At 29.0% G+C, this 121,727-nt stretch overlaps 21 protein-coding genes across 28 annotated transcripts in view; 15 read left to right on the top strand and 6 right to left on the bottom strand.

The window, feature by feature from the left end:
* The first annotated feature begins 2,040 nt into the window (after window positions 1-2,040).
* On the top strand, window positions 2,041-15,401 carry LOC145753940 (uncharacterized). 2 transcript variants are annotated; one of them, XM_082570486.1, is made up of 26 exons: window positions 2,041-2,137; window positions 2,305-2,467; window positions 2,651-2,816; window positions 3,153-3,607; window positions 3,779-7,606; window positions 7,752-7,852; window positions 7,963-8,046; window positions 8,196-8,374; window positions 8,486-8,633; window positions 8,774-8,880; window positions 9,073-9,241; window positions 10,311-10,460; window positions 10,847-10,970; window positions 11,093-11,212; window positions 11,319-11,399; window positions 11,515-11,630; window positions 12,110-12,242; window positions 12,321-12,437; window positions 12,604-12,717; window positions 12,928-13,117; window positions 13,506-13,653; window positions 13,756-13,940; window positions 14,029-14,183; window positions 14,258-14,339; window positions 14,412-14,688; window positions 14,756-15,401. In XM_082570486.1, exons 2-26 carry the CDS (start codon window positions 2,339-2,341, stop codon window positions 14,775-14,777), a joined length of 7,380 nt encoding a protein of 2,459 aa, XP_082426612.1. In that variant the 5' UTR covers window positions 2,041-2,137; window positions 2,305-2,338; the 3' UTR covers window positions 14,778-15,401. The 2 variants fall into 2 exon arrangements, with proteins under 2 accessions (XP_082426612.1, XP_082426613.1); XM_082570487.1 differs by lacking the exon at window positions 2,041-2,137 and having other exon boundaries at window positions 2,376-2,514.
* A 443-nt stretch (window positions 15,402-15,844) lies between these two features.
* On the bottom strand, window positions 15,845-16,806 carry LOC145753173 (proteasome activator complex subunit 3-like). Its single transcript, XM_082569574.1, has 2 exons — window positions 16,441-16,806; window positions 15,845-16,144 (listed from the first exon to the last, which is right to left on the bottom strand). The coding sequence occupies exons 1-2, from the start codon at window positions 16,804-16,806 to the stop codon at window positions 15,845-15,847; spliced, it is 666 nt and encodes a 221-aa protein (XP_082425700.1).
* A 1,373-nt stretch (window positions 16,807-18,179) lies between these two features.
* On the top strand, window positions 18,180-23,727 carry LOC145752471 (uncharacterized). Its single transcript, XM_082568766.1, has 9 exons — window positions 18,180-19,297; window positions 19,471-19,617; window positions 20,064-20,190; window positions 20,505-20,659; window positions 20,969-21,146; window positions 21,775-21,922; window positions 22,091-22,158; window positions 22,535-22,668; window positions 22,827-23,727. The coding sequence occupies exons 1-9, from the start codon at window positions 18,254-18,256 to the stop codon at window positions 22,899-22,901; spliced, it is 2,076 nt and encodes a 691-aa protein (XP_082424892.1). The 5' UTR covers window positions 18,180-18,253; the 3' UTR covers window positions 22,902-23,727.
* Window positions 23,728-26,756: 3,029 nt separating this feature from the next.
* LOC145753073 (cation channel sperm-associated protein 1-like) lies at window positions 26,757-30,497 on the top strand. Its single transcript, XM_082569463.1, has 12 exons — window positions 26,757-26,800; window positions 26,926-27,080; window positions 27,158-27,385; window positions 27,471-27,710; window positions 27,794-27,940; window positions 28,166-28,235; window positions 28,390-28,435; window positions 28,541-28,597; window positions 28,755-28,839; window positions 29,094-29,169; window positions 29,772-29,886; window positions 30,468-30,497. Exons 1-12 carry the CDS (start codon window positions 26,757-26,759, stop codon window positions 30,495-30,497), a joined length of 1,293 nt encoding a protein of 430 aa, XP_082425589.1.
* Window positions 30,498-33,881: 3,384 nt separating this feature from the next.
* Window positions 33,882-35,122, top strand: LOC145752157 (coenzyme Q-binding protein COQ10 homolog A, mitochondrial-like). The gene has a single exon (XM_082568379.1). The coding sequence runs from the start codon at window positions 34,077-34,079 to the stop codon at window positions 34,671-34,673; it is 597 nt and encodes a 198-aa protein (XP_082424505.1). The 5' UTR covers window positions 33,882-34,076; the 3' UTR covers window positions 34,674-35,122.
* An 11-nt stretch (window positions 35,123-35,133) lies between these two features.
* Window positions 35,134-39,800, top strand: LOC145752156 (polypeptide N-acetylgalactosaminyltransferase 11-like). The gene is made up of 11 exons (XM_082568377.1): window positions 35,134-35,456; window positions 36,084-36,210; window positions 36,390-36,553; window positions 36,735-36,860; window positions 37,314-37,398; window positions 37,590-37,722; window positions 37,878-38,042; window positions 38,169-38,392; window positions 38,552-38,769; window positions 38,864-38,982; window positions 39,471-39,800. Exons 1-11 carry the CDS (start codon window positions 35,258-35,260, stop codon window positions 39,615-39,617), a joined length of 1,707 nt encoding a protein of 568 aa, XP_082424503.1. The 5' UTR covers window positions 35,134-35,257; the 3' UTR covers window positions 39,618-39,800.
* An 88-nt stretch (window positions 39,801-39,888) lies between these two features.
* Window positions 39,889-40,791, bottom strand: LOC145752717 (centrosomal protein 20-like). The gene has a single exon (XM_082569041.1). The coding sequence runs from the start codon at window positions 40,706-40,708 to the stop codon at window positions 40,268-40,270; it is 441 nt and encodes a 146-aa protein (XP_082425167.1). The 5' UTR covers window positions 40,709-40,791; the 3' UTR covers window positions 39,889-40,267.
* Window positions 40,792-43,582: 2,791 nt separating this feature from the next.
* LOC145753466 (nose resistant to fluoxetine protein 6-like) lies at window positions 43,583-49,068 on the top strand. The gene is made up of 11 exons (XM_082569876.1): window positions 43,583-43,767; window positions 43,920-44,019; window positions 44,259-44,429; window positions 44,765-44,949; window positions 45,124-45,230; window positions 45,437-45,595; window positions 46,028-46,220; window positions 47,160-47,279; window positions 48,012-48,177; window positions 48,572-48,764; window positions 48,905-49,068. Exons 1-11 carry the CDS (start codon window positions 43,583-43,585, stop codon window positions 49,066-49,068), a joined length of 1,743 nt encoding a protein of 580 aa, XP_082426002.1.
* Window positions 49,069-49,696: 628 nt separating this feature from the next.
* LOC145752876 (uncharacterized) lies at window positions 49,697-53,931 on the top strand. Of its 3 annotated transcripts, none has more exons than XM_082569239.1 (6): window positions 49,697-49,898; window positions 50,959-51,087; window positions 51,969-52,118; window positions 52,285-52,338; window positions 52,808-52,891; window positions 53,621-53,754. In XM_082569239.1, exons 1-5 carry the CDS (start codon window positions 49,893-49,895, stop codon window positions 52,883-52,885), a joined length of 417 nt encoding a protein of 138 aa, XP_082425365.1. In that variant the 5' UTR covers window positions 49,697-49,892; the 3' UTR covers window positions 52,886-52,891; window positions 53,621-53,754. The 3 variants fall into 3 exon arrangements, with proteins under 3 accessions (XP_082425365.1, XP_082425367.1, XP_082425364.1); XM_082569241.1 differs by having other exon boundaries at window positions 52,808-52,899; window positions 53,621-53,734; XM_082569238.1 differs by lacking the exon at window positions 52,808-52,891 and having other exon boundaries at window positions 53,621-53,931.
* Window positions 53,932-54,643: 712 nt separating this feature from the next.
* On the bottom strand, window positions 54,644-63,438 carry LOC145751909 (ubiquitin-associated and SH3 domain-containing protein B-like). Its single transcript, XM_082568061.1, has 17 exons — window positions 63,146-63,438; window positions 61,853-61,906; window positions 61,682-61,758; window positions 61,310-61,419; window positions 60,684-60,885; window positions 60,235-60,407; window positions 59,405-59,517; window positions 59,057-59,164; window positions 58,119-58,245; window positions 57,892-57,975; window positions 57,513-57,651; window positions 57,195-57,304; window positions 56,707-56,812; window positions 56,472-56,543; window positions 56,225-56,395; window positions 55,900-56,006; window positions 54,644-55,813 (listed from the first exon to the last, which is right to left on the bottom strand). Exons 1-17 carry the CDS (start codon window positions 63,253-63,255, stop codon window positions 55,682-55,684), a joined length of 1,995 nt encoding a protein of 664 aa, XP_082424187.1. The 5' UTR covers window positions 63,256-63,438; the 3' UTR covers window positions 54,644-55,681.
* Window positions 63,439-65,086: 1,648 nt separating this feature from the next.
* On the top strand, window positions 65,087-69,122 carry LOC145753682 (eukaryotic initiation factor 4A-III). The gene is made up of 10 exons (XM_082570104.1): window positions 65,087-65,272; window positions 66,035-66,107; window positions 66,280-66,409; window positions 66,994-67,126; window positions 67,441-67,574; window positions 67,791-68,018; window positions 68,158-68,273; window positions 68,355-68,471; window positions 68,564-68,682; window positions 68,979-69,122. Exons 1-10 carry the CDS (start codon window positions 65,116-65,118, stop codon window positions 68,999-69,001), a joined length of 1,230 nt encoding a protein of 409 aa, XP_082426230.1. The 5' UTR covers window positions 65,087-65,115; the 3' UTR covers window positions 69,002-69,122.
* A 13-nt stretch (window positions 69,123-69,135) lies between these two features.
* On the bottom strand, window positions 69,136-73,027 carry LOC145753681 (radial spoke head protein 4 homolog A-like). The gene is made up of 9 exons (XM_082570103.1): window positions 72,861-73,027; window positions 71,869-72,085; window positions 71,540-71,702; window positions 71,375-71,463; window positions 71,135-71,297; window positions 70,554-70,729; window positions 70,052-70,261; window positions 69,739-69,959; window positions 69,136-69,453 (listed from the first exon to the last, which is right to left on the bottom strand). Exons 1-9 carry the CDS (start codon window positions 72,974-72,976, stop codon window positions 69,225-69,227), a joined length of 1,584 nt encoding a protein of 527 aa, XP_082426229.1. The 5' UTR covers window positions 72,977-73,027; the 3' UTR covers window positions 69,136-69,224.
* A 1,459-nt stretch (window positions 73,028-74,486) lies between these two features.
* On the bottom strand, window positions 74,487-77,543 carry LOC145753465 (uncharacterized). The gene has a single exon (XM_082569875.1). The coding sequence runs from the start codon at window positions 77,541-77,543 to the stop codon at window positions 74,487-74,489; it is 3,057 nt and encodes a 1,018-aa protein (XP_082426001.1).
* A 236-nt stretch (window positions 77,544-77,779) lies between these two features.
* Window positions 77,780-82,802, bottom strand: LOC145752186 (uncharacterized). 2 transcript variants are annotated; one of them, XM_082568413.1, is made up of 19 exons: window positions 82,515-82,802; window positions 82,117-82,242; window positions 81,827-81,968; window positions 81,677-81,738; window positions 81,565-81,619; window positions 81,259-81,401; window positions 81,098-81,172; window positions 80,902-81,002; window positions 80,763-80,822; window positions 80,495-80,694; window positions 80,248-80,359; window positions 80,094-80,170; window positions 79,996-80,034; window positions 79,862-79,924; window positions 79,476-79,563; window positions 79,245-79,304; window positions 79,086-79,172; window positions 78,871-79,015; window positions 77,780-78,534 (listed from the first exon to the last, which is right to left on the bottom strand). In XM_082568413.1, exons 1-19 carry the CDS (start codon window positions 82,662-82,664, stop codon window positions 78,412-78,414), a joined length of 1,908 nt encoding a protein of 635 aa, XP_082424539.1. In that variant the 5' UTR covers window positions 82,665-82,802; the 3' UTR covers window positions 77,780-78,411. The 2 variants fall into 2 exon arrangements, with proteins under 2 accessions (XP_082424539.1, XP_082424540.1); XM_082568414.1 differs by having other exon boundaries at window positions 79,257-79,304.
* Window positions 82,803-88,308: 5,506 nt separating this feature from the next.
* Window positions 88,309-89,962, top strand: LOC145751876 (uncharacterized). Its single transcript, XM_082568004.1, has one exon. The coding sequence runs from the start codon at window positions 89,180-89,182 to the stop codon at window positions 89,801-89,803; it is 624 nt and encodes a 207-aa protein (XP_082424130.1). The 5' UTR covers window positions 88,309-89,179; the 3' UTR covers window positions 89,804-89,962.
* Window positions 89,855-90,457, top strand: LOC145751877 (putative monothiol glutaredoxin ycf64-like). Its single transcript, XM_082568006.1, has one exon. It carries the CDS (start codon window positions 89,975-89,977, stop codon window positions 90,455-90,457), a length of 483 nt encoding a protein of 160 aa, XP_082424132.1. The 5' UTR covers window positions 89,855-89,974.
* Window positions 90,458-90,703: 246 nt separating this feature from the next.
* On the top strand, window positions 90,704-94,984 carry LOC145751875 (solute carrier family 35 member H1-like). Its single transcript, XM_082568003.1, has 9 exons — window positions 90,704-90,915; window positions 91,116-91,263; window positions 91,642-91,705; window positions 92,011-92,083; window positions 92,312-92,480; window positions 92,974-93,057; window positions 93,315-93,490; window positions 94,161-94,299; window positions 94,403-94,984. Exons 1-9 carry the CDS (start codon window positions 90,748-90,750, stop codon window positions 94,507-94,509), a joined length of 1,128 nt encoding a protein of 375 aa, XP_082424129.1. The 5' UTR covers window positions 90,704-90,747; the 3' UTR covers window positions 94,510-94,984.
* A 221-nt stretch (window positions 94,985-95,205) lies between these two features.
* Window positions 95,206-105,599, top strand: LOC145753170 (dipeptidyl peptidase 9-like). The gene is made up of 20 exons (XM_082569570.1): window positions 95,206-96,797; window positions 97,178-97,339; window positions 97,858-98,035; window positions 98,238-98,348; window positions 98,965-99,072; window positions 99,756-99,817; window positions 100,101-100,201; window positions 100,305-100,503; window positions 101,182-101,344; window positions 101,546-101,622; window positions 101,799-101,869; window positions 102,219-102,300; window positions 102,688-102,799; window positions 103,312-103,457; window positions 103,746-103,892; window positions 104,082-104,184; window positions 104,375-104,424; window positions 104,769-104,911; window positions 105,078-105,189; window positions 105,336-105,599. The coding sequence occupies exons 1-20, from the start codon at window positions 96,450-96,452 to the stop codon at window positions 105,426-105,428; spliced, it is 2,568 nt and encodes an 855-aa protein (XP_082425696.1). The 5' UTR covers window positions 95,206-96,449; the 3' UTR covers window positions 105,429-105,599.
* Window positions 105,600-106,416: 817 nt separating this feature from the next.
* On the top strand, window positions 106,417-110,601 carry LOC145752747 (uncharacterized). 2 transcript variants are annotated; one of them, XM_082569079.1, is made up of 14 exons: window positions 106,417-106,629; window positions 106,698-106,879; window positions 107,123-107,365; window positions 107,426-107,586; window positions 107,649-107,759; window positions 107,822-108,008; window positions 108,199-108,425; window positions 108,481-108,589; window positions 108,655-108,769; window positions 108,830-108,951; window positions 109,018-109,132; window positions 109,203-109,347; window positions 109,445-109,525; window positions 109,596-110,601. In XM_082569079.1, exons 1-14 carry the CDS (start codon window positions 106,545-106,547, stop codon window positions 110,101-110,103), a joined length of 2,391 nt encoding a protein of 796 aa, XP_082425205.1. In that variant the 5' UTR covers window positions 106,417-106,544; the 3' UTR covers window positions 110,104-110,601. The 2 variants fall into 2 exon arrangements, with proteins under 2 accessions (XP_082425205.1, XP_082425206.1); XM_082569080.1 differs by having other exon boundaries at window positions 109,607-109,746.
* A 3,090-nt stretch (window positions 110,602-113,691) lies between these two features.
* On the top strand, window positions 113,692-117,642 carry LOC145752243 (thyroid transcription factor 1-like). The gene is made up of 4 exons (XM_082568490.1): window positions 113,692-114,319; window positions 116,190-116,341; window positions 116,663-116,860; window positions 116,948-117,642. Exons 1-4 carry the CDS (start codon window positions 113,875-113,877, stop codon window positions 117,317-117,319), a joined length of 1,167 nt encoding a protein of 388 aa, XP_082424616.1. The 5' UTR covers window positions 113,692-113,874; the 3' UTR covers window positions 117,320-117,642.
* A 3,539-nt stretch (window positions 117,643-121,181) lies between these two features.
* The window catches only part of LOC145753613 (multiple C2 and transmembrane domain-containing protein 1-like), a 10,277-nt gene continuing 9,731 nt past the window's right edge, over window positions 121,182-121,727 (top strand). For all 3 annotated transcript variants that reach the window (XM_082570018.1, XM_082570017.1, XM_082570015.1), the window contains exon 1: window positions 121,182-121,293. In XM_082570018.1, the coding sequence (XP_082426144.1) occupies window positions 121,221-121,293 (73 nt within the window). In that variant the 5' untranslated portion in view covers window positions 121,182-121,220. The remainder of the gene's footprint in view (window positions 121,294-121,727) is intronic.

Genomic DNA, 121,727 nt, shown 5'->3' with positions numbered 1-121,727 from the left:
AAAAGTGAGCATTTAAATATGCGTTTTCTATTTACCCTTAGGACAGCAATGGTTTCTTGGTGGTTTCTTTAAAATTAGTAAACAAGATATTATTATTGCCACACCATTAATATAGTATATTTATAAAACTGTTTTATTTTTTTTCGTAGTTGTCAAACTGTCGAATCTTGCAACGATTTAAACTTTTTTTAAACTTTTAAACTCGCGTAATTTTGTTTTGTTCGTAAAATAAATAGTGAGACGAAAAACAACATTAATATTTGATGTTAGTCTAGCCGCAAAATTATCCAACTTTTCGCCTTAAACTCTCATAAGATCGTGAATACTTTGTCAAATGCTTAAAAGGTAATTGCAAAAGGTCGAAATGACTTTTGAGGACCGACAACTTCACGTGTCATAAACCTGTCAACGTTGCTTTAAAACCCGATGGCGTTGATTTCGCTGTAGTATATCGTAGTGATAAAATGTACTTGAACTAACGCGCGCAAGCTCATACAAATCGTTCTCTAAGAATCATTGATGCAGAAACAAGATAGCTGATCTGAACACCTTTTTCGCCATTTAACGTATGAACATTTTTAAGAAAAGGGTTAGCAGAATCACTTTAGGTTAATAACACTAAAGGAATACAAATGAAGTGTTAAAAATCTAGTTTAAAGTTATGAACGTAGTTGTTTAGTTTAAATAAAATTGTTTTAAGCTTTAGCTAACAAAGAAGAACAATTAGAATTAAACGGTTCTAATATAAGTTTTAATTAAATTTGTTCGTATAAAAATATACTTCGTTTTTGGCCTAATTCAAGGATATATTCGTCGTTTTGGTTACGTAGTTGTGTTACATTAAACGTCGATTGGGTCGTTTTATTGATGTATTGACTTTTTGGTAAATATTGATTGCGGTGACATATCAAGCGAGTTGTTTATATGACTGTGATCTTAAAACAAAAAATATTGTTTTTTATCGTATAGTCAGTGCCGCATAGCTGAAACGGTTTAGTTAGTGTTTAAGATGAAATAAAAAATGAATTGTAATGTGATGAAGTTTATACTGATGAACCTCTTTTTTGACTTTGTTAAAACTTTAAGATTTTTATTATTAAACTTTGATTGTGGATTCTTTTTAAAAAAATTGTTTCTTCAAATTTTTAAATTATAAAGGTATTTTATGTTGTTTTGCTAATTTTTTAATGGGTGAACGTTTCAAGTTTTGTATTGATGACGTTATGTTTTGTTTCTAGCATAAATTTCATAACGTCAATTTATAAATTTTTATTTGTTGAAAATATTAAATAAAAGCAAATTTATTGAACCATAACCATATTTTAGAAACAAATAAATCATTTTCGTCTGTTTATGTCACACTTGAATGATTTTGCTGTTAGCGGTAACGTAATATCTTGTTTTTAACATTTTTACGCAATTTAAGTTTGTTTTGCAGCTAAATGTTTGTTTTAAAGTTGCTTTTTAAATATAAATTTTATTTTACCACTTTTACACTTTTTTGCGAGATTGCATTTATTTGGTTTTTGAACGCCTTAAATATGGAATTGCGTGAATGTTAGTTTTTAAGTAAATTTTATTATTTTTTTTTAAAACGTCTTTTTTAATAAATTACGTTCTTTTTTATTAAAATTTAAATATTTGCTCTAGTTTTGGCGAATTTAGACGTTATGTATTAACGGTATTTGTAGTGCAGGTTGATTAGGTTTAACGAATATTTTCATTCTAAATTTACTTATTAAGAACATTAACAAAAATATACAATTTAATGCAAATTGACAATAACAGTGAATTTCAACAAGCCAAATAAGCGAAGTGTAATTATGTGCGCGCTACTTATATTGGTTAGAGAGTAACTACGTCAAAAAATGCACTGAAGCAGAACCAGTATAATGTTAGCTCAACGAAAACCATAATGTTGTTGGGATTTCCAAATTTGTGCATTATGGCTGGGAATTTTTTAAGTAATATATTTAAATTCATTATTATTTGATTAATTCAGTAAGTGTGAAAAAATAACAACGATATCTGTTGCTTTACAGTAAGTTAAAAAAATGAATTTTGTTTAAATTTGGTGATTCCTTTCTGTAATGGAATTGGTTTATACTAATCAAAAGTTTTTTTATATTCTGGCAAGGTAAGTTGTAAATTATTTAAATTAATTGTTAAGTCTTAAAAATTTTAAAAACAATTTTTATTAAACGTGGTTTTAAATTATAATTAATACCACAAACCAATGCAACAAACATAATTTTGGTTTAAATTGGTTACCGAAAATCTAAAAAAAAAGCTTATTTATTTTAGGATAGAATGAAAACTTTTTTGCTGTTGTTTTGATATGGAAAACACAGAAAACAATATTTTACAGAGTCACACAAATATTTTTTCACTTTTAAATAACTTTGTGGATCAAGCTGGTGAACTCATTGTTACAGCAAGCATCGACGAAACTAACTCACAACATTCGGTGGGATACTGATATCATATTAAAACTTAATAGCTTTAAAATATAAAGTATGTACAACTACAACAATTGAATAAATAGTGACTATAATATAAATTTTATATATTACAGTATATTTTCTAACGTTGGTATTTTAATTAAAAGTTAAAGTAAAAGTTTGTGTTTTTAACTAAAAGAAATTTTCAGGATATTAACTTGGATTATTTTTCTGATTGTGAGAAAGAACAAAATTTGTTTGAGACCAAAGACAATTTATCAGAAATAGAACAAGTAGAAACTACAGAAAATAAATTAGTTGATCTTGAGGGTTTAGAACATCAGATTTCTGAAAACCCTGTTGAATTTGTTGAAGGTTTTTATTATAAATTTTTATTATTTGCTTTTTTTCATTTGTTTTTTTTTAAATTAAGCTTGGACAAAAAAGAAAAAATTCTATTTGGTAAACACTATGACATTTGGCTAAAATGTCATTATATTTAAGTTGTGTTCTTTTAACAATACTACATTTCTCTTTAATTTCTTTTCGGTTAAATGTTACCTGCAGTGAAAATATCATTTTATTTATATATTATGTTTTTTTTTTGTTGTATTAGTGATCCTTAATTATAAATGTATATTAAAAATTATTTTGTTATTGTAGCTTATGTAGTACTTGCTTTAATGTTAAATTTTCTTTTTATAATTTAAGGTTCCATTTACATTCTACCTGCACTGCAAGAGGAACATATCGATCACAAAAATATTTGTAAAACTATTAGTGAAATTAAACTGAACTCAAACACTATGTCTGACCCTTCTACATCTAATTTTAAACAAACATATCAGCCAAGTATTCAACCGAATATACAGCCTAATACAAAAAGTAATCTACAGGGTGACATGCAAAACTACCAAATTTGGCAAGGCAATCAAAACCAGGAATTTTCTCATCAAAGGCAAAATACTGATGCACAAAATGGATTAAGTTATGGAAACACTTCATTTGAAAATGGATATTTGCAAGGATTGTTGCCTGGTAATGAATATGAAACCTATTCTAGATGTGATCAAATGGGAAACTTTAATCAAGTTTTAAATCGAGATTTTTCTTCGCATATGTTAACCCAACAAGAACTTCCACCTAATTCTTCAGCATGTAACAAGGTTCGTTAAGTTTAATTTTCAAAAATTTATAATTGTTACAAGTTTAGTGTTTAATAGGATCTTGATTACTAATCCTTTTATTTTTACTATAATATAATGTAAACCATGTGAGATAAAGATTTTTTACCTTAAGTCTATAGGTGAGTTTAATATTTTTTAAACTTTTTTTAGCTAAGTTCTTACCACCAAAACACAACGTACAATACTCACAACAATAATATCAACACTGCTTTCTACAACAACATAAGTGAAAAATCTTTAAATAAAAAACATACAAGTGAAAGTGGAAGTGAAGAAATTGAAGATCGAAGCCAAGAAAAGAAATTAACAACAACTCCAATTCCTTCTGATGCTGAGAAGACATCTAGTGGCTCAAGTGTGAGTAGTGGAAGTCATGAAGACTCTCCAAGCCCAAATTCGAATTCCAAACTTTCAGTTGAATCAAGTGTTAGTATTAACAATGTGCAAGAAGTTGAAATATCTGAAAATGTAATTGAAATCAATGAAAACACAGAGTTTACGGCTCCAGTTATTCCTGTTTCACCTTCGAGTCCGATAAATTTTGATCAACCAAATACAAGTAAAGTCAAAACTTGGGTCTCGGACATAGTAAAAGGATCAGATGAACAAACAAAAACTGACAAACATTTATCGTGGTCAGTCTGCAAGGAAGAAAGAAGAAAAAGAAGGCACAAGAAAAAGGTTATACAACAATCTTTAAATAAAAATTTATTTTACAATCATCATGGTAACAAACATCAAAACAGTGAAAAATCGTGCTCTAGCAATATAAATCGAACTCAAATTACAGAAGTAAAACAAAGTTATTCATCCTACAGTGGGTTAATTCCTAAAACAACTGCCGACCCCACTAGTATTAACCCTATTTTACCTCGGCCAATAACTTTAGAAAAACTTAAATCAGGAACAAGTAAATCGAAATCTGAAAAAAAAATTTCTAACAAGGTAAAAAGAAAAACAAAGAATCATAATAATGAGGCATTTCAGCATAGTTCAGACTTTATTGTTCAACACACTAAACCTCTTTCCACAATAGAGAAAGATGGTTCAAGAAGGTGGCAAACTGTTACAGCAATCCAAGGTCCAAAGTTACCACCAATGCTCTCAGAGCGAGATCGGATCCCTAAAAGAGGAAGGCCATCCAAAAAAATGACAGAATTTAATCTTAAATTTAAGCCTGATGAGGTGCCAAAAAAACCTCCAACAAGTTCAAAATCAATGATGGAAGTACCAGGTGCATCAAGGTTGGTTGCAATGTATACAATTAATGATAAAGGGTGCATTGAAGAGTTGGGTAATAAGCCTAAAGAAAATCGAAGGAGTAAGGAAAGAGCAGAAGCTTTTAGAAACATGTTGTCAGAGATTAGCAAAAAAACTTCAATTCAAAAAAAAACTGCAAGTGCAAAAGATGTTGTTGGTGCTTTTAAAGCTGTAGGTGTTCGGACAAGAAAACAAGTTTCATCAACTTCAACTAAAACCTTTGAAAAAAAGAAGAAAAGGAGAAAGAAAGGTATGTGTGGAGATGATACACCTGTGGCCGACTTGTACCCAAAAAGAGAAATGATAAAACCACAAGCATTGGAGGAAGATAGAATCTATACTTTTTCTGAACTTGCAAAACAATATAAGATTTCAAACTCTATACTTTACAGAGCAATGGAACAATCACAGAGAAGCTCTCTTAATAAAACAAGAAATGTAAGGCAAAAAACAAAAGAAGAAAAACCATTAAAATACACTGAGCAGGAAATTCCCCCAAACAAGCAGGATCATAGTTTTTCCTATGCTGGGATTAAAACTCATCAAACCGAGGATAAGGAAAACTATAGTTCTCATGATAATAATCATAATACAAGTGTTGAAGAATTTACACAAGAATCGTTCAAGAGTGAAAAAATAAAAAAGAAAAAAAAGAAAAAGAAACACAAAAAGAAAGAAAAAAACGAAAATGGAAAGAGAAAAAGAAGTAAAGACAAGAAAAAGAGATCTAAAAAGAAAGAAAGACTTTTGACAAAATCAAATGATTTAGGTTCAGCTTTAGGAGACCTTAATAATGATTCTAATATTTTCAAATCACAGAATATTTGTGAATCAAAAAAATCGTCCCCCGAAAATTCAACACTTGCTGGTTCAGTAAGGAATAAAAGTTTGTCCAGTGTCTCGGGATGTGATGAAGCTTATGATGGTGGAGATAGTTCTTCTGATCGTGATTTTGTTGCAACAAAAACTACATCAAAACAAGTCCCAAAAATTGTGTCATCACAGAAGACAATATTTGGTGGAAATGCTGTCTTGCCTTCCTTTCAAGGAATTAAAGAACATGGTGGTTTGATTCAGTTTTCTGAGCATACCAAAAAGTTAACAGAGCTTAATAAACACAAAAAACATAAACATAAAAAGAAAAAGCTTACTAGCAAATTGAAAAGTATTACTGACCCAAAATTTGTAAACGAATTGAATGACTTAATTCGAAAAATGAAGTTGCTAAAAATAACAAACGAAGATTCATTTTTGTCAGGCTCTTTTATTAAGCAGTGTTCAAATGTTTTTGCTCATTCAAAGTCTAGTTTTTTTAGTCCAATTTCATCTGATTGTGTAAATTCCTACAGAGATCCGTTTAAAAATAATTTTAATCGATTTCCAAGTCAACAAAATGCAGCAGTTTCTTCCAAAATTAAAAATATGTCATTTTACTGCAAGTCTCCCTTTTTTGTTAATAATGGTTTCATTAAACCTTATAAGGTTGCAAATACAAGCCTTACCACAAAAATGATTTCATCTTACAAACAACAAACTTCCCAGATTGTAAATAACAAAGAATTATTCACAACTCAATCAAGTTTTTTCAGCAATCAAAATAAACAAAACAATTTATTTTTTACACCTAATCTTATAGCTAAATCAACTAAAGATTCTGAAACAGAAAATCAAAAATCACTAAAAAAGAAGAGGGGATGGCCTTTAGGTAAACTCCGTGGAACACGAACGAAAAAATTCTTATTTGACAGAAATTTTGAAAGTGATTATGAATCAGATATAAGCAACTTAAGTACAGAAACTAAAAAGTCTACAAAAACTAAAAGCAACAAAACTTCTAACAACAGTGGTATGAGCACACCCTCAACAACAGACGACAGCACAGCTAGTTCATTTAATCATGAGCTTGTGGATCACATCAAAGCAGCAATAACAGCTAAACTGGATGCTTCTGTGTCAACAGATGTTGTTACTAAAACAGTTGATGCGGCAGTTGCTAATTACCTACAAAAAGTTACACCTGTCACAGATGATGTCCCAGTAATTGAAAACATAGAAAAAGACTTTGAACCACCTATAAAACGTGCAAGAGGAAGACCTCCTAAAAATATAAAAACAAATTTTGTCAAATTACAAACTGAAAGTAAAGATGAAAAAACAAATGAATCTCATCCTAAAAAAGTCTGGGTATCAAAACACAAAGTAACAGCATCAACTTGTAAGTTAAACAGTTTAAAACAAAGAAAACGAGGTCCTGGAAGGCCAAAAAAACTATCTAACCAAAAAACACCTTTAGCCAACCTAAAATCACAAGTTTTGTGCAAAAAAGCAAGTAAATCTTATGTGCCATCATCATGTTGTTTAAAAAAGCAGTTAACCAAATCAAATCATAGAGAACAAACAAGTTTAATTTCAAGTGCTCGTGTCAAAAAAGCTTTGGAAGCATTAGTGACAACTACAGCATTAGATAAACATATTCAATCAACAAAATGGTTAGCACAAGCTAATAAACCTGAGCCAGGAATGTACCACGGAACAAATGTGGATTTACATATGAATGAAGCTATTGAATCAACAATCAAAACTGCAGCCTTGGGTCAAGATCACAAGAATATGATTTTAAAAAAAAGTTTGGAATTTGTGGTTGCTAAGCTGAAGAGTAAGCAAAACCAGCCAAACAATTTACTGAACATAAATGACAACAATAACAATTCAATTCAGGTAATATAAGTGTAATATTTTAAAGTGATGCTTAGTGATACAATTAAACAAAAACATATTTTATTATATAACAAAACCAGGTTAAAATTTTTTGTCTCCTCAGCTTAAATAAGTTATTTTATTTCATTTTTTTTTAATTTTATAGACAACTGATAAAAAAATAGTTAGTAAAAGTTCAAACCTTCAAATTTTTAATCCTTCTGAAAGAGCAATCACATTTCATCAAAAGGATGGTAATCCACTAAGGTATAAATAAAATCTTTCTGTTGTATTTACAATATGTGGCATGCCCTGTGTTTTTAATTATAAAAAAATTTTTATCCAATTTTATTCTAATAATTTATCATACTTTACAGTGAAATAAACCCTCTATTATATCCCAATAAAAACAAAGTATTTCAAAGTGCCGGATTTTTTTGTGAAGATTACAAAACATCAAAGTAAGTTTTTCACAAGTTTTAAATAAGTAAATTTATGTAGCATGGTTGTAATTTAAATATGTGTGAATATCTGTGTAAAAAATTGTTAAAAAATATTTACACAATTTAAAAAAAATCATTTTGCAAAGGTTTAACAACATTTTTTACAGTGATGCACACGGAAATGATGACGACAAACAACAAATTCTCCCTCTTCCAAATTACCCAATCGATATTTTGTTTAAATCTAAAGATTTTCAGCTTCCTTATGACATCTGGTGGTCATATAAAAACCAATTCATATTTCCCAATCAAAGTTTTTCTACTCAGTTTACAAATATTGATAAAAGTATGGAGTTACTTTTTATAATATTTAAACAACTTTAATTTATTTGAAAAAAATTGGTAATTTTTTTTTACTATTGAAGGCTGATTTTTTAAAACTCTATTGTGTTTTTAGGCGTTTATGTCAACACACAGCCTAATTTTGAGAAGAGTAAAATTAAAATTTGTGAATGTAAAACTTTAGACCAATGTTGCCAAACAAATTGTGTAAATAAGAAGATGTATATTGAATGTTCACCTGAATCTTGCCCTTGTGGACCCACGTAAAAAATTAATTTAAATTAAGACAAACAAGTGTACTTTGCTTTTAAATATTCATTAAATTTTTGCTAAGTTTAAATAAAATATTGTAAGAATAAGTAATACTTTTTTAGATAGTAACAATTTGTTTATGTTTATCTAGATGTAAAAACAGAGTCATTCAAAACAAAAAATCATTTGAAGGAATTGAAATATTTCAAAAGGGAAAAAAAGATTACGGAATTAAAAGCAAAACTTTGATAAAGAAAGGTTATTTAAATGTTACTAGCTTATTTGTAACTGTAATAAAACCTTTTTGGTGTTTTACTTTTTTAATGATTAAAATTTATGCAAAAAAATTAAACTTTTTATAATTATATATATTAAATTGTAAAAATAAATTGAAAAATATGCAACAAGTTTTAAAATATTATCATAAAATGTTAAAAATAATAATTTTAGATGAGTTTATCATTGAATATGTCGGTGAAATTGTAAGCAAACAAGAATTTCTACAAAGATCATGGAAGTGTTACAAATACTATAACAACTCTTATGGTGTAAAACTTGGAGAGATTGGCATTGTTGATGCTCATGTTAAGGGTGGTGAAGCTCGATTTATTCAACACAGGTGCTCTCGTTTTAATAATCAATCCAATTTAATTTTACTGAATGATGCAATTCTGTTAGGCCTATACAGACTTTTTTATAAAACAGTTTACATATTTAAAATGAATGGTTGTTTATTTTGGATTACCTTAAAAATAAATAGGGACTGTTAAAAGAAACTAGTGAGGACTGTAAAAGTACAAGTACAAGAAAGAGTTTGTTAAGACCATTAAGAATCATAGAATTAGAGAGAACTATAACATATGAAAGCAAATTTTTGCAGGAACATAAAAGTTAGTTTTAGATTTTTTCTGTAAAAATCTAGATTTACTTGCTGGCATGACTGTGCATTGTTTTACCTTTTTAATTATGAATTTTATATATACACCCCAATTCTATACCCACCATGGTATCTGCCCAAAGACCAGAGTTTGCAAACAACATTTTATTGAAATTTAGGTCAACATTAAAAAAAAATTTTAAGTACATTTCAGAGGAGGGCTAGAGAAAACTCGGGTTAATAAAATAGGTCACATTGTTAATAAAATAGCAACCTCAAGCATATGGACCTTAAATTTAAAAAAAAAATTTAATTTTCAGTAGTTTGCAAACAACATTTTATTGAAATTTAGGTCAACATTAAAAAAAAAAATTTAAGTACATTTCAGAGGAGGGCTAAAGAAAACTCGGGTTAATAAAATAGGTCACATTGTTAATAAAATAGCAGCCTCAAGCATATGGACCTTAAATTTAAAAAAAAGTTGTTGACGATCGCAAATTCTGAGAGAGAATCAGCAAAGACTGTGAAGTACGAGAGGGATTCAGGGAAAAATGTAAAATTTGAAAGTGAAACATCAAGAACCGTAGAGTATGAGATAGATTTGGCGAGGACCATATGGTACTAGATTTGTTTGAAGACCGCAAAGTAAAAGTGCAATATTATTTTTTGTGTTATTAATTAAAAAGTATTTTTAAATTTATACGGCCATTTTTTATAAACTTTATTGTTTTATTTAGCTAATTCTTTGTTGTTATTAAATATTTTTTAAATATGAAATTTAATTTATAATTTTTATGTTTGTGTTTAAAAGTTGTAACCCAAATTGCGAGATGCAAACTTGGAAAGTTTTGGGAGAAGACAAAGTTTGCTTGTTTGCTAAAAAAGAAATAAAATCTGGAGAGGAGTTAACAGTTGATTACGAAGATTATTTTTGTGTGGTGCAGGAGCAAAAAATTTGCAAGTAAGTTAGTGCTAACTTTTTTTAAAGTGATAGTTACAAATGGAAAAAGTGAAAAAACTGCTTTTTACAAGTTTTATTATGTAGTAACTGTATTTGGTTTTAAATTGTTTTGTGTTCTCAATAATCACATTTTCTTTTTATTAAAGGTGTACAGAAATTTGAGTTGTGATAATTTTTTCTTGTTAAGCACTTATCAAAAATAGATTACCTTACTAAAATAAACTATGGAACAAAATACTGAATCGACTTTTTTATAATTTAAAAACTAAAATGTTAAATTTTATTCCAAGTTTAATATAAAAAATGTTTTATTTCATAATTATTAATAAACTGTCTTTGTATAACATACTTTTTTGGGATGACTTTTAATAACATTACCGTTGTAGATGTGAAAGTCCAAATTGTAGAAAAATTATTAACAGAAAAAATCAAAGTTTTGAACAAGAAAATTTACAACCACCAAAAATTAAGAAAAATTCAATGAATGGAAAAAAATATACAACAATTTGTGTTAGTTTTCGAATTTTAATTCTTAATTTCAATAGTTGTATTTAAGTGAAATAAATTTTATTAATTTTAATAAAGTATTTTTAATTTAGCAAAATTCTTATTAAGTAAAACAATTTTTTTAGGATAATAATGTTCAGTTTGGGATAGAAGAGATTATTGTGAATCACATTCCAACTATTTCTAAACATGACAGAAGTTTAATTAAAACCAAAAGAATATTTCTTCTTCGAAATCTTAATCAGGTGTAGTTTTTTTTTTGACTTTATGTAACTTAACAATTTTTGCATTAATACATTTTCTTGTTAATTACTTGTTTTAATATATTAGTAACATAATTTTTATGTTAAGATAAAATATCAGCAAGACAAACACAATCTTCAAACGGATAATGATCAAAGTTTTGCAAAAGAAGGCTTAACAACTAACAAGGTAGCCTACTTTTTTAAATATACAGCAAAGTTAAAACCAATTAAAAATTTAAGTGAGTTATTTTTATAACAATCCTGTATCAAGTAAAAAAAATCCTAAATAACATTTTTAACAGGCTACAAAAATGGTTGATGAAACAATTAAAGAAGTTTTTACTGCTGTAATGTCTTGTAAGGATGAACTCGGGATATCTTTGGCTATTCCTTTTATTAATTTACCTTCAAAACTACAGTGAGTTAATTTCTATATTAACAATGACTATTAGGTAAAAGTTATTGTAGTCGAGGTAACTTATTACTGCATTAGAGTTAATTTTTTACATGTTCATATTTATAAGGTTGTCAGCTTGAGAAATTGCCTAAAAACTAGTTAATATTTATTTTTTGATAAGCAATACATTACGCCTCCAACTTACATACCATAGATAAAAAAATTATGAATAATTTACATGTTTTATCATCACCATTTAAATTAAAAACAACAATCTAGGAAGGGATAGGCAACTTTTTAGCCTTATTAGGCTTTGGAGCATTCACAACACACACTTACTTATTCAGAAATGTTTTAAAATTAGTGTGATTTTTTTATTTATCAAATTTTTTTGTGTACTTGCTATAGTTAAGATCTGATCCCTTGACTTATTTTCCTACTCTAATACAATAATAAAAAACTGTTTTTTTTTGATAGTTTAAAAAAAATCTATTTTTCAGAAATCCTGAGTTATTTAAAAACAAAGATGAAGCTGTTGATTTAAGTTGTGTAGAATGTAAAATTTTGAACGAAAAATACAGCAATATTGAAGCTTTTTGTTCTGATATGCTAAGTGTTTTTAGGCATGCTGAGGTATTTAAAAAAATATATGTATTTGAATGTTTTGTTAATAAATTAGAAGATAGGCTAAACATTATTAAATTTTACCAGAAATATCATGGACGTAAATCAACACTAGGAAAAGATGTTTCAAGACTAAGAAGAGCTTTCACTAATGCTAAACACTCAATGGTGCATTTGGTTACTGAAGATAACTCTAATCAAAGGGTAGAAACTTTATTGTTTTCTTAAACTATTACTAATATTTTGATGTTAAGGATATTTTTCAAACCTTTAGAATTATTTTGAAACTATAAATCAATATTTAAATATAAGAGTCTGTTTTTTTAGTAAAAGCCGGGATATTTATTGTATAATTATTATGTTGTTGCAGAGCGAAAAAGAAGAGATAATGGAGATTGAAAAAAGAAAAAACGGAGATTATATTCGATGTATTTGTGGAATTTATAAAGATGAAGGAGTTATGATACAGTGCGAAAAGTGTTATGTAAGTTTATATATTAAACCAGTTAAAGCTATTTTTTTATTTTCTTTTTATAATTTTTTTTGATTAAATCATGTAATTCAGATAGTTACAAATGTTATTTTGATGTATATTTAATATTTTTCTTCTGCTGCACCTAAATAATAACTTAAATAAAAAACCTAATGTTTTAACTAAATTTTTTTTTGAATTTCAATTAAATTGATGGTTTAGGTTTGGCAACATTGTGATTGCATGGATGTTGAGGCAAGCAACTACAATGATTTAACTCCATATTTTTGTGAGGAATGTGATGAACGTGAGGTTCCTGTTGAAGTCGAGGTCATTCCACAACCTCCTAGTGCTCCTCCCGGACACACCTACTATTTGACATTAGTCAAAGATGATTTGGTGGTTAAACAAGGTTGAGTAACTTTACAATTTTGGTTTTTACTCAGTATTATAGGCTGGTAATAAATTTAATATAAGTAACGTTTTATCAGTTTAATCTAAATTAAAAATGCTGTTTTTTGGTAATCTGAACCCCTCACACCGCAAACATTTTAGGCTCTTTATTTAAAGGGGTTTAAAAGTAATTAAAGGGGTTTTTAAATGTTAGGGGTTTATATGAAAGGGTTCAAATAAAGAGGTTTAAATTTAAAGGTTTCAGTTGTAAAACATTTAAATAAAGGCGTTTAGTTGTAAGAAGTTTAAGTGCTTATGGTTTAAAGGTTTGGGGTTTTGTTGTAAAGGGTTTAAATGTCATGGTACCGCAGTTGACAAGTCATTAATAATCATATTTTTTTGTTTAGGAGATTGTGTTCGATTAATTCATGATCATAGATTAAGACAACGAAGCTCAGCAAACCCTCCTCTTCGAGCTTCTTATCGCATCCAATCTCACTTGACTCCAGACTCTCATGACTTTTTCAGAATCATTAAACTCTGGACAGATGACAGGTAATAGTTTTTTACAGGATTTAACAATAATTTAATTTATTTTAATATTTTTATCCTTTTTATGATTGACATTTTTTCATTTTTTTACATTATTTAATTTAGTGGGGATAAGTATGCTTATGGTTATCACTTTCTTCGACCTCATGACACAAAACATTCAGACTCGCGCTTATTTTACAACAATGAGCTAGTAGCCACTCCATATAATGAAATTGTACCATTAGAGGCAATAATAAGTCAGATTTGTGTGATGGATTTAGAAACTTACATAAGTGGACGGCCAAAGGGTAAAACTAATATATTATTAAATTATTTTACATTTAAACTGTTTCAAAATTTCTATTTTTTTTAATATTAATAATTGTTTTATTATAGGTGTGAAAGAAAGTGACGTTTACGTATGTGAACACAGGGTCGATCTCTCACTAAGGTTGGTCAACAAACCAATCAAACAAAAATACCCGATCTGCACCAAATCTCATGTTTTTAACCATTTTTCAAATAAACTGGTTTTAACCAGAAATACCGAGGTAAGAGTTAAATCTTAACATTTTAAGCTTCTTTTTAAAGCATTCTTAAATGCTATAAATATATTTTGTTAAAGGTTCCCGAGCAATATAAAAAGAACCAATCAAAACGCACACAGTGGTTACGCTCCATTGATCACGGGGAAAAGTCGGACGACGGTAAAAAAAATCAATTCACCTGAATGATCAAAGAATTTTTTAACTTATACCATAAATCTCATTTTTATGCAGAAAGCGTGATTGGCGGGGATGACTCTTTTATGGACAAAACTAGTAGCCTGACAGCTTCTTATGTCGTCAATCGTAACATTCAATGTAATGCAGATAATAATATTAAATCCACGAAGAGTAATGATGTTAAAGAATCATGTAGTAGTGACGTCGTGAACGAAGAGTTTCCTGTAAATAATGAGATCGATTCTGACGGAGAAGGAAAAAGTCCCAGAAATGAGAAGAAAAGAAGACTAAGCGGAATTTTAAGTAAATTGGTTAAAGATGCAAGCACAAGGTGAATTTTTTTTTAAATGAAATACGTTTTTGTAAATTGTTTATTTCAACGTTATACTGTGCTTCAGGCAAAAACAGGAAGATTCCTAACAATGTTGAACACCATTATTAACTTGAACTTGCCAGCTTCAAACTAAAAGACTTGCCAAGTTAAAAATTTTTTTACTTTAATTTTGTTTGTTGCAATGAAATTTTTCTTCGCTGTTGTATTTGTCGCGCTTTAATTATGTAAATCACTATATCGTCATCACATATCATCTCTCTGTGCTAAAAACATGGGAATCGTTGCATTATGTTTTTGGTGTATTCTATAAGTTATGTTATATGACGCCAATTTTATTGGTGTCTTTTACGCCAATCTTATTGGTGTCATACACTTTATAAGAGTAACGTCTAAAGGTGTGCTTACACAGGTGTATTTTCGCGTTTTATTCATTTGCAAACTTGCGATCGACTATCTTGTCACGGCGCTTATAACAAATTATATTTGAACTTTTTTTATAGTACATAATTTTCTTCATTTTAAAATGTTTCTTTTAGCTTATATCTTGTTTAAACTAGCGTGAATAATCCTACGCGACGTTTTTTGCGCTTTAGTATTTTTGCTTTAAACATATATTAAATATAGTGGATGTGTCATATTGTATTTACCATTCTTATCTGCCAACCAGTTTGAGCTTGATTGGTCCTTGCTTCTTGATGTTCCAATAAAATATATTACATTTTTTATGTTTAGTTTCGAATGTGTTACCTGAAAAGTACTAACTAGATAAGTACAAGGGGCATTTTGTCTGCTTCGGATCAGCAAATTAAGGAGCAAGCAACAAATGGTGTATACCTTAAATTCCCGTTTTATTTTGTTTGTCGTTTATTAAGCTACTTATTAAAAAATTGTCTATTAAAATATAGATGTTATAAAGTATAATAATCATTGGCTTCTGCCAAGTTACCGTATATGTATGTAACCGAAAACCATATAATGAGACATATTTTTTAAACCCTTTACCAAAAAATGTCTTTCGAAAAAGGTAAGTACTAGTAGGATAGTTCAAGTTGGTTGATAGTAAAAGTAATAAAATTTTATTTATTTCTCAAATAAGGTGTAGCTTTCTATAAATACAAAATAACTAGCCTCTATTCTCAACGCGACCAGTGTATTAATAAATATTATTAAAGTTATTTTGATTTCTTGGGGCCCGAATTTTATCAATATTTTTGCTGATAATATCATGAATAGACGAACAGGCATTTCGTAGTTCTGCTACCATTAGCCGCAAGCCAACAAACTGCTTTTCGTCTTCTTCAAAAATATAACGCGAATAATCTTTAATTCCTGGTCTCTTGGATAGCTGAGTAATAATTTTTGCTCGAGATAAAAAATACCCGGCTATTTCCTCCTGGTTACTGACTAGGTCTTGCTCAACCGATTTTAGCTCACTTAAGGTCTCTTCCTGTACCTGTTTTTGTTAATTAATGTTAAATATAAAGTTGTTTATTAAAAACTATGCGTAATAATATAAAAAAAAAACTTTGCGTAATAATATGTTGTCTTACATACACGTGTTTAACATTTTTTATATTTGTTTTACAATTTGTATAGCGTTTACTCAGCTAATATTACTTAGCTGTAACAGTTTGCGTTTATAAGACATTAGATAACAATGTGTTACAATGTATTTAATCAGATTTTTTTCTTTAATTTGTTGATTAAAATTTTTAAAATAAAGATTATAGGACTCTAATATTAATTTACCTCCACTCCAAAATTATTTCCATCTTCGATTTTAGGTATAAGTAGAATAACCCACATTCTTAAGGTATTTACTGCCTCCAAAAGTTTTACTATCTCCGGTTTAATAGTTTCAATTAGGCCAACAATATATTGGTTTGTATTAAATACTAAATTTGTTCGTTGAGTTTCGCCCTGATCGAAATTAGACGGGTTTACATTTTTCAGAGATTCCCGGGTCAACTTTTTAACTTCAGAAATGTTGGTCAAGTTAAAACCTTCTTTTCTTAAAAGATTATCAAATTCAATAATCTTAGAAGGAAAAAAATCTTTAACCAACTGCTCTGCCTCTAAAGATATGCGAGTTTTAAAATCTTCTTGTAAGTCCATTTTGTTTATTTTTAATTATTTTAGTTTTTTTTATTATTTTTGTAAATTTTTAAAAGTAATTTAGTTGGATATGACGTAATAATGACAACCAAAGTACTATATGATTTTTTTGTTTTCATAAATTTTATGTTGAATTTTTTTTTTTGTCCATTTTTTGTGTTTTAATTTAAATATATTTTTTATGGCTCAAAATCTTTGATTTTAAAAGATTTTGTTATCGTCGATTCTTCTTTTTATTTTTTTTATTTTTCGAGCAATTTTTTAAAAGGCAATTGTTCTGTTTTTATAAGTCGTCTAAAAATTGTGTAGGCTTATGTTGTCAATTTTTTTTAGTAGGCTGCTATATTAAATTTAAATGTAGCTAATTAGTGTTTAGAAAATAGCCGGTGAAGAAAAAAAAATGTTTGAAAGTTTTTTTGTTTAACATATAAAAACTTGTTTGGTTTGTTTATTAAAAACTTGAAAAACACCATTTTGTTGTTAAATTTTTTTTAATTTTATCTTGCGTTATCAATCTTTTTTAATTTGTTATGACCAATTTTTTTTGGCTATTATAAAAAAATCCATGTTTGCTTATTAAAACCTAGATCAATCATTATAAAGTTTATTTTTAACTCAGTATTCTATTTAAAATATATTTTAAATATTTATATATTTAAGGTAATATACAAAAACACAATTTTAAATCATACGTTATTTATCATATAAATCTAGTTGAAATATTAAAATTCTATGTTTGTATTATTACGTTCTGGTTGAAAGCACACATGTCTGTTTGTTTAAGATAGCACATGTGTTCAAATGACCTTCGAAAATGGTAAAAAGTAGAGTAAGTCACGTTTCAATAAGAAATTCATATTTGAAAAAAACCTATGATACATAACTAATAATATTTTATTTATTTAACGTTACTACTTAATAAAAAGTATTTTTTTAATATATATACTTTTTAATTAATATAAATAAGCACGGTCGTCAATCTGATGCTGTAATAACTAAAATAACTGAATAACAGAAAAATATTCAAATTATAATACAAAAAAGGTTAATTTTAAAGCAGTAAATCATTTAAATTGTAAAAAAAATATACTTGCTTTAAATTAAAATTTTATTATTATATATTTATTGTAGTTAATCTTTTGTTATGATTTATAGGTAGGTATTTGTCTTTTTTTTATTTAGTTTTTTTCCACATCCGCATTAATAAAAGTAAAACAAATTTAAATATACATAACATAAATGCAAAGAAAAAGTAACAAAATTACTTAATGCACTGGTATTTGTTAGTTGTAACGAAATTAAGCATTGCCATTTAGGCAATTCTTAACCTTTTTAAGTTTTTGATTTTAATTACTTATTCTAAAGTTTTCTATTAGGATTTAATCTTGTATTGGTAAATAAGTAGAGCGTTGTTAATTAAGCAGCTTCTAGTTAACTAGTAGTTAAAATGAAACAATGGTCCCATCAAAACCTTATAATTACTGGAGTTACAATTCCAATTGGTCTTATTATTTGCTGGTGGGTCTTCAAGAAAACTTCAAACAGAGATGAAGACAAAAAAAGTATAGAAAATAAACGTAAACAGTCTAAAGCAGACCAAAGTTTAACTCAAATATCAAAAAATAATCAAAATCATAAAAAAGTACAAAATGGTGAAATAAATTTTGTACATAATAATAAAAACAATTATGAGATATCAAAAGATAAAGATATTGCCAAACCATATAATGATTTTAATCCATCCGGAAGAATTGGAAATCCAGACAGTGATCATGAAGCTATTGAAAAAGTGTTGGCTTTAAAAAAATGTGTGTTAAATGGGGATAAAATTGAAATAAAACCTATAAATCCTGAGGTTGTTCAAGGTGATGAAAAAAATTTAACAAAAGAAAATTGTATCCTGCAATCTACTAATGAAAATAAAAGCAAATTCGACGAAAACAAACAAAACAATTGTAATAATAAAACTTTACAAATATTTAAAAATCAAAATTTGGTGATAAATACCACTCATACCGAACAAAAATGTGAAAATGTTTCTCAACTAGAGTTAAAATCAAAAAATAAAACTGATGAAGAGAAACTTCTAGAAAAAATGAAAAATTTTAAAATGGAAAGCGACAATAAAATTTGCAGCGATAGTGAGAGTTTAACCACGACTGAAGATTCTGCTGAATTGCAGAATGAACAAAACTTACAAGATTTTCATCAAGAAAGCAGAAATACGGTTGAAAGTAAAGTAGTTACAAATATGAATGGAAATCATAATAACTGTGACAACAATTTTGATAAAAGTAATGGACAAGAATTAAACTCCGTTGAAAATGCCAAAGAATTATTAAACTTGGACATTAATACAAATAACAACAACAGTATTCTATCATTAAACAATAACACACAACACGAGAGCATTGAAGAAGATGTTATTTCCAATGAAGATGGTCACATTTTTGAAAAACGTTCAAAGGCAGATGATACAGCTTCAGATGATGTAAGAACTAAAAATTTTAATAACAAATAATATGTCTTAAAATTATTTTAAACTACTGGTACTATTAAATCACTTATTTAGTAGTTGATTAAAGAAAATGATAATTGAGATTAAAATGTTTTTTATAAAAAATTCATCACACATCGTGGGGCTTTAAATTTTTTTTATATTAGTGTCTATCAAGTGATAGTGAAAATGTAAGTACAAACTCAAAAAAAAGGGAGCTAAATAATTTAAAAAACTTTGACGAAGAAAAAAAATTGAAAGATGTGGAATTGTGCGAGAATTTGGATTTTGAAGTTTTTGTTGAATTTCCATCAGTAAGTTTTTTTTTTATTTTTATAATTCTAACTAAAAAAAACTAGATTTTAAGATAGGTCAAGCCCATTTATTTGGTAAGTAAATTTTTTAATCTAATTTAGTGCAACAGCAAATTTATTAGATATAAACCATTATAGAACTTTTTTTTAACCAAGTTTAATATATAAATATACTCTGTATGTATTTTAAACAAAACTACCAAAAATTATTTATGCGAATTTGTGCCTTTGCATAAATAAATCACCCCTTAACTTGGCGTCAATGTTTTTACTCTTTTTAAGTAAATTTTCTTAATTGCTTTTATGTTAATTCCAACAAATACCAAACTAAAATCATATAAATAGTCGACATGGGTTAACTAAGTTCTATTTAATAAATTTTTCTATTTAACAAAAAAATAATTTATATATATATATATATAACAATTTTTTTTGTATAATTACAGGATTTGGTTGGTTTACTGATAGGAAAACAAGGTCGAAACATTAAACAGTTAAAATTAGATTCAGGTGCTGATATTTTTGTGCATGAGGCCCCATCACGAGAAGATATTCAAGTTTTACAAATTTGTGGTAAGATGACTTGTTTCTATTATGTGTTTTAATAAAAATTATCTATATTTATATACAACATAGTATTTAACATTATTTAAGGATATTTTGATATTTCAAAGTAAAAAGTCATTTTCAAAAGAATGATTAGGGAAAATATTCTATGTAAATTATGTGGCAAAATTAAAATAGACCTATGTTATTTTTTTAAATCGTGAGTTTATATAATGTGACTAAGTTTAGGGGTTTACTAAAATGAATTATTAAACAACTAAAGTCTAAAGGCATTATTAACCCAATAAAATAAATTAACTTTGAATTTTTTAAATATTTAGGAACTCAGTCTGAGGTGGAAAGTTGTGTTTCACGAATAAAGCGAAGGTTCACGAATATTAATTTATCCTCATTTGATGGAACATCTCTTGATCTTTCCAGTCATCATTCTGGGGATTCCCCGGCTCCTATGTATCCCGTGGCAAATATTTCGCGAGTAGGTTTTCGTTTGAAAATTGATATATAAAAAATATATAAAATTTACTAATATATAAAACTAATATATAAAAAAATTATTATTTTAACCATTATTTTAATTTACAGTTTGGTAAAATATTTTTTTAATTTTAGAACTATATACCTTTTAAATTTGTTGATTGCTTGTCTTACGAGCTGCATTTTAGTTTTTGAAATATGGTTGCCATTCGTATTCCTAATAGCTTATTTGTCAGTGATATTTTCCTATCCACAACAAATTTCATTTTTTGTTTTGTTTTAAAGGATTCTAACATTTTTAATTAATTAGTTGCAACTTGCTGAAGGAATAACAAGTGATGTGATTGTGTCGGCAATTGCAGATGTAGATTGTGTGTTTCTTCAACAACATCTTCATCCCTCGTTTCAAGCACTAACTAATCTAGAGCGAGCAATGTCGGTTTGTTACTCTGATCCCTCTACACCAAGTCTTATAAGTCCAATCCAAGGTAATAAATCTAATGTTTATTATTTAAACCTTTCACAATTAAGACCATTTCCTGTTAGTATTAAACCAACATAATATTATGAACATGTCAATTTATTAAACTGCTGCTTAAGTATTCGTAGCTAAACCATATTTAGGTGCTATATACATGTTTAGCTACAAAACTTTTAAACATAATATTAGTATATTATTAAAAGTTTTTAAATGTATTTGTGATTTATTAAAACATTTATGTTAAAAATTTAACATATCAATATAATTTTCTTTATCTATTACTATTTTGTATGAATACTGTGTTTAAGTTGTTATTGCTTAGGAATAATGAAGTACTGGGTATTTGCTCAATAGGCTTAGTTACCAAGTTAACAAAAGCTAAATTCAGATTATTAACAACTTAAGTAATTTAATCTATAAAGGCAACCCTGATGTTTTGTTTAAATTTATTCAAAACTTTCCACTATTTTCATTTCTTCATTTTAAATTTTAAACTGCAATTAAAACATCTAAAACTTCATTTTTTTATTCACGTGTTAATACAACAGTAGATACAGTCTTGGTTAAAAAATTTACTAAATTCAAATATAAGTTATTACCTTTAAATAATGCTGATTATATTTTTTATTTTTAAGTTGGTCTTATATGTGCTGCCAAACAGCAAGGAACTTGGTATCGAGCTCAAATTGTAAACTGTTTTGAGAATTCAGAAGAGATAATTATTAAGTTTATGGATTATGGGGGTTATGCTACAGTTAACGAATCTTCTATTAAGCAAATAAGGTTAGAATGTCAATTAGCTGTTTTACATATTTGTTGTGTGGATTTTAATGTTTTTTTATATTCATTTTATAGTCATTTTGCTAATATAAGCGAGGCTGTGTAAAAATATGGTATTACAATATAAACCCTAGATAACATAATAAATGTTGTAACTTATTGTTTTTACAGAGCTGATTTTGTTACTCTACCCTTTCAAGCAACTGAATGTTATTTAGATAACATTGTTCCTTCTAAAGGTAATTTTATTTTAAGTCTTTATTATATCTTTAAAACTAATATTTATATTTATGACATTTTTTTTCACTTCTATCTAACATTATAATATCAATTGAATAAAAAAAGTGTAATAAGGATTTAGTTTAAGGCATTTTATTTTATAATTGTAGTGTTTATGTTTTAATTTGAAACTATTTTCAAGCTACAATTTTAAACCATTATTTATTTTGTGTAACTGCAAAATCTAGTTATATTTTGCAATAGATAACGTCTTATATAAAAAAATCGAGAAAGGTCCCAACTTGACAAAAATTTATATAAATTGTTTTTTTCATACAACATTGAAAATTTAATATTTAAACTGTCTGGTAAATATTTTTAAACCTTTTTTATTAGATAATAAAAACATGGAGGAAAATGTGATAAAGTTACAAGAGATGCTAAAAGAAGGAAGATTCCAGTCACGGATCACTGGTTATCGAAGTGATGGAAATCCTAAGATTCATCTCTTTAAAATTTTGATGGGAAAGGTTTGGATTTTTTTAGATTTTAGTTTTCAAAGTTAATTTGTTAACTACTATTTTTTGGCTATTTTAGAAGAATCTACAGAATAACTGGATTAAATTCCTTCTAACGTAACTAACATGTAGTTTGAAATTTTTTTTAATTTAATTTATTTGTTCACCAGGTCACTTTAATTAACCAATCAATGGCCACCAATGGTCTTGCAACCTGGGTTGAACCTGCTCCACATACATTATAACCTCGTGGTGTTGTGACTTGCATTTATCAATTAAACTAAAACTTCGTTATAGAAAAATTAAACCCAACTATACAAACATGTTTTTTAAAAACATATTTTTAAACCGTGCTAATTGTGTAAAACTATTTTGGTACAAATTTCAACTGTGAGATCTGCTGCTATGGTTGAACACTGTAACGATTTCACTCTATTTTGGTACCAAATCTCTTATTAAAATTTATTTGTACTTCGTTGTTGTATTCGTCGAGTTCTTAATGGCAATGACGTATTTATGCAAGTTAACCCTTAGTGGCAAAAACTTTTATTACATGGTTGTTGCTATTATTAACCGTGTTTTAGTTAAAAAGTTTTTAAAAGTAAATTTAAAGACTTGTTTAGATTTAAGAAAGTGGTGATATGCTATAAATATAAACAATTCATGGAGCTTTTTTTGCAATAACTTTAGTAAATAATTCAATTAATCCTTTAAATTGACACAAGACATGAATCATTAAACTTAGATCTTTAACTAAATTTGTACTTTTTTTTGAAAGTTATTGGTTTAATATTTAAGGTATTTAAAATGGCCATAAAAAATATTAAATAGGAATTCTACTGGTGAAAAATTTTAAATAATCACTGTTTTAGGCCTTTTGAGAAAATGTTTTCTTCGTTATAGTGTTCCAGGTTTTTGTATTTATTCGCCTATTGTTAAAACCAGTTAAAATGCACAATGTTCCAATATAATTTTTCAAGTTTTGAGATTTCGGTTAAAGCGAAGTTGTTAGCGTGTGTGTATTTTTGTTGTTGTAGTGTTTGTTATTGTGCATGTCCAAAATAAACCAAATTTAACAAAAAAGGTTATAGATGTGGTGTTTAATAAAAGTGTCAATACATGAAAAGGGCTTCAACATAGTTTCCCTATAACTTATACGAAGTAGGTTTTCTGATTATATTAATGCGTGGTAAAAAATGTTTTTAACCTATGTTGCTATTCGGCGAATAGTTAAGATTTTAGTGCATTTTTTTTTTAGTGCATTAGTGCATTTTTTCGGTCCACTTTATGGTGAGAATTTTTGTGTTTAAAATAAGTGGATAAAGATGCTTAAAGCTTGGTTAAGCAATAGATAGAATGGGATTAGGGCAGCTTGTAAAACATTTTTGCCATTATATAACATGTGCTTTTTCTTCAAATACAAAGTTTTGAAAAAAGTGAATATATATTTTTTAAACTAATTGTTAAAATAATAAATAATTTTAGGCCCCTATCTTAAGAATCTAAGTTACTGTATAGTTTAAAATCTTATCTGTAGAATTTACAAATTATAATATCAACCTATTTAATTTTTTGCACAGCTATAGGTGGCATAGGCTATTGTAACGAATCCGCCATCTTATTGTTTACGCCAAGGTCTTATCTATTCTGCAGATCACGTGTTTACACCTATTGCCAATCTGTTACTCCTTATCTCTATCACGTGGCTTAATCACGTGATGTATTAGTTCAACTGTTTCGGATGTATTTGTATTTAGTATTCGTGGTACAAGCTTGTGAACGGTTGTATGTGTATCTTTCCGCAATAATAAACTATAAATTATAATACGGCTTTTCGTACAAAAGACAATCAGACTCGATTGTTACATTGGAGGTCCTGCCGAGATCCTGGTTCTTTGAAGTCGTAAAGAATTTTAAAGAAATATTGCTGCAAGAAATTACAATCGTGTGTTTCACACTTGTCGAATATAAAAATAGAAAATATTTATTCAAAATGGACCAATTTCTAACAACATCAATATCTATAGAAATTAAGTGCGTAGTTGAACGCGAGCTCTGAGAAATTAAACGGGAACTAGCGTCCCTGAAAAATAAATTAGATTCAAAGATGTTGTACCAATCAACAGAGCTATCAAGATCTAATCAAGAGCTAGAAAAATATACCGGCGAAACCGACGTCGAAGATTACTTAATGAAATTTGACCTTATGTCAAAGGCCAATGGTTGGGATTCACGGGAAAGCGGCTATAGACTAGCGCTAAGTTTATATGGTAAGGCTGCCAGTATCGTCACCAACTTATCTGGAAGTGACCGTACATCAGTAGCAGTTTTAAAAGATAAACTGCGTAAACGTTTTTCTTCCCCGAAGTTAAATTTATTGAACGAGCTACATAGCCGAAAAAGAAGAATGAACGAATCCTTAGATTCACTTTCAACCGACATTGCCAACATGGTTCGGCAATGTCCGATTTATACCAATTCAAGCACAAAAGAACTAGAAAAATTAAAGATGAATTGTTTCATGAATGCCATAAAACACGATGAAGAATTGCACTCCGCAATTTATCACCATTTACCATCTACAATCGAAAGTGCCCTGGAAACTGGACAACTTTACGAACAGCTGTATCGAGTGGATTTAGGCCCTAACTCAATGTCGTGTACCAGAACTAAAGACTACATTACAAAATCAAGCCGTTCTAATTTACCATGTGCGTTTGATCCAATCTCCAGTCCGACAAAACCTTTTTCTTGTACAGAAATAAACACAATTCAACAACCAAAGGTGATTACTACCAAAGATAAACTAGTTCAGGAAAATGAAACTTTTTATATGCCTATTCGTTCTATATCAAAATCAAATGACGATGATACTATTGAAAAGGAAATTGCCCAGGCCCAATTAGAAGACCCTGATATAATAAATGTAAAACTTTATCTTAAGCCAACTCATAATATAATTTCCACAAAGTTTGATGGCCAGCTATCTTCATTCGTGATCAAAGATGATGTTCTATTTCGAAAATGGGAATCGGCATCGGGGTCAAAATTCCACTTACAAATAGTTGTTCCAGCATCGCTGCAGGCAAAGATTTTAAAGAAGGCAAATGAAGGCCATAAGGGGGTTATGTCGACGCTGAAGAGATTACGACGACGTTTTTATTGGACATCAATAAAAGCTGATGTGATTAAATACAAAAGGCAGTGTGCGGGGTGCAAGGAAAGAAAAAGAGATAAAAATGGAGAATCGCGAAGTTTTGTTCCCGGAGAGACGGTCTGGCTTCGTAACAAAAGTTCGGGTGGAAATTTACAAAAAGACATTTGCGCAGCTTTTGTAATTACGCAAAAGCTCAATGACAATACCTATCGCATAAAAAAACCAAAATGTTCAAACAAACCTATGGTCGTTAGCAGAGCAAGGCTTCATAAACTCTGTTAGTTACATGGTGAATTCGTTTCTTATTTTTGTTGTATATTTCTTGCTTTCATCGGGAAGGGAGGAATGTAACGAATCCGCCATCTTATTGTTTACGCCAAGGTCTTATCTATTCTGCAGATCACGTGTTTACACCTATTGCCGATCTGTTACTCCTTATCTCTATCACGTGGCTTAATCACGTGATGTATTAGTTCAACTGTTTCGGATGTATTTGTATTTAGTATTCGTGGTACAAGCTTGTGAACGGTTGTATGTGTATCTTTCCGCAATAATAAACTATAAATTATAATACGGCTTTTCTTACAAAAGACAATCAGACTCGATTGTTACACTATTTAAAGATAAGGCCAGACAACCAAAATGTAATTTTACCTTTTGCGGTTTCTGACTCTTTATTTTAAAAAAGATAACAAATAACTTAATCTCAAATAGACGATGTTGTTAACATCATAACGTTACATTGTATAATTTTTTTTAAATACAAGTAAAATTAGTAAAATTTGTAGCGTAAGTCCAGTTAAATATTTGGGTAGGTTACAATTTAACTTAAAAACAAGCTTTGTTAACACAACTATGACGTCACATTGGTGCGTACAACAATTTTACCTAATTTTATAGGAGTTTCAAAAAAATAATTTGATGCCGAAAAATTAAACAAAAAATGTCAGTAAGCAAAGCAATACATACTTCGTCGAAGCGGTACAGGTAAATTTACTTTTTTATAGATTGCTTTGTTTTTTTATTTTTCCCTTTTACTCTTCGTTTTTTTAATTTTTTTTCTGTTACACCTTATAAACGTTTTTAAATGTAATTTTTATATGTTAAATTAGTGTTGATGGAAGAAGAATAGGGTCATTACAGGTTTCCTCTCCAAATTTAGTAGATCTTCGCACAGTGGACATCCATTTGGGTGACATTAAAAAGATACAAGATGAATTAGAAAAACAATCCAACTTTCTAAACACCGCTAGTAATTTTCGAAAATGTAAGTGTTTAAATATTAAATTATATTTTTGGTTATTTAAAGTTTTTTTATTAAATTCTGTTTATTAATTTTTTTAGCTATGCACAAACTAATTGAGTCTCGCTTTTTCTCGGGCCTGATAATGGCTGTTATACTCATCAATACATCAATGTTAGTTTTATCAACGTGGAGAAACGTAGCGATAAGATTTGATTATTATTTTGCTGTACTGGATGGAATATTTATGGCAATATACGTGGTAGAATGTGGCTTAAAAATATATGTGTGGAGGAGCGAGTACTTTCACCAAGGCTGGGATATACTAGGTATGTCGAAAAAACGTTTAAGCATTTAAAAAATAATTACCTACAAGCTAATTATAAAAAAAAACTATTATCTTACTTTTTTCAGATTTAATTATTGTTTGTACAAGTTTGTGTGAAATGGTTGCTCCATTGACCGTAGGGGCTGGAACGTTTAGTGGAGGTGGAGCGAGTATATTTAGAATTTTACGCGTTCTTCGCGCATTAAGATCACTTCGTGTTTTACGAACTATTCGCTTTCTTGAAAATATTCAAGTTATACTTATAACTTGTCTTCATTCATTTCAATCTCTTGGTGCTATTTTAATGCTAATGGGAACATTTTTAGGTAAAATTATGACAACATTTTTAAACGTAAATTAGATTTCTATTGGTATTATTATTATTGAAGTTGACTGTTCTGTTTTATAGTTATATTTGCCGTGATTGGACGGGGATTATTTGTCGATAAAGACCCAAAACATTTTGGAGACTTTGGAAAAGCATCTTTCACGTTAATCCAGCTGCTGACTTTAGATGATTGGTTTGAAATATTTACTGGAATGACTGATTTGCTGGGTAAAATCTAAAATCATTCTTTTTTAAACCAAATGTTTCATTTATTAGCGTTTTTACAACAAGATTTTTATCCAAGAATGAATTTAAAAAATTTAAATACAACGCAACTCCAATTGCTCAAGCTTTATATTTACTCACATTATTAGTTTAAAGATATATCAATACTTTAACATTTGTAAATACAATGTTTCAAGGCAAACTTTTAATTGTGCTTTTGTATTTAAGGTTACTTTGATGTGAAGATGTTCTTTTTTCTACTTTTTTATATCATCATTGAATATTTTGTTTTTTTAAAGTGAGTATATTAAAAACAAAGTTTGAAACCACTTATTTAATAGTTTTGAATATTTATATTGAAGTGAATTTACTATACAACCTAAACCTTTTTTATGAGTAATGAGATAATGTTATATCATCCATGTAATATCTCACATATTTTTTTATTTTAGCTTATTTATTGCTGTTTTAGTGGACAACTTTCAACTTACATTAAGGGTATGTAAATATATATTGTTGTTAGTTCAAAATACATTCGTATCAAAAGTTATTATATGCGTTCAAGAAAAAGTGATGTAAGTTAAAACATATTTATTCGTTTAGGACAAAATGGTTAGAAAGGCTGAAGAAAAAGAAAAGCTGGATCAAGAAAAAAAGATGGTTATATATTAATTTACAACATCGTACTTAAAATGTTAAAATGACTAAAAAGGTTTTACAATTGTGTTAGGTATATCTGTATTTAGGTGTTTTTTTATTGTTAATCACTTTTACAATAATTTATACATTTAATGAAAATAATCTAAATATGTTTAAGTTACGAAAAGAAACTGCAAAAGAAGAAAAAATTACTAGTTCTGATGATAATTTTGAACATTTACGAAATCAACTTTTTATGAAAGGTAATTATTTTTGTGAATACGTAAATTGTGCTGGTAGTTTGTTGGCAAACGTTTTGTAAGCAATGTTTTTAAATTTATTCACTGTCAGTGGGTAAAAAAACTACGTTTTTATTTCGTTTTTTTTTTTTAAATGTTTTTTAAATTTTTAAACATTTTTAGTTTAAGCGCATTATATTTACTATACATAAGTTTTATGTTGCTTTTTTTAATATTTCTTTGTTTAAGTTTGTTAAATTACTTTATTTAATTGTTAGATGATAATTCGTTTAGCGATGATGATTTCGAGGTTCAAAAAGATTTAATCACGTTTATGGAATGTTCAAGTAGCGAGTAAGTATTTTAGGGGAGGGGTATCGCATTTTTTTTCTTATTGCTACAAATTTGGTTTTATTTTCTATTCTTAAAATACCGGTTAATACTTTTGGCATCAGGATCGAGTTTTATTAGCCATTTTTGGATATAAGCGTTGTAATAGTTTGCTTTTTAAATTTTTTTATTTCGTTTTTTCGCGCAGTGTTAAAAGTAAAGAATAAATACGATATACAAATAATATTACAACAATGCAACAGAAAAATAACAAAATCAATTTAATGATTTAAAACATTCCATAAGTATTGATGTTTATATAAAAATTTTAAGTATGCTATGGCATGGTTACCAAACCCAGTATAAATTAAATTAATAATAATTACGATAGAATAAAATACATTTTACAGAATATACACCTAAAAAATAAATAAAAGTTAAATAAAATAGGGGAGTGTCAAAATAACAAAATAAATGCTTGTCTGTTTAGTAAAATTAAATTAACACACCGAGTTGATATACGAGTGCCATAAACTAGAATCTTATCTGTTGACGAATTTCTTAGATGCTGCCTTGTATCGTTTTTATGAACGTAATAATATTGTATCTGTCTTACGCAAATTTAGGGAATGTCAGCTCGTTGAATGGTACTACCGATTAATTCCAGCTCTGGAAAAATATTTTCATAAACAGTATAACTATATTTCTTGTTTGGATAAAATCATGGATCTCATTGTTGATGTAAGTTTGTTACCTTGTGTTTTGTTAAATATATTTTTATTTTTTTTAAATAATTTTATCCATGATGTGGGAAAGTCGAACGCGCGACTTAAACATAGAGTAACATCAGTTACTCCGACCCAATCTCGAGTTGCCTGTGGCAGTTTGAGATATTATATCTTGTAATTGCCCTGTAACTATACTGCTGATTAAGTGCTGGCTCAGCAGGAGTTCATACCGTTTATAGCGCCTTACTCAAGGGCGCTCAGCATAAGATCAGTAGGGACTGATGCCACGACCTCATGTGTGGTGTAGCAAATGTTCTTACCACGACACCACGCTGCCGGTTAAAAATTTGCATTGGCCGGGAATCGAACCCGCCCCCTGTGGCAGGCGAGGATTCTACCACTGAACCACCAATGCTAATACTTATAGTCATAGTATTTGTTATTTTTCACAATTAATAAAATTTTTGTTTTAGCCTTTGTACAAGTATAAATTTTTATTTTATGATTTTTAAATAACTATAACCCTAACTTTAATAATAAGTCGTTATGCATAGACCTATACGAAAACAGTTTTTGAGCATGTTTTGTTTTTAGAATACCGACGATGTAATTGAAAGACGTTAAATAAACAAAAAAAAATTACACTCTCTATTTGTTATGTGGCAAACAATTTAACTATGGAAAACCTAAATATAGAAAATATAACAAAGAGGTCAAGGAATCGTAATTGTGAGGGATATTGGTATAACAATATAGCTTAAATACCTTTAAATGACGCTCTTTTATAAATTAACAAAAAAAAATACACGGATCTGCAATTTTTGAAAGTGCAACTGATGGTCAATTTAGCTAGCTTTAATGTATGTATAGAAGTTGCATTCTAATAAAAATATAAATACTAATACCACAACGAAATACTGAAGTTATTGTTAAATTTCTACTTAGATTGAAAACTAAAAACTAAAAATAATTTTCTAAATATGTTTTTTACTTTTTTTTATTATGACAAACGATTATTCGCTATTTAAAGGATTAATATTGCTCTATAAATTGAACAAGTAAGCATCTAAATACAGGGACGCCGAATCTATTGGAAAGAAATTGTTGGAACGGATATTAATTGAAAGGAAACAAATGCAACGAAAACAATTGAAACGGAAACAAATGGAACGGATTTCATAAAAACGGATTTTGACGGATTTATTTTTAAGACGGATTTTTAAAATGTGGAAACAAATGGATTGGATTTTATAAAAACGGATTTTAACAGTTTAAATTTTAAGGCAGATTTTCAAAATGTGAAAATTAATTTTGAGAAAGTATTCATCTAAAAAATACGCTTGATTGTGATTCGTTCCATTGTTTCTGGTTTATTAGTTTTTTTTTTCATTTGTTTCCGTTTAATATTTTCCGCCAAAAAATTATCTGTCAAAAAATCCGCTGCACTAAAATCCGTTCCATTTGTTTCCGTTTCAATTGTTTCTGTTTCATTTGTTTCCGTTCTATTTACTTCCGTCCAATAGTTTCTGTTTTATTTGTTTCCGTTCCATTTGTTTCCTTTTCATTTGTTTCAGTTGCATTTGTTTCTTTCCAACAGTTTCTAGCGCTCCCTAAATACAATAAACAAATAAACACTTTAAAACAAACTTAAAGCATTTATACTATTTAAACATTACATATATATATTTATATTATTAAATTCCTACTTGTTTTTTGGTAATGATAGTTCCCGGTATTAATCATACCTTATTACTAATATAGTTTTAGTTTAACGTAATAGTAAGCGGTATTTTTGCCAAACATTGATCTAAAAAAATTGTTATTTTTTAGAAAATTTAGTCTTTTTTATTAAAAAAATAAATACATATTTTTTTAATAAAAACTTAATGAAATAGTATCAATTAAACACTTTAGAGTTTAAATTATATTAAAATATGAACGAAAGCAATCTGTCCAAAAAATTTGAGACTGGGTCGTTGCCTAACGTAGGACTAACTTATTTTGGCCATGGAAACTCGCACTAATATAATAAATGCCAAGGAAGAAGGGCTTAATAACTTTTATCTTAATTTTAATAACTTAAATATGGCCATTTATCAATTAAGCAGGATGTTAAAATGATGCAAAATATAAATAAGAGAATATGTGTTTAAATGGATTTTAACTTATGATTTAACAAGCTTTTGCAACCATTTGCTTGGTAATCTGCGTTAAAGAGACTAATAACGTTTACATACCAGTATATAATCATAAGAGAAGAGAAACTCATGTTTCACCAACTATATATGATCATATATAGGTAAACCTAGGAGAAACATCCCAATGCATGTTTAAAAATCAAATGCGATTAATTATTCAAAGTCTGTTAATAAGTTGTTATTATAATGACGTGAAAGCGCCTGTATTATGCGATGTATTTTATATATTTTTCACAATGCTCTTTTTATTTTATTCTTTTTGTGAGGTATTACAAACCTTGTGGCAAAATAAAATAATAACCTTATAAACAAAGACTAGAGGTGAGGAAGTAAAACTGAAAAACTAAATATTAAAACTTAATTAAATGAATCAGATTTAAAGCATTAAATAAATTGCTTATCTATCACATATTTATACAAACAAATAGTTGTATAATGTATTACTTAGTGCAGTTCGTACGCTGTACCCTAAGTAATAATAAATATATAAATTAGTGATCATTATTTAGTATAGTCAAACTATTGTTTATGTCTTTTTAGATGCTGGATTAGTAAAGATACCTCCACTGGCGGGTACTCTCTTCTTTCTACTTTCGTGGCGGAAAAGAAAATAAGTAAAGAAGATTAAAGAAGATGGCCGAAATGACAGCAGGAAAATGATTCCAGTTGTTCAAGCTGACGTGGGAAGGATTGTTAGGCCTGCAGTAATTAAAGAAAGCTTTTCACATTTGTATAAGTTTTATTAAAGTTAAGCTTAAAAACCTTTAAGTGTTATTTAAGATCACCAAGGGTTGTTTGGCAAATCTGAACGTTCAGTTAGAGCTTTAAAAAAAATTAGCGTTTGTCTGAACAAAACTATTTCGTTTTCGATATCAAAAATAATTAACCAAAATTAAAAATATTTATATCAATTTTTTAACAAACATGCTTCTTTGTTATGTAAGGTTATAACTATTGGTGCCTTTTACGTAATTAACACCAATTTAAAACAAAATATCAGTTGTCTGAGAATGTCATCACTTTTAGTATATACGTGTGATTGCATCACTGATTCATGTTGCTAGCACAACAAATTTACAATAGCAAGTTAATTACTGTTTCTTTGAGATTTTATTTAAAGAATAAGGTATAACTGATTTTATTTAGCGACCCTAGATTTAATAATGCAGTTAGACTTAACAACAAACCATATTAGTTTTTTTAGTTTTATTTTACAAACAAGCTCACAAACATCCTTAAAATTAAAAGTACCCTTTTAATTGTACGAATCAAAAAAAAGAACAAATAAAAATAAAAAATTAAAATAAAAACGCCGAAGAATGAAGGAACAAAAAAAGAAAAAAATAGAAAATAAAGAAACGAAATATGAAAAAAAGAATTAAGGAGATGACATATTATTTTTTTGGGATACTGCCAGGGTCATTTAATCGTCCAGTCCATCATATTGGCGGATATTGTTAATATGTAGCTATTTTTTAACTTATAATTACCGTTAGATTCAAAATTTTATATAATTATTTGTCGCTAGTTTTTAAAAACGAAAGTTTGTTTAATATAGCCTAATCGTAACAACAAATAAAAAGTCTGCGTGATTTTCTTTTTTTTAGATTTTACCTCTTCTTTTTTACTTTTTCTTATATTCCGTTTCTCATTTTACGTTTCTTTAGTTTTTTTAATTCTTTATTTTTCAGTTCTTCCATCCTCGGTTCCTTCATTTTCTGTTCTTTCATTTTTCATTACCACAAATTGTCTGATCACACACACCCACGCCACCGCCCCTGCTTTTATTAAACATCTTAGTTCACAAGTTTAGTGGTTGGCACTTAGCGCGTCTATTAAGATTTGGAATTTAAGTACCAACTAACTGACAGTCAGACCACGGCCACAAGCAGTAATATTTTAGACACCTTATTCCACCGCCTGCAACTGTGCACGTTTGTTTATTTAGGTCCACGGAGATAGGTAATGAAGCAGTATTACAATCAACAATGATTGACGATTAAAAATGTTTTTCAAAATGAGAACATTATCAATTATTTTAAGAAATAATTTAACTCTTAGTCCTAACTGTCAAAACGTTAAACAAAATGGAATACGAAATCTGGCAATGTTTTCAAATACGTTAAAACATTTTGAACGAAAACTGATTTGTGTACCTCCCGAAATAATGTATAATGTTGTAGCAGATGTGGACAGATATAAAGAATTTGTTCCCTACTGCATGAAAAGTGATGTTATTGTAAAAACCAAGGATTTTGACAAAGCTAAACTCTCAGTTGGTTTTGGTCCAATACAAGAACATTACAACTCAAAATTAACATTTAATAAACCAAGTTTTGTACGCTCTGTATGTACTGATGGTAGATTATTTAATCTTTTAGATTGTACTTGGGAGTTTTTACCGACTCCCTCTCCTACTAGATGTGTAGTTGAATTTAATGTTGTGTTTGAGTTTCGATCAGTTATGCATACACGACTTGCTACCATGTTTTTTAATGAAATTGTTAAAACAATGGTGTTAGCCTTCGAAAAACGAGCTTTACAAAAACATAAACTAATTATTCGTCAATGTAAAAGAATTAATAGCACCAATATGCTTTAAGTAACGCAATATTGTAATCATTGTTTTAGGAAATTTTTTGTCTGCCATCAAGTTGTTGTTATTTGAACTTTGTGGTAATATTTTATGTTTTTGAGATTTTTTAAATACAAATTAATTAAATAAATATAGTCATTCGACCTATATCTTAGTTATTTTTGCATTTTTAAAATAAAATTGTGTGTTAATTTTTTTGTTATAATTGGTTAAATAGAAAGTGTAGCTACTTAATATATATACTAAGTAAAGTAAAAAACTTATTTAATTATAGTTTTATTTGTTGTTTTTATCAAATTTATGTTTATTTGTTTTTACTGTGAATGCTATATAAATTTTAACTGTTTTAATAAATACATGGATTTAATGCCATTATATTTTTTGTAATTTTCAACCTCAGACATTTATGTTTTGAACAAGTAATGTTATTTTTTTTGTTTAAACAACTTGTTTTTATTACAGATAACAAACTTTAAAAATGCTATAAAATAATTGAATTGTGATTTGTTCAAACAACAATAAACTTTTCGTACAAGGCACCAGAGATGTCATAATTTTAAAGCCAATTTGGTAGCACACAGAGCAACAAAATGGCACGAAAAAACAACTTTATGTTGTGGATTATGATTTTGTTTTCATTTGGATTTTTGTTGTTGTTTTATTGTGGTTTTTATCTGCAGCAGGAACACATGAAACCCAAGTTCATGATTTCAAAAATTGCGAAACGCTTGCTTAAGAAATCTGATGAAATCAAATATAGAAAAACTATAACAGTAGATAAAAATATAAGTAAGTTTTAAACTACATTTTTAATTTTTTGGTAGCGAGTAATAATGTAACAACCTTTTTTGAGCGATAATAAAATAGTTTAGTATACCATACCTGTTAAAGTTCTGTTAGCTTCTAATTATTTAACTGATTGATGGAAGCTTAATATTTATTCACTAAAAATTAATAAAAGTCACAACCCTGTGTTTAAAAAAAATAGTTTTAAAAAAGAGTATTGAAATATTTAAAAAGCTTAAAATTAACAGTTGTATAAATAAATTATTTTTAAAACTATTGAAAATAGCACTCCTATAGATTTATTTATTCTTGACTGCAAAAGGCCTACTTTACTGCGCTACAAAAGGGCAGCATAAGCTTGTTTTAGATATTGTTCACTGTGCTATAGTGTCCACATAAGACTTGGTTTAGAAACAAATATATATCATAAATATATATAAAATAAGCCTTATTCATATAGAAAAAAGGTTAAATTGATTATTAAATCTAAAGACAACTACTGCATAGCAATAAACTATTTTTACATTGAATTTGTTTTGCTAACATTATTTTATCAAAATTTATTGTTAAACTAAAACAAGTAGGCTGTTTGGCAATTTACCTTATTAATCCCAATATAAAACATGACAGCAATGATAAACAACGAAGAAGAATTAACAGTTTATGAGGAAGGTATTAAACAGTATTCATTCAATCAATTAGCAAGTGACAGGATTGGTTTTAATGCAAGAAACATACCTGATACTAGATCAACAGGGTGAGAAATTTTATTAAAAATTGTTGTATTTTGCTTAAAATGTACTAAATACCTAATATGATGCACAAACTATAATAAGTATTATTATAAAAGGGGGTTTTGTTATGTAGATCAGCAAGAACTTTACTTAATAATTCTTATAACAATATTTTCATGCAAAAAATATTATTTTATCCTAGTTGTTCAAATCTGCAATACACAGTGCAACTTCAAGCTTCAGTAATTATTTGTTATTACAATGAAGCATTGTCAACATTGTTACGAACAATGAGCACTGTGTTTAAGAGAACTCCACCACGATTGCTTAAACAAATTATTATAGTTGATGATGGGAGCAAAATTGGTAAAACAATTTTAACACTAACAATATTTATTTATGAAAAAGTGCAAATTTTTTGTTTAACATAAATAAACATTGTTATTGATTTAACACATAAATTGGATTAAATAAATTAAAAATTAACTTTGCTTAATTAAGTCTCTATTTGAAGGATGAGTGTCAAATATTTACTAAAATTTTACAGATCATTTAACTGAAATTGAAAACTTTGCAACAAAAATTTTTATGTCTGGAAAGCTTGATTTTCTACGCACTGACAAACAGCTTGGTCTTATAAAAGCTCGTATGTTTGGAGCCCGACATGCTACAGGTTAATTGTTAGTTCGTCAAAGTGTTTGACTTTTAAAAATGTATTCACAATGTTGTATTTTTTTTATTGTTTACTTGGGTTTTAAGTAATTAATTTAATAGCTGGCCTATTTTTTTGTATATAACTTTATCATCGATGTGGGAAGTTTGCATGTGCGACCTAAACATAGAGTAACATTAGTTACTCCGCCCAGTCTTGAGTTGCCTTTAGCAGTTTGGAATATCATATAAATTATAATTGCCCGGTAATTACGCTGCTGATTAAGTGCTGGCTGAACAGGAATTCATAGAGTTTAGCACCCTACTCAAGGTCGCTACAGCATGAGAGCAGTGGGGATTGAACCCACGACCTCATAGTGGTGTGGGAAGTGTTCTTATCACTACACCACGCTGCCGATTGTTTTTTGTTATTACGAGATTTTTGTTAATACAAGATATACAAAACCTATTTCAGGTGACATTCTCGTTTTTCTTGATTCACATTGTGAAGCAAATGAAGACTGGTTACAACCACTTATTTTCGAGATTGAAAAAAACAGGTAGGATTTTTTGGTTTTGTTTGATTAATATGTGAAATGAATATTATTACAATTTTTCAAAATGTTTAAATTTTTAAATTGCCAAGTTATTAAGTAATAAATATAGTGTAGTTGTAATATTAAAGATTGTTTTAGGATTAGTGTTTACATGGATTTAAAATAATCACTTTTTAATATTTTGTCCTTAAAAGAAAAGCTGTCGTGAGCCCAGTTGTAGATTCCATTAATTCTGACACCTTTGAATACACAGGAGCTAACTTAATGAGGGGGGGATTTAATTGGGGTCTTCATTTTACATGGGAAGATGTCCCAAAAATGAGCAAAGTAAGATTTACTTTTCCAAGTTATATTACAAAAAAAAACAAATAAAATTTTTTAATACAATAATATGGGATTTACTTTACAAAAAATTAAACCAACCAAACCTAACAATCCACTTTACTTTCTTAACATCAACTAAATTAAACATGTTTACATAGAACCTAACAAATCCCTACTTAACCCCCACAATCTCAGGGGGGTTGTTTTCTGTTGATCGGGATCAATTCTTTAAGTTAGGTGGCTATGACGAGGGTATGGAGGAATGGGGCGGTGAAAACATTGAGATTAGTTTAAGAACTTGGATGTGTGGAGGAGAGATGAAGGTTTTAAAATAAAATAATTTTTATTTTTAGGTGGAAAAAAATTGCAATAGTAAATAGAAACTAAATTTATTTTAAGATTTGTAAAGATTAATTTTCTTTGATCAATAAAACATAATTTATATCTAGATTATTCCATGTTCGAGGGTTGGTCATGTTTTCCGAAGACGACGACCGTATGGAGTTGGTAGCAATGCACCACTTCGTAATTCTGTACGACTTGCAAATGTGTGGCTTGACAGCTACAAGTCTTATTTTATTGATAAGCGATTAGGTGCAGCCAAAGTTAATCCTGGTGATATTGCAGAGAGAATTGAGCTTAGAAAATCTCTAAAGTGTAAATCTTTTAAATGGTACAAAAAATATTTTTAAAAACTAATTCAGTTTTAAACTATGTTTACCTTAACAGTACATATCTTTTAAATGAAGTCAAACTTATTTTTTTAAATATATTGCCAATTTTTTTAAAAACCTATTTTACTTACTTATTTAACTGTTAAAACATTCTTAAGGTATTTAAATGAAGTTTATCCTGAACTAGCGATACCTGGGGTGAGAAAATCTGGGTTAAAGTTTGTAAAACACCCACGTAAAATCATCCAAATAGCTCGAGGTCATATAAAAATAGGAGGATTACCGATTTGTTTGAAAGGGGACTTAAAGGATGGGTTGCTTGCTGGACCATGCAACAAAGATGACAAAAATCAAAATTGGTTTTACAACTCTGAAGGTTAATAACTTTATTTGTTTAAAAATGTTTGCTATAATTTTTTGTTAATGTTCATAAACTTTATCCTTGTATCTAATGAATTACCAACTTATAGGTGAATTACGATTAGATCAAAGGTCATGCTTGGATGGGTCTGGCTCACCAAGAATTCTTAAGTGTGATGGAGGTCAGGGGTTGCAAAAGTGGGATTTTTTGTCCAATGATAAAATTCAGGTTTTTATTTTTTTAAGGATTTTATTTATTTTTTTTTATTATAGTTTTCTGCCTTTTTATTTATTAAGATTTTATCGGGTAATTGCATTACAAAAAAAGAACTAAAATTTAATAAATGTATAAAATTCGTAAGCACATTGTATTTTTGTTGTTTTTAAGGCTGGCAACATGGTGTAGTGGTAGAAACACTTGCTTTACCACCATGGAGTCATGGGTTTAATCCTCACTGCTCTCATGCTGTAGCGCCCTTGAGAAAGGTGTTATAAACTCGGTTGAGCCAGCTCTAAGTCAGCAGCCTAATTACCGGGCAATTATAATCTCTATAATATCCCAAACTGCTAAAGGCAACTCAAGACTGGGTCAAAGTAACTGATGTTACCCTACGTTTAGGTCGTGTATCCAACCTTCCCATATCGAGGATAAAGATATATACAAAAAAAAGAAAATAAGGGCATAAGTATAAAATTATAAATGTTTATTATATTTAGAATGACAAATTTTTATCCGGAAAACTTTTTAATGTGGCATCAGGTCTCTGTATATCTGTCAATCAAATAGGAGATAAATATGATATTATTATGAGAATTTGTAATAATCCCTCTGTTCAAAAATTCTATGTTTCATTAATAATGTGAAATTATTGAATTACCACGTTTAACTTTTCTTTTTGTTCCCACCTTATTTAGTTTCTGCAGTATTTTTTTATTTTCAGCATTAAATTTCATTTCATATATTTAGAGATTTTAATATCAGTAAATTTTGTGCTTTTTTACTTTTAACCTATGCTTTGTAAAATAAAAAAATAAATTTTTTTATTACAACTACCAGTTTTGTACGGTTGATAAATTAAGTATTCTCACTGTAACTAACAACAGTAAATTAAACTTATTGAGGGTTTAAATTTTATTCAAGACATATATTTTTCTAACTAAACAGAAATTATGTTGGATCACTATCAGTAAACAGTCCTTTAATAATACTGTAAAAACAACCCATAAAATGTAATAACAATAAAATTAACAAAAACAATCAATATTAATCATGGCAATCAAGGATAATAGTAAACTTTTCTAAAATATATGTTTAGTGAATACAGAGATGTGGTAAATGAAAAACAGAAAAAATAATAAAATATTTCACAAAATCATATAAGGAAAAAGAAATTTGACAAAGCTTTGATAACAAAATATTTGTTATTTTTATTTAGACAATAATATATATATAAATTCTTTCAATAACAACCAAAAGTCAGAAAGTTAATATTAGATTTCTTGTGATTTTAAATTTATCTTTTTACAATAAGTAAATCCAAATCGTTTAATTTCAAATCATTCTTACCATGAAGTCCATTTTCTTTCGTAGTTGGTGAACCTTTTTGTGTGATAAAAGAATCGAGTAAACTGTACAAAAGGGGAACTTGTTCTGTTTTTTCATCATTTTTAACATTTAATTCCTCACACAAAAATTCTCGATCAAGTTGATTTTTTGGTTGGCCAGATTCAGCTACTAAAACCGAATCAGTGTATTTGTAATCATTAAATATTAGGTATTCGCGAATTAACTCGTTGATTAACAAATTTTCGTTGCTAAGTTTTTGTTTAGTAACACTAGGGTCATCCAAAGCATAAAAAACTTCAGTTCTTAACCTCGCCTTTAAGTCGCCCAATACTCCTTTATTTTCTAAAGTTTTTGTCAATGCCACTTTTAATGAATTAACCGTCGCCATCTTTTTAAATTAAACCAAAAATGGTAAATAGTAAAAAGCACCTAAGGAAGCAAATGTCAATTATTTAAATGTTGGTCTGAAAGTAAGTGTTGTTTATTTATTTTTTTTTTTAAATTAAACTGTTTAAATAAAATATTTAAAATTATTCAACCGTGAATTTTCACTAAAATTTTTTATATTTATACACTGATTCAAGCAATTAATTTAATATGCTTTTAATACAGACTCTATTTTAATACAGACTCTATTTCTTTTAATATTTATCCAATGATCATTGCTTAAAACCAAAGTCATATCAACTTTTAGATTGGGCGCCTAGGCCTAGCTACGAAACCTATTGGGCGCTTAGCTATTCTTCTGCTTCGTCTAATGTCTTGCTTTATGTATTTAAGTAGTAGCTGCGTGTTCTCCTGTTTTTGATGTTAATACGGGAAAGCTTGATACAACAAAAACTCTTAAAATAAAATTTTATACAAACTTTTAGGTTAATAATTCTTAAAGCTCAACTTAAAACCTAAAGCCTAGACTGCTTTACTAGGTAATAATATACAATGGTTGTAACGTTGGCCTTTTGTTTTTTAATTGAAAAAAAAAAGATTCTCAGAACACAAAATTCACATATTACAATTATTTACGCTTACAGAAATATTAATAAAACAACACAGCTTACCAACTATCCCACAATAGCACAGATGTAAAGAAAGTAGATTAAATGTGTCAAATTATAATTATGTTCGATATAAATTTAATGCAGACCAGCTTTTAATCAGTTAAGGAATATAAAGTTACAACATTATTTAAACAAAACATTATTTAAACGATTCTTTTCTGCTTTGTATTAAGGGCACCGGCAGCGAAGTGTAGCGGTAAGAACACTTGCTACACCACATGAGGTCATAAGTTCTATTCCCACTGCTCTTATGCTGTAGCGCTCTTGAGTAAGACGCTATAAACGGTGAACTCCTGCTAAGCCAGCACTTAATCAGCAGCATAAATATCGGGCAATTATAATCTATAATATCCCAAATTGCCACATGCAACTCGAGTCTGGGTCGGGAAAACAGTTGGTACTTTATGTTTAGGTCGCGTATTCGGCCCTCCCAAATCGAGGATGAAGATATATACAAAAAAGGGGGGATAATATTCGTTTAAAGAAACGGACTTGGCAATTTTTTTCCTTGAGCGGACGCCGCTTAAAAAAAATAAATTGAGACGTAATGATAATTTATCAACACATTAACGCAATAAACATACATTGGAAACTACAATAAAAATACAAAGTATTTAGTTAACAATAAAACATACCACAACGATTTAAACTCACGCTTTACCTATAAAATAAGAAGTATGCCTGGTTTATGCAAAATAAAGCACGCTAAAAACTGCGAAGCATGCAGGCGTGAATACAAACACAAAAAAAACATATAAAAATACAAATCTTGTGCAATCCCTTTTAAAAGGCTAATTTGCGATTGTTTTGGGTTAAGGTGGCATATGCAGTGCGCATCTGGACATGGTGCACCATCCCCTTTTTTAATCTTTGATGTACTTCTCGATGATTCCTTTTGTTCACAGCCTTCTCTTTGCGTTTTTATTAACGATCAAAACTACAAAAATCGTCAGGAATAGTCTCGTCTATAATCAGCCTAAAGGCCATCGCACACATCACCGACTTATGTATGATTTTTCAAACGGACTTTGTCGCGGCCAGCTTATTAAACGGCGTATCTTTAATTTAATTTCATGTTGTTGGAGTGCGTTGTAAAAATGCTTTTTATTTAATTTCTAAATGCCCTTTCTCAGCTCTAAGTTCGTGCCGTTATCACCAGATATCTTTTTGGGCCCAAACGTTGAAACGAAAATCGCAGGTAGGCATCAAAAGTGGCACTTACTACCAAATATTTGACTACTTTAATATAAATATTCTAAGTAGCCTTGCAGGTAAATTTAATAAAATGGATACAAATTGAACGGAAAAATTGTGTTATATTTAGAACTCAATAGATCGACGTGTGAAGTCAACAAATTTGGTAGCAACTAACAAAGTACTTATAAACTATGTTTATATATAAACTTTGGCAACCACGGCTGCTGTGAGTTCAGGTCGGGTCACTACCTCAAGTAAGAAACACGTGCTTTTCTAATTACAAAAAAATAAATTGCCATGCAAATCAATCACGCGTATATAACAACATCAGTTTTAGGGGAAGAAAAATTTCTCCTTACCTTTACGGTTTTTTTAAATAAGTAGTTGTATACTTTAGCACTACATGGGCCTTAAATATATATATACTCCAACCATAAATACATAATTATCATGGGGTTCCAGTTATGAAGTACGCAAGTTGTACAAAAGTACAACAACGTAACACTTTTCAAACTTATGTAGTAGCCTGTAGTGTAGGCTGCAAATGAAAGACGAACACGGATGGTAAGGTATTAATGATACGGAAAAGGTATTTATTTACGAAGTTTTATTGTAAAATTAGTAATTTCTAGAAAAAAATAATTATTTAAAAATAATTATATATATAAGCTGTCAATTCTTACAGTTTTAAAAACAAAACAATGGGTTAATTTAACAATAGTTTATTTTTTATTAATTAATACTAAATAAAAATTTTGTGCTGGGTTTTATATATATATATTTTGGTACTGAAGTAGAGTAGGCAATTATTGTAGCTTTTATAGTAGGCAACTATTGTTGCACTTTGCGGCAATCGATAAATTTATTAAATGTTTACATACCAATTAGTTTTATATTTTTATACAAACATTGATTATTAATTGTTGTTTACTAAGTAAACATATACCAATATATACAACAAGACAATGTAAAACCTTTGATTACTTAATAAATTAGTCGAATTCACCATGTTCAGACTTCTTTATTTTATGTTTTTTATCAATGGAATTTTATCCTATAGTTTTAATGAGAAGTATCAGAGTGAAAAAGAGCTTGTGGAAATAAAATCTTATTATGAATCTTTTAGCAAATTTTTGAGCAAGATTCAAACAGGGGGAGCTGGTCTTTCTGAGGTTTTGGAAAATTTTCAAAAGTAAATAAAAAATGCTGTTAAAGTACAACAAAATGTTTAATAAAAATATCATATTTCTAGTTTAGTTCATTTTAGTAAGCCTATACAAGGTTGTGAAGACTTATAAGGACTATTGCAGTTTGCAAAAATAAATGTTTGTTTTTATTTAACAGGGTGTTTGAAGAATTGAAAAATGAAAATAATAATATTACCGATGATGCCATCAACTTAGAGTTATGTATCAAGGAATTTGAAATTATTATAAATGACACAGTAGATCTAAAATTTTATGCTTTAAGATGTAATATTTTATATTATGTTATGCAAAAAATAATTTCAATTTTAGTTTTAAAAAAAAAAAAATTTAAATTTATTTTAGTCAATGAAAAATAACATGTACATATCATCTGTGCTAACCTTGAATAATTTCTATATAAATTTTAATAATTAAAGTTGTGTTAAAATTTAAAAAGTTTCGCTTTCTTTAGTTTAACTAAATAAAAATATTTGAGCTAATTTCAGTTTGGGATTCATGGGCTGTTCCTGAAAGTGGAATATTAGAGGGAAATGTAAGATGGCCTGGTCATTATTATGAATGCTTGGAAGCAAAAAATAATGAAGAAACTGACTTACAGGAGGTTAAAGGAAGATGGTGTAACTCCTATTTGGGACAACGACTTGTTGTCAGTTTTTTTTTTTTTAATTTAAATTTGCAATTAAAAATTTTATGAATAAGTTTACAAAAGTAGACTATTTGATAACTTATTAATTTTTATCCCATTTTTTTTCTTAATGTGGTTATCCCAATACAGTTTTAAATTGATTTTTAGCACCTATTTCTAAGTTTTAATTGCAATATTATATATTTACAATTATCAGATGGTTAACCTGCTAATTAGTTTCAGCTGAGGAGGTTTTTTAACTTTTACAGCGGAATAATCAATTTTTTTTACAAATTTAGCACACTGCCATCTTATGATTTATATAACATTAAACACTAAATAATATTAACTTTTAGAGTCCATCATTTGGTACACCCATTGATATCACATGGGGGAGTTGTTTTCCATCAGTTTGTTCCCAAACCTCCGTTAAAACAATCTTAAGTTTAGTTCTTTCAGAGGTCAACTTTTTACCACCATTGTTAGATGTTTATTGTCCTGTTCCTTTTACTAGTTTTACAACACCAGATATCATTGGATTGTAAGACTTCTTGTTGGTCTACAATCTAATTTTTATTTTTTACCATTGTTGCAAAAGAATAAAAATGGTTCATTTAGGTTGTTTTTATTCCGCAGCTTAACATTATTTTTATTTAAATTTTTTTAATATGTTATACTATAAAATGTAATTCTAATTTTTAATATTTATGACTAGGGTAATAATAATTCTGCTGCTTTGTCTGGTTGTGGTTGGGACTTTCAGAGGTATTTATGTAAATTCAAACCCCAAAACATCATCATTTGAATCCACTGTTTGGTGGGGTAAGTTTATATTAAATTTTTAATTACAGAGAAAAAGTTTTTTGTGGTATGCAAATATATTATTTCTGAAATTTATTTTATTATTTACTTTTTTTTATTAATGTAATTTTGAACCCTTGTTTAAAAAATAATCATAGCGATAAAAATTAACTGCATTTTTGTGTCGAATATTTTATGATATGTTATTCTGATCTAAACATTTTTAGGTAAAATATTGGATTGCTTTTCAATAATCTCTAATGGTCGAAAAATATTATCAATTGAAAGAAGGCCTGGGATTTTGCCAATTTTGGATGGAGTGAGGTTTCTAAGTACAACCTGGGTTATATTGGGTCATTCTATGATGTTGCCTTTGTATGGAGTTGGTAAAAAAATTCATTAAAAAAGTTTAAAAGATATTTAATTAATAACAATTGAACTTTCTTTTAGACAGCCAATTGAAGCACGTGTAAATAAGAAATACTAGAATATTATTTATAAATTTTTTTTGTATATATTTATTTTTTTATTTCCGATGTGGGAAGGTCAAATGCGCGACCTAAACATAGAGTAACATAATTTACTCCATCCCAGTCTCAAGTTGTCTTTAGCAGTTTGAGAAATTATATAGATTATAATTGCCTGGTAATTATGCTGCTGACCCATGACCTTATGGTGGTGTAGCAAGTGTTCTTACCACTACACCACGCTGCCAGATATGTTTATTAGTTTAAACATTAAATATTTACTTAAAATTACCTGTTAAAATAATAACTTCACCTGCAAACATCTAAAAATCTATATAAAAATGTTTCTAGACAATGGAGTGTTTGCATCAAGAACAATAAGAGAACATTTAACACTTTTAATGCCGGTTGAAAATGGGACATTTTCAGTTGATAGTTTTTTCTTTCTTAGTGGTTTACTTGTCGTTTATTTGACTTTAAAACATTTGAACAAAACTAGGGGAAAGATTAACATCCTTTTAATGTATTTGCAACGCTTTTTAAGGTAAAAGTTTTTTATTATTATAAATTTTTTTATTTAATTGTTAACAGGGTTATATTAATTTTCCAATATGTTAAAATTTTATTTTAAAATATTAGCTTATTTGTTGTTTCAAAGTTCAGTTTACATAAAGTATCAAATTACTCTTTAACCAATTGGGGTAAACTTAATATGACCCACCCCTATTTGCTTTGGTAATGGTCAAAGTTCGATTTAAATTACATTTGCTTTAAAATATTTATAGCTGGATTAATTAACATATTGCTTCTGCAATGTTTATCTCATTAATCAAAGAATTCCTAAAAACAATAAAAATGTCATATTATAGATTAACACCAGTTTATGCTTTTTTGATTCTCCTTTCAACTGGATTAATTAAGTACTTCGGATTTGGTCCATTTTGGAATAAGTTTGCAAATACTTCATGTAATGTTTGTAAAAAATATTGGTTCTCCAATCTACTTTATATTAACAATTTTTATCCTATCAGCTCTGAGGTAATTTTGTTTTACAGAAGTCTAAATATTATATCTCACTTTATTGCAACCGGTTAAATAAAAATAAAGTTGCAATATTGAACTTTTTTTTTTATTTATTTTTTTTAAATAAATTTAACATGATGAAAAAAATTTAAATATATATATACATTGATATTAAACTTTTAAAAGTGCAAAAATTGTACAAAATTGTTTAGTGTTTTTCCTGGGGATGGTACTTGGCTAATGACATGCAGTTTTATTTAATTTCGCCATTTTTTGTGATTTTAATTTACAAGTAGGTTTTTTCATATTTTATTAATTAATGTTAAACGAATAACATATAAAAATTTTATATTTGGTTTAGTACTAGTTTATTTAAAATTACAAATTAAATTATATTTTAATGGTAAAAATGTTTAAAATTCAAATGTTATCAATGATTTTATTGGTGTTATTGTAATAGATGGCCAAAAGTGGGTTTAGTAACACTTGGAACAGCAATAGTTGGAAGTATTGTTTTAACTGGGATTTTCGCTGATGGTTTGCCACCACCACCAATCCTACAATCACTGCAAATTACTGTGTAAGTAAGTTGGTTTAAATAACTCATAAATTACTGTAATATTTTTTTTGTTAAAATTCCCTTTTTTTATTATGTATATAAATTTTATATTAAAATTTTGTTTGTACACGTATTGGTTATGCAATTATTTTAATTTTTGTTTGGAGTTTTGCTACTTTAATGATGGTTATTATACTGCAGTGATAAATTATTGCAAACATTGCAATTTGTCTTTAATGATTACGTCAATAACTTTGCTTAAACGTTTTATATATAACTTTGAGTGTCAGTCTAATGCGATAAGCTTACATACAAATATGTTAAACAAGATTTGCTTTATTGGTAATTAAACATGTAGAATATTTGTATTGGGTCAGTGGCTTTATTACCATTTGCCCCGCCTTTATCCAGTATATTTTTTAGGTTTTTGTATGAAAACAGGCAGCGTGGTGTAGTGGTCAGAACACTCTCCTACCGTACACAAGGTCCTGGGGGCGTTCCCCAGTAATCTCATGCTGTAGCCCCCTTGAGTAAGGCGGTATAAATGGTACAAACTGCTGCTGAGCCAGCCTTAATTATCAGCCAATTATAATCTATATTATCCCAAACTGCAAGGACAACTTAAGACTAGGTCGGGGTAACTGGTGTTACTCTGTGTTTAGGTCGCGCATTTAACCTTCCCACATCAAGGATAAAGATATATACAAAATATTGTTATTCTTTAATAGTTTACAAATTTTATCTTTTTATTAGATTATCTCGTTTTGTAATCAACACAACAGCAGATGATCCAAGTTATAAAGACGAATATCGGGCTAATATTTACCACATGCCTTGGTATCGATTCGGTGCTTATGGAGTTGGAATGGTGACTGGTTATATTTTATATACCACTAAACGAAAAATTAAATTACATAAGGTTTGTTTGTAACTGAAAAAATAAAGACACTGTACATTTAATTAAAAACTTAGCTGAAAAAGAGTTTTAATTTAAAAAAGGCATTGAAACATAATGACATGACACAATTATGTTAGCTTGCTTTAATCTCACTTAAGGAAGGAGTTGTATGAGCTTCTGCTGAGCCAAAACAAATCGGCAATTATAAAAAAACTTTATTCCAAACTACCTAAGTTAATTAAAGGCTGGGTTCAAGTAACAAAATTGACTCAATACTTATGCCACGAAGTCGGCCTTTTTACATTGAGGATATTTAAAGAAGAAACAATCATTTTAGTTCAAGCTTAGACAAACTCAATCACATCTGTGATGCTCTAGTTGAAAAGTTTTCAGTATATATATTTTTTAATTTTAGGGGTTTGTTGTTTATTGTTGGTGCAGTGCAATTGCCATTTCTATGGCAATTATTTATGGTCCCTATAAACATGTTAAGAATAAAACAGTTATTGAAAATGACAAAATTTCTGATTTTTATAATGCAATAACAAGACCTTTATGGGCTTCTTGTTTGGCTTGGGTTACTGTGGCTTGTAGTGTTGGTTACGGGGGTGGGTATTTTATTTAAAAGTTTAAATTTTCAAGATAGATAAAAATAATTAAATATCGATAAACATTGTTTATGGTAATAATTTCAAAAAATTTTAAAAAAGTTTTTTATTGTTTAATCTTAACTTTCATTGTTATTTAGGACCTATTAAAACTTTCCTAAATTGGAAAATTTTTACTCCGCTAAGCAACTTAACATATGGAGCTTATTTGGTTCATGTTTATGTTATTTTCTGGTTTATGGCAATAAAAGATATTCCATTTCACTTTACAGTAATGAACATTATCTATCTATATTTAGGTTAGTTGATTTTAAACCCTTTTTCATTTTTAATTAAAAAAATAAAAATTTTTGAACAAATTTTAATAAGAAAACAAAAAATTAAAATTTTATATGTTTTTAAAAGTAGACAGTTTATTTATTTTTGATATTTATAAATAGTGACTATAAGCTATGTAAAAATTAATTTAATTTTGACTATTAATATGCAGGGGAAAAAATATTTTATTTTTCAGGCACTTTGGTATTTTCTTTTGCAGTTGCATTTATTGTTGCATTGTTAGTAGAATGGCCGTTTATTGGACTACTAAAAATTTTGTTTTCTGGTGTAAACAGAAAAAATGAATGTAAAAAAAACGAATTGAGTGATAATATCACCCAAGAACCCAAAGTTAGCTTTAGTTTGGGGGAAGTAAACTTGGATTTTAAACCGGAAGGGACCGCTTTTTAATTGTGTGTGTTTTTCATGTATTTACTATAAAAGGTGTAATTTTTTTTACTACTTATACCATAAACAACAAAAAATTTTTGTAAATATTGTAATTACGAAAATGTAGAAAGGAGTTTGTTTTAAAAATCGTTAACCGTGACTAATAAAAACAGCTTGAAATAGGTGTAAGCTTTGGTTCTTTTACAAATTAAAACAAAATATTTTTTTTACGAAATTTTGACTGATTTTGCTTTTAAAGAAATTCGAGCATTAAACTAAATAAAAGTTCTATTAGGTAACATTTGAGCTAGGTAAACTTCAATGTTAAGGAAAACTTAACCTGTACATCCATCGGTTTAAATTCAACATTACATATTCAGATATTATGCAGACATTTACAATAGCTACGTAAACAACTTCATGGCAGTAAGTATTTGTTTCTACATTGAAAAGTATACATTTTTGCAGTCATTAAAATTAAACAGATGATGTTTTTTAAAAAGTTTTATTTGCTTTTGCCAAATAATATTAATGTACTAACAGACTTACATGATACAAAATTTATCTTGATGCTATTGCGAAACAGTTAAAATTTTTATGAGTAAAAAGTGTTATTGATTTGATATCATTACTCAGGTAGTGTTATCTAACTTTTTTTGCTACACCACACATGAGGTCGTGGGTTCAATCCCCACTGAACTCATGCTGTAGCCCCTTTGAGTAAGGCGCTATAAACAGTATGAACTCCTGCTTTATTCCAAACTACCTAAGTTAATTAAAGGCTGGGTTCAAGTAACAAAATTGACTCGTTAATTGTTAAAAAAAATTAAACTCTATTTTGTTTTGTGAATAAATCGTTTACGTTCTAAAACGGTAAATTACTTAGTGCTCAAGTACCAATAAATTCTTGCAAGCCCAATTATTATTTTTTAGGTCGAGTATCTTGACTCGATTGGTCTGTAATAATACTTATATTATCAACCATGGGATCTTAATTAGAAATCTATGGCAAAAATATAATCTGATATTTAAAGGGGTAAGGTTTACTTATGAACCTTACAACAACCCTCTTGTTGGATTTTTTTTTAAATTTTGTATTAAAATATATTGTTATAACCACTACATTGATTTTTTTGTTATAACTACTACATAATAGTTACATTTTGTTATGCCCACTACAGTAATTTAAAAAAAATGCCTTCAAATTAAGTTCTAAAATGAATCTTACCATTATTAGTGGAGTTTATGGGCATACTTTCCCAGTTTATCATTAAATCAAAAAACTTCTGCAAAACTTCTTTTTTTATTTTGCCAGGGTTTGATTTTTATGCCAGCAAACCATGACAATAAGACCATAATCTAGTTTAACAGTAATGTTTAAGTATGTTTAACTTCTGCAAAGCCTTTACAATAAAAGTAAAGTAAGCTTTTAAAAAGATATAAGTTTGCAGACAACTATTTTTATTAAGTTTATTTTTATTTTTAGCCAATAATTTTTCCCACCACACCATCAACACCTACCCCTGACTTAGGAGTTCCTGAATGGGTGTTAATTGGGGCTGCAATCTACCTCGTACTTGTTACTATTATAATTCTTATTAGGCAGTGTTTAGTGGTGAGTTTTTGACCTAAAATATTAGAAAGATATAATACCGAAGTTAAAAAAATTAACTTTGTTATTAAGTTTATTAAAATTTAAAACGAAAAAAAAATTTATTTATATACATAAATTAAAAATTTTATATATATTTTTTTAACCTTTTTTTCTAACATAAACAATTGTTTTATTAAATAAAGGAACTGTGCGAATGTATTTTTGAAAACAAAATTATGGCAAGGCTTTTATGTTGTTGCCAGAAAAATTTAATGCAAAAAGCTTCAGTAAAAGTGGAGGTCAGAGTTAATGACATTGTTTAAAATATTTACCAGTAAAGTTAAATAGATTAAAAACTTAAGGTAATCAATAAAAACAAAAATTAGTAAGAAAAGATTAGTTTTGTTTTAAGGATTATAAAACCCTATTTGTGAGTGTAGTGTTTATTTAAAAAGTATGCAAATTAAGTTACTAATTAGTTTCTATTATTAACTAAGTAAGCCTACTTTATAATTAAACACATTAGGCTTAAAATAAAGTATTGATTAATTTGAAAAAAACTTTAATGGCAAATAATGGCAATAAACTTTAATGCCAACAGAATTGTGTTACAAAAGTTAAAGAAAACTGTTTCCACTCTCGATCAATAGCAGAAAAGGTAGATAGGTTTAAATACTATTATAAGAAAAATAATTTTTAACACATTTGGTGGATTATGTATTTAATTTTTTAAACAGTTAAATATTTAAGAAATAAGAATACAAGAAAGCTTACATTAAATATTGGAGTCAGACCCGCCTTTTTAATAGAGAATTAATAGATTTCTTATTTTCAGAAGCTACAAAAATTGTTTTTTTTTTTTCTTGTTTCAAGACTTAATAAATTATATTTTAATATTATAGAGTCAGGGATTTTGTAGTGGATGTATGTGCTGTGGAAAGTTAGGAGAAAACCAGGATTGTTGTGATTGTTGGATCACATGCGCACAAATTTGTAATTGTAACATCCCTGATTTAAGAAGTTGTTGTGATTCACTTTGTGGACCCAGACAAGTGACTATTTTAATAAATAATTTTTTTTTAAGAGCTTCCCATTTAAGTATATACATGTTACATATTTAAATAGAATTTAGGTACCTTACCTAATTTAATAAAGAATTAATTAGGAGTAACAAAATGATCCAACTGATCATTTGTGATAATTAAATTTATGTTTTAGACTTGTGACTTTGGTGACTGCTCAGGTGGTAGTAACAACTGCTGCTCTGGAGATGTAAGTTATGATGTTTTTTTTTTTTTCTTAAACATACTTTAATTTAGTCACATTAAATAAACTCTTTTAATTTGATATTACATTTAAAATTTTATACACAGTATAATGTAGTTTTAAACTATTTAATTTTTGTACCAGTATATACTTTATATTTTTTGTGGTACTGTGTTTATTAAAGAAAACTTTGAAAAATGGTTGACTTTTAACGCTTTTACCCTCTGAGTAATTAAAAGAAAAAAAATAAATAAAATTTTTTTTTTAAACTTATTTTCATCGGTCAATAGTATTGTTAACAAGATATCAATTATTTATCTCTTTAACCTGCATTATGTTTCAACCTATACTTCTGCAACTTGCCTGATCTTAAAAATGGTGTAAAATTAACTGATAGTTTTTGTTATGCTATAAAAGTACCTTAAATTATAAATATGTTTCTAATCTTTTGTGCATGCTTAATAACAATGTACAGGGAATGCATTGTGCGTGTGCTTGTCAGTCTCCTGACTGCGACACAATCAACTGTTTGTGCTTCGAAATTCAAAGATAAAATGGAGTAAGATGGTATTGTGCATGACTGTTTGGTTTACCTTGCATACTTAGCTAATTGCAGCGGTTAACTGATTTTTTCAGGGTGTTAGCATCTCCCCAAAAATAACAATACTAACATTTTTGCATTAGGCTGTTTGGTGTGCTTTTTGTATAGCTGGTTTTGCATGAATAAATTATTGGATTTTTTTTTATTAAATTTTAATCTTTTTAAAGTTTATTTATTAACACAAACTTTTTAAAAGCCTAAAAATTGTGCTGTACATTACAACATTTAATCTTAACACTAACATTTATGTGACAAATCTTCCAATGATTTTTCTAAATCATTTAACCATGTGCAGCCCTCGTTTATATTAACTCTTTAGTTGCATGCACTTCTAGTATTTTTAGTATTTTTAATGTAGCAGTTGGGAAATAAAAACTTACTTTTTTAACATTGGATCCCTACAATTTAAAAAACAAGAGTTTTCATAAAGCTATTTTTTTAAATATATATTTTTTTAGCTTTAACCCAAACCTATTTACCATAAATAATTTTTTTTCTATTTAGTATATAGCTGCTTAGTAGTATTGTTGTTTATGATAAGTTATTTAATACAGAATCTATAGAAAATATTTATTAATATTTTTATTTAAACTTTCTTTAAAATTTCCTTAAAACTTTTTTATATTATGTTATTAAATTATAAAAAAAAAATTTTTTGATTTGAAATTATTATTTTTTATTTTTTAGACTTCAGCGAGCTGCTGTTCGTGTCCAACTTGCTCAGGTTGTTCATGTCCGACTTGCTCTGATTGTGACGAATGTGTCTGTTGTTGTGTTACTATTAGTCTTACAAACTCCCATTAAATTAAAAATTTGACGCAAAATGTTTTCTTTTTTACCTTTTTTTAGCAGTTTTACATGTAAAAGTTTCATATTTTAATGTTTTTAAAGTTTCTTTAGATTTTGATATCAACCTTATAACCTTTTTTTGTATATTTTTTTATTGTTTTAATGTAAGCAAATTTTAAAATTTGTTTTGTTATATTTAACTGCTTTGTATCATTGCTTTTTCATATATTAATTTTATATTTTTAAATTTCTTTATTTTTATATTTTTAATAAATTATGCTATTATTACTTTGTTTAACTTCAATTAAAAAGAAAGGGTCTTCTTAACTCTATAATTTAAATACCATAATTAAACTTTAAAATTTAATTTTTCACAAGGATATACAAAATTTGATAATTTTTTTCAACGTACACAGCAACAATTTAAAGAAGTAGTTTTCGTTACTGGCAGTTCTTATTGTTATTATCAGGCTTTAAGTGTGGATTTGACCACAAAGCGCTATTTATATCCATAAAGTTTATTAGGTTGTAGCTTGTTAATTTTCGTTTAACCCAAATTGTATGTGAAAAAGTCAAATGCACAACCTAAAAATGGAGTAACATTTGTTACCTTGACCGGGTCTCGTGTTGGCCTTAGCAGTTTAGGATATTATGGAATATAAAAAGTCCTGGCTCAGCAGAAGTTAATACTGTTTATAGCAACTTACTCAGTTCATACCGTTTAAAGAACCTTACTCAAGGGTGCTACAACATGAGAGCAGTGGGAATCGACCCCATGACCTCATGTAGTGAAGCAAGTGTTTTGACTACTACGCTGCCTGTATATATTGTCATTCTTCTTTAGGCTATTAAACACAATGTCCAACAAACTCAACAGTGTTTGAATTATTAAACATGATGAATAAACTAAAAGAATTTTTATTGGACTAGAATTTATTATTGGATATCCATTTAGTACAAAATATAACGAAAACCGTATTGCACAACATAAGGCTTTATAATATTTAGTAAAAATATTTTGCATACAAGTGACAATCTCAGAAAAAATAGGCAATAAACCAATTCAGTATAAAAACTACACAACTTTTTTGTGTCAAACTAAGACACTTTAAAGACAATGGCAATACATTTTATGTTTTTATATTTAGCATATAAAACTGTGTGCTACTCTGAAGGAAAGCATTAGTTAGCAAAGCAAGTTTATGTTAATATCCAAAACAATAATAGAGTTAAATTGTTTGCTATTCAGTAATTATAAAGCTTGTACAATAATAAAGCAATAAGTTTTATACTGCATATAAAACAGATTGAATAAAATAAAACTAACATAGCACAGAAAACTCTAAAAAATTAACTGTTAAAAATTATCACAGTTAGGACTTAACTTGATTAATTGTACAGAAAAATAACCTTTCTTTGTTAATTGTTTTTAAATGCTTTAAAATATAATCAAATAAAAAGGTGTTTGTAGTGTATGTTTAAGCTATTAGCTTAACTATGCTAATAAAAACTATTACATAAATTTATGTGTTTAAAAATTTTTTTTTCATGATATCAGAAAAAAAATTATTTCACAAAATTATAATTATTATAAACCGAATAAAAACAAATAAATGTTTTATAAGATGTCATATAACAATGTTAATTACCCTTCATCCATGATTACTAAATTGTCTTCACATATGTATACCTTCTATTACTTAAATATTATTAGTTTGGTGACCATGCCATAATATACTATAAAATCTTTATGTAAACATTAATACCTTTGGCATGTTTTAAATCATTAAATTGATTTTGTCATTTTTTCCTGTCGCGTTGTTGCAATATTAATTGTATATTGTATTTATTATTTACTTTCATTAATGCGCGAAAAAAAAGGCATTGTAATTTAACTTACAAAATATTTAAAGTATATGTTTGAACTTTTTCTACTAAATAAACATCCATTAATACTAATTACTGCAACATCATCTTCCAATCAAACCTAGGATTAGGGGCATGTGTCAATGTGGGATAGGGGGGTTCTATTATCTGATAAATGCCGATATTCTTTTCTTCCTCAAGAACAATGGAACCACAATAAGGAACCTAAATAAATTTAAAGTTTATTATATGATGTCAGCATAAAAATTATTTTTTTGTAGAATAGAAAAAAAAATTGTTTGTTGATTTACCTTGGTAACTATACCTACAAATTCAGGCATTGGTCTTGGACTTAAACCTTGAATTTGTCTTGAAAGTCCATCAAGTGAACCAGCATGCCCACAAATTAATATATCACCTACAAAAATAACAAAAAATTATATTAATATAAATTATAAATATTTAGTTACTCAAATGTTAAATGTTACCCCATAATGAATATTAGTTGTTTATTAAAAAGAATTTATTTGACAAGTTTTTAAAAGGCACTTTCATAAAAAAAGATACTTTTTTATATATTGAGCTGTTTTATATTAATTCATACCAAATATAATGAAATAAAATATAATAAACTACCTGTTGTACTTGTAAGAACGGAGTTTAAAAATCGATGACAGCGTTTAAAATAATCTGTGCATCTTTCATTTTGAGCCATTTCAGAGGGTTGAATAATTGGGGAGTATGTTGGATTAACATTAATACCGAATGTTTGCAAATTTTTACAACTCATAAACTTTGGCAATCCACCTACAAATATTTTGTAATTTGCCTTAATTTTAATTAAAAGTTCTTAAAAAGCTGTTTATAATCAGATTTATTTTACCTGGACTCCATTTCATCCATTCATACAATCCCAGATCAATTTTAATTTTAAGATCTTTAGACAAGTGCATTCCTTTAAAAAAGAAATTATGATAGAATTGCAAAACAATGAAAAATTTGCAATGAAAGTATATTAATGTTAGTAGAACATAAACATTTTAAACAATATTGTTATAAGTATAAAGATTATCAAATTGTTAATTTAAAAATAGTAATACAAAAAGTGATGTAAATACCTTTTAAAATAGAAGTTGCTGTTTGTAAGCATCTTAACGATGGACTAGAAAATGCATGCTGTATGTCTACACCCAAATCTTTTAGAGCTTGGCCAGTAAGATATGCCTGTAACAATAACACTTAGTTTCAGTGTTTAAAACTTACATTATCACAAGGCATCACACAATAGCCTTCGTTTTATTGTTTTTATTTCCCCTTTTTTATTTAATATAGCAGTTTGGGCTTATAACGCAAAAAACTTTTCAGTTAAAAAAGACAATATTAATTTTAGGACATAAATACTCAATAACAAAAATTTAGGACATAAATACTCAATCAAGACTGAATTACAATTACTAAAATGACCCTTCCTCTTAGTTAACCATTTACATAAATATTTTAAACCCTTTGGGTGAAACCTTTTTTTTTTCTAAAATCATTAGCATACGATAAGCTGGTTTAAATACATCATGAATTTCCCCTATAATGAGAAACCAAACAAACTTACTTGATGGGAACCCATTTCAGTAATTGGACTATCTTTATGGAAATCTGATGGCCCACCTGGTCTTACAGGTAATTTTGACGGCATGTTTAAGTTTTTTCTATGATATTGACCTATAATCATTTAACTTAATTAGTTTCATAATCTTTACCAATAAATTTAAAAACATATATGATGGTCTACTATAGGGGCCTGTGTAACAAAATGTTTTAATCTACATGCTGGAAAAATTTTTTTTTAATAAAATTGTAATCTTTTAAATAAATGTTACAAGTGGTTAAATTTTAAAATACCATGTCTACTAAATTTTACAATAAAAACCTTTATCATCAAATGATAGTGTTGTCCAATCTTTTCCGAAAGTAACATCAACTCTTTCAGCATGGCGAAAAATATAAATTCTGCGAGCTTTTTGAGATAAACTGGGCGTAACAGACACCACATTGCGTGTCTTATTAACCTTTGATTTTTTTATATTTTAACAATTGTTAAAATCAAGTAATGATCTTAACAGTTATTGGCTAGTAACAACTTAGCTATGTTGAATTAAACGCCATTTCAAGTTTAACTTTACCTTCTAACTAATTTTAACAACCTTTTATATAATATTATACTTAATTTGTTAATCTATTCTATTTTGAAGACGAAAATCAAATCTTGTTAATAATTTTAAACTTATAAACACAAAAAAAGAACAAACCTGGGCATACAAATCGGGAGGTTTTGAAACAGGTTCACTTGCTTCTACCTTAGGCTCAGAAGTAGTTTGCTGATCATTTATATCCTGAACATAACCGATATTGTTATCTTAAAAAGTTAGTGCTATAACAGTTCAGGGTTAAATAGATAATAATTTAATGCAGTGTTTAAAAAAATGGGTAAGTATAACAAACATCACATTCTAACAGTGTTTGGTTTATTACTTGCCTGTTGCATCAAAGCCTGAGCTGAACTATAACCAGTTGTATGAAATTCATCTGCCCCCTTTGTGTACCTTCTACCTAATTTTACTTCTGGCGTACTTGAGCTTGATTTGGACATAAGAACATATTTCCTGCAACAGTTATCCAAAATTATTCAACTGTAAATCATTGTAGTGCATTTTAACGTTACTTAATATATAAATCAATAGCAAACTTCAAACAATGCAGCTTTTACGTTGTATTAATTTTTTTGTAATATTTTATTAAATGTGGCAATTTAATGTTGACATTTTAATTTCAAAAACCAAGTAGTCACTAACTTATAATGATCAAACCAAAAAACACAAAATAAAATAATTCTCAGTTAGTGTTTTAATGAATAACTAAACAAAATCCATTATTTTTAACCCTAGTTTTTCAACAAAAAATAAATAAATTACATAAAAAAAAAATATTTAATTTAAGTTTGCAATAATGTTATTAATATCATAATACACATTTTTCAAAATATTGGGAACCTAAAAATAAACATTCAATTATACCCCGTATAAAAACAATAGCCTCCTAACAATTTTAAAATGACAAATTTATTTAATAATGGTGTAAACAAAAACATATGGAAACGGTGAATCCTAAAAAAGGTTAATAGCCAATAAAACATTAAATGAAAATTGCCAAATGTTTAAATATTTACTAGTTATTAAAACATTAGATCAATGTGTTTAATGTCAACAAACTAAACATTTAATATTTTCAACAAAATTTTCAAATCCTAATAGAACAATAAACTTATTGATTTTTTTTTTATTAACCAATATAAAAATTAAAAAAATAACAAGAACACTATAGCCATGGTAGCTTGAAAATGTTTAGAACCATAATTTATTTGACACACTTTTTTAATTTTGCACAAAAATGTTCAATATAAAATAAAAATCTCACTTATGGATGGTCCATGTGTCAGTGTCTGTTGACTTTTCTGTGTGGGTTGCCGGAAAAAATCCACTGCAACCAGTCATCCATGAAGTTCCAAAAAACCAACCCTCAAATCTTAACATAAAAACTTGTGTTCTTGCAAATTTTAAAGGTAAAAAAAATTTTAAGATCTACACAATCTTTAAAAACTATTAAAATATAAACAACAAACTATTTTTAAAGTAACATAATTATAACCTTTTGTTAATTGTTGTACAATGTATTAGATATTTATAAAATATTAATTTTGATTAAGACTGTTAAGCCAGGGATTTTTTAAACTTAACCAAAAACATTATTTTTTTAAGCACTTACTTAGGAAGTTCTCCTTCGTTAGATTGACCAACAAAAATACAATCTCCATTAATAAGTTGAAGATGACTTTCTGTGTTACTAGTTGGGCTATAAGGGTACAGAACTCGCAGCGTCTGTATTATTTTCAAGCATAATAAAGTTAATATTTTTACAAAAATAATTACAAAAAACTTAACTAAAATATATTAAAATTGTTCGCTAATTGATGCTTAGTCTTTTTTACCTCAAGAACAAACAAGACCAGACCTTAAAAAATAACTATTTTGGCAAATACAAATTGCTTTATCGGTTGGTAAAATATTTCTTTTTTAAATTTTGTATATTATAAAACATAACTTTGCATTTAATTGTAGAAACAAATACACTTCTATTCAATTTTTGCTTGGTTTCATTTTTTTTAACCACATCAGCAGTTTTTTATTCTTGTTCATCAGAATCATGCAAATTTTAAAAGGGTGTTTTAAAAATGCATACTATCTTCATTACCACAGTTATTCCCCACTATTATGGTCCATTAATCTTTTAAATTATATTCTACTTTTGCGTTTCCTAACTTTATAATATAAACAAACTTTATTGAATATTCGGCTTACCCTAACTCTCTGTAATATTGGTAACACCAGGGATGAACAGTTTGGGGTGGTAATATAAGATTAGATATGCAATATGTTTAACTTGGAGAATGCAATACAAACATTTTCAGTTATTTATCAAATGTTGGAAGATAATTTTATAGTACATTTTTAAAACGATAACATTTCAAAAAAAATATTTGGCAAAACTAAAATTGGATGAAAACTACAATTTTTTAAAGGGAATAAAAATTTTACCTCACAATCACCAAAGGATGGGTCCTTCGAATAAAGTCTTATTTCCCAGGTTGATGGTTTATTCAAGTCAATTTGTTTGGCTAATTTTTCCAGTTCTTTAAAATGATTGGGTGGAAACTTATAAGCCAAAGTTATATGAAGTTGTTTGTTGCTATGAGAAACTACTTTAGTGCCTGAAAAAAAACAAAGAATAATGCTAAATTCAACTAGAAAAGTTTTGTTTACTTAATAAGCAAGCTATGTATTTCATAATTATATTAAAAACTTGAAAAAAAACTAATCCTCAAAAAAAATCAATTGTTTTGTCTATGGTACTTGTTATAAAAAATATATTTAAGGTATATACGTGAAAGATAATTAAAAATAGAGTCAGCTTGTTGTTTTATATACGGTTATTAACCAGAATATTAACAACTGCTTTCAGTTGCATCTAAATCAACATAGATAACCTGAAATTTTTTCTGCTTCTTCTGCAAAGTAGTCAGATAATTTTCTTAAAAATCCTGCCGCCTTTTCTTCTAAAAACAGCCCAATGTAATTTTGTGTGGAGAAATATTCTAGTGCAAACTTGTATGAATCTGCTTCATTGCATGCTCGTTGGCAAGCTTTAGTCGTTGCACGAACTAAATTGGAAACACCTTCATCTTTGCACTATAAGTTTAAAGGTTTTATTGATTTAGTAGTAATACAAAATTGAGTACCACCATAGGTGTATATGCCTTAAAGCAATTTATTTTTTATTAGCAAAAACAACAAATTAATAAAAAAAAAACGACAGCGTGGTGTAGTGGTAAAAACTTTTGCTACACCACACATGGGGTCATGGGTTTAATCCCCACTGACCTCATGCTGTAGCGCACTTAAGTAAGGCCCTATAAACAGTAACTCCTGCTGAGCCAGCATTTAATCAGCAGTATAAATATCGGGCAATTATAATTTATAATATCCCAAACTGCCACAGGCAACTCTAAACTGGGTCAGAGTAACTGATGTTACTCTATGTTTAAGTTGCGCATTTGACATTCCCACATCGAGGATAAAGACATATACAAAAAAAATGTTAAATGTTCCATACTTTGAAAAAAGAGCAAAGAGTGACATGTGGAAAAGAGTTATGTACTCCATTTCGACCGCATTTTAAAAGAGATTCTTGCCAAAATTCTTCCAACTTTAAACCAAATGGACCTTTACATGCAAAATACAGAAAGTACTTTTACATGCAAAATACAGAAAGATACAATAAAGCTGATTGGGAGTATATAAATATGATTTTTATTTAAATCCAATTTATAAGCCTTTAAAAAAGTATACATATTAGCTGTAAGGTTAAATTACAACAGTAAGCAAATACTTGTTTTGGCAAAATTATGATAATTAATCAACTTTAAATATTTATGTCTTTTATTCAGCAATGTGTATTATGGTATATATAAATAACAGTACCTACCTGCAGGGCAAGCATATAAAATAAATTCTCGTGGTTCTATTTTATCTAGCATAGGATCTTTAACATGAGCAAATATCCTGAAAAATGTATAAGAACTGGTTATGTAAAGTGGAATTACATTTATCAAGCATAGCATTAAAAAAATAACAAATTAAATAATTCAGTTCATACCAATCACATGCAACTTGAACACCGGCATCTCCTGTGGCTGCTAAGGCTTTTAAACTAAAAAAAATAATAATAAAAACCTAAATATTTATCCCGCAGAATATAAATAGTTAACTCTATTACCTTAACCTGTATGAATTGTTTATTGGAATTTTAAATAATAAAGAGTTTATATTTCTATATAGCATATTTAATAACTTAAATACAAGATGATCAACTTAAACAATAAAAAACTTTTTAATTTGCCATTGCAATTTTTTTTAAATTAATTAACTCATAATAACTTGTCAGTTGAGATAGTTGTTTATAGTACTAACTTAAAGATGCAATGACAAGGACTGATGATATACAGTTTAGTACTTTATGATTTTGTCATTATACATTGTTATCAGGTTTACTATTGCTTAATTATTTTTCTGCTGTTTGGTTTCTCATTACCACCATTGCATCTTACCAAATTGTCGTAGTCACTAACTCAAATACCAGCAGTGGGATTTGGGCGTAATGTCTGCCTATTACGATGATCAGTGAATTTTTTGTTAGGTTTTTCATGCATTAAAAATAGTAACAAAAAAAGGATGGAGCATATTAATAGTTAAAACATATATAGGCTTGAACATATAATGGTTAAAACATATATGCCATAAATATTATTGTGTACACAAAGATCTTAAATTTGCAGGAATAATTCTTTGATATGAATGTATACAAATTATTTTTAGATAAATATTATATAAGTTAAATAAAATTTTCTAATGTTTAGCTTTTTTTTGTATATATATGATATTATCTTTATCTTCGATGTGGGAAAGTCGAATGCGCGACTTAAACATAGAGTAACATCAGTTACTCCGACCTAGTCTCGAGTTGCCTGTGGCAGTCTGGGATAGCTTAGCGGTGGCAGTTAGAAACACTGGTTAAAAATTTCACAGACTTCAAATGTCCTAGATAGTGATAATAGATAAAGATGGCGCAGCTACTACTACTTTAAGACCCATTTTCTAACTTATTTATCCTTAATGTGAAAGGTTAACTTCATCACCAAAACATAGTGTAACATTTGCTACCTTTACCCACTTTCAGGTTGACTTTGGCAGTTTTCGATATTATAAATTATTATTGTCTAATATCAGTAATTGATATATAAGCCAGTAAGCTGCTAATTAAGTATTGGCTTAGCAGAAGTTGTTACTGTTTATAGCGGCTTACTCAAGAACGTTACAGCATAAAAGCAGTGGGGATCAAACCCAGGACCCCATTTGTAAATTTGTTTAAACAAAATAATTTTTTACTCACGCCCTTTCTTTTGGAAAGCCCATGTTTTTAAGAACTTGCAACGATGAAGAATTTCTAAGTAAAGTATCAACTGCATTGTGCTGCAAAAATAAACCCTGATCGTCATTCATTTTTAATCAAATAGTATTAATCCATACAGCCGTACAATCGGAAAGACAGAGTTTTACAGGATTTTGTCTTCTCGCCAAAAATAAACCGACATCAGGACTTGGTACTGATTATTTCAATTTTTATATACAAGCTAAAAATATGATGGCCATCCTATTTTTAAGATAGAAAACTGTCATATGACCGAAAACCATTTTTCCGAATCTACAATTGACCGAAAATCAAATGCCTAAAAAGGAAATTTTAATAACCATAAATACATTCTTACTAACCCCTTTTTTAACCTAACCCTCTTTTTTTGGTAATGCATTTTATTGTGTAAAAAAAATTAACCAAATTTCGGTTAATTTTTGTTTACCTAATTATGATTTTCGGTTAAATGTAAATTCGGTTCAATTAGTTTCGGTAATGAAGCATACCTTTTAAGATAAGTGGGAACATTTACTCAACCGTTAAGTTTTTTTCCTTGTTGTATGGGGTCGACTGAAAATGAGAGAATGGAAATTGAAGGAACGTAAAATGAAGGAATGGAAAATGAAGGAACTGGAAAATGAAGGAACGGAAAATGAAGGAACCGGAAAATGAAGAAACGGAAAATAAAGGAACCGGAAAATGAAGGAACGGAAAATGAAGGAACCGGAAAATGAAGGAACGGAAATTGAAGGAAAGTGAAAAAGGGAGTAGCGGAATCCTAAAAAAATAAAACGCGGAAATACCGTTGACTGTTTATTTAGGTTTACTGTCATTTATTTGAGAACTGATAAGCGATAATGAGTTAATTTTTATTACCCCAGCATACCCTAACCCTCTTCTATAAAATGCCCGTTTATTTCTAAAATAATATCGACTTAAATACAAATAAATAGTCAACGGTATTTTCGCGTTTTATTTTTTTTAGAATTCCGCCTCTCCTTTTTTCACTTTCCTTCAATTTTCGTTCCTTCATTTTCCGGTTCCTTCATTTTCCGTTCCTTCATTTTCCGGTTCCTTCATTTTCCGTTCCTTCATTTTCCGGTTCCTTCATTTTCCGTTCCTTCATTTTCCGGTTCCTTCATTTTCCGTTCCTTCAATTTCCGTTCCTTCATTTTCCATTCCCTCAAATCCCGCGTCCCCGTTGTATGTGACTTGCGATGATCCTACATTCTACAATAACAATAATATTGTGTAATCTTTGTTGTAAGGCAAAAAAAATCAAAAGGGGTAAAAGTAAGGAAGGCAAAAAAATGAAATTTGAAAAATAAATGTCAACCTAAAAATTTGGGGAAAGGTTTATAGGTATTTATTTTACTCTAAAAATTTAAAGTGGGCAGTTGTGCATAAAAAGTGATGTGACATATGTTGTTCCTGTAGTCGTTTTTTTAATTTAAATAAAAACATGCTTCTTGAATACAAAAAATTTGGATAACTAATGATTTAGCTTTAAATCCGGTATAGATGTTATGTATAATTATATGTATGCTACGCAAAAAGTAACTGCCATAGTATACTATAAAATTTTTACGAAAACTTTCAGTATTTATATTTTGTTTTTATTCATTTAATTAATTTCCTCATTTTTTTTCTAGTACCATTAATATATTATTTATTGTATATTTTCCTAATACTTTTATGCGCGAAAAAACTAAATAAAATTTAAAATAATAGTTTGGCAACTCTGTGTTTTTTACAAGCTTTAGCAGAAAATTCCGGCTTTTTGCCAGCAGATTTGCGTTTTAAAATTGTCGGGATAAGGCAGTCCTTTTAGTTTTTATGTGAATGTCTCCTTCTATTTTGTTTGTATATGTTGTTTTTGCAACAAATTTGTTTAGTAATGACTATTTTTTGTTTAGTTATAGATTCGATAATTCACGTATTAAAAAAACATGGCTGCGCGAAATAGTGGTGACGCACGTGCTAACGTTAAACAAGAAAATGATATGACAAAAGTTCAATTTGAAACTTCGGAAGAAGTAGATGTCTCTCCCACATTTGATTCCATGAACCTAAGAGAAGATTTAATTCGTGGAATTTATGCTTATGGTAAGAAATTCAACTAAATAGTGGAAAATGGTCGTTTTTTTATGGGTATTGATAAAATATACTACAATGGAAAAAGTGTTCGCCTAGTTGCTGGCGAATTTCACAAAAAAGCCTTTTATAATATAGCCAATAAATATGATATGCATTAAATACCTACTATGCTACAACTGTCAACCAATATGTTTTCTGTGTTATTTTACCTCAACATGTGTGACTGGTTTTATGGGAGCTCTCTTAGCATCATCCGCCTGTTTAAATGGCTGGTACTAACATAAATGCGGAAAGGGCAAAATTAACAAAAGAAGATTAGGTAATAGTAAAAAAAATTTTGCCAAAATTTGACGGACAACATTAATAGAGCTCCGCTCTATGGCCTAAACATAGGGTAACATTTGTGATACCGTCTCGATTAACTTATTAATTCTTATTATTGGCAGTGTCTAAAAATTAAACTGCCTTTTAGTATTGGGCTCAGTAAGAGTTTGTACTGTTTATTGCGTCTTACATATTAGTACTGCAACATGGAAGCACTGTTAATTAAACCAGTAGCCCTAAGTCAAGTGTTCTTAACAATACACCAAGCAGGTTTTAATAATTGTTAAACTGAAATAAAGCATTTATTTAAAAATTGGGCCCATTACATAAACATTTGAAATTTTTTTACGTATTTAAACCTTTTTCAAACCAGTTAAATTATAAAATAGCAATGGTTTATGTGGCTATACTTCAAACCTGATATTTGTTTTATTAATATTTTTACAGGATTTGAGAAGCCTTCTGCAATTCAACAAAGAGCAATAAAACAAATTATGAAAGGAAAGGATGTTATCGCCCAGTATGTTATTTTATTGTAAAAAACTTTTACAAATATACACTTTTTTGAATAACAAATTTGTGAAATTATTCTTCAATTTTTGAAGTTTTAGTAAAGAAAATGCAAGCACAATAAAGTTATCATTTTATTAAAGTTTTTAAAACAAGTTTGTTAAAATTAATTTTATTTTAAGAGCACAGTCAGGAACTGGTAAAACTGCCACTTTCTCAATTTCTGTTCTTCAAATGATTGACACTCAACTTCGTGATACACAAGCCTTGGTTTTATCCCCCACTAGAGAATTGGCTCAGCAAATTCAAAAAGTATGATAAAGTCGACTTAAGCTTAATCACATTATTCTTTATTAAAAAAATTTAAATTAAAGTTTAAAAATCTGTTTTAACGTTATACCAATATGTTAAAATTTGCTTAAAATTTTTTAGAGTTTTTGACACAATTTAATAATATATTTCCAAATGCCTTAAAAATGAAAAAAGGTCTATTTGTTGTACCTATTTGTATTAGGTGCAACCATATAATCACAATTAAAATGCAGCATGCATGGTAGTAACTGACTAGTTATTATAAATTAAGCAAAAGTTTAATTTAGGAAAATTAGTTGATAGCTCGCCTCTAAGTCAGTATTTCAATTGTCAAAATATAGATTTAACTTTTGTCCTATATTTGCATGCTATTATATACTTGCACACCGCAAAAAGCAGATTTGTTTATTTTTTAGACCTATAAGTTAAACATATAACACATGTTAAAATAAATTTCACAAAAAAATCATTTTTTTAAATTTTAACATATTTATAGCTTATATACATTCTTTTTTTTATATTTTTTAAGTTACTAAACAATAAAAATATTTTTAAGTTATTAAGCTCTATTATTATTTTTCAAGGTTATTCTTGCACTTGGGGACTACATGTCAGTGCAGTGCCATGCTTGTATTGGGGGAACAAACGTTGGAGAGGATATTAGAAAGTTGGATTATGGACAACATATTGTCTCAGGGACACCAGGCCGAGTGTTTGGTAAGTTTAATAGGGCTTTAGCCAACAAATTCTAAAGTCTTAAAAAATAAATTTATTTGTTAACATAAAATTAAGATTTTAATAAAAAAACGTCGCTTTAGGTGGGCCTACATTTTTTTGTTTTTAATTAACCTTTTAAAATTGCGTTTTTACACATTGGCTTGTTTTTTTAATTTTATTTTAAATGTGATAAGTTTTTTTTTTCCTGTTACTACTTTAAAAATTTACAATTTGTACTTAAATCTGTATTTTAATTACCAAATTTTGTGTTTTTGTTTAATTTTTTGTTAGTCATTTTTGTGTTTTATTGTCAGATATGATCCGAAGACGAAGTTTAAGAACCCGCTCAATTAAAATGTTAATCCTGGATGAGTCAGATGAGATGCTCAATAAAGGATTCAAGGAACAAATTTATGATGTGTATCGATATTTGCCACCTGCTATTCAGGTTAATTTACAACTCTTATTTTTTGCACCAAATACACAACTGATTTAAAGTTTGTTGGAATCACTTGTACTTTACGATTCTTAGTTCTAATTTTTTTCAAAGGATGTGAAGTACAAGTGATCCAATGTTTTTTTTTTGTATTTTATTGACTTTGTTTTACCTAAAAAAATAATTTCCTTCTTTTTCAATTTAATTTAATTTTTTTTTCTCAATTAGGTTGTGTTGTTGAGTGCCACTCTACCCCATGAGATTCTTGAAATGACAAACAAGTTTATGACCGATCCGATTCGTATTCTTGTCAAACGTGATGAATTGACACTTGAGGGCATCAAACAATTTTTTGTAGCTATCGAGAAAGAAGAGTGGAAGTTTGATACATTGTGTGATCTTTATGACACGCTCATTATTACACAGGCTGTCATCTTTTGTAATACTAAGAGAAAGGTTAATATTTAATTTATACTATTCCTTGGCATTTGTGGTTGAAATGGTAAAAACATTTTGTATAAAAAATACTTAAAACAGTTGTGGAAACATACTTGGTTGGACAATTGTGGACAGAAACTTTTACTTGTGTTGTTAGGTTGATTGGCTTACTGAAAAGATGAGGGAAGCAAATTTCACAGTTTCAGCCATGCATGGAGACATGCCACAAAAAGAGAGAACAGAAATTATGAAACACTTCAGATCAGGGCAAAGGTATTTCCTTGACAATTTTCGTATTTTCATAACAATTTTTGTGTGTGTCAATTTTAATCTTTATTATTTTGTTTTTAACAGTCGTGTGCTTATATCAACTGATGTGTGGGCTCGAGGTTTAGATGTTCCTCAAGTTTCGCTTATTATCAACTATGATCTTCCAAACAACAGAGAACTCTACATTCACAGAACTGGAAGGTAAACATAACTTTTAAGTTTTTTTTAGACTATTCTAAAATAAACAATAAAATTTTTGCTGAGTATTTTTTAATGTTTTTATTTTTTTAAAGATCTGGTCGATTCGGGCGTAAGGGTGTTGCAATTAGTTTTGTAAAAAATGATGACATCAGAATTTTAAGGGATATCGAGCAGTATTACTCTACTCAAATTGATGAAATGCCAATGAATGGTAAGCTTACTATACAATTTTAATTGCTATGAATAAAATCAACAATAGAATATGATATTTAGGGATTACAATTACATTTAACCCTATTAGATGAAGTAAGTTATATATATTATTTCAAAGATAACCTTAATCATTTAGTTTAACTTTAATTTTTCGGGGGTTGTGTCAACTGCACGAACTTTCTATGTTCCCTTTTTTCAAAGTAGTAAATGACATTAATAATCTGGGTTATTCGAAAAGGCTTTATATAAATATTTTTAAACTTTAATTAAATTTCTGATTTTTCCCCTTTTTAGTGGCTGATCTTATTCCAGAATGATTTGTTGGGCTTGAAAACAATGAAGTAGCAGAAAGCTTCTGAGAATTTGTTTTTACATTGTCAGTGCTTTTTTATGTAAATAAAATCATTTTTGTACAGTAACCTTGAGTTTAACTTTCAACTACTTAATACAGCTTAAATATTCTTTCTTTAGTTTATAAAAAATTTATTATATGCAAAATATTATACAGTGAAAAAAAAAGCTTTAACAAAATGTTACAAATTAAACATCTTCCTCCTCCTCTTCTTCCATTTCTTCCATGTCCTCAGCTGCTGCCATCGCTTCATCTTGTGCAGCTTTAAGTGCTGCTTCCTCCTCCACAGTCGGATCTTCTGCTTCTGTAATTTCAGCACCACTTGGATATTCTTTTTGCATTGGTGGTGGGGGAACTGGGCTGTAGTTTTGAGAACCATATTTGTGGCCATACCCAATGTACACGTTCTCAAATTTTCTGAAGTAAAGTAGGCAATAAAAATATTGTGTAAAATCAAGAGGGTAGAGTGTTGTACTAAACTTAAAGTTAAGGTATCTTAGCCAACAAACGTTTAAAGCTAGGTATACGCTCATAACACTGTGGTAAAATATAAACTCGAGCCGAAGGTTGTATTGTTTTGTGCAAATTAACCTAAGTACAGAAAGTACTGATTGACTGGCAACCAAATTTATGTACTTGTTTCTGGCAAAAGTGTATATATACATTCTTTAACACGTAATAATATATTTAAAATAAACTTACTTTCCATTGCAATAAGCTGCTGCACCGGGCCACAAGTTTGACTTAAGTACAGCTATAGCATATTGGGGTATAAGATTAGAAGTTAACTTGCATGTCCATGGAGGCATGTTGTCAATCTCCGAATCTTCAGAAAGGGGAGTAAGCAAAGGAGGTCCAACCTCTGGTTCTGGTTCATCAGGTTCTTCCCGCTCCTCTTCATCTTCTTCTTCTTCAAATTCATCCTAAAAAAGTCGATAACATTATATATTTTAATTTAATTATTGCCAAAATATTGTAACATTGTTGATTATTAAAAAAAGAATATAAGTTCAACCTCATTCTTTTGTACTGGGTTAAACCAGATACTTCTTCCTTGCGGTAAAATGTGTTGTACATGATGCACCCAATTGGACAACGAAGTGTCAATCAAGTCTCTAAGGGGGATTCCCTCAAAGTCTGGGCTTTCAACAAAGTCTGTGCGACCCTCACCCTCCTCTTCTTCCTCCTCTTCGTCATCAAACTGATAATATCCAAGTGGACTTACCTACAACAGTAATTAAGTTGTTACATAAAAAAGTACATTTTTAAATTTGAAATATATTACTATTTGTTGGATTAGAGAAGTAATGTATATACTAAACAACTAAATTTAAAATGAGTAACAGCACTTTAAAGTTTAATGCTGTTGCATTTAAAAACACTGTGTTAATTAATAAACAACTTTAATAAATAAACCTCAGTCTAGCCAGTAGAGCCCAGGAAGTATGTTAAATTGAAAAATAAGTAATTATTACAATTTACAAGACCAGATTTAGGTGAAACAGAATTTATATCACCTGGGTTCCAGCTGAAATTCTTGCTATTTGTGCTCGTAGATAATTCGCCTCGTTGCCAGGAAAGGGTGGATAGCTTACAACTGGTGCCTCGAGAGATCCAGTAAACAATTTTTTAATTTTGCGACTAGCTCCAATTTGTGCTGGGGTCACCAACGGTAATTTTATCCAGGGTTTTCCTAAAAACGGATACAAACACCAAAATATTTAGTAATTATGAATCGTTTTGCTGGCAGCATGGTGTATTGGTTAGAAAACTTGTTTTACAACATAAGGTCATTTAATTTCCACTGCTTTTATATTGTAGTGCTCTCAAATGCCATAAATGATACGAACTTCTGGCATGTCAAAAAACTGGTTTGTTAGTTGATTATCTGGTAAAATGTTAGATATTATCCAAACCTGCCTAAGGCAATTTGAAACTGGGTCGATAAAGGAAGCTTTAGACTGGGTCGGTGAATGTTTTTTCTATTTTCAGGTGGTAAAGTAGGTTTTTCCACATCAAGGATAAAGTTATATAAAATTATAATGTTTACTTTTGACAATAATTTGGTCCATGCAAAACACATAACAAAAATTTTTACCTGGTTCATTACAAACAAAGTAGATGAATTTGTTAGCTCCTGCTCTGTTTTCCTCTTTAGGAATTACAACTGGTGGTTTGTAATCTGGTTTGGGCATGTCATCTTCTTCTCCTCCTTCACCTTCCTCCTCATCTTCATCTTTTTCCTCTTCTTTTTCTTCCTCCTATTAATGGATAAAAGGTTGGTAAATAATATTTATACAAAAGTACATAAATTTATCATAAATAAATTAGTAACTACCTTCTCCTCTTCCTCTTCTTCTTCTTCCTCTCCTTCTCTGTATTGGACTTCTGCAACTAAGTAGTTTGATTCTGTTCCAAGAATTTTCCCTAAAAGCATTTAAATGGAAAATGATTTTTATGCATTTTAGATTTTATTTAATTTTTAAACCAAACAAAAAATTACCCCAGAATCTAACAGTTTGAAGGGGATAAGTATCCACAAGGTGTTTAAGTGAAAGAAAGATCCGATACATTTCCTCTTTTCCCAATCCTACTCCAGCTTGCTCAAAAAAGAAGCCGAGCTCCATGACATTTGGAAGAGGCGTCTCAACTTCTTCTTCAGCTTCCTAAGATTTTATGGTTTTAATGAGCCTAGTGAAAATTCTAAATATTCCATATTGTGTAATTAAAGCTTAGAACTTTTACATTTGCTTAAAAACCAGTAGATGAAATTGAAATATAACACACAAAATTTAACCTTTACAAAAAGTAAAAAGGCAAATCAAAATATACCATTTCTGCATCTGCATCTCCTGATTTTTCAAATAAGGATTTTTGCTTTTCAGCAAGATGAAACTCAGTACTTGGTTCAAATTCATCCCTGACTGTATCAACATTGGAGACAAACTTTTCCCGTTTAATCTGTTTACTAACATCTTCAAATATGTCTACAACATTTGTAGGTCGCTCATCCAAAACCTTTGTTAAAATACTCGATAGGTGATCGTACCTGAAATTTGTTAAAATATGATTTTGTCATATTTTATTAATGTTAAGTTGAAAAAGGTAACAACTTTATTTTGGATAATAAATGTTTCTCAATTTCTTCATTAAGATGTTGTGCTTGAATTTACTTATAAACGATATGAAAAGGCCATCTGTTTAAACTCAAGTTGCATTTCCAGTATTAATAAGCATAGGTGCATGTTGTCTGATATTTAACCCAACATTTGGTGTCCATCTAACTTTTTTGCATACTTTTATCCTCAATATAAAAGCCAAGTTTATTGCCTAAACATAGTGTCCAACTTAGTCCTAGTCCCAATCTTGAGTTGTCTTTGTAGATTTATAATTATTGCAGATTTGTATATTTATAATTATTTTTATTTAATAATCTATTTGTTTTAGGCTTGACAGTAGTTTGTACCAGTAATTTTTTTTTATATCTTTATCCTTGATGTGGGAAAGTCGAATTCGCGACTTAAACATAGAGTAACATCAGTTACTCTGACCCAGTCTCAAGTTGCCTGTGGCAGTTTGGAATATTATAGATTATAATTGCCCGATAATTATACTGCTGATAAAGTGCTGGCTTAGCAGGAGTTCATACCGTTAATAGCGCCTTACTTAAGGGTGCTACAGTATGAAATCAGTGGGGATTGAACCAACGACCTCAAGTGTAGTGTAGCAAGTGATCTTACCACTACACCACGCTGCCGGTAATAATGTCCTTCTTAAGGTTACTCTGACATCGACATGGTATGGATGCGCAAAAATACACTTACAAATTTGTGTTTGATTTTGTGCTAGTCTGTAGCATGTAGGCTTTTGCATTTTGAATTTCAAGTTCACGTTGGTTGTTTGGTATATTAAGCGTTTCATTAGCATCTACAGCTGCCATGCCTTAGTTTTGTTTATACAGCTAAAATACTTTTAACAATGAACAAGTTCAGCAGCTGTAAATAACATTAAAATATATTACAACGTTTTATTTTAAAAATATGCGTTAAGCTAAATTTTAATTGAATATCTTTTTGATTAGCACATTAACGTGCATACAGTACATTTCGCCATGAAACCCGAAGCTTACTGTAGTTGGATAGTCGTTAGAATGTAAAATAAACAAAACTGTTTCTATGGTAACGACAGACATTAACCGCCACTAGTAGCGATAAAGAATTATTTTTTAATTTAATTAATCAGCGTAATTGGTTAGCAACTAAATGCATGATTAAAAAAAATATTGAAAAACGCTAAAAAGACAGAAAATGGGTCAAAAAGATTCATTAGTCTCAGCTCTACAAACTACCAAACGATTACCTAAAGAGGATATTGCATTACTAGGATGAGGTAGAAGTTTCACTGCAAAAAAATCGGCTGCATATTTTGCAATAGTGCAATAAGAAATCTGCCCTCATAATTATTTTTTTATTCCAAATTAAATTATTAATAAAAAGCCTAAATATTAATGACAATACTGTTAAATGCCCTCTCTTCTAGTGCTAAGTGGCCATGCACTGAGGGTATTTAGCATAAGACTATTTGTACTGATTGAACTATTCTTGCTTTATTAAAGTTGACCCCGCTTTTAGTCGCACACATGAATGAACAATTTTATTTCGTTCACACACAAACACATTCGTTCATTGACAGTTTCTACAAAATAAATCAGCTATAGTCAATAATGCTATAGAAAAATAAGCGATCACAATATAACTAATTGTTACCACATAATAAAAACATAATACAGAGAATATCGAAGTCAAAACACATCTTACCGACACGTTTAGCAAGCCACTTATACAATGGATACAAAGGTCAACTTGTGTAATCGTGGTTAATTCAAGCAATCTGTAATTAGCAATTGAAAAGGTAAGGTAAAGAAAAAGGCTGTAATAGCAAAGCCCTATTAGGCACATTAACAATAAAAGGCATAAATACCTAATAAATGGCAGATATTGGCTCATGAAAATATACGTCACAGACGATAAAACTACCCAATAAGTTCCTGATAAAGGTAAAAGAGATATTTAGTACAAAACATAAACACAGAATAACTTAATAATAATGCAAAATGTAATTACCAGAAAATTCACAAGCCCGAATTATGGATCAAAAAACGTACGTATCAGTTCACTACTCCAAATAGTCTCACAGTAGGAAAGGTAGTAATTACATATAACACTTTAAATCACTTTTAAATAGCCTATCAGTCTAGAACGATAAAAATAATAGCCATGAAATTACGGTAAGTATTAAAAAACCTTACCTGATTATAAAACCTCAGGGTTGCCAAATGTAACAAATATAAAACGCATATTTAACACTCCCCCCAAATATGAACGAAAGAAAGGAGTACATATTTACAAAAACACATATGCGTTTAAACACAAAAGTCATTCAGCGCCGCTTTAAAGCGACTCAACAGCCCCTTTACTGGGACTGTTCTCTTCCTGGACCTCCTCCGGATCCTCGTTTACCAGAATCTCGACTCGAACTCTAGGATCATCATCAGGGCAGTCACCCTCACTGCTATCATCATCTTCCGCTGCTTCTCGATCACAGGAAACACTCTTCTTGGACTCGGCCAGAAGGCACAGCTTTGCAATAGGCCTTTTTATGTAGGAATTTTGCGTTCGTAACTGAACTGCTCGTACAACACCATGTTTGTCAGGATAGACTTCTACCACTCTACCTAGTGGCCACTGTGAACGCGGCATCGTGTTGTCGATTACCAGAACAATATCATTGTATTGAAAATTTCTTCGTCCAAAAAGCCACTTGCTTCGATGATTTATTGTAGGTAAGTATTCACTAACAAACCTTTTCCAGAAATTATCAGCTAAAAATTGTATTTGCTTCCACCGTTGCACAGCATAGGAATCCTTCTCGGAGGAACAAACTATTGGCAAATTTCTGTCTGGATTTACCATCAGCAGATCATTGGGAGTTATCGGTTTTTGACTTCCCGGCACAAACGAAACTGGAGTAAGTGGCCTTGAATTGATAATTGCTTCCACTTCCACAAACAAAGATGACAACGTCTCATCAGTATGTGATTTTCCTATTTGTGTGGATGTCAAAACACGTCGTACAGACCGAATAAGCCTCTCCCAAGCTCCACCAAAGTGGCTGGCTCCAGGTGGGTTAAAGTGCCAAATCAAATGACTTTGTTCATACTCTTTGCCACCAGACATCTTGTTCCAAGATGCAACAGCTTCTCGTAACACTCTTTCAGCTCCAACAAAATTCGTACCATTGTCGGAATACATATGCGATACAGAACCCCTTCTTAGCATAAAACGACGAAAACACATAATAAAGGAATCCGTTGTCAGATCATAGGCGACTTCCAAATGTATTGCACGTGACGTCATACACGTAAATATGACTCCCCATCGTTTAATTGAACTGCGTCCCCTTTGAACCGCAATGGGACCAAAACAATCAACACCCGTATGAGTGAAAGGTGGTTCACCCACTTGGACTCTCGCAGGCGGCAAATCCGCCATGTACTGCTGCCCAGGCCTCCCAAACCTCCTACGACAATGAAGGCAGTTATCTAAGACGTAGCGGATGGCAGAACTGCCATTTTCAATCCAGTATCTTTGACGTAAAGCACAGCCAGTGTGATTCAATCCAGCGTGGCCAGTCTCACAATGGTATTTCATGACAATAAGTCTTGTCAAATTTGAGTCTCTAGGAAGAATAGCAGGGTGCCTTTGTTCATAAGGGATTGGAGCTGAATCCAGTCTACCCCCTACTCGAATAACCCCATCTTGTATTATTGGAGAACACTTTCTCAAAGACAAAGGCATAGTCTTTGCATCTCGAATCTTGATATCTCTGTTCATCATGGCAGAGTAACATCGACGTTGAACATACTTCACCAGTGAAAGCTCAGCTTTATCCAGCTCCAGCTTAGAAATTGAACTCAAATTTATTGAACCGGCTCTTCTTTCATGACAACGATCCAACAGAAATTGGCAGGCTCTAGTCAACCACACTGTAGACTTCAACAGAGCATGCAAAGAAGAGTAACGGTTGATCAAACAATCCATAGGAGCCAACAGCTCAACCCCCACTTGACATAAAACTTCAGATCTAATGACACCACCATCAGTAAATGCATCAACTGTACTTGCCATTCGTTCAGGCCAAGCATCTGAACTAAGCTTTAAGAATGATGGACCAGACAACCAGATTCCTGACTTAAGAAATGACACAGCTGTCATGCCACGTGATGCTTGATCTGCCGGGTTCAACTTTCCTGGCACAAATCTCCATGCATTTATGTCAGTTGTTTCTTCAATTTCGCTTAACCGGTGAGCGAAAAATATCTTGAATCTCTTCTTGCTGTTACGAATGCAATGTAACACCGCTTGTGAGTCACACCAAAAGGTTGTATCACAGTCGTCTAATTTCATCTCACGTTTTAGAAAACTGTGCATTCGAGCAGCAACCACAGCAGCCATTAACTCCAAGCGTGGAATTGTTAGCACATTGCGCTGTGCTAAGTAAGACTTTCCCATTAGAAATGAACAGAACACATTTCCCTCAACATCAATCAACCTGAAATAAGACACAGCGCCATAACCATCACTAGAGGCATCAGAGAAAACATGTAGCTCCCGCCTGGTAACTTCTATGTCATTATTTGGTTTAACACACCGTTCCAGACTAACTTTATCTAAATTGGGTAATTGAAGAAGCCATTTTTCCCATCCTGTAGCTTCTTGCTCACCAATCGGGTCGTCCCATCCAAGGTTCTGATCCACAAGATCCCGCAAAATAATTTTTGCTTCCAACGTCACAGGCGCCACAAAGCCTAATGGATCAAACAGTGAGTTTAATGTTGATAAAATTCCACGACGTGTGTAGCTGTTCTCCTTTAACTGAACCTTGAACTTAAAGGCATCATCCTGAACATTCCAGTTCACTCCAAGGATTCTTTCATCCATATCATGCTCTAGCTCCCGTTCACTAGGACTAGTTACTCTATCATCCACTGGAATGGAATTCAACACTGAAGAACTATTCGATATGAACTTGGTTAACTCAAACCCAGCACGTTGAAGCATTTCTCTTAACCCTTTAACAAGTTGTATTGCCTCGTTCTCGTCCTTCATCAAAATCAGACAATCATCGACATAAAAGCTATGCCTCACAGCATCAGCTACATCATGTTTATAAAGTGAGCCAAAATCCTTTGCGCTCTGCAACAAACTAAAAGCTGCTATACAGGGTGAGCTTCTGCTTCCAAAAATATGCACCAACATACGATGAGGGACTGGCTCCTTGCTAATGTCCCCATTCGGCCACCAAAGAAAGCGAAACACATCACAATCTTTCTTGCTTACACAGACCTGGTGAAACATTTGGCGAATGTCACCAGCAATAGCAATTCTATCACGATGAAACCTCAACAGCACGCCAACTAAAGAATTTATCAAGTCCGGTCCTTGCATAAGTTCATCATTAAACGATACACCGTGGCACACTGCCGCACAGTCAAAAACTATTCTAAGCTTCTCTGGTTTGTGCGGGTTCACTACTGATTCAATATAAATTTACCGAACATAAATAACAAAAATATTTGAAAATTCAAATATTCAAATTTTTATTAGTAAAAAGTAAGTTTATTAAAAATTAAAAAAGGATAAACGGTTATTAATTGATTTTGCTAATTGTTACTACGATGTTCGAAGGCGCATTTACGGTCTAAACCATAGTCCATGGACTATGCCTAAACACAGAGTTGCGTTGGTTTCCCCGACCTAGTCGTGAGTTGAAGTTTGAAACATTACTGTGGATGATCGACAACTGCTGATTGTTTGGTCTGATAAGAAAGTGTACCTTTTCTAGCGCCTTACTCAAGGACGCTACGACATGGAAGCAGTTGGGGTCGAATCCAGACCGGCAAGTTGTGAGGCTAAGTGTTGTAACCATCACACAACGTTGCTTGTGCAAGTTTCCTTTAGTACTTTTAACATGGCATGTAAAAAACTTCTAATTTTTGTTAGCACTGATTTTTAGCATTAAAAAATTGCAATAAATATATTTGAAAATTTAAGTTTCCGCATAAATTTATTTAAATATAATTTAAATACCCACAACAAGTTTACAATTTTAATTCGTGATTTAAATGTGTTGAACAGATATAAAGCGGAACAAATTTTATTGCATTTTAATTACTTGAATGATTGCAAAGATCAAGCTATTGTAAACTATCTTGATACAAAATTACATATAGGCTCGTAGAGTATTTCAAGCGTATTTGCACCATTAGTTTAAAAATACAACAATTTGCGTATTTAATACGACTACGACTGTATTTTATAATGCGGCAACTTGTTTTTGTATTTTGTGAATTGTTTTTTTATCAAGGGAGCACAAATCAAAATTCATAATTGTCCCAGTCATGGAAAAGTTGCCAGTTTTTTGTAAAATTGAAGTTACCTATCAAACCAAAAAAAAGATTAAGCAACGTTGCGATTATAAAACTTTAATCCTAGCATTGGTGATAAACTAATATTTGACTTATTTTTTGCGTATACATTTATCTTTAAGGTGGAAAGGTCGACTTTACAGTCTATACATTGGGTAACATATGTTACCTAACCCAAGTCTTGATTTGCTTAGGTATTTTGCCAAATAATCAAGGTATTTTGCCAAATAATCAAACTGCCTGCTTGGTTTTGGGCTTAGCAGGAGTTTGTACTGTTTAGCACCATACTCAAGGGCACTACGACAAACACCTTATTTAATTTTTGATGTAAAAAAAAAAACGCTTACTTTTTTAACTTTATTCTGGTCTGTGATATTTGATAATAAAGTTTGGAGTTTTTGTAACTGTTGAAAAATTTCTTCGGTTAAACTTGGATTAAAACTTTTTTCTGGGCCTGTTGTTACCGTGACTAAAGAATGAATTTTCTCGGGTCTGTAACAAAATAGTCATTTTAATAATTTTGCTTTTCAATTAAAAATGAATATTGATTATTTAAACTTACACTGGTTGTGGCGACTCGTAAGTTTCTTTTGGTCTGTTTAATTTTTTATTTTGTTGTACCTCTACAAATTCGTTGTTTCCATTCTCCCTAAAATTAAAGGAAATTAAAATCAAATGATTTTATAAAAGTTTTTTATAAAAATTAGAAAATAATTTGTACATTTTTTGATACCCGTCTGATTCTGATGATGAATTGTCAGTTACATTTATTAACTTTTCACTAAAAATAAAATGTTCAAAGTTGAAAAAAAAAAAAAATAATTGACTTAAATAATTTTAATTCATTAAAAATAGTAAAAGAAGACAGTAATATCTTTAAAAGCTTGTCGGTAAGTTAACAAGATTGAGATACTTATTAAAGAAAAAAATTTTAGTCAACAAAAAAATTTACCTATCCTCAACGGAACACACAGATGAACTATCACTAGTATCATAATCTGGTTGTATTAAAGTCGAACGGGAACCTAGTTTACCAGTACCTAAAATTTAAGAATTTGTTATATTCATACTTTCATTGTTTATAAAGTGTTTACTACAGGTCTGGGCTGACTTTGCAGGTTAAACATAGGCTAAACATAAGTTAACCCAAACCAGGCCAAATTGCCTAAGGCAGTTTTGGATATTAAGCATTTTGTCAGATAAATATTTTGCCAGTTGGTTTTTAGTTTGGCAAAGAATTGGTAAAGTGGAAATCAAATCAATAAACACATGTTATTATATTAAGTGAAGTATTTTAACCACTATACTATGACACGTGGCAAGCTTTTTTGTTCTTACCTTCATTATTATGTTTTGTAGGTTGACTGAATTTTGTTTCTTCCTTGTCAGTTTCATCAAAACCTAAAAACAAGTTTAAACAAATCCTAAAACTGTTTCTGTTGAAAAACATTTACAGACAAAATTAAACTTACTATCACTGGATAAGCTATCTGAAGAATCATCTTTTATCACTAAAAAAAATGATGAAATTAAATTTTAATTCCTGAGTTTCTAAAAATTTTGAAATCACCTTTTCTAACTTTGGAAATTGGAGCTCTTTTTTCTGAAACAGTTTGTTTCTTTTTTTGATTTAAACCTTGTTGATTTCTATAAATTATATTTTCAAGGTAAAAATAAAAAAATTAAGTAAAATTAAATACCTACACATTTATTTAAACAAAAACCTTAATTGTTCTTTTTTTTCTGATTTATTATGCGGATTTTTTAAAGTTTTGATGTGAAGTTTTACACCACTTGAGGTCACTCTTGTTTTCTTGTCTCTATGTTTTTTTGGTTCTAGTAAAAAAATAATTGCATCAACTTCAAAAATAATTTTAAGTTTTAATGTTAACCTTAATTGGTAAAAAAAGTTTTTTCTCCTTTATTTAACCTTTGATAAAGCTGATATATTTCGTAAAAAATTTTATAAACCTTTTAATGACGAAGAATTGCCAGTTGATATGGTATCATTAAAAACATTCTTTTTTCTTTTTTCCTTCTTTTTCTTTTTACCCGAATCACTATCAGATTGTGATGTCATCATTTGATCACTTCCGGATGACATGGTTCGGCGCTTTTTGGGTTTTTGTTCCATTTTTTGTTTATATTGATTGATCTCTAAGGAATGTTTTCTAAAATAAATTGTTTAATAATAATCATTTTTTTAATTAGCAATTTAAATTCATAAAAACCCTCTCACTTTTCCCTTTTTCTTTTTTCTTCATGCTTGGATGATTTCTTGGGCACAGGGGTCTCAGATCTGTTTTATGTTTTAAATTTCAATTAAATAAAGTCAAATTAAAACAACAGCACATTTTTAACAATATTTCACTTTAAACCTCTTTTCCTTTTTACTAGGTTCCTTTTTTTTAAGTTGTTTAATATCTATACTTTCTTCCCTTGAAAACAAACTTGGTGATCCAGATTTTTCAATCTTTATCTAAAATAATTTAAAACTAAATTAAATTTGCAAAACATTAAATTAGTTTTAAGACTGTTTGAGTTGTTTAATAACTTCAAAGTAATTAAACTTACTTTTAATTTATTAGGTTTTTCCTTTTGCTTTTTTTCGATGCTTGAAAAATGTGGAGATGGCACTAAATCTGTAATCTAAAAGTGTTTGGCAATAATTGTAAAAAATTTAAAAGTGTTAAATAATTTCGTTACAAAGAATAACAAAGGGCCAACAAACTAACTTTCGTCTTTTTTTTTCGATCTGCTGAATCGAAATCAGTTACGCTATTTCGTCTTTTATCACCATGTTTTGACTTGACAGATTTGGATTCAGATTTATGAATTTTCTCCGTTGGTTTCGCCCTGTTTTCAACTTCGTCAAAACCTTTAAATAACTTTTTTTGTCAGAAATAACAGTTAAAAATTTAAATTTATTGCTTAGTTATAAAACTTTTATTATTTTGTATATTTAATTTTTAATTTTTTTTTTAAATCCTGTTTAAAACATTTTGTTTTAAGTCATACAATAAACAAAGTAATCAGTTTACGATAGTTTTTTTCTTTTGCTGAAGACATTTTTTGTTTTTCCTCACTTTTTCTTTCCTAGATAAAAAGTTTTGTTATATATATATATAAATTTATTTTAGTAAACACACTTACTAGATTTTTTCTATGACTTTTCTTTTCTTTAATTTGATGAATTTCTTCGTTTTTAACCACTCCTAAAATATGATTAAATTGATTAAATACATTTCTTTTAACAAATTAAAATTAAATTTTTTTGAAAATATAAAAATTAGTTCTTCATACCACCAGCTTTTAACAATTTCTTCTTAAATTCTTCTGATGGGTTTGTAAAAGTTAACATTTCAACTCTTGTGTGATTTACAGGGGGCATGTTCTCCATATGTAAGAACATATCATAGTGAAATCTAACTGTTTTCGGTTCCGACTACAGTTAAAATAGAGTATATTATGAAAACTTACTAAATTTATAGTTATTGTTAACATAAGAAGGTTATTAATATATATTTACTAAATAGGTACCAAACTATCTATCAAATATCCTTAAATGGTAAAATAAAAAAGTATATTTTAACCTTGTTTTTAAAATGAATGTCCACAAGAATATTAAACCCAGCATAACCACTTTGTTTTACTTCATATGGGGGTTGTTTTACAACAACTTTTGGAATTTCAAATGACTCGTGTAGCCAAAAAACAACCTTTAAAACAAAATTAGGTATTGGTTTCTAATATTGTATAACTCCATTCATGTTGTAATACAGAACATTTTTAAATAATGTAGCTTAGTGGTATATATTAGATTACATTAATTTACAAGGTTAGAAAAATGAGGGATACAGTTTAAGTTGAAATAAACATATCGCATAAGTTAATATAGACATTTTTAAAACAACCACCCAATCCCATTCAGTCATCCACCCTGTTGCCTGTGCCAACTTTTCTACCTTAGTAACTAAAGCAATGCAGTTACCTTTTCAATAAAATTTTCAATAGCAATCCCGTCCGGTCCTCTTACAAATACCATCCAATCATGAGTATGTCCACTTAAACTGGGAATATCTTTTGCTTGTGCCACGTGACCCAACTCCAACTTGACTACAATTTGACAGTAACCTGACATTTTAACTATGTTTGGCGTGTAATTACTAGAAAAAAGTTAGATAAAGCTTCTCATGTCTGGAATATTTATCTGATAATTTTTTTACCGCCCTGGTCCTCAATGTTCTGCCGCAGTCTGGCAGTGTTAAGGGGATTTTACATTAGGTCAACTTTGTTTACAACTTGGTTAAGGTAAGCACTTATTATAACTTTGTATGTACTAGATATAGCAAATTAAGGTTCATTCTATAATTAATCAGCAAATAAATTTAAAGCATAAATACTGGTAAATTTTAATAATTAATGTTCTAACATGCAAAACTAACACGAGACTTGGTCGTGAAAACTAATATTTCATTATAGGCCAAAATTTCCATTTCGAGGATAAATCAATGTCAAAATTTGCGAAGCGAAATAGCAAGTAATCATTTTGTTACGTCATAAAGTGTTGCAAAAAAGGGTCGCCTGAAAATGAGGGAATGGAAATTGAAGGAACGGAAAATGAAGGAACGGAAAATGAAGGAACCGGAAAATGAAGGAACGGAAAATGAAGGAACCGGAAAATGAAGGAACGGAAAATGAAGGAACCGGAAAATGAAGGAACGGAAAATGAAGGAACCGGAAAATGAAGGAACGGAAAATGAAGGAACGGAAAAAGAAGAAACCGGAAAATAAAGGAACGGAATATAAAGGAAACGGAAAATGAAGGAACGGAAAATAAAGGAAACGGAAAATGAAGGAACCGGAAAATGAAGGAAAGCAAAAAAGGAACGGCGGAATTTAGAATTATGGAATGGCGGAATTACGGCGTTTTAACTTCACGAAAATAAATAGATGGAGACACGTTGTCCACTAACAAAAAACCCGCTGACATAGCATTTTGAGGATATCGACCCAAGGGAATAATTGAACAAAGAGTTTTGTAAAAAAAAACTTGCGTAAAAATCTTAAAATGCATTTATCATTCGTCCAGTTGTAACAATATGGTCCGAAAGAAGTATTTAGAGAAAGTGATAATAAAATTTTTTTATTAAAGCTTGTGTGTACGAATTTTGCTAAGTTCTAAGTTTCAATTTAGACACGTTTATTTTAACAATTAATTATCAATTAACAATGTTACGTATATTTATTATTTTAAGCTTTAATTTTATTATAGATATTACATTAATATTTATGCTTTTATTACGCAAAATTATAGTTTAAATTTTATATAGATATATTTTTTAAATGAAAAAGACGTTACAGCTCCGATTTTCGTACTCAGACTAAACTAAAACAAGTTAAAACCTAAAAAAGTTGTGTTTAAAGTATATAAAAAAAAGTAATCGTTAGCTACTGGGTTATTGTAACTAAAAAAAACATAAATACTTATAACTTTAATGCGCAGTTTGCCTTAAAGTTCTTGCAATATATAATGCATGTTCCCAAACAAACTCATGCGTCATTTAAGTATTTTAAATTATTAAATTACATCTAAGAGTAATATTTTTAAATATGGAATTTTATAAAATTAAAAAAGGAAGAGGAAATATTTATGTTGGCTGTCAAAATGAAAAATTTGCTTATAAATCCAACGGTACGTCTACTGGAATTGTATATTTGCAATGTATTTACCGACATTGTCCAGGAAGAGGAAAAATTGAAAATAATTTTTTGTATATCTGTAAGTTAAATATTTATTAGTATTTTATTAAGTTCTATTTTCTTTATACGTTAAATTGATCTCGTTGGGTTTTTAGCTTTCAGTATTAGTTACTGTCTGTTGTTCGTAGGCTAAACAATGTGTAGGCTACTGATTACCGCTTAAACATAAACTATATAAGAATTTAACAAAATGCCACACTAATAATTAAGTAAAATAATAAATTTACTACGTGTTAAAATTTAAAAATGTTTTTTTAATAAGATTGAACACTGCGATCACGATTCTAGTCTTGAAATTGAACAACTAAAATTAAAAGCGAAATGTCGTAAAAGAGCACAACAAGACACATCAGGATCAACTTTAAAACACATTTTTGAAGAAGTAGCCGATGAGTCTTCGGTGGGTGCTACATGTTCTTTTACTGACATAGAAAGTTCAATGTTGAAGAGAAGAAGAAAGTCGTTGCCATCTCTTCCACAAACTATAAGTGAAATCGATTTTGCTTTGCGGCGCTATGAAATCGATAATTTTGATGACGGCTACACTTTTTATAGAGGAGAAGTTCGTAACGACAATGGAGGTTATGCTTTTATTTTTGTAAGCGATGTTCAGTTACAAATGTTGTCATCATCAGTACACATATACATGGATGGTACATTTAAGACTGTGCCATTACTTTTCAACCAATTATTCACAATTTTGCCGATTGCATTGGCCACACATTTCCCATAGCATTTATTTTAATGTCAACGCGAACTCAATTTTTGTATAAAGAAGTTTTTAGGTTTTTAATGAACTTATCTCCCACCTTTTCTCCTTCATCTGTAATGTCCGATTTTGAAGCGGCTTCCGTTTCCGCATTGGAGTCATGTTTCCCAAATATACAGCCACATGGCTGTTGGTTTCACTACACTCAGTGTATACTTAGAAAAATTAATAATCTTGAATTGTCGACATTGTTTCGATCCAATACTGAGACACAATCTACAGTTAAAAAGCTTATGTGTATCTCTCTTCTTTCACCTTCTTTAATCCGCGAAGGGTTTTTATTGTTACGAAGCAATAACAATAATTCGTTATTGGAAACTTTATTTACTTATGTTGAACGGTACTGGTTACAACGAGTCGGTGTAAATCGTTTGTCTGTGTTTGATGAGCCTAGACGAACAAACAACAGCGTAGAAAGTTTTCACGCTGTGCTAAAAAAAAAAATAAAGCACCATGTATTAATATTTACGTTTATTTCAAAGCTTAAAACAATAACAAAAAACAAAGAAGCCGACATTTTACGATTGCGACGGGGTTTAAGCATATCAAGGCAGCAAAAGAAATACATCCTTCAAGATGGCAGGCTAAAGGCCTGCAAGGAGCGGCTTACCCGTGGGGAATATACAGTTTTTCAATTTTTGAAAGCTGCGAAACATCATGTGGGCAATTATATTTGTGACGACCACAGAGGTGATGATGATATTTTAGCAAGCCAATTATTGGTAGCACCTGTGACGTTGTCCAATGTTGTTTCATCTTCGTTTGGGTCTAATGTGCCACCTTCGTCTGGGTTCAGTATGTCATCTTCGTCTAATGTGCCTCCTTCGTCTAATGTGCCTCCTTCGTCTAATGTGCCTCCTTCGTCTTATGTGCCTCCTTTGTCTAATGTGCCACCTTCGTCTGGGTCTACTGTGAGTTCGTCTAATGTGCCTTCTTCGTCTAATGTGCCTCCTTCGTCTAATGTGCCATCTTTGTCTGGGTCTACTGTGTCTTCGTCTAATGTGCCTCCTTCGTCTAATGTGCCTCCTTCGTCTAATGTGCCATCTTCGTCTAATGTGCCACCTTCGTCTGGGTCTACTGTGTGTTCGTCTAATGTGCCTTCTTCGTCTAATGTGCCTCCTTCGTCTAATGTGCCATCTTCGTCCGGGTCTACTGTGCGTTCGTCTAATGTGCCTCCTTCGTCCAATGTGCCTCTTTCGTCTAATGTGCCATCTTCGTCTGGGTTCAATATAGCATCTTTGTCTAATGTGCTATTTACGTCTAGGTCTACTGTGTCTTCGTCTAATGTGCCATCTTTGTCTAATGTGTCGTCTTTGACTAATGTGCCATCTTCGTCTGGGTTCAATATGCCGTCTTTAACTAATGTGCCATTTACGTCTGGGTCTACTGTGCTTTCATCGTTGGTGACCAACATGCCGTCTTCGTCTAATGTGTCATCTTTGTCTGGGCCTAATATGCCGTCTTCGTCTTATGTGCCATCTACATCTGGTTCTCATATACCATCATCGTCGAATTTTATTGCTAATTCTGCTTTTCCGTTTGATTTTGAACGAATATCCAGGCGTATAAGATTACCTTGTGTAGTTCTTCCTAATTTTTCATCCGACGATAGTAGTGAAAATGAGGAAGAGGCAAGGCCATCGAAATTTAACATACCTGTGGATTCGGCATGTTTTCCAGAAGATTTTCCAAGCAATGTTTCAAATATTAACTCAGATGTTTGCGCAATCTGTATGTCAGGAAAATCTGGTGAAGTTGTGGTTGTCCCGTGTGGTCATGCGATGTTTTGCAAAAAATGTATGGAACAGGATTTGGAGTGCTGCCCAATTTGCCGTGCTGAAATAGAAAGTGTTATAACAATATATAAGTAGTTATTTTTCACGTGATTACAAAAATACTAAATTTAATCATACTTTGTTTAGATTATTTATCTTCATATTACTATTCTATTTCATTTCAAAAAGTATTTAAATTGAAAGCAAAGTTAAAAAAAAGTGTTTTTTATAGATTTTTAATATCGTATTTTTTAATGTCAGTAATGCCTAAATTATTTTCTGTAAAGTGAAATTATTTTAATAAAACTGGTTTCCTGGTTTAAATTTTGAGTTTATTTACCTACCTAACTATTAAGTAGTGTTAAAACTATGCAAGTTTTAGTACTTTAACTATTTACATTAAATTACTTCGGTTCCTTCAAATAAAAAACGTCAATGACCAAGACATTTAAAATTTTTGTAATTAACTTGATTAATTAGGTAGTCATTTTTAATAAAAACTAGATTTATTTGATAAATAAAAAATGATTCGAAGTTATTTGATTATTTTTAAAATTATTCTTTATTGGGAATAAATTTATGCATAAACATTACCTAATTAAAAATATTACCTGAACTAATTAAACAAATATTACGTATACCTTTTTTTAATAATTAGACTAAAAAATTAAATTTTTTTCATTATTCTGCGCTTTAATAACAATAACTAATTTTTAATAAATAAACAAGCTATTAAATATGTAAAACATACGAAAATTATTTTTTTAACTTGTTTTTATTTAACTAATATCATGATACACAATTGACCAAGATTTAAAAAAATAAGACAACCTTTAAATTTTAATAAACAAACACCTATTAATTAGTAATTAGTGATAATTCAATTTTGAAAATAGAAGAATCAGAAAACTTTATTATGACAAACAACATACTAAAATTTCAAAACCTTTAAAGTACTAGAACAAAAGTTATTTTGAACCAAAATTCGGACTAGTAAGAATAAAAACAATAATAATAAATATAATGACAATAACAATATGTTTCGAAATCTAAGATTTCGAACCATAATAATTTATGGGTAAGTTTAAGTTAGAAAGAATTGTTTTATTGTCAGTATTTAGTTTTAGATTAAATGACAGCATTCCGAAATAAATCTATAGCGCTATTTCCGCGTTTTATATTTTTAGATTCCGCCCACTCCTTTTTGGCTTTCCTTTATTTTCCGGTTCCCTTATTTTCCGTTTCCTTCATATTCCGTTCCTTCATTTTCCGGTTCCTTCATTTTCCGTTCCTTTATTTTCCGGTTCCTCATTTTCCGTTCCTTCATTTTCCGGTTTCCTCATTTTCCGTTCCTTCATTTTCCGGTTCCTTCATTTTCCGTTCCTTCACTTTCCGTTCCTTCATTTTCCGTTCCTTTATTTTCCGTTCCTTCATTTTCCATTCCCTCAAATTCCGCGTCCCCGCAAAAAACACTAAAGTTAAGCATATCTGTTTATATACACGTCCATAAGTCACAACAAAATGTAAAATTATTAACGTAAGAAAAATTAAGGGTTAAATTTAGTCATTAGAAATAATTGTTGATTTATAGTACAACTCTAGTGTCTAGGGTCTTCTTTCTTTCTGTTTGTCTGTTTTTACAGTAAAAACCTTTATAGAAAATAAAAAGCAGTAATTATTTGAGTTTGTCCTAAACTTTCACTTATGTAACAATGCATTTTTGGGTATTTTAATGCCAAGTCTGTAGGTAAAGGGTACATTTGCCAGCTCCAATTATTTTAAATGGGTTTGTGTCGTTACTATCAGGTTGCTTAAAATAGTGGAATGAAAATTGTTAAAGAAATGCTACTTCAGAGTTTTACTTTTTAAGATTTTCCCTCTTTATTATGTTTAATTTCTGTTCTTTCATAATTTTTTTTATTTTTTGTTTCTTTATTTTTTATTTTCTAAATTTTAATTCCTCATGGATCAAATTATATTAAGTGAATCGGATAATATTTTGTGATCTTTTTTTATAAATACCTGTAAACAGTTGTTATCCTATTTTAATTTCCAAAGTTTAGTTAAAGTCCAAAAGTATTTGTGTTTATATATATATATTTGGTTTGGGCCTTAAAGTTTAGCTTCCCTTATTGACTGGATATAAAAACAGAGTAGTTTAATTTTTTTTGGCATATATAACTTGTTTTATACAACTGTATTTTAATGTTGTTGTGATTTACGTTCTTACTGCGACTGGTATTTTTGTTTTTAGGTTTATTTTTTATGCCTTTTATATACAAATTAGACTAAGGTTTAACAAACTTTCGAGTTAACTAATTTGTGTTAAAATTTGAGTTTTTTGTTTAAATGTATATATTTTTATTTAGAAATTTAAAAATGGTGATCAATGCCGAAGATTGTACCGCCCAAGAAAAAATGTTAATTCAAAAGCTTCGTACAGAATCCGCTCTGTATCGAGGTTATCCTTTAGGTCTTATATTAGGCGGATCTACTTTATGGGGGCTTGCAAAAAAAGCCCCAAAAATGTCCCCTATACTGAAATGGAGCATGGTATTTGGAGCTGGAATTGCAGGAAATCTTTTTGGCCGGTTAAGTTACATGCCGATTGCTAGAAAACGTCTTATTGATGAGCTACCTGAAAATTCACAAGTTCGTATCCTTTTAACACAAACTTATCAAAACTTGCCGGGTTACAATGCAAATTCTCATACAGTAAAACAGGATCCTGAAGATAATTCCCCACCTAATGTCACTGTGACATATGGAGAAGGTGAAGATAAAAAAACATTTCTTTCCTACTCAGATTTACGAGAAGCAAATCGAGCACAAAAATTTAGAAATCCCCCATCGCTAGAATCAAATAAAACTAAAACTGAAATAAGAGAGTTTGAAGGTGTTAAAGAAAATGAGAAACCCAATGAGTTACCAAAAATTCGATATAATAAATATGGAGATCCAATTATAGAATAAATATTTTTTTTGAAGATTATGTTATGATTATTTTTTCTAATTTTGATTGATTTCTGCTTTAATAAATATTAAAACAATAACATAAAAATTGTTTACAGCCAATATCTTAAAAATTTCTAAATTTTTAATTGTTTGTTATGATTTGTGATCTTTTTCAGATAGTATATAAAAATGAGTTCTGTAATAACTAGGAGCATTTTTGCAAAAAGTCGAAATTATTTAAGAATTTCGTCACATTTTACAAACAATTCAATCCAATTAAAACCAAACATTTTAACAACGAGGTACTCCACAAACAACAATGATACAACAAATGTGTCAAATCGAATAAATAAGTTGATCAACAACAACAAAGTTGTTGTGTTTATGAAAGGAGTCCCAGATCAACCAATGTGTGGTTTCTCAAATGCTGTTGTCCAAATTTTAAGAATGCACGAAGTAGAATATGACTCTCACAATATTTTAGAAGATGAGGAATTGAGATCTGGAATCAAAAAGTTTAGTGATTGGCCTACAATACCTCAGATTTACATTAATAAAGAATTTGTTGGTGGTTGTGACATATTGTTGCAAATGCACCAAAATGGGGAATTAATTGAAGAGTTAAAATCTGTTGGAATTCGATCAGCTTTACTTGATAAAAAAACAGAATAGAATTTTTTTTTTCTACGTTTTTAAATAAAACTTTTCATCAATATTTTTAGCCAAAATTTGGTAATATATTTTGTTGTCATAAAAGAAGAATTTTGTACAATCCTCATATAATAAAAAAATTTAATTAATTTTTTTAAATCAGTTCAAGGTTTTTTGGATACTAAAATATCAAAAAGTTATTTTATTTTAAAATGTGGGGTATTTTATTATTTGTTTGTATTTTAGTTTTTTTTTTTAAATTGATGTTTTTCGCACAATAATAATGTTTAAATTTTTTTTCAGATTACATTATGGTTGAATTAAAAAAGTTAGGAATAAGTTTAAATTCACAAACAAAACAGAAAAGGTCAACAAATTGCACAAAAAATTGTAAGGAAGTGTTTAGGGTTATTGGTTTGGTTGGGTTTTATTATATATTCTCAATTGGATTAACTTTTTATAACAAATGGATGTTTAAGGTTTGTTTCCATTTATTCTTTATATTTTAAATTAATAAAAGTATATATATACATTTAAGCTAATTTTAGTTTTTTGAAACTAATGTTTAATTTACTTTATTCTTTTTTCATTGTATAAATAAAATATTTTTTTATTTAAATTAAAATTCTGCCATTTTGCATTATTTTATTTTTATAAAATCTGTTTTTATTTTTTTTAGTCATTCAAATTTCCTTTGATATCGACTTGTATACATTTTCTCTCAGTTTTTATATTATCAGGAATATTTCGATTATTGTTTTCAAGATGTCGAAAAATAACAGTCACTTTAACTTGGGGAGTTTATATAAAAAAAGTTTTTGTTACTGGTAGGTAGATGTTATTAAAAATTACTTTTTAATTCTTTAAAGAATTAAATTTTATGGATAAATGTTTAGTTTAATAACTATTTTTTTATGTATTTATAGGTATTATTTTTTGTTAAGTTACCAAGGGGTACTTTTTTTGGGTAGTTTCTGTTTATTTATATAACTAATAGTGCTATTATTTCTAAGCATATGTAAAAATCATTTCTATTTCTTAAAAGGTAGTCAATTTATAGAAAGTTTTTTTTTCTGACCTGAAAGATCAAATGAACTAAAGAAAATAATTAAATACATGTATTAGCTTTTTACCAGTTTTTTTTTCGAACATGAACATTGCACAAAAAATACATTTCCTAATATATATAAATTCTTTAACTCTAGGTATAATTAGTTCACTTGACATTGGATTCTCAAATTGGAGTTTTTTGTTTATCACTGTCTCTTTGTAAGTTTTTTTTCATTTTGTTTAATTATTGTTACATAATTTCACTGTCTTCAAGATAATTTTTTGGCAATTATAATTAATTACTGCTTGAACTGCAAAAAAATTGAGACTGGCGGTGGGTAGTGAAAGTTACTTAACATTTAGGCCATTAAGTTGGGGATAAAAATGTACAAAAGATATATTTAAATGTTATATTAAATTTATTTATTTTTTTGTTAAATGGTTTACGTCATTTTTATATATATGAACCAATTTTACTGTAACATAATTTGACAATACATTTTATTTATTTTATTTTTCTGCAGATACACCATGATAAAATCAACTTGTATTATTTTTATTCTTGGATTTGCAATTTTATTTAAACTGGAAAAACCAGTAAGTTAATTTTTTGTGGTATGTTTTAATAAAAATATAAGCCATCTAATTAAGGTGTTTTAGGAAATTTAAACTGTGTGAGGCTTACTAGTTGTTGTAACTCAAATATTAAACAAATTTTATATTTTTTTTTATTTGTTTAAGTCTATTAAACCCCACCACCTATCTTCTACACCCTGGCGACTTCCCAAGTAAATTACTGTAATATTTATTTTAAACTTTCTGCAGAGATGCTCGCTTATATTTGTTGTGCTGTTTGTATCTGGAGGTTTATTCATGTTTGTGTTTGAATCAACTCAGTTTAACTTGGAGGGTTTTATTCTCTGCTTAAGTGCATCTTTCTTGGGAGGAATAAGGTGGACACTGAGTCAAATTCTTACGCAGAAGAAAGAGTTAGGTCTGTTTTGCTAAATTTCTTTTTTTATTTTGATTTTGCCTTTATGTGAAAAGGCCGACTTTACAGCCTCAGAAACAGTAGCATATGTTACCCTTATATAATCTTTAATTAATGGTAATAGTTAACTTACTAATTAGTTTGTGACTTAGCAGAAGTTGTTAGTTTAGCTTTTTTTACCTCACTTTAAGGTTTAACCATGAATGCAGTGAACATTTAACCCATGACAAAAAAAATAAAACCTAGGGTTTATTTACTGAAAATATGTTAGTAAGTAAGGAAAAAGTATTTTGAATAAAAAGTTTAATTGGTTTTTTATATAATTTTTTTTTAATTGACAATCTTTCTTTATTTTATACTAAATAAAGAAATTGTGTAACTAAGTTTGCTTGCATAAACAATTTTTTTATTTTAAGAAACAAAGCTTTATGAGGTCTGAAATGTCTTATTTTTAAGATGATACATATTTAATTAGTATTTATTTATTTATTTTTAGGTCTTAGTAACCCGATAGATTTGTTATATCATTTACAACCAACAATGTTTATTGGTTTGTTTCCACTAGCTCTTGCACATGAAGGTAAACTTATTTGTTTTATTTTAAAATGTGTTACTACTTTATATAGCAAAATTTTTTTTGAAACAGTGTTATATAGTTTTAATTGATTAGACCCCTGTGATGCATATTTTATTAACTTTACACAATTAAATTTAATAAATATTATCTCACCATTTTTTAAATTTAATATTACATTTTGTTTAAGTAATTAACAAATATATGTATGCAATGTATACCTCTTAAAATCATTATTAATTTATCATATATATATCTTCCAGGACTTGGATTTTTCACAACACGCCAAATGTTTGGTTATGTTGACATAAATGAAATGTTACCCTCACTGTATATGATATTAGCGGGGGGCTTTATTGCTTTTATGTTAAGTTTTTCTGAATATTTACTTCTTACTAACACTTCATCTATCACTGTTTCCGTTTGTGGAATTTTTAAAGTAAGTTATGCAATATTATTTTTTACAATTTAAATCATTTTCTGTGGTGTAAACACCTTAACTAGTGGCGTGGCCACATGGTTGTAATTTTGCCATTTTTGCAAATCGCTGAGAACTGAAGAGTTTTTTAATTTTTTTGTTGGGGGGGTAAACGTTTACAGATTTGTCATTACATACATGTACAGCAAAATTTAAATTCTTCGTTAACAAAGAAACAACCTTTTGTATAACAGAATCTGAGTATTAAAATAACTGATATATATACGAACCGATTGTGATGTCATAGATGAAATATTCATGATGTCAGACCTAATTGAAATTTTTTTGGTAGTTTTGTTTTAAAAAAACGGCAAAATTTCTAAAATTAATTAAAATAAGAATCAGTCCTTTCAAAACTGTTCAAGGGTCTAAAATGGAGTGATTTAGGCACCTTATTTCAAAAAAATTTGGCAGGAAACATGACCCCGTCCCCCCCTAGCAGTGGTATGAGCTTCTTTTGGCACCCCCCGGTTTACATCCTGCCTATGCCACTGATCTTAATAATACTTTTTTTTTATTATTTTGTTTTCTTATACTTTTATTGAATTTAGTAGTAAACCTAATCAGCATTTTAAAAATACTTTTTAGGATTGGTTAAAATATTTTTTTACCAACTGAAAATTTTTATTAGGAAATAGCAATTTTATTGCTGGCAACAGCAAAAAATGGAGATCACTTAACTTTACTAAACTGGATTGGGTTTATAGTTTGTATGATGGGAATAATACTTCATGTTATTCTTAAATTTATTAATAAAGAAAAGGAAAAAGGTAAAAATTTTAAAAATAATAAATTTTTACGAAAAAACTATACAGTTTTTTTTAATAATTTATATTATTTCTTTAAAGTGTAAAATATTAAATGTTTATTTAGATATCAATGAAACTGACTCGATACAAATGAATTTACTTGGGGATAATTGGTCAGATTCAGAAAGTGAAAACGAACTATTTAACATCAAGCATAATAATATTAGATAACAACTATCCTAAAAGTTGTTTTGCATATTTACAAATTGTATCTTATAGGTAAACAAAAAGTACTTTAATTTGTTTTGGCCTAATATAATCTTTTTTTAACTTTTTTAGGAAATTTTAATATTTGGGTAAAATCTGTTTATATTGTTTTTATAAACAGTTAGTATAAATTAAACAATTGCCACAAATATTTAAGGAGATCTATCATATGTGATATTAAGTTTTACTGTATTAATACACAATTATGAAAAATTGTTATACTTTAACTGTGCCAAAAGTGTGTAACTTTTATTCTGACTTAAGCATGGTACCAAATGTTATTCGTAGTACGAATAGTTTTTTTTCTTATTTGAATTTTTATGTTGTTTAAAGGCATTTAATACCACAAAGTAGTTGCTCTTTTATTTCATCCATATTTATTATAGTAATTGTTTTAACTTATTCTTATGTGGTGCAATAAAATATTAAGCTTTTTTTATATTTTTTATTGTCGGGTTTAGTTTGGAGATATGTTTTTTTTAATTTTAGTTGAATTTTCTTTTTGTGTAAACAGTTTCTTTCGGTCTAAAAATATTAATTTAAAAAGTAAAATAAAATCTGTAAACTCGTGATATCTATGTCTGTAGTAGTTGAAAGTCAGTGTGTTGTGTGTGTTGTCGTTGGCAATAATTGGTTTTGAAGTTCTGTTCGATAATTAGAAGCTTCGTAAATATTTATTTGGTCTTGGTTAACTACACGTGTGGTCCCATGCGGTAATAGGGCACTTTATATGTGGTCAGTTATAATGTTTTTGTGTGTTAATATCGCACAGAATCATACAGATAACCAACCAATGCCAATTGATTTGTTACCTGTGTTGTCATGTGCGGTATTTTGACAGTCTCTGTTTGGTCCTGTGCCGTAATTAGATACTTTATCTGGATCCATGGCGTTGCTTATATGTCTGTGTGGTTCTTTGCAGTTAATACACACTTATGTATGGTCCTGTGGGATAATTCGATACTTTATTTATGGTCTTGTACGGTCTGGTGTGGTCCTGTGCGGTAATTAGACAGGCCAATTACGGTCCGGCGGTTTAGTGCGGGCCTGTTCGGTCCTTTGCAGAAATTAGTAGGACTCCTGCATTGGTTCATTTTTCTTGTTAATTTTAAATTATGGAAATTAACATGCAGAAGTTAAATTATTATCATTCTTATTTAATTACATTAACAAATCGCCCTAGTATATTGGCCTTGTTCTAATATAAGATAATAATAGTGACAGGTCATAAATCTGTAAATGTTAGAAATTGTTTAACAATTGACAATCACGACAGAATTTATAGATTTAGGGTTTTTAAATTTGAATTTTCACATATGCAGATTTTGATTTATATTTAGACATTAATAATAGAAAATATTTGGAACACTGACAAAAAAAATTATTTTTACTAACCCATGAATAAATTGTTGAAAAGTTGTTAAATTTAACAGTGGGGCTTAAGGGTTACAAGTGATACCATTATTTCATTATAAAAGCTGGCGTGATCTGGCAGCGTGGTGTAATGGTCAAAAAACTTGATATAATCCCCACTGCTCTCATGCTGTAGCGCCCTTGAGTAAAGGCACCATAAACAATATGAACTTCTGTAAAACCAGCAGCTTAATTATCGGGCAATTATATTCAATAATATTCCAACATTTTAAAGGCAACTCAAGGCTGGGTCGGGGTAACTGATGTTACTCTATGTTTAGGTCGTTAAGTAGCCCTTCCCAGACCGAGAATAATAAATATAAAAAAATGGTAGATTAATGTTTTTCTGCTTGTTGAGTGTGATAGTGCATGATGTGATAATAGTTCGTGTTTGTGTTTGTAAATAGTTCGTATTTGTGTTTGAATTAATTTAAATTTAAACAGTATATATATTGTTTTTATTTTAAAAGTTCAGTGTTAAGAGTTATACCATGGCCTCCTCTCACCAACTTATAAGTGAAGTTAACATGAAAAACAACAGTCCAGATCGAAGTGAAAACAACAGAACAAATGAAATTCCATCTTCATGGCAGGGCATTAAAAAATTGGTTCACGGACTGCGCAAAACGCATTCCCAATTTGCGAACAAAATTCTTCATGATTTTGTGTTTGTTGATCCTCCTAGTGGTAATAATAATGTGGCGACTAGACTCTTATTTCTTGGAGTGTTGCATGGACAAAGAGAAAACACTCTTCTTTATATTGATGTTCCAAAAAATCATGATCCAGATTTCTTGGATAAACCAGTGGAGTGGAAACCCGTTCTTGGTTTTTTTCAGGTTATGAGTTTATTATTTATTTTGATATTTGTATTTTAACTTTTGTTTAAGCAGTTTTCATGATTTTAAGTACATATATCATTAATTACATTTAAAAAAATATATAAGTGTAAATATGTTAATTGAGAAAACACTCTAAAGTTATGTTTAATTATTTAAATTTATCAGATCAATAAAACATTAAACTGTTACACTGGCTTGAGCAAATAAATATTTTTTAATGAATTCATAAGGCGCTTTTTATAAAAACATAGGATTTTTATAAGAATGAAAGTTTTTTGTCATACTAGCTGAATTGTGTATAGGCTATATATACATTTTTTTTTGATTAAAAAAAAAATAAAATGTAAAATCTGTGACTAACATGTAAAACTTCACAGGCGGGTATGCATGTTGGAAAATATTCAAAGGAAGAAGAATTAATGAGGGAGAGAAAACGACTTTCCATTCATGGAATTACTTCTTTTCAAGTTTCCTTCTCCAAAATTTTGTTTCCGGCATCAGGATCTCTTTTCATGATTAACCTCGAAGATATTGGCACGGTGATTATGAAATATTCCACGAGGCGTAGAGAATTTTTTGCGGTATTTATGTTGCAAAGGTCATGTTAAAGTTGCGGTCATCTGGTTTGGAAACAATTTATTTTTAATAGTTTTCCATTTGTAGTCAACAAAAAAATTTGGGTGAAACAATTTGTATATCTTTACATATTTAACTTTTAATGATAAAGTATTGATTTCGATTTTTTTGTTGTTGATAAAAAAGTAAGCATAATTGTTTTAAGATGTTTTAACATCATATAATATGAGTAGTTGGTTTGTAAAGTTTGCTTTAAAAGCTTTTTATGTCAACATTAAAATTTTTTTTTAAAAAACTTTAGATGTGTATATTTGATTTATTAAAATACATTATATTCTATTTATTTTAAGTATAAGTAGAGTTCCATTACATTAGTTCTGATTTTTACCATTGTTGTATTTGTTACTTGAAAATAATGAAATTACTGTCTCTTGCAGTTTTAAACACAGTAAATTGTTTCTAAAGTTCTAATTTTTTGCAGTCAAGTGCAATTGAACCAGTTGAAATATCGACTCAATGTTCAGGGTGCAGAATGGATCCAAAAATATCCCCAAATGAGCCCCACCTGGTGGCTTTTGTACATAACAACGACATTTGGGTAACAAACACACAAGAGGGCGGTGAAGTGAGATTAACATTCACTCATGATTCTAAAAGTGGTTAGTTTTAGTTTTTATGTTTATATAGTTTTTCTTGCCAGGTAAAGTGACAAATAAAACCTGTTTAACTGAGGACCTTTTTATTAGTTTTTTTTTAATTTTATTGTTCAATATTTATAATAGTTACATTCTTTTCTGGTAAATAATGTACAATGTATTTTCCTGCCTGGCATAATTTTACTAATTTATTTTTAATGTTTAGGTTTAAATACAGTTACTCCTCTACCAATATCAGCAGGAGTAGCTAGTTATATCGTTCAGGAGGAGTTTGATCGCTATACTGGATACTGGTGGCAACCTAACACTGAACTAGGTTTGTTTCTATGATTTTTTTGTTGATTTTAACGTCATACCCGAGTACTCGGACTCGGCCGAGTAACGCGACAAAATACTCGGGCTCGTCGAATCCGAGTAATTTGGATTTTAGCCCATCCCTAATTCTTATATAAGCGTGGTTGTTTTTTTATAAATAGCCATGTTTTATTGATTTGTGTTGATTTCCTAATGTTGAAAATATGCTGGCGAAAATTATTCCTTGTAAAGTCTTTGAAGTTGGTCCTTTTTGCCTTGAGTATAATAAAATAAACAAAATGAAAGTTATATTACTTTCACCGGCAGCGTTGTGCAGTAGTAAGAAATCCCCACTGCTCTCATGATGTAACGCCCTTGAGTAGGGTGCTATAAACGGTATAACTCCTGCTGAGCCAGCACTTAATCAGACTTTCCCACATCGAGGATAAAGATATATACAAAAAAAAAAAAATTAGTTGAAAAGTTATGTAAACCTTTTTTATGGCCTGTTTGATTATTGTCTTTTTGTAAAACAAGATTGAAATAGCCTTAAAAATTGCATTTATATTCCCTTTGTTTAAGTGTAAAGGCTTATATTGAATATAACACCATAATAATTAACAATTTTTAATATTTAGGGCAACATAGGATATTGTATGAATTAGTGGACGAATCAAATGTTGAAATTCTCAAAATTTCTAATCCTATAACTTCGCACGCTGACTCATACAGATATCCAAAATCAGGTGAATAGTAATTCATAAACCTAAAAATATTAATTAAATTAATAAACAAAAAGTTATTTTAAAATTTAAGTATTATGCTGTATATTCTTTATGTATATTTAATTTTTTTTTTTAAAAGTGGCGTTATCAACAATTTTTTTAAAAAGGTAATGCAAGCGAACTAAACAGTTTCTGGCGAACTCCCTTTTTAAACTAATTTACCTTAAACTGCTCAATTTTATAAATTTAAGGAGTGTGGATAAGGCCTTTTTTATCCTAACATTTAACATAGAAACATGAACATTTTGTGCTAAAAAATGCAATAAAAATTAAATCTTAATTTCTTAGAAAACTGACTGTAATTGGAGTTAAAAAATACATATTTAAAAGGGTATCTAAAACAATTTTTGCAATTTTAATTTAAATTTATTATGATAAAAATTCTTTTTTAAAGTATAGTTTCAAAATAATATTGCAGACTATCTATGACACTTAAATTAATGAAATTTTAAATGCGATCTAAAACCCTTCATACATTTATATAAAAGCAAGTTTTTTGACCCTAATATTAACATTTTTATCTAAAACTTTGTATCTGTTTATTTGGGCACGAATAATAATTAAAGTCATTTTTTTAAGATCTAAATAACTTATAACATTAAACCTATTTTTTTTTTTGATAAAGTCAAATTTAAAATATTTAGGAACAGCAAATGCAAGTGTTAGTTTAAGATTAATTGAATTTAACACAACTGAAGAAGGGAAGGTAATGTATCTAACTTTTAATTGTTTAAAATTTTGATTTAAGAATCAGGTTAAAACCTTTGTTAAAAACTCATTCAGCAGAATGTTTTTAATAATTTTACATTGCAAGAAGCTGCACTTTGTTTTAGTATTAAAATTTGTAACTTATATTTATCTGTTGTAATACCCTAGTACTGCAAATTGTTCTTTTTTATTTTTAAGGACTTTATATCGGACTTACATACAAATAAATTAATAATTTGTCCACTAAGCTTATTTATATACAAATTATCGTTTTTATTCAGATCGTAAACCCTGTGACTTATAAATTATCTGAATCGTTAAAAGAAATATTTCCTTGGTTAGAATATATTGTAAGGGTTGGTTGGTTACCCGATGGTCGGGGGTAAGTTTTTTTCATAAATATTTTCAACAATAAGTAAATTTATTTAAAAAATAAAATTATATTCAACATAATTAAATAAAAACTATTTTTAATATTATTTTAGAATCTGGGCTCAATTACTTGATAGGAAGCAACTTCGGTCGACCATCATTTATGTTCCACTTGGCCGATTTGACAAGGTTGTGACCCCTATGACCCCACAAATTATTCTGGATGAAAACGACATTGAAATGAATGTCGAACCACAAAACCAACCAAGCGTGAAAATTCTTTATGAAGAAATCTCAGATGTCTGGATTAATGTGAGGATAAAAAAATGTTACATTATTTTTACAAAATTTTTGTTTTGAATTAAAATAACTTTTTATACGGAAAAAATAAACACATACAAAAAGTTGGCTTTTAAAAAATATAGAAGTATTATTTATTTACAATTTTCGAATTTAAAATTGAAATTACAATATTTAAACAAATGTTTAAAATATTATTTAAATGTTTGACTAAAATAGTAACTTAACTGCAAATTTGGTTATAAAAGATATAATTATTAAAGCTGCACTAAGTTTTAAAATGTTATTAAAAATACTTTTGCGACAATGGCATGGCTAATTTAAGGTTACAACTTTGATGCTATACTTCCTAGGACGTTGTAAGGAAATTTGAATTTAAACTTTAGGCATTTTCCTTAAAATTTAATTATTAAAGTAAACGAGTATTATTTTTAAAAAATATGTAAACACCAATACTAACAGCAAACAATTTTCAATACAATCTTGTATTGTTATGGACAGTTTAGTTTTAAGGAATCAGGCATATTTTAAACGATAAAAGTATTTTAAAATGCATTTTTAAACACTATACAGTTTAAATAAAGACATCACATAGCAAAATCTTTTAGTTAAATTTCGTTTTAAAGGGAATAAATATATATACACATAATATTTTTCTATTTTAATTTAATTTTTTTTTAAATTTTGCAGGTCAATGACACGTTTCACTTTTTTAAAAATCAAAGTAATTCGGATGAGATTAGTTTTATATGGGCAAGTGAGCACACTGGTCATAGGCATCTTTATTTTGTGGATTGTAATTTTAAAAGGGGAGCTGGAGCTAAAAGACATAGTACTGGAGATTTAGTAGATGGTTGGTTTATTCAGTTGTTTTTTAAATTTAATTTTCTTAATATTACTTCAATTTTATATTGTATGGCAACTTAAACTTAATCACTTAACTTCTTATTTTGATTTTACTTCATCGGGTTTTTTATTGCAATCTAATATATAAAACTAAATCAAATAGATAATTTTTTTTGAATCAATGTATGTTAATATTTATATTTTTTAGGTGAATCAAGATATTGTTTAACAACTCTAACTCCGTTAACTTCAGGTATTTGGGAAGTATTGGAAGTAAATAATTCGGTAAATTTTTAATTTTAATTAATCTTTTAGCAATTCTTAAAACTAGTCGATAACCCCACCCTGTTGTCGACATTTAAATCATCATAATATAATTGTTTTTTTGTAAGTTTATTGTTTACACAGTTTAAAACATCCTAGTTTTTTTTTAAATTCCAAATTTAAAATTATTTTTCTAGTTGTGGGTCGACGAAACTAACAAAAAAATTTACTTCATGGGATTGAAAGATTCTGTTCTGGAAACACATTTGTAAGTTTTTTTACAAGTTATAGAAAAAAAATGTTTTTGTAGCCTTTTTAATTAACCACAAATAGTTTGCTATTTGTAAAACATATTTATACAAATAAACAAAGTTTACAAAGCAGAAAAATTTATAAATATATACAAATAATATGGTATCCAGCATCTGCTCCTGTAACAGAAACTTTTTGTGGCAAAATTGTTTTACTAACATCCGGCCAGTATATTTTTGAAATTAAATTTTTTTTAAAAAATATAGGGTCGGATGGTATAAATACAATCGATCATATGAATTTCAGTCAAACTTTTATTTGGTAAAATAGTTTTCGGAGATATATATACAAAAAAATTTGTTTAGATATTGTACATATTACACTTCACCAAACCCCCCTGTTCGTATCACTCAAACCTCATTCTCTCATTCTGTTTCTATTAGCAAGGTTTGTTTATTGAATTTTTAAATGAAACTACTTTCAATAACTTGCATAACAACAACCGGCAGCATGGTTTAGTTGTAAGAATACTTGCCACCTTACACATGAGGTTTTTGGTTTAATCCCCACTGCTCTCATGCTGTAGTGCCCTTGAGTAAGGCGCTATAATTGATATGAACTCCTTTTAAACCAGCACTTAATCAGCAGGATAATTACCAGGCAATTGTATTCTATATAATATTCCAAACTGCTAAAGGCAACTCAAGACTGGGCTGGAGTAACTGATGTTACTCTATGTTTAGGTTGCGCATTCGACCTTCCCACATCGAGGATAATGATATATACATAATAAACAAACTAAAACTCAAAATGAACAAAACATTATTTTATCAGGATTGTCAACACTTAGTGACAGTATCAAGTAGTATTAAAGAATTATATTCGGCAAAAGTTTACAATCTAGATCGAAGACCGAATGCTGTTGTTAACTTGCTTGAACCACAAGGTAGAAAAAAAAAGTTTAAAAAATTTTCCACGCTTTAAATTTTTTATCTTTTTAAAAGTGGTTTTAGATGGGAGTATTTTATAGTTATATTTTAGATAAACTTTCTTCAAAGAAATAACTGTTCTAGGCTTGCTGTTTAAAACACCTCATAATATATTTAATGGCACACAAAAGTTTATTTTGCAACAAACATTTTTCTTTTAGCAATTATTTAAAAAAACATTTTTTTTAATTGTCATCGCTGAAAAGCATATTGTTGCATCAAAAAATAGTAAATTAGAACAGAATACTGATTCATATGCAAATAAAATAACCTAAAACATTTTTTTATTTAGAAATTTTTATATCCTGTATATATACACTTGTTTCTTGTATTCATATTACAATTATTAAATCTAAATAGCATTAATTGCATAAAAGTTAAGTTTTTGTGCAACCACAGTATATAAATAACTAAGTTATGGTAAAAATTGCCAAACTTAAAACTACATTCACACATGAAATATTTTTAGCATTGTCACCAGATTATGTCGCACCAGAATTATTTAGTTTTGTGAACACAAACAAGGATGTACTCCATGGGTTTTATATTAAACCGGTAAACATGGAAAGTGGGAGAAAATATCCGACCGTGTTGTATGTCTATGGTGGTCCTCATGTAAGTAAAAGTAATTCTTATTTTTTGTTTAATATACATTCTTAATTTTTAGAAGATTGTTCAACATTGTAGTTAAAGTATATTTTTAAGATTCCAAGCTGTTTCTATTTCTATGTTTACAATTTTTTTTTTAAAGTTAAAATATATTTATTTTGGTTTTACTTTGTTTATAATAATTAATTAAAATAATTATTTAATTGGTTTGAAAATTATAACTTTTGTGATCAGGAAGAACTCCATTTAAGAATCCTATATCACTTTATTTAATATAAATTTATTTTATCAAAGGTGCAGTTGGTGAGTAATTCATTTAAAGGGTTGCGTCACCAACGACTTTCCACATTGTCAGCATTAGGTTATGTTGTTGTGACTATAGACGGTAGAGGTTCAACTCACAGAGGTCTACAGTTTGAGTCTCACATCAAGCATAAAATGGTTCATACTTATTTTTTCAATAAATATTTTTTTTGCAAACTAAGATCAGGTTGTAAAAAATGAAAGTATATAAAGCAGCTTCATAATTTTTTTTGTTTGTTGATTGATTTTTCTAATGCAACCAGTAAATCAACTTATAAATGGCAATTTTTATCAATTTTTAGTCTGTAAATTGTTTGTTTTAAACAGGGACAAGTAGAAATAGCCGACCAAGTTGAAGGGTTGGAATACTTGGCCTCAAAAGTTGATTTTATTGATTTAAGCAGAGTAGCAATTCATGGATGGTCATACGGTATTTTTTTTTTAATTGTGAATGCTTATAGGTTCACATGTTGTTTTATTACACCCTTTATGATATATACAAAGTTTTTAATTTCTTTTAAATTTAATATTGTTTTTACTTTTTTTTAAAATTATAATAAAGTTTATATTCTTAAGTTTTCTATGTTACATCTTTGCGTTTAACAACAAATTTATTTCAGGAGGTTACTTGTCTTTGATGGGAATTGCACAAAGACCTGATATTTTTAAGGTAAGTTCCAAAATAAAAAAACAACAAAAATGTGAATTTAATCTTTAATATATTGACATTTTTTAAAGATAAAGTTTAAAACAAAACGTTGATAATTTGTCTAATACTAACTGTATAGTTAATATGATTATTTATATCAAAAAATACTAACATTACTTTATTGACAAGATTTTTAAACATATGGTTTATTATGGTTCATTTAAATTATTGTTTAATTGCTGCTTTACAACCTGTAAAGAACTATAATTGTTAGAATATAATAAAAACTTACAACTAACATTTGGCATTTACCTGTTTACCACAAATGGATTTTTTTATTTTGAAATATGTATTCAAATATTTAGGTTTCTGTTGCTGGAGCTCCAGTTGTATGTTGGGAGAATTACGATACTGGGTATACTGAACGATATATGTCTACACCTTCTAATAATTCAAGAGGATATAAAGAGGGATCAGTGTTAACCCATGTCGATTCCTTTCCGGATGAGTAAGCATTTTAAATTTTTCATTTAATAAAAATTTAAAAAAATTTTGTATAATCAAAAGCAGAAGATTGAACATTATGCAAAATAGAAGTAATATTATTATTTATAAAACTTTTTCTTATTATATCATTAAAAGGTTTTTAATTATAACAAAATTAACAATTTTAGGCCAAATCGATTACTACTTGTCCATGGATTAATTGATGAAAACGTCCACTTTGTCCATACAGCTTTACTTGTTAATGCGTTAATTAAGAATTGTAAACCCTACCAGCTACAAGTAATTATAAATTTTTTTAAATAAAGAACAATAATAAAATTTCTACTTTTTTAAATGTTCGAAAATTTACAAACACAATATTTACACAAAAGTTTGCAATTTTGTTGTTTTTGTAACAGAAAAAATTTTTTCCCAATAAATTCCAGGTGTATCCCAGCGAACGACACGGAATTCGAAATCCGGAATCGAACGAACATTTTGAGGTCGCTGTTATTTCCTTTCTCCAACGAAATTTATAGCATTTTTAATCATGAAAAAAAACTTTGTGTTTTTATCAAGTGCCTGTATTTATTTTAATGTAAACATAACTTTTTATTTATTTTTCGTGCTAATATGGACTTTTTATGCGCATTTAAAGCAGACTAATAAAATGTTTATTACAATAACCTTAAAATATCTTCTTTTTTTGCCTAAAAAACAAATGACTAAATACCTAAGTGTAAAAAAAATAAAAAAAACTAAAGAATATTTTGTTTAGGTTAGTTTTTTGCAAAACTGCTATATAAATTTAATGTTTATTAATATAATTTTATAAAAATACGAACAATTATAATGAGCTGAAACTAAAAAAAAATAAAAGCACCGTAATTGTTTTTTTATACAACTATTTTTCTTTTTATTGTGTGGAAAGGCTGACTCGACGACCTATACCACAAAGAAACGTTTGTTACACTGACCTTGCCCTTGGTTGACTTTGTAAATTTTAAATATTATCAATTCTAGTTTTCAAAAATTACTTACAGAAGTTACAGATTAGAGTTGCGTTCATAAAAACGCTGGCCAAGCGTTACGAGACTATTGTTTTGTTTTTTAGAAAAAAATATACAATTAACTTTGTATTGTTGTGGTGGAAAAAATAACAAAGTTACAATTGTAATTTAAAACATGATATAGTCATTACCTTATTAAAAATCATTTTTTGTTTTTATTTTAATCCGTTTCATTAATTAATTCAAGGTTATGACATGGTCTCCAAAACTAGTGATTGTTGAAGATTGTTTTTAACTACCTAAGTCGTTGTTTAATATAACGTGATTGTAAACTTGTAAGTTTATGATGACAACAAATTTTATAAACAATTGTTAATGTGATCACAATAAAATTATGTGAAACTGACACTGGTAAAAGAGTGAAACATGAGATAGTAAACGCGATTCTATTATTTCAATTTCTATTTATTTGCTTGCTAGATTATAATTAAAGGCTGTCGTAATAGAAAAACTAATTTAAAAACCTGACTGCAAAACATTATAGAAGTCAAATATTGGCCAGTAAAGAAATTAAATTCTCAAACAGACAAGGTTATATTTTTATTGAGAAAATTCTTTTTTGAAGTTTTTTTAACAAAAAACAAAATGTTCAGTATTGTTGCTTTAATGTGTCTGATTGGAATTAATCATGTTTACGGTAGTTGCCAACCTCGTCAGTTTCCAAGAAAAGGTAATTCATGATGACATCAGTTATCAATTAAACAAAATATCAATTAAAAAACAAACTATTTTTAACAGAGTTTTCACACCCAGATCAATTGTATTTTGACGATAAAAATTGTCTGAGTGCTGTACCAATTACTATTGGCATTTCTAGGTTTGATAGATTCAATGTTTCTTTTCTGAGACGAGTAATCAATCAACAGATAGCGGGTCCAACATTAAACGTAAAACCTGGATTTCGCATTTGTTTGAACGTGGTAAAATATGTTAAGTTTGCGTATTTAAATTAATTAGGTTCTTATTAGGTTAAAATACGATGTAACAGAGTTGTTTGTGTAAAAAGTTTTGCGCTGTTAAATTACGCATAAATAACTTTATATAAGTTATATCACAGGGTCTGTATTTTTTTAATATAAATTTATTAAACAAAACTTGGTAGTAGGTATTTTCTATACCATCGTTAAAAACAAAACAAAAATGTTTTTAAAAAATGCATTTAGACAAACACGCTTAGTGACAGTGTATCATCCTTTACACAAGTCGCGGTTAATTCGACAATTCTTCATTTTGGCGGAGCAAGTTTAATTGAAGGACCGATCGTCCACAATCCGGTCATTTTTAATATAGAAATTTTGCCAGATAAGACAACATTGGTCGACTATCAGACATTGCTTTTATTAGGCAGATTCCGAGAGGGAACTTTTATCTATCGAGCTGGAAAGCAGGGAACTTCAGCTTTTCAGGTTTAAACATTATCTAATAATTTTAAGTTTATTTTATTAAAAAAATAGTATGATTTTTAGGTCGATTCTGGTATAAGTGGGATGCTAATTGTTAAAGATGTTGTGGGAAATCCTTATTTTGGGCTCCCGGAGGTTCAGGTTTTGATTCAGTCTACTTTTCAATATGGCAGAACTTTCCCGAATTTTGTTAATTTACAAAATCAAGTTGGCGACATTTTTCGGTAATTTACATAAAAAGCAAATACAATTTTTTGACATTATTTAAAATCTTGATATTTTAAAGCAACAGCGAAGTTGAGGAAAATTGTTTGCAGTCTTCAGTCAACTATTTAACGGTAAACGGCGAGATTGAACCAAATTTACCTCTTTCAACTGGAGTTGAAACAAGATTTCGGTAAAGAATATAAAAACAACTAAATTTATTAATATGCTAAATATTTTTTTTTGGCAATTAAGAATTGTGAACGCGGGATCGACTGATGTCGTTGAGCTTAGACTAAATGGAAGTTGTTTGGTCAAAGAAATTGCCAAAGATGCATTGTATTATGCTCAGCCACGTGATTTAATATTTAATCGAACTTTGTTGGCACCAGGCTCAACTGTAGATTGGATTGTCATTTGTCACAAAAAAGGTTTATATGAGGTTAGTACTATTATTCTATAAAATGTTTTGATTTGGGAATTTTTTTATCAACAATAAACAAATATAATTAAACATAAAATACCTATGATAACCTTATTAACTTCCTATTACCCAGATAAGTTATTTAAGGTCAGCTGGTTGTCTATGTCGTAATGCCAATCTTTATTAAACATATTTATTAAACTAACAGGTAATTTCCGATCCAATTTTGATCGAAAACCAGGGAATTATTAATCGATTTCAAGGATTGTTATTTAATATTAATGTTTCTGGGCCGGACTCATACCAGAACTTTTTAGAATACAATCTTACTAACCGAACTCCCGCGAATGTTAGGGAGCAAATTGTCACAATTTACGACGTGGAATTTTCTCCCACCAATTTAATTAATCGTGGCGTTATAAATTCCACATTTGGGTAAGTTTTAACTTGGTTAAACGTAAAATCATAGTTTAAAAAAATAATTATTTAGACTTTCGTATTTGGCATCGACTCCTGGTAATGTATCGCAAATGTGGAATATTTTTAATGCCGATCCAACTCAATGGCAAGCCGTGTACTTTACAAGTTTTCCAATTCAGGTATTACAATTCAGGTAAAATTCCAGCCTAATGGAAGTTCCAATTATAATTAAATGTGATTATAGGTATACAGTTACAACGAATATACAGGTCCTTTTGTTTATGAATATGGTAACTCCTGGTCATATTACAACGAACAAGGCCTTTCTTGCGAGGTTCAATATGTTGGATTTACCCAAGGTAAAAAGAATCTATAATTTAAGTTTTAAAATTTATGTTTAAAAAAAAACTTAAATTTAGAAGCACAAACTCAGTGTTTTACTCCGAATTACACAATCGGAGTAAACTCCAGTTTATTGGAATATCAAAAAATTGGGGATTTTTTGAAAGTTTTGCTTTTGCCCCCGTTATCCAATATAAGTGTAAGTATTTACTTTTAAAAAAAATTAACAAAAAAGGTATATTTTAATTTGAACTAAATGTTTTAGGTCCGATTTCATCCTAACGCAAACAACAATACTCAAATTATAGCGGAGCTCGGAAGCGCTATCTTGTGGAAAGCTGACCAGGGTGCAATTTTACATTTTGGCACAACTCCTTCCCGTTTGTAATTATGTTATAAAAGCGTTCTGAATGCAAAAACATAATTGAAAATTTAAAAAAATATTTTTAGATTCCCAAATATTAACTGAATGCTATGCACCAGGCGAATGCGATGAAAGATCTAATTTATTAAATTGTTCTGATATTACTTCTACTGGAAATCAACATTATATAAGTTGTTTACCAGCATCACCACAACCGCCACCAGAATACTTGTGAGATTAAAATAACTTGTCTGATTTTAGCAAAACATAATTTTTTTTTTAAATAGCATGTATTATAAATTTTAATAAACTTCCTAATTTTACTCAGATATTTTCTTTTCTTGTTGGTTTTACCTATTGGGATTTTTTTTGGATTCATGTATCGAGCGAAAGTTTTAGGGGATAGACGGTTTGTAAAAAACTTAAAACTATGTTATCAATAAATATTTCAAAATTTATAACATTTTTGATCGCCTTAGTGTTCGCGCAGAACTTCATGAGGGTCGAAATCAAGTTGAGCAACTGCATATGCCTAGAGTCCGCCCAGTAGCTAACGAGGGACAAAATCAAGTTGTGCAACTGATGCCTGAAGTCCGCCCAGAACCTAATGGGGGACGAAATCTAATCGTGCAACTGCATATGCCTGGAGTCCGCCCAGAACCTAATGAGGTACGAAATCAAGTCGTGCAACTGCATATGCCTGAAGTCCGCCCAGAACGTAATGGGGGACGAAATCAAGTCGTGCAACCAAATTTGCCTGGGGTCCGCCCAGAACCCGGTGAGCGTCGAAATCAAGTCAGGCAAATACCAAAAGCTGGAACTATTGCTCCAAATAGAACCAAAGGTCGAAAGAAAAAAATATATAAAATTACGAAAGATAACGTGACACAAAGACCCAACAAGCTACCTCCGTTAGTGGCAGATCGTATACGGCGATTGCATAAGTTCCCGCCAAAAAAACAAGTACCACCTATTAACACATACTAAAAAATAAAAAAATAAACTTTGGCTCGATCATGTTAATTCCGGGGAGTGAGCAAAATCAATATCAGACTTAAAGTTATCTTATCAGCAGATCTGTTGTTCAAACTTAACTCAATGTTTGATTTATTTCGAAGATATATTTGGGATTAAATACAAATTTCAACTATCCATAAAATATGTGCTACACAATAAATAATCGGAAACAGAATTCTTTTTCAATTCGTACATGAGTTAATTTAGAGAAAACTAAACGATAGCTGCGGCTGGTTGAATGTTTTGTGTTTCAGCTTTACAAGAAGTCGTTTTTTTCTCTAGTCGTGATTTGATGTAAAAAGGTTTGTAGACCGCTGTTGTTAAAACTGTGCAAAAACAATTTTTATATTTGGTTAAAAAAGCTGCAAACATATTGATTTGGTACCAAAATTTTGGAAATCAAGTTAAATGCAGTTGTTGTTATTTTCTATGTTGTTATTTTTAACTTGCATTTTAAAGGCCGTAAGATGTTGCCCTTCAGCTTATATTGAGGAAAATAAAAATGTTCCCTAAAAATTAAAACAATTGGTAGTGTAATATACCGATTATGACATCAAAGAACAAGCTGAATAGTTTTTACCCCGTTACTGACAAATTATTTGCTCCAAATTATTTGCTCTTCATAACAATTCACACTTTTTTGACATACACTTTGATATATCATTTTTAAATGGTCGATCTATTAATTTAAAAAAATAAGAAAACCTTTATTCTGGTTATATGCAAAAATCAGTTGCCATTAGTTAAATTTTAAACTGATTTAACATAAAAATAGGAAACACACACTTTTTCATTCGAGTTGCATTACAACAAATTTATTTGGCATTTTGTCATAACTATATAATCAGCATAAAAAAATTGAAAAATTACGTTATGATAAAATCATCAATTTTATAACGCGTTTGTGACGTAAAAAGTAAATGACGACGTCACATAGACTTTAGTGAGTGGATCGGGATGGCAGCTGCGCAAAGCCGTGGATCGTCAAATTTTATCCCGCGGTAAGAGGTCCTTCAATCTCGAAGTCCACTTCACTCTCTGATTGACGGAACCGAACAAAAGAAGTTTCCAAGACAGATTCGAAATTTCTCTACGATTTATTTTGTTTTAACATTCCCGAATTTCAAAGCTACGCGAGAACGAATCAATAAAAAATATAGTTATAACTTTTTTTACCAAAAATAAAATTTACAATCAAGTTTTGCAAATAACGTCATAACACAACGATGCCAAATTGACCACTTAATAATGACGTCACAATATAAATACGTCATCAGACAAGTTAAGTGAAAGTAGGTCAACCATTGAACAAGGTCCAAGTGCCATGACGTCTCAAGTTTGGGGTGGCGCGTGCGTCGGATTTCTGTCACAATCTTTGTTTAATTCAAGTTTTTTAGAGACAGTTAAAAGTGTTGTTATCGTTTTAATTCGTTAAACAAACAAAAAAAATTCGATTTAAAACAACAAAGCCCTTTTTAAACGCGCTGCTTGCTAATGCATACTTTGGATTTTGATAGAATATTTTTTTAATTAAAAAAATATATTTTTAGCGTGAAAAAACATGCGCTAAATTAACTTCTTTTAAAAACTTCCAACATAAAAATATATTAAAAAACAAACATTTTAAACTTTTTGGCGGTAAATAGTTTGAGATAATTATAAAACACAACGGAAAAAATTTCCATGCCAACATTGATTTGTTTTTCGACGTCGAAAATAATTCTAGCTCTGTTAGCGGTAGAACAATAAGGTAGCCTAATATTTCAGCTGCGCAGAAGTTAGGCACTCAAAATTCTCAAGTCCCACTTCTGAAACGAGTGAATATTCACGAATAGAACAAATCACTGAAAAAGATGAATGAAACTTCTAATAAAAACGTAAAATGAAAAATCTGCGATAAATCGTCAAAGGGTTTTACAAAAATCCGAAAAGAGATCTATTTAATAACAACCGCGTATAGCCAATACTAAATGATTCTGAAAGAAAAAAAACTAATAAAACAAGGTCATATATTTAATTTTTTTTAAATATGTAAATTTACAGTAAAAAAGTTCGGCAAAAAAATCTTTAAAAGAACATAATTAGGTTAATTTTATTGGCACAAGAATTCCTGTTTATGACATTTTTGTAAAGATTTAAAAAAATTATATATGTGTTTTTGTTTTAAAAAAAAAATTATTTATGTGCAATTTTTAGAAATAGGAAATTAACTTACAAATTTAAATCCATTTTATTTTTATATTTTTTTACTTAAACCTGATTTTTAGTGGATGAATATCCCCCGTGTTCCCGCGTACCCGTCAAACCCAACAGATTTTTTTACAAAATGGCGATGTTGTTTAAAATAGGTTTCCAAATATTAAAAAAAAACTTTGTATTAACAAACAATAAACTTTAATTTTAATTTTTTTGATTAATATTTCATTCAATTACATACACCAATTGATTTATAGCCGCAATTGCTGTAAATTAAAAACCAAAAACCTTTTTAAAACGTTTAAAATTATTAAAAGGTTTACTTAAGTTTTTTAATACAAACACTAAAGAAATAAAAAAAATTAAAATATCGCAGAAAAATATTTTATCAACGTTACATTACGTGCCTTGCAATTTCTGTCATTTTTAACTAATTAAACAAATTAAATTAAAAAGCATACTCACATCAAATTCTATCAAATTTCTTTTTAACAAAACTAATTTTTAAATAATATATGATGTGGGCTATTAATTAATAATTTTTGCTTTAAAACGAAAAAGTAAAACATTAACCAATAAAAGCGGGTTAAAAGATGCTGGACATTTTAATTTCTGTTTTTTGCTTATGCACAAAATTGAGTAATTTAACAAAAATAACAACGGTTTAATTTAATTGATTAAATATTCTACACTAAAACCAAATGTTAATTAGTTTGAGTAATGATACATTTTAACAGAGAATGATTATTTAGAGAAATGGTTTTTAAAAAAATTAAGGTAATTAGTAACCGCTCTAACATTAACTTAAATGTTTTAAACAAATATTACACAATCCCGTTATCAAATTAATCGTTGAGGCGATAATAAAATATTATTAAATGTTCTTAAATACTGCAAATTATACATATGGCAATAAATCAAAAAACAAAAATTAAAAATATTATTTTGTAGTTGTTGGATAAATTTTTAGCCATTAATTTTTATCCCACCATTACAGCCAACAAATTTAAAAACAATTACAAATTAAAATTTTAATTTCCTTGTTTTTTTTAAAGTTGAAAGTCAAAAAATTAAAAGCTAACAACGATTTCCGACGTGAAGGCTCGATGTTTTATCTCCGATACCACGTTTGATGACGTACACAATACTACAGCCTTTGATGACATCATACAAATTTGTTTATTTAGTCTCGACATTCGAACTTAATGTTTGCAAATTTAATTTTCTACTTTTCATTTCCGTTTTAAATTTACTTTTTCATTCCGTAAATTTAAAAAATTTTAGTGACGTCACATACGCGACACCATTTTAAGCGAGGTCTTTTTTTTAAACCTTTTTCTCTCTCGCGCTCAAACCTACGATCGCGATTTGAAGGTAAAACACTTGAGTTCGATCTTGTGTAGGTTTGGATGGGTTTTGTAAGATAAGAAATTATTGACAAAGTTAAGTGTTTGTTCATACCAGGTGAATTATTTATTTGGGCAAAAACTTATAAATTTAATTATACTATTTGGATGAAAAATTTCGAGATTTGTTTTTATTGAAATGTCAGCTAGCCCGAAACAAACCACGCCATTTTCAGTGACCGACATTTTAAGCCCGTTAGACGAGAATTACGAAAGTGAAACAAGCAACTTAAGGCGACCAGAACATATTCAATACCAACAACAAACTATGGAAACATCAGGAATTGTTTCCACGGGGATCCATGCCTCTAATCTCGGTCAATCGCTCACGACAGGCACGGGGTCACCTCCTATGACTTATCGACAAAATATTGGTATGACGTCACCTCATTTACATCACCAACAAACAAGTTATCAACCAAACACGGGTTATAATTTACATGCCATGGCACCACCTCCACAAAGCTACATGGCAGGCTCGGGATCCGGTTACTGCAACCCAGAACTACCAACTTACAATAATGTCCAAACAGGATGGTACGGCACCCCGGCAAACCCGGACCCAAGGTTTTCAACAATGTCAAGTAAGTTTAAATATTTCACTTTTAAACATTAGCATTTTTGTTTATTATTTCAACGAATTTGCTGTATCTGTAGCTAAAATATTTATACTAATATTTAACGATTTTTACTTAAAATAACTTTTTAAACTTTAAACCTCTAAAATAACTTTATCTGATTTCTATGTTCTTTAACTAAATAACATTTAAGCTTTTGGGCTTAGAATAAACTTTGTAGAATATCATTTTATATCAACCATTTTGTTTTAAAGTTTAAACATTGATAATTGTATGTTGACATAAAATATCGCATATAAATTATTATACAAATATTTGCCCATTAACAAAAAGCCGATCAAATTATTAACTAACTTAATATCCAATCAATGTTAAGCAAACATAATACAAATCTACATCGAAAAATAAAATCTCTTAAAAAAAATTTAAACAGCTCTAAAACTAAACCAACGTTTAAATTTTTACCTATTTTTTTAATTAAAAATAATTTATATTTTAATTCCTTATTTATTAAAAAAATTCCTCCACAACAAACGTAAATCTTAAAAGAACTTTTATCCCAAATGAATGCCAAACGCAAAATATTTTCGATATATTCCAAACTACCTCTCCATATAAACTCAAGCCATCTTAAAGGGCAATCATACCATGCCAAGTATTATCAACCTAAGTATTAAACTAACTTAAATCCGAAGTGTTATCAACCTATACATAAGTTTTAGTTTAACTTGATCTAAGTATTAATCTAAATCGAGTTTGAGTACTATCCAGGCATTACTATCTACAAAAACAACTTAACAAACAATTTCCGATGTATTGTAGAAAGTTAAAGAATTTATTTCTACACTGATGTAAAAGTTAAAAATATACGATGTAAAAGTTAAAATATTTATAATTTATAGTTATTAGTAATTTTACAAAACAATTTAACAAAAAATGTAACAAAAAATAATTTTTTTAAAATAAAAAAAAATATAAATAATTTTCCTAATAAGTTGTTGTTTAAAAAAATGTAAAATTAAAAAATATTTATTAAGACACGATTTTAATTTTAACTAAAATTAATTTTTAAAACAATTTTAAACCAGTATTTTTATTTAGCGATTTTTGTGATTAAACCAACAAAAATAAAAAGGAAAAAGCCTGTTAACAGAATTTGTAAAACCATTTTAGTAGCCATTTTGTTTTTAAAAAAATCAATATATCAACGTTTTTTAAATTTTTTTTGTCTTAAATGATAGAAAATTTAATAATTTTAAATCAATAAAAATAAAATATTTTAAGATTAAAAAAAATTATTGAAAATAAATCTTAAAATTAAACTAATCGCCGCACGCATCAATAATTACGTGTTAATACCGTTTTGGTATTAAATATTTTTAACAGGATTCATTCGCAATATAATAAATATGTGTAAGCAAAAGTCGATTAAAAAAAGTTTATTTTATCATTTTTTTTTAAATATAGTACAATAAAATATTTTCAACCCCTAATATATAAATGTTTAAAGCCAAAAAATTGACTTTAAACATTTTTTTAACAAAAATATAGTATTTAATTAAATGATGACTTTCGTAATCCGATAGGATTTGGCAAGGATAAAACATATAATGCCTGCGGATTGACTCGCATAATACCAGTTAGGCGTTAATGTATTATTGTTAAATAAATCCGAAAAATAAAACATTAAATTTGTACCAGTTTCAGTAAAGCAACAAAATCTGTATGGTATAACTGATAATAAATAATTGTAATGTTATAAATCACATTTTGACTTTAACTTATTTAAAATTATAATGTAAACAAAAAAAATATAAATACAACGATGGAATTTACATTGATGCATTTAACTTAAGGCTTAGCACCATATTTTTAGTGTCAAGATATCTTGGACCATCTACGGGAATGGGGATGAATAATTACGGTGGAATAAACATGATGCCTGGGCCTGGAATAGATGGGATGCACAAATCCCTCCTTCCTCAAAGTCAACGAAGAAAAAGGAGAGTCCTTTTTTCACAAGCTCAGGTTTCTTTTTAGTTTAAAGTTTTATTCCTATGTAAATTAATAACTACTTTTTATTATACATATATCAATAAAATACTTCATGTAATCAATACTTAAACAAGATTTTTGGGCACAAAAAAATACAAAAAATAGCATCTGAAACTTTGGGCAGAAATAATATCTAGTACTCTTAAACTTTTAAAAGGTTAACGACTCATAAAAATACCTCATGCAAAATTAAAACCTGATCAAGCGATATCATTTAAGGAAGTGGGTATCATCAATATAACCACCAAAGTACATTTACTAGTTTTAAGTTTTAAGGATCAAAATCACTTTTAGGTTTTTGAGCTTGAACGCAGATTCAAACAACAAAAATATTTAAGTGCGCCTGAACGAGAACACCTCGCGCAGATGATACATCTCACTCCTACCCAGGTTAAGATTTGGTTTCAGAATCACCGGTATAAAAACAAAAGAAGTTTAAAAGACAAACAAAACCAAGAAAGTGCACCTGTCGCTCAACAACCACAACAACAGGTACAAGCAATAACTTTCTTTGGTACTTTTATTTTTAGTTTTGGGTTAAAAATAATTGCAACAATAAAAAAAACATGTTTTTTTTAGAATGGAAACCCTGGAACTACCCAACACCCTCCTGAAATAATTCACCCTCCCCCAATACAAGGGAATCCACTTACTCCACAAAACTATTCTCCTAGTTCTAACCGAATAATCGAGAACCCAGAAATGTTGCGACAAAATGGAGAAAACTCGCCCCGACCCCCCGAGCCACAGGAAGAAACTCCCCAGAGAGAAAGTGAAGGGGGAATGGGCCCTTTTTCGTCAGCAATTAAACTTGAAGAAGTCGGGGGGTCGTACCATCCCCAAGATCTCATGAACGTGACAACATTAAACACCGTCGAATCATATCACCATCATCATTTACCCAACACTGTTCTTAACGACTCATCCTTGCTTTATGGTATATACAGGTGACGTCATCATCACATTTAATCGACGTCAATAACTACAAATGTGTAGCGTTAAACTGGGCAAAAACCTTTGAATTTCATCAAGAATTAAAATAAAAAACAAGCGTACAAATGTTGTACCTTGTATGAACAAAGCGCTATATGATATGTATTAGTTAAAACATTGGTGTTAAAAGCATTTTATAAGTTAAAAACTTTAAAATCAAATGTGTTTTTAAATTGTCACACTGCCTTTAAATCATGATAGAAGTAGAGTTAGTTGCATTTAGTTTTACCTATTAGGGCCTGAATCCTTTTACCTGCGTATTTTTATTTTTAATAAATAGTTGCCAAAAACTTTTGTGATACATATATAATAGAGCAAAAACAACACAAATGAAGCCATACAAACACAACCATGCAGTTTTATTCAACTCTGTTATGATTACTACTGCACAAGCAACACAGTAAAGTAACGTTGTAGGTTTTGGTACTCGGTGTTACAACATTTTATTCAAACAAACCTATGACATATATGGCTTTTTTGCCCTTTTTAAACCAACACAAAAACCTTCGTGTTAGAGTTCTATTAAAGTTTTTTAAATTCGTATCAAGCCTAAACTTTTGAACAAACTTTCAAATATCAATATTTTAGCAAACATTAGAGATAAGAAACAGGATGAGGGACAATAAAATAAACATCTACGCGATATCGATTATGACGTCATCAATACATAAACAACTGGTGTTACTAAAACAAACTAAACCCAGTCACCGTTCGTGACGTCACACACAATGGTGACGTCATTTAATATAAACTAAATTGTGTGAAAATTTTGTTGGTTTTATTTCAAAGCAGACTTAAGCGGGTGGAACAAAAGCCCAAAAGTTGTTTTAAGCTTTTTGTGAAACACAATTTAGCCGCAAATTCGCACATTTCAAGATAAAAATCACAAAAGCTTTTATCGGAATTTTGAAACAATATTATTTGGTTGTTAAATATGTTTCGATTTTCTGCTTAACACTATTCAAAAAGCCAACGACTTTGTCATTGTAATCATTGTTAGACTTATCCAGCTAAAACTTCGCTAATGCACAATTAAAAAAGACAACTCTGTTGTCTGTGTTGACTTTGGTATTGGGTTTTTTTATCAATGTAAGGTTGGGAACAATATAAATAAGTGCAAAAGGGGGAAAGGTTTATTTTACAGTCTAGCATACAGTTCAAGAATTTTAAGTTTATTGATAAACATTTTGCAAACTTACCAAATGTTGTGTATAATCTTCAAAAATCATATCTTTTTAACTTTGCATAGGCTAACAATTTTTAATAAAGTTTACTTTTAAAACCCAGCCATATTAATTATTAAATCATTAATCTTACCAGTTTGACGGCGTGAGAAGCAAATATTTGCTTAAATTTGTTCGCAGAATTTGGGTTTTTTTGTTAACGTGGGACAACTAGGTTATTTTAATTTGAAACAAAAGGTAAAAGAAATATTAAAATCGATTTCAACACTTTTCAAATTTTATTTCTAATATGTTTTCCTGTTGAAAAATTACTTTATATGGTGACGTCATTTTTATTGGCGATTTCGCGCGCGACAATAGCCACGTGACAAAAAGAGATTATCTCAGCAGGTAAAAACGAGGATAAACACGAATTAAGCGCCCGTCGCGTCGCATTGTGACATAACTTCGAATTGTGACGTCATAGACTTGAACTTTATTCAAAAATGCTTTTGTCAAAAAATATTCATTTTGTGTTAAATTAAAAAAAAAAAAAAAAAATATTCATTTTGTGTTAAAAAAAAAAAAAAAAAATATTCTGTAGCGCAAACATGAAATTTCATGTTTCATTAATTATCGTGGATTATTACAGGCATGACATCACAGATATTATTGTAATCAGATTAAAATACTAATAACTTTATTAATTAAATCTTTTAAAATTAAGAAATGATAACTTGGTATTATGGACGTGAATGTCTTATATCACAAACACATTATGACGTCATATGTAAACAGCGAAGCTTTCGCACCTGGTGGTCCTGGTAACCATGACAACTATGACACCATTGTTATTTTATCGCGCATTGTTGTGCAAACAAATTAGCCGTGGGAACATCCGAGCTAACAAAAAATGTAATAAATCACCTGTTAATCATTTTATTCAACATTGTGAAGCGTTACGTCGTATCTTAGTTGTTATGACGTCACATGGCGATTGTATTAACGTAACAAGGTCATTCTGATGAGGTCATAGATTAGTTTCTGTAACGTTGCATCTCGATTCTTTTAATGTCGTGTTTTCGTTTTTGTTTGTATGTAAATGATGACTTGTAGACAAAATACATAATAAAAAAATAGTATCAGGTAAAAATCGTTTCATACGTTACAGAAAAATATGTTGCTTTTGTTGGCTCCATGCTGCTCGTTAGCGAAAGAAATTTTTAACACATTTTGGCACTTGCTATTTTGGAAAATTTGCGCATCTTTACAATAAGGTTAAAATCATTTAAAAACCTTGAAGTCATTTTAAATTGTGTATTTTTTTAAAACAAATGGTATAACATTGTTTAGGTTTGTTTTAAAAGGTAATTGTTTGTTTTTATTATACAATTATGTAAGAATGGTTTAGTGGTTAGAAAACTTCCGACACTAACGCCCTTGAGTAAGGTGCTATTAAAGGTACGAACTCCTGCTAAGCCAGCACTTTATTAGCAGCAGAATTATAGAGCAAATATAATCTATAATGTCCCACACTGCCACGGGTAACTCGAGACTGGTTCGGGGTGGAGATTTAACCCACGATCTCATGTATGGTGTTGCAAGTGTTCTTACCACTACACCACGATACTGGTATAAACCATATAAATCAGATGTTATTTAAGTTAAAACACTTAAAAAACAATGTTAAACACCAATTGACGTCAATCTTAGATTACGATGTTACAAAGGTACATACTCTGCTTTAGAATGATTTTATTTTATTAGAAGTATAATTTAGATTATTTTGTTGTTTGCTAACACAAACTTGAACCTTACTCAAGAATGAAAAAAAAATTAACCTGTTAAATCTCAGTTAGCGTTAAATTAACGGCATTTAAACATTTTTGCTTATGTAAGATCTTCTACCAATTTAATAAATCGTAAGTAACTTTAACTGTCTAACTGCCAGTCGCTTGTCTGTAATAAAAATGTGAAATGGCCTTATTTTACTCTAAGAAATAGGCTGAAACCTACTTTCATAATATAACATGTAAATATTTTAACTTTATAATAAAACATGTTAATATTTGTAAGCCTAAATAAGTTTACCTAATCTTGCCTTCAAAAATTTTTAAAACTTTATGTAATTTTATTGTGACATCATAATATATTAAAGTGACGTCCATTTGACAATATGGTCATTTCCACGAAAAATAAAATTTGAAACCTCTCTATTTTATCAACATTTCAGTTTAAAATGAAATAAATATTGTGAATAAAACTCCTACTGTCAATAAAATGGCTTTCTTAGTTTTTCGGTCAAACGTTTTTTTCGGTAAAATGTTTTTTGGCGATCTGACGGTTTTTATCCTTAAAAGTACAATAAAACTTGTTTACAAATTTTCTATTACTAAAATTTAACAGGTTACTTTAAACTTAAAAATAGTCTATAAATAAGATGTTTTGATATTTTTTCGACTGAATAAAAACATAAGCCAGGCCATGCTCATATTTACTGTACTGTTTTTTGTTAGATTGTGTTTGTCTATTTCGTTACAGTTGAGTGATCAAAATTTGTTTACATTATTCGCTGTTGTAAAGCTTCGAAGAAAATTAGAAAAAGGAGTTTTATTATATTTCATAGAGTCAAAATACGAAACTTTATTATTGTTTTTAGATTGTACTAATACGCTGTTTAGTAGATTGACTAGTCTATGTTTATTGGTTTAAAAATGTCAACAAATGAAAATAAAGATTTTTCCGATTACGATGCCATTTCATTAACAGGTAAAAAGACTTTCAGATTTTATTATTACATTTATATTATGTTTGCTTGTACAAGAATAAATATATATAGTACTTGCCATATATATTAAGCACATGATCAGGTCTATAGAATATAGTTTGTTAACAAATTTATTTGTTAAATGGTTAAATTAAATTTATCACATACAGACACAAGACATAAATAAATATTTGCTTTAAATTATAAACGAACAGGGTTTTCTGTAAATGTAAAATCGTTTGGTACTTTTTAGGTTTTTGAAATATTTATATAGCCAATATATTTTACCTATATTAAATAATATAAATACAATATATATATATACAATATAAACTGTATAACTACTCTACTGATAGGTGTTTATTATACAAAATTGTGATTAATAATGCATATTGTTTTTATTACTTGTTTTTATTTTTAAAAGTACCATTAAGTG

The sequence above is a fragment of the Corella eumyota genome, chromosome 5 (genome assembly GCF_963082875.1).
Source record: "Corella eumyota chromosome 5, kaCorEumy4.1, whole genome shotgun sequence".
NCBI classification, from domain to species: Eukaryota; Metazoa; Chordata; class Ascidiacea; order Phlebobranchia; family Corellidae; genus Corella; species Corella eumyota.
The sequence above is the reverse complement of the archived record's forward strand: the minus strand, read 5'-3'. Positions and strand labels throughout refer to the sequence as shown.

What these genes read in the sequence shown, in the direction of transcription:
- LOC145753940 (XM_082570486.1), top strand. Translation starts at nt 2,339, where the DNA reads ATGGAAAACACAGAAAACAATATTTTACAGAGTCACACAAATATTTTT. An exon ending in AAGGATGGTAATCCACTAAG is followed by an intron (nt 7,853 to 7,962) that starts GTATAAATAAAA and finishes CATACTTTACAG; the next exon opens with TGAAATAAACCCTCTATTAT. An exon ending in CGGGGAAAAGTCGGACGACG is followed by an intron (nt 14,340 to 14,411) that starts GTAAAAAAAATC and finishes ATTTTTATGCAG; the next exon opens with AAAGCGTGATTGGCGGGGAT.
- LOC145753173 (XM_082569574.1), bottom strand. Translation starts at nt 16,806, where the DNA reads ATGGACTTACAAGAAGATTTTAAAACTCGCATATCTTTAGAGGCAGAG. An exon ending in GAAATAATTTTGGAGTGGAG is followed by an intron (nt 16,145 to 16,440) that starts GTAAATTAATAT and finishes TAACAAAAACAG; the next exon opens with GTACAGGAAGAGACCTTAAG.
- LOC145752471 (XM_082568766.1), top strand. Translation starts at nt 18,254, where the DNA reads ATGAAACAATGGTCCCATCAAAACCTTATAATTACTGGAGTTACAATT. An exon ending in TCTTCTATTAAGCAAATAAG is followed by an intron (nt 21,923 to 22,090) that starts GTTAGAATGTCA and finishes TTGTTTTTACAG; the next exon opens with AGCTGATTTTGTTACTCTAC. An exon ending in TAACATTGTTCCTTCTAAAG is followed by an intron (nt 22,159 to 22,534) that starts GTAATTTTATTT and finishes CTTTTTTATTAG; the next exon opens with ATAATAAAAACATGGAGGAA.
- LOC145753073 (XM_082569463.1), top strand. Translation starts at nt 26,757, where the DNA reads ATGTCAGTAAGCAAAGCAATACATACTTCGTCGAAGCGGTACAG. An exon ending in CCAAGGCTGGGATATACTAG is followed by an intron (nt 27,386 to 27,470) that starts GTATGTCGAAAA and finishes TACTTTTTTCAG; the next exon opens with ATTTAATTATTGTTTGTACA. An exon ending in GAATATTTTGTTTTTTTAAA is followed by an intron (nt 28,236 to 28,389) that starts GTGAGTATATTA and finishes TTTTTATTTTAG; the next exon opens with CTTATTTATTGCTGTTTTAG.
- LOC145752157 (XM_082568379.1), top strand. Translation starts at nt 34,077, where the DNA reads ATGTTTTTCAAAATGAGAACATTATCAATTATTTTAAGAAATAATTTA.
- LOC145752156 (XM_082568377.1), top strand. Translation starts at nt 35,258, where the DNA reads ATGGCACGAAAAAACAACTTTATGTTGTGGATTATGATTTTGTTTTCA. An exon ending in AACAGTAGATAAAAATATAA is followed by an intron (nt 35,457 to 36,083) that starts GTAAGTTTTAAA and finishes AAAACATGACAG; the next exon opens with CAATGATAAACAACGAAGAA. An exon ending in TGTCCAATGATAAAATTCAG is followed by an intron (nt 38,983 to 39,470) that starts GTTTTTATTTTT and finishes TATTATATTTAG; the next exon opens with AATGACAAATTTTTATCCGG.
- LOC145752717 (XM_082569041.1), bottom strand. Translation starts at nt 40,708, where the DNA reads ATGGCGACGGTTAATTCATTAAAAGTGGCATTGACAAAAACTTTAGAA.
- LOC145753466 (XM_082569876.1), top strand. Translation starts at nt 43,583, where the DNA reads ATGTTCAGACTTCTTTATTTTATGTTTTTTATCAATGGAATTTTATCC. An exon ending in TATTTGCAACGCTTTTTAAG is followed by an intron (nt 46,221 to 47,159) that starts GTAAAAGTTTTT and finishes TTATTGTAATAG; the next exon opens with ATGGCCAAAAGTGGGTTTAG. An exon ending in CAATCACTGCAAATTACTGT is followed by an intron (nt 47,280 to 48,011) that starts GTAAGTAAGTTG and finishes TCTTTTTATTAG; the next exon opens with ATTATCTCGTTTTGTAATCA.
- LOC145752876 (XM_082569238.1), top strand. An exon ending in TTATTAGGCAGTGTTTAGTG is followed by an intron (nt 51,088 to 51,968) that starts GTGAGTTTTTGA and finishes TTAATATTATAG; the next exon opens with AGTCAGGGATTTTGTAGTGG. An exon ending in CACTTTGTGGACCCAGACAA is followed by an intron (nt 52,119 to 52,284) that starts GTGACTATTTTA and finishes TTTATGTTTTAG; the next exon opens with ACTTGTGACTTTGGTGACTG.
- LOC145751909 (XM_082568061.1), bottom strand. Translation starts at nt 63,255, where the DNA reads ATGAATGACGATCAGGGTTTATTTTTGCAGCACAATGCAGTTGATACT. An exon ending in TTTATATGCTTGCCCTGCAG is followed by an intron (nt 61,420 to 61,681) that starts GTAGGTACTGTT and finishes TTGCATGTAAAG; the next exon opens with GTCCATTTGGTTTAAAGTTG. An exon ending in CGTTCTTACAAGTACAACAG is followed by an intron (nt 56,007 to 56,224) that starts GTAGTTTATTAT and finishes TTATTTTTGTAG; the next exon opens with GTGATATATTAATTTGTGGG.
- LOC145753682 (XM_082570104.1), top strand. Translation starts at nt 65,116, where the DNA reads ATGGCTGCGCGAAATAGTGGTGACGCACGTGCTAACGTTAAACAAGAA. An exon ending in GGAAAGGATGTTATCGCCCA is followed by an intron (nt 66,108 to 66,279) that starts GTATGTTATTTT and finishes TTTTATTTTAAG; the next exon opens with AGCACAGTCAGGAACTGGTA. An exon ending in CACTTCAGATCAGGGCAAAG is followed by an intron (nt 68,274 to 68,354) that starts GTATTTCCTTGA and finishes TGTTTTTAACAG; the next exon opens with TCGTGTGCTTATATCAACTG.
- LOC145753681 (XM_082570103.1), bottom strand. Translation starts at nt 72,976, where the DNA reads ATGGCAGCTGTAGATGCTAATGAAACGCTTAATATACCAAACAACCAA. An exon ending in GAGATGCAGATGCAGAAATG is followed by an intron (nt 71,703 to 71,868) that starts GTATATTTTGAT and finishes ATAAAATCTTAG; the next exon opens with GAAGCTGAAGAAGAAGTTGA. An exon ending in CTTTGTTTGTAATGAACCAG is followed by an intron (nt 70,730 to 71,134) that starts GTAAAAATTTTT and finishes ATCCGTTTTTAG; the next exon opens with GAAAACCCTGGATAAAATTA.
- LOC145753465 (XM_082569875.1), bottom strand. Translation starts at nt 77,543, where the DNA reads ATGCAAGGACCGGACTTGATAAATTCTTTAGTTGGCGTGCTGTTGAGG.
- LOC145752186 (XM_082568413.1), bottom strand. Translation starts at nt 82,664, where the DNA reads ATGTCAGGTTACTGTCAAATTGTAGTCAAGTTGGAGTTGGGTCACGTG. An exon ending in TTGAAAATTTTATTGAAAAG is followed by an intron (nt 82,243 to 82,514) that starts GTAACTGCATTG and finishes TTTGTTTTAAAG; the next exon opens with GTTGTTTTTTGGCTACACGA. An exon ending in ATCGAAAAAAAAAGACGAAA is followed by an intron (nt 81,173 to 81,258) that starts GTTAGTTTGTTG and finishes AAACACTTTTAG; the next exon opens with ATTACAGATTTAGTGCCATC.
- LOC145751876 (XM_082568004.1), top strand. Translation starts at nt 89,180, where the DNA reads ATGTATATATTTTTATTTAGAAATTTAAAAATGGTGATCAATGCCGAA.
- LOC145751877 (XM_082568006.1), top strand. Translation starts at nt 89,975, where the DNA reads ATGAGTTCTGTAATAACTAGGAGCATTTTTGCAAAAAGTCGAAATTAT.
- LOC145751875 (XM_082568003.1), top strand. Translation starts at nt 90,748, where the DNA reads ATGGTTGAATTAAAAAAGTTAGGAATAAGTTTAAATTCACAAACAAAA. An exon ending in CCGTTTGTGGAATTTTTAAA is followed by an intron (nt 93,491 to 94,160) that starts GTAAGTTATGCA and finishes AATTTTTATTAG; the next exon opens with GAAATAGCAATTTTATTGCT. An exon ending in TAATAAAGAAAAGGAAAAAG is followed by an intron (nt 94,300 to 94,402) that starts GTAAAAATTTTA and finishes ATGTTTATTTAG; the next exon opens with ATATCAATGAAACTGACTCG.
- LOC145753170 (XM_082569570.1), top strand. Translation starts at nt 96,450, where the DNA reads ATGGCCTCCTCTCACCAACTTATAAGTGAAGTTAACATGAAAAACAAC. An exon ending in ATTCTGTTTCTATTAGCAAG is followed by an intron (nt 102,301 to 102,687) that starts GTTTGTTTATTG and finishes TTATTTTATCAG; the next exon opens with GATTGTCAACACTTAGTGAC. An exon ending in ATGTCTATGGTGGTCCTCAT is followed by an intron (nt 103,458 to 103,745) that starts GTAAGTAAAAGT and finishes ATTTTATCAAAG; the next exon opens with GTGCAGTTGGTGAGTAATTC.
- LOC145752747 (XM_082569079.1), top strand. Translation starts at nt 106,545, where the DNA reads ATGTTCAGTATTGTTGCTTTAATGTGTCTGATTGGAATTAATCATGTT. An exon ending in ATATGTTGGATTTACCCAAG is followed by an intron (nt 108,770 to 108,829) that starts GTAAAAAGAATC and finishes ACTTAAATTTAG; the next exon opens with AAGCACAAACTCAGTGTTTT. An exon ending in CAACCGCCACCAGAATACTT is followed by an intron (nt 109,348 to 109,444) that starts GTGAGATTAAAA and finishes AATTTTACTCAG; the next exon opens with ATATTTTCTTTTCTTGTTGG.
- LOC145752243 (XM_082568490.1), top strand. Translation starts at nt 113,875, where the DNA reads ATGTCAGCTAGCCCGAAACAAACCACGCCATTTTCAGTGACCGACATT. An exon ending in AAGGTTTTCAACAATGTCAA is followed by an intron (nt 114,320 to 116,189) that starts GTAAGTTTAAAT and finishes CCATATTTTTAG; the next exon opens with TGTCAAGATATCTTGGACCA. An exon ending in CTCAACAACCACAACAACAG is followed by an intron (nt 116,861 to 116,947) that starts GTACAAGCAATA and finishes TGTTTTTTTTAG; the next exon opens with AATGGAAACCCTGGAACTAC.